Raw genomic sequence first — 141221 nt, forward strand, 5'->3', positions numbered from 1 at the left:
CTTGGACGCCACCCAGGACACAGCCACGTTAATGTCATTTCCCTTCTGAAGAGGATGAGTTCAGATGGTGGCTTTGCTGTTGTTTAGAATTCACTTCAGCTGCTTTGACTGCTGCCCTTCCCATCTGCTGGCTGATGGCACTGCACCAGCAGAGGCAGGTCCATGTCTGCCCCCAGATTCTTGAGAGCTTCGATGAGAACGGTAAAATAACTCCATCTTCTCCTGGTTTTGTTTGGGATAGAGTTAATTTCATTCCCAGTTGCTGGCACGGTGCTGTGTTTTGGATTTAGGGTGAGGATAGCAACAGTAACAAAAAAACTCAAGATTTCAGCCTATCTTCTGAAGCAATGGAATAAAAACCTGAGCCCTTTGAAATCAAATACCCAAAAGGTGCACCTCAGAGCAATCAGCAATCTAGCCAGTGCTGTTGAGACTTTCATGTGCGATACTGGAGAATGAGATTTCATTCTCTCTGTAGTGTTTTACCTCTGCCTCCTCTGGGGCTTCAGCTGTCTATGTGCCAAGGACCCAAGGAAGAGCTGCATCACCACCTCAGACAGCTGAGAGAAAGATTGTGAGAAAGAGGGGTGAGAAAGTCTTAGACATGTACAGCATAGAAAACAAAGTCAGAGAGGTGGGACTGCTGAGATGGAGAATGAGCTTTCAGGGGGAAAAAAAAAACACCGCCATGGAAAGGTATGAAACCAACAAGAGAACAATTAGATGGGTCAGTGTCAGCTGAGTCACTGAATGGCTCAGGTTGGAGGCGACCTTAAAGATCATCCAGTGCCAACCACCTGCTTGGGCTGGTTGCCAACCAGCAGGTCATGCTGCCCAGGGCTCCATCCAACCCAACCTTGAATGCCTCCAGGGATGGGGCTCAACTAAGGGCCCACAAGCTGCACAGGTCACCTGATGGCTGTCTGACCAGACACGACTTTGGTTTCTCATTGAGCTGGCAAGCAGATTAAAGCTTAGCCTTGTTATTTCCCAGCTTTCCTTTGCATACATTAGCAACTAAATAATTGCTTCATACTTTGAAGCTGTATATCACCGGCTTGCAGAGTCATTTTGCACACAGCTAAAGGTATCCAAAGAAAAGCACCCAAAAAATAATGATTACATCTCTAATTTGAGGAAGAGAGAACAGAACTGACATTTTGAACAAATGATGTTCTAGCCACATGGTTTTCTCTGGAAAACAGATATTTAGGTTCCTATGAAATGTTGGCTTTGAAATGAACTGAGATATGCTCACAAAAACATGCTATTGGAAACTCTTCAGCTTCCTGATTTGTACCTTTGGAAAGTAGGCTCGATGTGAAAAGGAAAAATGCAATCTGCCGTGTGAAAGTCAAATAAATGGCTGCAGAGTGGAAGCTCAGCAAAGCTGTCTTTGTGTCCCACAGCCCAAGGAAAAGCCCAGATCTTCTCAAAGGTCCTCACTCAGCACCAAATTGCTGCAGATGTACCTGAGCTAAACTGATGTACAGCTACAACTGCTCTGACACATGAGTCTGCAGACTGAGCATCACCACCACGCTTCTGTGACTCTGTCAACCTTGCCAGCACCGACATATTTTTTTCCTAGTGTTAAACTGAGAAGCAGACTCATTTCAGAGGCCCTTTATCTGTAGATCCGCCTGTCTCACTGGTGCACACTCACAGCGTCTCCAGGTGCACAAATTCCCTCTCTGCATGAGCTCCCCTGCCTCCCACGCCCCAAAACGATAACATATCTCAAGGAATAGCTGCATTATTTTTCTGAGCGGAACATTCAACACAGGATATTAAATACAGCTGATTTTGACCTTATAAAGCACGAGTGAAATGAGCTGTAGCTGTTAGAAGGCAGGAAAGTGTCCAGGTGACCAAACTCAGAGAAGGAAAAAATGTATTTCTTCCCTTTTTTGAAAATGTCTGAAGATTGGTCTGCACCCCAAAACTGTCTCCTTTCCCACAACAGTCTAAGAAAGCCACCAACCACAACGTTTTTTCTGTATGGAAGTAATGCTTGTGAACAATATCAAACATCTATTGGCCACGGCACAGCAGAGCAATGGCTGCAGCAAGCAAACGTTCTGCTCCTACTGAGTGACTGACAGCACAGCAATGAGACAGCTTATGATGGCCACAGCTCTGAGACCATCTTGCATTCTGCTGCAGAGCTCTGCAAGATTTCCTTTAAGCTTCTCTTGCCCAAGGGCAGAATTTGTTCTTCAGCTGGAGACGTAAAAGACCAACCTCTTTCCTTGCACATTGCATCGCACCAAACACATTTCCACCCACAAAACAACACCCACATTGTTTGGAAGGAGAATAAACTGAGAGGCATCTTCTCGAGGTTTTTGAAGAACAGCCATTGTAGCTACGGCGGTCTTGTTCTGTCTCCAGGAAATTCTGGAGGCTCAGAAGATTCACTCGGTGTCCTCTGGAAGTCAAATGATGCTGCAGGGAGAGATCTATTTTATTTTACTTATTTATTTTTGTATCAGATTTGCACCACGGTGGGACAGCCTGAAAATTCCCTCTTATTCCAGGTGAGAGCTCCAGGTGAGAGGCTGTAGCTGTCTGACTTACACAACACGCAGTCCCTCCAGTGTTAAAAATGCATTCTTACAAGGGAGGGTGGATGGGATGCTGCTATTCCTGGGCACAGCCAGCAATCAGAGGTGCCAAAGGAAGGTCAAAATTGGAGAGCATGAAATTCCTTCTGAGCCTGAGCTCAGGGCAGCTACAGCAGACTTGTAGTCAAAGTCAGACAATTCCTGAGCATGAATGAGTTTCAGCCCATCATGCAGAGACAAGGTGGTGGAGATGGCAGAGCCTGGCTATCCGCGGTAGTAAGTGTTCAAAAAACATGAGATTAGCTGTTTCTTGAAAATAATCCAATATGTAAATTAGCTGCCAGAGGGAAATGGAGACAGCTGGTTGGCAGTGTCTAATTTAGTATCTTTTTAAGGCCAAATGATACTGCAAAGGAGCTTTGACTTTATCACTGCTGTTTCAAGACTTGGGCCCTACCTGAATTGCAACTGATGGCATCTACTGGGACTCGTGCAAGGCCTTTGGCATGGTCCTACACCACACCTAATTTGCAGAGATACAGATTTGAAGGGTGGGCTGTTTGGTGGGTAAGGAATTGGTTGGGTGGTTGTGGACAAAGCGCTGTGGTCAGTGGGGGTGGTGGGGGGTGGTGGGGGGTGGTGGCCCCCAGGGCTCCATCTCAGCACCAGTAACCTTCAGCATCTTTACCAGTGGCGTCAGTGTGGCACTTTGCTGATGGCACCGAGCCGAGCCATGCAGTTGATAGAGTAGAAGGAAGGGATGCCAGCCAGAGGGACCTGGATAGGATGGACAAGTGGATCCACGTGAATCTAATGAGGTTCAACAAGGCCAAGTGCAAGGTGCTGCATTGGGTCTGGGCAATCCCAGGTGTGTGTAGAGTTCGGGGGAAGAACTCTGCTATGGAGAAAAGCTGAGGGATCTGAGGGTGTTCAGTCTGCAGAAGAGAAGGCTCTGAGAGACCTCCTTGTAGCTTTCCAGTACTTAAGGGAGGGAAACAGGGGGGAGAGTGACTGTTTACATGGGCAGATATTGATAGGATAAGGGAGAGTGGTTTTAAACTAAAGGAAGGCAGATTTAGATTAGATGTCAGGGGAAGTTTTCTTTCAGAGGGCGGTGAGGCGCTGGCACTGCTGCCCAGAGCTGCGGGTGCCCCATCCCGGGAAGCTCTCAGGGCCACGGTTGGGGTCCATGGCAGCACAACCTGGCTCTTGGTTGGCAGCCTTGCTCGCATCAGGAGGCCCGGAACTGGATCCTCTGTGATTCCGTGACTCTACGACAAAGCTCATGCGGGGCAACCCCGTGTGGGGCCACTCCGGGCGAGGGAGACCAACCCCATCCTCACCCCTCCCTGCCGCTCACGGCAGAGCAGCCCCAGCTCTCGGCTCTTCGCAGCCTGGGACGGCCGCCCCAAGCCCTCCGCGCCGGCTGTGGCCCGGCCCCCGGGGCTGAGCGAACCGCTACGCCGCCGCGCCGCGCCCGAGGAGAGCCGGGCCCCGCGGCGGAGCGGAGCGGCGCTGGCGCGGCGGAGTCGGGGCCGCCGCTATTTAGGGCGAGCGCGGCCGGAGCCGCCGCAGCACGGAGAAGAACGGCGGGAGCGCAGGTGAGCGGGGAGCCGGGGGAGCGCCGACGGGGCGGGCAATGCCGCGGTTCTGTTCCGTTCCTTTCGGTTCGGCCCGGTCGGGCGGAGGGCGCTCGTGCTGCCCCGGTGAAGTTGGCTCCCGCACCTGCCGAGGGGAGCAGAGCCGCGGGGTCCGCAGCCGGTGCCGCCGCCGCCGCCTCCTCCTCGTGGCCGCTCGCTCCCCGCCGGCCGCGGCTCGGGGGTCCGGGGCGCATCGCGCTGCTGGAGGGGACGCGGGGGACGGATGGGAGCTGGCGGAGGAGGCGGGCGGGGGGGGGGGTGAGGAACGCCGGACGAGGACGGGAGCGCAGTTTATCCCGTAGGGGTATGGGACGCATCGCTCTGGCGGGCGGTTTGGAGTTTTAGTTATAGAATGACTGCAGTCGGAGGGGAGCGTGGGACCTCCCAGCACTAACCCTGCCATGGGCTGGGTGCCCCCACCAGGTCGGGCTGCCCAGGTTCCATCTGTGGGCTCAGGCACCTCCAGGGATGGGGCACCCACAGCTCTGGGAGGCAGATTTGGATGCAGTACTGCAGGTGGGACCTCATGCGGGCAGAGCAAAGGGGACAAACCTGCCTGCTCAGTGCCACCCCTCTGCTGAGACGGCCCAAGGTACTGTTGGTACAGCTGCAGACTGTTGCTCTGCAAGTGCACACTGCTGTTCGTGTCCAGCTTTTCTCCACCAGACCCCCCCAAAGCCTTTTCTGCATGGTTGCTTTCAAGCAGTTCTTCTCCCACACACACCTGGGATCGCCCTGGCCCAGGTGCAGCACCTTGCATGGCCTTGTTGAACCTCATCAGGTTTACGTGGGTCCAGCTCTCAATCCTATCCAGGTCCCTCTGGCTGGTGTCCCTTCCTTCTATTGTACCAACTGCACTGCTCAGCTCGGTGCCATCAGCAAAGTGCTGAGGGTGCACTCAGTCCCATCATCGATGTTATTGGTAAAGGTGCTGAGGAGCACCAATCCCTGTTGAAGAGTTATTGGGGATCTCCTCCCCCCGGCTGTAGGGGGATATTTGGTAAATGGATTAAACCACTTTGAAAGCATAAATTTGGTGTGACTTGATCTGAGAGATCCTTGGGTGGCCACATGTCAACGTTCTATCACACTGCAGTGCTCACAGCCTTGTCCCTTCCCATCCCAGTGTGTACCCCAGTGACCCAGCTGCCTGGCCTCTGCCTCAGGTGCAATGTAGCCAAAAATCACCACTATTCAGGTGCTCGCTCCCTGTACCTGCACAGATGTGAGTTGGGATGTTCCAGATGAAAACCCTTTTGTGGAGCCCATGTGGAATATGTGACCGTGCAAGTTGCAGCAAGTAATAGGTAGGGACCAGTTTCGTGGATGGGTTTTGGTACTACCACAAAGAGCAGGAGTGTCTGTGGAACTACAGAACAGCCAATGATGAGGTCTGCAGCCTCGTGCTCGCGAGGTGGCCCTGATTTTTCCAGTATGCAGTAGGCATGAGACTTTCAAGCCAAGGGCTTCAAGGAGGTTTGAGTTTCCTCTGAGAGACCACAGCTGTGAGGCTGACATAAATCCCAGGGGAGGAAGCTTCCGTCATAAACCTTCCCAGAGGCTGTAGGAGGGTACCTTTGCCAGCAGTTGTAACTTCTGCTCTGTTGTGCTGGTGTCAGTGGGTTGTGAAGCGGATCATTGCAGGCTGAGATGGAGGTTTCTCAGGACAGATCTGCTTTTGTTTTTTGTTGTTATTTTTGTGTGTGTGGGTTTGCCCTAAAGTAAGATGGCATGATAACGAAGGCTTTAGGTTGTGCATCGTGTGTGCTTAAATATTGAAATGAGCAAATATCAAACAGCCGGTCTGTTTTTCGTATTGACCCTAACGTTTGCTTTTTTCCCAGATCCTTATGGTTTCAGAACAGTGTCCTCCCAGAGACATCACTCTCATTTTTCCTGAGATTGTTGTGTTGCAGATGGTTGTGTCTTCTTTGCAGCCAATGGTCACTCCCTGTGTCACACCTTTGATAGGCTCCAGGGAGGCAGAAATAGAGCCCATGTAATGCAGGCATGTGTGAATAAATGTCTGAGAATCAGAAAATGGAAAAATCCAGCCTGCTGTGCTGTGAGTGATGCTGGTTTGCAGCTCTCTTAGGGTTCTGTAAAGTATATTTTTAAATGAAGCACTTCAAAACGCAGGAAGATGTCTGGGTCTGCCTGCTTGTCTTACACAGTGAGCATGATGGCAGAGAACAAAAGTCAATGGCAAGGATGTCATTCTGGTCTGTACACTGCAAGAAGGCACAGTTGTCCTGCAGCCATTTTCATTGCAGAAGTTGTCCTCCATACAGCTCTGTGCAGCCATCCTGATGTAAAAATTACCATAAAAAGTGATTGGTCTTTACTCTGCCTTTTGAGGGAAGATAGCGAAGATAGCATGGGCAGTGCATTTGGCAGTGCACATCAAGAGAGACGTCCTTCAGAGTGCACACAGATCAGAACCCACATTCTGTGATTCCCCAGGGCGGCAGTGCATGATGTCTGAGGTGCTCCTGTCTGTCCTGCCAGCTCCCATCCTGCATATCACCTCCAGCAGCATGGGGGAGAATTTACCACCTTTACCATCTCTGAGCTCATTGTAAATCAGGGAGCTCATTCTAAATCGGGGGAAAATAATTATTGTTGCTGTAAATACTCTAATAAGGAGTGTTTCTATGTCTGAAGAGCACTTAGCTGGTCATACATAGGAATGATGTTTCATATTGCCTTACAGATGTTGAGGAATAAAAGGAGCAAAGACTGAATATTTGGGGATGTTGTGTCTGTATGGTAGGGGCTGAATAATAAGGCAGCATAATGAGGATCACCGTGCAGTGAGAGGTGAGGGAAGAGAATTAGTGAACGTGAAAAAAGTTGCTGTTGTTGGGGCAGAAGCATTCTATCAAGATAGAGAACATTTTGGTAATCATCCTACAAAGCCATGGAAGTGTTCCTTCCTCCTGGTCGTGCTCTGAAGTGGTGGAGACTGGGAGCCCTGGTTTCCAGTGACAGCTGTTATAAACAGTTGTGGCGTTCCTCACCAGTCTGTGCTTGAAGACAATAACAGTTATCTTAATTTCTCTGGAGCACCGCAGTACCACAAAGCTGAGTCCTGAGCCAGCTCCAGATCTCAGTGGCAACGTTCTGCAGCACTAGCACCGTCTTGGATTGCTATTTTTCACTGTTATACTCAGGGGAAAAGGTGCTTTCCAATCCACTTTGCTTTCCCAGTGCTGGATTGCTTGGAAATTCATTTCAGAAAGGTGATTTAATTTGTCCTTAACATCTCTGTCATGGAAAGTTTTTTATGGTGTCTCCAAGCAATTCCGTTAAGAGCTTTGCTGTTCTGCCAGGTTTCCCCAAGAGCAGTTACCTGCCTCCCTTCAGTAGAGCAGCCATAGCCTTGGGGACTGGGCTTTTCCTTATGCTCTGTAGCAGGCTTTCATGCATGTAAAGACTGTTGAACATTTCTTTCAGCTGCGTCGTTTCTGGCCCAGACATCCCTGTTAATTCAGTTTATTCTCATAGGTCCACTTTTCTGATAACTCTCACTGCTTTCCTCTGTCCTCTTTCTATGTAGCCCATATCATCTTGGGAACGCAGTGCCCAGGGCTCAGTGTACACAGGGTTCCTGTTTGTCCAAAATGAACAAAATAAGATCTGTGTGAGGTTTTTTCCTAGTTACACATCTGCCAAAGTCTTTGCCACTTGGAAGGGCTGTCAGATTGCTGATGCTGCTGACGGTACCTCTTGGTCCTACAGTGTGGAGCTGGTTACTCTGCGTCACGCAGTCGGGCAGCTGCTTGTTTCTTAACTCACATTTAACCTTCTTATTCCTGCGTGCTAAAACCAGCTTGTATCACTGGAAGAAGCACGCCATCCACTTCATTAACCAAGCCATTAGTGAAAGCAGTGCCAACTGCTGTGTTTTCTTCTTCCCATCACAGCAGAGTATGTTCTGCGTGGTGTTGGTAAGGCTCTGAGTGCTCTCTGGCTGCGTGCTCCAGATGAGGGCATTCAGCCAAATGTTGATCCCATTTTCTTCCTGAATTGCCTCCAGGACAGAGGGTAAGGAGGTACAAGGTGAATAAATGCTTCTTCCAGGAAGTGTAAGGCCATACTTCTGCAAATGTGCCTATCGACTTTATTTACCAGGTGGGGAATGAGTGGTCAGTGTGCTGCCTTCTGAAGCCACCTCATTCCCTAAGTTGGCGATATGTGGGAAGATGAGGAGCAAGGGGCACAAGGATGCTCTGATTAATTGTTCATAGTTAGGCTTATCAATTCTACCATCATTCTGCTGTTATCAAACAGGCCGCCCAGGGAAGTGGTAGAATCACTGTCTCTGCAGGCGTTCAAGAACCTCAGGAATGTGGTATGTAGGGACGTGGCTTAGTGGGCAAGGTTGGTGGTATTTGGATGGTTGGACTGGATGATCTTAGAGGTCGTTTCCAACCTTAATGTTTTTACTATCATGCCTTGTGTTTTTAAGTCATGACTGCAGATAGTGGGACATCACCCAGTGCCTTTCAGATGCTTCTGCAGGCAAAGCTGTAGGATACTGGATTGGAAAAGAGGACAGGCAAGGAAAAATGGCTGAAGCAGAAAGGTGAAACTCAGTGCGTGTGGATGGCCTGAAAAATCCCAGTGGACCCCATGCTCAGAATTGGAGTCTCATGGGAATGGCTGCACATACTGAAATCAGATTAAATAAAGCATCATCAGATGCTCTGCAAAGCACAGCACACTGCTGAACTGAGCACAGACAGTTTGGGTGGAATCTGCAAGAGTTTTTTCTTTTTTATATCTCTGTCCAGCATTATAGACTACAGCTGATTTTCAGAGGGCCAGTGCTTGAGCACTGATTCCTTTGGATGCCATGGTCTTTTTCAGAGCGCTCTGTGTTAGCCTAATTCCCATTGCTTCCACTGAATGAACACCAAAGTCTTGCAGACTTACAAGTGAAGGGAATAGAGCACCATTAAATACGTGGGGAAAATTCTGTATTTCACAATAGTCTAAAGTCTAGACATCATCTAAAGGATGTTGTCACAGTGATACACCATCCTTTCCTAAATGGAATTCAGTGTGTTGGCTCAGGATACCTCTGGTGATGAATCCCATCAGGTGTGAAGAGAAGAATTGTGGGCTCTTCTGGGGCATGGGCTCACAGAACCTCATCTCTATGTGCTGATGTGCTGGGCTTCATAGGGAGGTTTGGTTGCCCAAATGTGCTTGGAAGTCCCTCACCTACATCTGAGTAATGGTCTGAAATTCCCTTACAGGAGAGAAATCGGATTCATGACTTAGTATGCACCAATATGATCTTTCCTCCCATGAGTTAACTGAAGACAAGTGATGGACTGATGTCTGTGATGTGCTCTGCTTGGTGGTGTGAATCTCATTTGTCACATTTAATCTCACACTGCACCGTATCTCATCAGCCCTCACAATTCCACTCCTGATATGACGTTGAGGAATAATGGGAATGAAAATTTGAGGAAAAAAATTATTAATTGGAGCTTTTGCATTGTGTGTTTGTGATCAGAGACTGCAAGGCTGATGGAGTTCAGGTAATGCTCTCAGAACTAAGTGTTCTGGCTCCTGCTTCCTCCTAAGAAGCTCTTGGTGATGTACTGTAGAGGATGTTTCTGTGCTACAGCATCTACCAGCATCACTGCTTGCTAATTTCTAGCCTTTCTTTGTGATTATTGCAGAACCAATTATGATGATTATTACGTGGTTTGGGATGGAAGGAGCCTTTATTCCAACCCTGGTAATGGGCAGAGACATCTCTCACTACATCAGGTTGCCCAAAGACCCCTCGTAAGACACGTTGAGTCACAAGGTGTAGTGGTGGTGGCTTGGATAGCTTGTGTGTGTATAGACAGGAGAGAGAAAATGTTGGTATTTCCTTGAAAGCTGAGTGAAATATTAAAACCTGTGTGCCTGTGCAACAGCATGCTGAATTAAGAAATGCTGAGGAAGTCATCTTAGAGCAAAAAAAAAAAGGTCAGGGAGGTGCAAACTAGCTATGGCTTCTGCTTGCAGGATATGGCAGTGTATGCAAATAATATAAAGTAATTTGGTGTTGATGCCAACAAAGTACTCCTGAGATCTCAGAAACATCCTGAATAATCAGAATAACCAGTTTAGCCAGTAGCACTGCGTGCTGCTCCCTCAACACATGAGAAATTCAGGTGCAAACTATGCTCCTGTTGATTGAGCTCCGTGTCTAAAGAAGTTTTAATCACTAATTCTGCTAACACATGTCCCTGATGGGGAGCAAATCAGGTTCCTGTGGTCCACTCAAGCTTATGATCCATGCTTGAGTGGAAAACAAATGAGTAATTGCAGTTGTGCTCATTCCTCTCTCCCAGGGACACGTTTGCAGGTTGCTTTTGTTTTGCTCTTAGTTTTGTTGTTGTACCCAATGGTGAAAGCAGCTCCTCATCACATGAACGTGCTTATTCCATTCTAGATTCCTTTCTTTGCAAGGTGCAAACTGCTCATTCACTGGTTCACTAGCTCATGTGCCTTGGATAGCAAATAACAGCACTCACATTGCTGCTCTTAAACTATCCCTTCCCATACTTGTTCATCTTCTTCCTTTACGCTGGCAGTGTGGCAGCCATTCCAGTACGCCGTGCTGCCTAATCCTACTTATTGTGCAAGGGACATATGCCTGTTATTTTCTTGTCAGGTTTATTCTCTCTCATCTACACAGCTTCTGCAAAATGTTATTCTTTCCTGTATGCATTTCAGACAGTTTAATCCAGAGCCAGGATTCTAGTTTGGTTACTGTTACTTTTGAGGCACACTCAGTCCTTCGCACCAAGGTGTGTAAGCCATACAGTCAGACCCCATTTTACTGATGCTATCAAGCTTAAACTTTCACACAGACCCTGAGTTTTCTGTGCAGTACATTGTGGGATTGCTTTCTCCCAGAAGCTGCATCCTGCTTTAACTATGGTCTATGGACTGGCAGTTTCTAAAGCTTGAGCAGGTGTTGGGATCTGGTCTCAAAGCAGCACTCTGCAAGCACTCGGATGCTATTTACTGGAGTCAGTTGTCCCAAATCTACAAAACTGGCTCAGAAATTGCTCCCTCTTTTGACTTCTCCTGTGAATGTCTCTTTTAAGTGTGCAATTACTGCTAGGAGTGCCATCTGCTGTTTGCTGGGTCGCGCTGTGTCTCCGTTGCTTGTCCAGGTTTCAGTGTGACAGAACCTACCTCGTTTATTTTGGCAAGATTCAACATTTACATGAAAAACTAAACCCAGATATGAAAAGGCAGAAGAGCAAATGGATTTTCTCTCATCTCCTGGAGCATAGCTCTGTTCTCAGCCATCCCTTTGCAATTCCTTGTGTTGTTACCCAGCTACGGGGGAAGGAATGAACTTTAATTCCTCTGAGTTTAGCCTGAAGTCAAAAGAAACATTTTTCAATGTCTTAAAAGATGTTTCGTCTTGTTCCTTTTATTTTTTCCCCCTGCTCCGTTCATTGAAAGAGCAAAGTCTGTATTTCCATTTCAGTCTATTTTTTCATGCACTTTTTGCCTCGCTCCAGCCAGATCTGCACGGTCACACCAAAGCATTCTCTTTGCCCCTGAGCATTCTCGGAAGCTGTTGTAGGCTGCACCATAAGGTTGTTCTCAGCATCCTGTTCTCTAGAAATGGCAGCCAGATTCTGAACAGACAGGAATGTGTGACTTTGGTTGCGCTGAAATCTTCCTATCTTCCCCATCCGCCGTGCTGGGCTGCAGCTGAGGTGTGCGGTGTCCACACGATGGCACTCTGTCACAGTCATCTTTTAGTGCCGTTAACCTCATGTTTGCCAGCATGCTGCTTGGAGCTGAGCGTGGAGCTTCACCAGAAGCACAGCCCTGCCTTGCTGCTTTCCCACTGCTACTCCATTCCCTACTTCAACCACAGAGCTGAAGCACAAAGCGCCTTCACAAGGCTGCCTGGCTTTAGGTAAGCACCTCGGGTTATGATAACAGTATTATTAATATTATTGATGACAGCCAAAATGTTTTTTCACTCTGAATGTGTACCTCTCTTCACCTTCAAGACCATGAACTGTGCTCACCCTTTGCCTGTTAAGTTAAATAACAGCACACTGCCTAAAACTGTCTCTCCGTTTAAGTATTTTTTTTTTTCCTCTGGGAAGGAACTAAAAAGAATTCCTCAAATCTTTCCAGGATACCAAAGGATTCTTATGCACCTCCTGGATCTTCCTAGAAACGACTGAATGTGTGGATGAAGGACCTGAGCGAAAGGTCCCTCCCTGTGCAGTGTGCAGTGCTTTTGGAGGTGGATGAACGAGGTCATGGCTCTGGTGAAGGAGAGAGGCAGTTGCAGAGGGCAGCCCTGATCTACCTGCTGCCATGGTATGTTGTGATACCACCTTCCCTTCAGGCACCTGGAACTGAAAAAATACCCACGTCCCATGGCCGAGGGCACCAGGTGACACGTGAGGGTGACCAAAGAACCCTCATCCAAGAGGGTTTCCATCTTGAGAGTGGTGAATGAAAACACACTGAGTCCTGCCTGGTAGAGACCAGAGCAGAGGAACCACCGTGGCTGCTGCACTCAGCACTGCAAACATAACTTCATGTGCTACCCAGACTGTGAAACTGCACGTAGTGGAGACAAGAATGCTATCTAGAGATGGTAACAACTCCTGTTTCTACCCACTGCTTCTCTTTTCCTGCTCCAGAGGCCATTTAAGCCCTATGTAAGCAACACGTCCCACTGGAAGATTGCTCTCAGCTGAATGTGCCACGTGGGCTCACAGTATTCCAGGATGTACAGCTCTTGTAAATGCATTTGTGTTCTTTTTTCCTTCATAAGCAGCTACATGTTTGACATTGAAGTTGACTGTGTTGTTTAATTTAGTGATTGCTCTAGATAATTTTTTTTATCCAATGTGTGCGGTTTAAGAAAACTAATTTTTTTCTTTCTGTTTTTCAACAGGAAATTCAATTGTCTCTATTCAGGATTTTCCCTTAGTTGAATAAAAGGTAATTTAAATATTAAGCCATTGGAAAGACATTCATTTTAGCTTGATGATAACTTATGTTTTTCACATACTAATATATTCATTTTAATGGTAATACCATCACCACTTTTTTTATATCAGCAGTATTGACTGTCAACTCACACAAACTAAGCACAAAGTCTCTAAAATTGGCATCACAGGGAATTATGTTCAAAAGAGCTTCTAAAAGTAGATTTAGAGTCCCTGATTCTGAAAGATACGTGCGTGCATGTTCTTAGCAGTGCAATGAATTTAACATTCAGTGATAGTATGTGAGGTTATAGTATTAAACAAATGCATAAATCTTTGCTATAGCAGGGCTGTGAGTTTTACCAGAGCTTTATGGCCATCCTGTTTGACCACGCTGGTACCCCAGGGCTCTGCCTGTCAGTTTTGTGGAGCTCATGACTGACCGAACTGGATCACGCTTCTGTTCAGGTACTACACAGTGAGTGTTTGTTTATTTAGAATATCACAAAAATATTTTCCAGTTCTGCACATTACACCCTGCTGCGGCACTTTACTGCTTCTTAGGGAAAAAATATTTTGACTGATTGTTTTGCAGAAGTCTGTAGTCCCTGGTGATCATTTATCACATAGGGAATATGTCTGCATGTCAGCACAGTGAATACCCAAGGAAAAGTTCTAAGTAGGGAACAAAAATGAATATTGCTAATCATTCTGTCTCATATTTCTGGTTTAGGTTTTCTCCCGTGTGGGATGTGCGATCAGCCTGCTGTTCAGGTAAAGAGATTTCTTAGGCTCTAAAAGCAACAGCTCTGAAATGAGCTATTGAGTCAGAGAATCAAAGGGATGGTAATAGGGAAATGAAAAAGAAATCAAGAACAGAAAGGAAAATTATCACAGAGAAACTAGGTTGACTCTTAGCATCCCTGTCTGATGAAGAAAATCCAGGGTAAGTTTTCAAATGGAACCTTTATTTCTGGCCAAAACGAATAACAAATCTTCACAGTCAGGTAGCTGTAAGCCAAAGAGCTCAGTGCAACTCAGGATCCAAGGTACAACGGGATCAAGAAGGGTGTTCAACCGCTATTTAAAATACTTAAAACTCCCTTTACACGCAACTGTAAGACAGCTGCTGTGACGTAGTTCCCAAAGAGACCTGATGTATTCATAAACCTGAAGTCTGTACTTGGCTGCTTTGCAGAAAATATCATAAACACTGCAATTACTGTACATACAGTAAATACTGTCTTCTGGGGAACAGTGAAAATGGCTTTTGCAGAGGTTAGTTTGCCTCACAAAGCCATTGAGTGAAGTTGTGGAGTGTATGGATTGGTCGATGTCCAATTGAGACAATTACTTGGGTTTCTCAGGAGATTTTGGGCGAGGTTCTTGGCCAGAGATCCTTAAAGAAGGTAAATAAGGAAAGCTCAGACTACCAGTGATCTGGAGAGTGTGAGGACCGAGGTGAGACGAAGCTTTTCAAGTATTTAAAAGAAGGACTGACTGTGCAGAGTTGCAAAGGATGTCAGGTAAAGCATGGGAGAAGGAGTTCAGTACAGGGAGATGCAAGAAGTGAGCATTCAGGAAAAAAAATGCTGATGTTACCACTCATGCCTTTGCAATTATATTAATTGGGACTGTTTAGTGGAAATGACAGATCGGTGGTTTGTGATGATGGAAAAAAACAACTCTTGGGAATTGCTAGGAAAGAAATTGAGAACAGGAAAGACTGTTAATGCTGTATGTTCATCTGTGCTGTACCCACATCTTCAGCACTGTGTGTGGTTCAGGTCCCTGTGTCTCAGAAAGGATGTATCAGAGTTGGAATAGTGTCAGAATAGGGCCACAGGGTTGAGCTGAATGTATTGGCTGCAGTTGGAGTCAGAGCACTGGATTTCTTGGGCTCTGTTTGCCACGTCCATTCTTGTGTTCAGAGAAAATTATCCAACACTTCACAATCATGCCTCATTCTTGTACATCCTGCCAAAAGGCGACAACATTTGTGAACAGCTGTTTTTAAAGATGAAACACGGGAGGAGTAAAATTTCCTTAAACAAATTCTCTGACAACACCATGAGAGCTGACAGCTGCAGCCACTGCCATCGAACCAGGCACTGATGCATTGGTTTCACAGTACGAGGTCACACATCCCACAAGTCTTATGGTGCTGTTGCTCTCTTTCTTTCTTATGTTTTAATAACAATAATAACAGTTAAAATAAGTTTTGTTAATTATATATATCAACTATATTATCTATTTTATGAGGGCTGCTCTGAAAATAATGCCTCCTGTTTTATGGTCCGTGATGTCAGAGTTGGATGTACAGCAGTAGAGGTTGAACCTTCCCACCAATATCCTGTTATACTTCGTTGCTGTGTGACAGCTGGCAGCAGAGGGGCACACTGACACTATGGTGTCTGACATGGAAGGGCACATGGAGCAAAGGTGTGTCACTGAATTCCTCCCTACAGAAAAAGTTGGACAGACTGACATTCGTTGATGTCTGTAGGCGTTTGTGGAGAACAAACAGAGGATGTGAGCACAGTGAGGGTGGGTGATGAGTTTCAGCAGTGCTGACAACAACAGAGGGTCACCTCTGTAATGAAAAATAGTGTTCTGTAGATGAGAATTTGGTTTCACAGAATTGTAGGGGTTGGAAGGGACCTCCAGAGATCATCGAGTCCAACCCCCTGCCAAAGCAGTTCCCTTTACCAGGTTGCACAGGTCGGCATCCAGGCAGGTCTTGAACATCTCCAGAGAAGGAGACTCCACCACCTCCCTGGGCAGCCTGTTCCAGTGCTCCGTCACCTCACTGTACAGAAGTTCTTGTGCACATAGGTGCAGAACTTCCTATGCTGCAGTTTCCAGCCGTTTCCCCTTGTCCTGTCTCCACTCACCACTGAAAAGAGTCCGGCCTCGCCATTCTGCCCCCCACACCTTAGATACTTATGGACCTGGATGAGGTCCCCTCTCAGTCTTCTTTTCTCAAGGCTGAACAGACCCAGTTCACTCAGCCTTTCCTCATAGCAGAGATGCTCCAGGCCCCTCACCATCTTGGTGGCCCTCCGCTGGACTCTTTCCAAGAGATCCCTGTCTGTTTTGTACTGGGGAGCCCAGAACTGGATGCAGTACTCCAGATGAGGTCTTACCAGGGCAGAGTAGAGGGGGAGGATCACCTCCTTTGATTTATCAAACAGACTTACTGAGCTCAATGTTGCTGTTGTATTTTTCACTGAAATAAATAGGAGGCATTACTTTTAGAGCAGCATACCTATATGCAGCCCAGGCAAGCAGGTTGCACACCATGCATTTAACCTTTGCCCAGTCACAAAAATGGACATTAAGAAGAACAGCTGGTTGAAGAGAGTCATAGCTTACTATGAAATATGCAACTCTTCTTGGTCCCTTATTGAAAAAATACACCTACAAAGAAACAGCATCACTGAAAGTAACTTTGAATCACAGAAGATGAGCATTTACCAAAAAAAAATCACAGAAAACCAGAAGCACTGTGCAGTGTTAGGAGCTCAAGAGAAACTGTTTGACACATTGGTGTTTCACATAGGATGGACGCTCTTGCTCTACAGATTCCTCACCACGTGAGTCTCAGTTCTTTGTCAAAGGCTGTGAAGCTGTGCAAGTTATTGCTGTTGGAAGCGTTTCAGCTCCGTGGCTGGGAGGAAGCTGGTCTGGGGGTTTTGTTTGTGGAGTTCAGCGTCTCTGCTGCTAGTCCTGGGGATGTGCTTTAGAACTGTTCATGACCTACATTTGGAATCTCTGTCAAGAAAGCATGGGCTGCCATAAGTAAGTGATGTTCTGGTACTCGTGGGTGGGTCTGACCAAAAGATCTCAAGGAAATCTGCCCTAGGATGTTCTCTGTTCGTAAAGATTTCAGTTACATGAAGGAAATCTAAAGAAATTTACAGAAAGTCTGTTGTTTGTATACTGTCACAGTTCAACTTCCACAAATCCTGTCACCACTGTGAGCTAAAACATTCACTTTCTTTTTGCAGATCCTCTTAACCAGCCCCACTCTTCCTCTTTCGAGGGAAGCACCACCAGTCATTGCAGTCATTCACTGTGTGCAAGACCAGGAGCATCTCAGTACATGGAACATGCTGCGAGCTTCAGCACCGACGCATTGAGAACTGGTTCCCAAAACAGCATTTGAAGACTGGATGTTTGATGAAGAGAAAGCCAGAATGATCTGGAGGAATAAACGAGAACTGAGCTCTGCACCGTTTGGAAGCAGGTTCTGATCTACAAATCGTGCAGAAATCAGGTTTACATCAGGAATCCAGGCAGTATTGTATTGTCTCTTGGGTACTCTACCAGGAGAGATCTTCATAAATACCAGAAGTGGGACATTCAGATGTTAGAGTGGAAGTGAAAATACTTTTGAGGATAGCTTTGTCCCAGCTATGTTGGGGCATAGGTCACATGCCCAGATGTTTCTATTGCAGCCTCTCACTTTCCAGTAATGATTTATGCAGCTGCTGTTTTCAACAAGTTGGTTTTTCTTCAGTGTTGGGCTCCAGTATGAGAAGTTGTAATTCAGCAAAAAGGTGAGCATCTTTCTTCATCATCCTGGAAAGATTACATTGAAAACTGAAATCAGTTCAGAGGATGACTCAGTATAACCTTTCGACAGAGCTCTCTCTCCAGAGCTCAGCAAATAAGTCATTAAATTCTACTGAACCACCGCTGGCTTTGGATGAAAGGACATTATTAGGGCTGAAGATATCCCTGTCGGTCCTTCTGTCTGTCATAACTTTGGCAACGATCCTTGCAAACATTTTTGTTGTTATTACAATTTTTTTTACTAGAAAGCTCCACACACCTGCAAATTACCTCATTGGCTCCTTGGCAGTAACAGATCTTTTAGTGTCCGTCCTCGTGATGCCCATCAGTATCGCTTACACTGTCACCCACACGTGGGCCTTTGGCCAGGTGCTGTGTGATATCTGGTTATCATCAGACATCACGTGCTGCACAGCCTCAATCCTACACCTCTGTGTTATTGCGCTGGACAGATACTGGGCTATCACAGATGCTTTGGAATATGCCAAACGCCGGACTGCTGGCCGAGCAATGCTCATGATCGCCGTGGTTTGGATGATCTCCATTAGTATTTCTGTGCCACCGTTTTTTTGGAGGCAAGTGAAAGCTCACGAAGAAATCGCAAAGTGTAATGTGAACACAGATCAGATTTCCTACACCATTTATTCCACTTGTGGAGCTTTCTACATTCCGACTGTGCTCCTCCTGATATTGTATGGTAGAATTTATGTAGCAGCTCGATCCAGGATCCTGAAGCCACCCTCAGTGTATGGGAAACGATTCACTACTGCACACCTGATAACTGGCTCTGCTGGGTCTTCCCTCTGCTCCATTAACGCAAGCCTTCACGAAGGGCATTCCCATTCTGGTGGCTCCCCAATATTTATCAATCACGTTCAAATAAAACTTGCAGATAGTATTCTGGAGAGGAAAAGAATTTCTGCTGCGAGAGAAAGGAAAGCCACCAAAACTTTAGGAATTATTCTAGGAGCTTTCATTTTCTGCTGGCTGCCGTTCTTTGTCATGTCCCTCGTCCTGCCCATCTGCCAGGACGCATGTTGGTTTCATCCCATCCTGTTGGACTTTTTTACGTGGTTAGGTTACTTAAACTCATTAATCAATCCCGTCATTTATACAGCTTTTAATGAAGAATTCAAACAGGCTTTCCAAAAACTAATACATTTCAAAAAGTGCTCGTCTTGATCCTCTACTGTTGCGTTACTGAGCTTTGCACAATCTTGCAGCCTCCCCTGAGATTTTTTTGTGCTTTGATTCCTGGGTGCAGAGTGGTGATCTCCATCCCTGTGCTGTGCATGGAACAGGGAATGTCTCTGTTTGGTTTGGCAAGTTGGGTTCTCTCTGTCTGGGACTCTATATACCATAAGATAACTTGTCTGTGGTCTCTGCAGTGATCATTTTTATGCGTAATATCAACAGATGAAGTAAAGTTTGCAACAGGTGAAAGACAGAACAGAAAGCTGAGTTTGTGCAGGGCTGCTCTGAAAGTAATGCCTCCTGGTTTGTAGTGTTGGCCCACAATGCCAGAGGTGGGTGTTGGTGGGATGGCAGTAGAAGTTGAACCTTCCTGCCGATATCCCATTACATATTGCTGCTGCATGACTTGTGGCAGCAGTCTGACAAACGGTGTCTGAAACAGAAGTGTGTATATAGCAAAGGTGTGTCATTGAATTCCTCCATGCAGGAAGAAATGGCACCCACTGACATTCATCGACACTTTGGAATGTTTCTGGAGACCCAGATGTGAGCACAGTGAGGCGGTGAGTGGTGCATTTCAACAGAGGTGACAGTGATGAAACAGTTGAGTTGCATTCTGGATACAGCCACACAGATTTTTAGAGCGTGGCATGCAGCTCTTGTTCATTGCTGGTGAAAATGCACAGCTAATGGTGGTGGATATACTGAAAAATAGTGTTCTGTAGCTGAGAATTTGCTCTATCAAGCAGTGCTGCTGTACTCTTTGCATCTGTTCCAGTTTCTGCAGACAGAAATAGGAGGCAGTACTGTCAGAGCAACATTTAGAATAAGATGGCACATGCTGCCAAGTCTGTCATGTCTTTGTAACCTGATGGGAGGAAAGCTTATGCATATTTGGAGGACTTCAGTACTTCTGCTGTGTATTACCAGCATTTCATGAAGGCTTAGAAGGTTTCTGGAGAATGGGACCTAGCCACCTGCATTTCCTGTGGCACTTACCTGTCCATCTGCAACTGATAAAACTAGCAGCTGTGGCAGAGAACAGGAGGCAGCCTGAGTGCAGGCAGCAGGGCATGAAGATGTAGCAAGCATGTGAGTTCTCTGGGCACTTCACAAATGTGAATTTGAAGCTGCAATTTTGGTAAACTGCAGAAAGAAGACATACTGTTGGCAATCATTTTTACACATTTGATCATGTGTGCAATAGCCAGTGCAGAAATACTACAAAATAAATAGCATGAACATTACTGAAAAGCACCTCGCTCTTACATTTGTGTTGTTTCGGGTTATTTTTGTGTTGGTTTTTGGGGGTTTTTTTTTTGCATGCCCAAAATGAAACAAAATATGTTCAGTGTCAATGTGGAATTTTTGGGACCTCAGAATGGAGCCAGGACCAATTGTTGGTTCTGGTAATGTTTATTCCATAGCTATAGAAAGTGAAGGTAAATTCAGCAAAGACAGCTGAACGTTGCTGTGTCTAATTCCTGGGCACTCAGGCTCCCTTAGGAAGCAACTGCGTGCTTAAGATTGAGCCAGGAAAAAGCTTTTTTTTTTTTTCAGCCTTTGTGAGAATTGAGTCTTCAAGTGATGCATGGATACTGTGAGCCTTTGGGGATGAAAGATGTGAGTGAGTGAAAACTGAAGACTTCAGATAGGGAAAAGACAACTGGCCAGAAGTAGTAAATAATCTGTTCTCCATAATCATAGAGGTAAGACAAGAGATCAGGGAATTTGGAAAGAATGAAGTGAAATATCAAGAAAAACTTCCTTCAATATTAAGGTCGTTGGGGTGGATGTGAAGTATAAGGAAGAAATTGCTCACAGTGATGAGGAGGGGATGTCATAGTCTATGCCTGCTATGTGGGCAAAAATTACTCTGCTTTACCTTCATAGTTGGTTCTCGGTAGTCAGTGAGTTGAGATTCCTTCATTATTGCTAACAGTCCTGGAGATGAGAGCTTAAATGGATTAAAGACCAGTGAGCAAATGGAAAACGGGATATTTGGAAACTCGTGTGCTAAGGAATCCTGCAAGAAGCTTCCTGTTCATTTAATCTCTGTGTATTGAGAGGTATTTTCTCTGCTTCCATACCAATGTTCTGAGCCATTCTGAGCTTCAACCTTCTGTCTAGGTGTCCTTTCCAAAGAGTCCTTTGTTTCTTTCCAACATTCAGAAGGATGCCTGGAAACCCCCCATCTGCCATCCTTCTTATAATTGCTGGATAATGATGAGCTGCTCAACTTTCCCCAGCCCTGTGATAGTTCCTGGCTGGAACATTTTGTCTTCATACATATACAAACCAAGTGGGGAAGGAGGAAAGGAGAAGCAAACCTGGACAATTCAGTCCAGTACTCAGAGCACAGCTGGAGAGCAAAAGACTCCAGGTCAAATCTGTTATCTGATAAGTATCAGATGATTTTATGCCCAATATAAAAACTGTTGAATTATTTCAACAGCTGAAATAGTGAACTTTGTCCTTCACTATCTGGGGAGTGACATTGTTTAAAAGAAAGCTTCCTAGAAGAGCATTTTGGTTGTTGATGTAGTGGGTTGGCATTTCCTGCACAGAGCTGAGTTGGCAGCAGTACCTAAAGCCAAGGCAAATTCCCAGGTGTCTCCATAGCATTTTTCCTGCTGGTTCATCTGCCCAATGTGAGGACTTCCATGAATCATAAAACCACAGATAATGGTCCTGAGGGGTCCTCTGAGCTGGTCTGCTCCCATGGCCTCATCTGGATCAATTATGCTTTTGTACTTCTCCTGACAAGTCTACTCTTAATCTAAGACTTCTGATGTTGAATAGAATGGCAAAATATCATAGCGCAGAAAGATGATCCACTACTGTTCTTCAAGCTTTCATAAGACACTGTTAAATTGGACAGCAAGTGAGCTGAACCCTTTCTTTGATTCGATTACAGAATCATAGAATCAATTATGTTGGACAAAAACCTCAAAGATCATTGAGTCTAGTCATTAACCTGGCACTGCCAAGTCTACCACTAAGCCGTGTCCCTAAGCACCACATCTGCACATCTTTAAAATACCTCCAGGGACAGTGGCTCAACTACTCCCCTGGGCAGTCTCTACCAATTCTTTTTCATGAAGAAATTCCTCCTGATAGCTAACATAAACCTCCCCTGGCACAACTTAAGGCCATCGCTTCTCATCACTGTCACCCAGGAGCACACAGCCCAGCTCACCACAGCCTCCTTTCAGGGATTTGCAGGGAGCGATGAGGTCTCCCCTAAGTCCTTTTCTGTTGGGCAATTTCCAGCCACTCTTCCACCATCCTGCAGCACGGTGTGGGCTTGGTGTGACCCAAGTGCAGGACCTGACATTTAGCCTTGGTGATCCTCACACACATTCAGCCCATTGCTCCAGCCTATCATAGGCTAATTATAAGCTAATACCAAAAGCTGCAGTAGGCTATTTTTTGCCTATTCTATAGACTCATTCAAAAAGGCACACAGTGCAATGTCACACCATTCTTAATGCCGGTAAATATTCGATAGAGCGCTTCAGGAATTCATATTTGAAAACAAACAGTAACATGGAAGTGGCAGAGGACAACGCTGACATCGTAAACATTAGATAAAGAACAGCCCACAGCTGAGAGGAGGAGGCTGTCATGTCAGAGATCAATGTCCATATTTACTGTGTCATTCAGGGTCTGTGGATCGCAGTCGAGCACACGAACTCATCTCACAGAAGACACAAGAGCTGAGTGGTTTCTAGGATTCTCTCAGATGCAACTCTCGTAATGCTGAGCACATGGGCAAAGTAAAACACATTTTAACTTGTAATAGAAGAATGTACTGCGGTTGTCCCAGCAGATAGTTATTTCTGTGACTAAGTAGGATTTATTCAAAACAGAAGAATTTGTTAAATGAAAGTCAAAGCATGTTCCCTGCTTTGATATTAGATATCAGGGCAGGATATTCCGTCAGCTGGAGACATTTGTCCTTTATCAATTACCAGGAACTCTCCCCAGTCACCACCTCCTTTCAGACATGATAGAAAGCATTCCTCCAATGGCATTAGCTTTTAGACGCCAGTGCAGTAAATATCAGGATCTTATCGTGACTAAAGCCCAAATCCCTGCAATCAGGTAATAACATAAGAATCCCAGCAGCCATTATAAGAAATTCTTTGCATAGAAAAACAAGATTGCACCCAGAGTGAGGCGCTCAGTGGCTCCACGTGCGGGTGGAGATCAGGGGGGAGTGGTGTCCCTCAGGGCTCCATCTCAGCACTGGTGCTCTTCAGCATCTTTACCAATGACATCAGTGGTGGATTGAGTGCACCCTCAGCACTCTGCTGATGGCACTGAGCTGAGTGGTGCAGTTGATAGAAGGGAAGCCAGCCAGAGGGACATGGGCAGGCCGAGCAATGGGCCGAGGTGAACATCATGAGGCTCAACAAAGCCAAGCAATGTTGATGTGATGGATGCCGCTGGCTCATAAACCCATGGGCTGATTCAACTGACTAAACTGGCAGAACAGTATTCACTCTGCTTTCATTTTCCGCTGGTTTAATGAACAGATTGAATGCCAGAAGTGGTGCACCAGAAGCAGCACATTCACAAATAGCTGCAGGAGGACAGGAGCAGAACTGCACGTACCATCAGCAAGCTGTTAGACTGACTCAGGCACCTCATTTAAACTGACTGCAGATACAGAGCAAGAGCAGAAAAGTCACTTCATGGACTTTGTGGACTGGAAGACGACTCAGAAACATTTTTAATAGCCACAGAAAAATCTGTTTTCTGTAAGCTTCTGTAATCCCTTTCCATGCTTACGCTTCTGGTGTCTGTGGCATCCCGTGGCCAGGCACTTCTCATGTGATCAAGCTGTGCAAAACCAGCACGAGCTACTTCTGTTTGTTCCAGCCTGCTGCACCCATACGGTCCCTTACTGTCAGACATGCTGACAGTTCCTGTTGCTTCCCCATTATTATTCATAATTTTATGAGTGTTTATTATTCCCCCCCCCCCGCCCCCCGCATTTCGTCTCTAATCACATCTGCCCACATGATTTATATTCTGCACCCTTGGCACCATAAGAAGACAAGACTCTCCCTGCAGTCTTTCTGGGTAAGAAAGAGACCTGCAAGCAACCCCAGGCATACCCCCTCCTCCCCTGTGCCTCTGCCCCTCTTCCTGTCCCAGCCTGTGTAGTTTGCTCCACTTCTGTCCCCTTTACTCTTCAGAGTTGTACTCCCTTCACATTGTTCCTGTCTCTCCTGCTAATTTTTTGGCAGGTTGCCCTTGTTGCCAACCCCTCCGTCCAGCTCAGAGCCGCGTCTGCCTCCATCACTTTGTTACATCCTCACTTCCACTTGTCCCTTTCTGTCCCTTTGCTTGATGCTTCCATTGACTGTACTAAGTCCCCATGAACGAGAAACAACACAAAACAGCTCCTAAGGGCAGCTAGCTTTTCTTTATTTCTCTTCATTTCCCTTAGGTCATGCATCATATTTAATTTCTTAAGGCCTATCTTTCTGCTTCTCTAACATCACGTAACACAACTTTGTTCTCCAAAATACCTTCTCCAGTAGCTGCAGCTCTGTTGCTATAGCCCTGGTACCATCAGCTGCAGCCACAACACTTCCACATCACAGCAGATGTCCGATGTTGGTCATTCCCTGGTTTTCCCATCTCTTCCTCACACTAGAGTCACCACTTGGATGCTGGTTCAGAGAAACACTCCAAAATAAAGTTCTCCTTTATTTCCCCTCAAGTCAGATTGTTCCAGTATTCCCCTTACATCTGGAATCAGCCTCATGAGGTTCAATAAAACCACGTGCAAGGTCTGCACCTGGGTCACAGCAACACTATCACCATCAGTATGAGCTGGGGATGTAAGGACGGAGCACAGCCCTGCCCAAAAGGAGGCACTGATGGATGGCAGCTGGACACGACAGCTCACAGCCAACCGTACCCTGGCTGCATCCAAAGCGGGGGATCTGCCCCTCTGCTGTGTGCTGAGAGCTCACCTGCAGCACTGCGCCCAGATGGGGAGTCCTCAGGACAGGAGAGACGTGGAGCTGCTGGAGAGCATCCAGAGAAGGGCCACAAAAATGCTCCCAGGGATGGAACACCTCCCTGCGAGGCCAGGCTGAGAGCTGGGCTGTGCAGCCGGAGAAGGGGAAGCTGCGGGGAGACCTACGGTTCTGTGAGTGTCTGAAAGGGCTGTAAGAAAGGGGACAGACTCTTTAGCAGGGCAATAGGACGGGGGAATGGTTTCAAATGGAAAGAGAGCATTGGATATAAGGAAGAAGTTCTTTACAATAAGGGTGATGCACTGGAATGGGCTGCTCATAGGGGCAGACACCCAAGGTGAGGCTGGAGGGGCTCTGAGCGCTGATGGAGCTGTGCGTGTCTGCACTCAATGCTGGGAGTTGAACCTTTGAGGGGCTCTTCCATCTCCAGCCATTCTATGATACCACAGGCAGCCACAGCTGAATCACCGACCGCTCCGCTCAGCGCCACGTCCCAAGCTAGAGGCGGCACGGTGTGGGGCAGCCCTTCAGGATGAACTTTCCTCCACGCTCCGGTGCCATCCGACCTACGTTCCTTCCTCGGCGCGTTGCAAACTGCGGGAGCTGCGCCCGCTTCGGGACGGGCAGCGGCGGCGGGACGGCCGCGGAGCTCCGCACCTCCGGACGGGCCGAGGGCCGCCGCTCCATCCTCCCGCAGAGCTGCGGCCCCGAGCCGCTCCCCGCCTTCCTCCCATCCCGGTGCCCCCCGTCGCCCGCCGCTCCGTCCCGTTTCGCTCACCCTGCACGCAGTTCCCTCCGGCCGCCCCGCTCCCTCTTTCCCCCAAAATGGCCGAAACTCCTTCCTCGCTTCTCCTAACGACGGCGGAGCCCGCGGAAGCCGCGCCGCACGGAGCGGATCGTCCGGAGGAGGCGGCCGCGAAACTCCGCGACGGCTCGGGACCGCCGGGCCCCCGACCCCCGCCCCGCCCGGCGGCGCCGCTCCCGCCCCCCGCCCCGCCGGGCCCCGCTCCCCTCGCGGTGACGTAGCGGCGCCGGGGCCGCCTCTCATTGTCAGCGCCCGGACCAGCCGCTCCAGCACGGCCCCGCGGGCTGCGGCCGCCCAACTCCGCGCCGCGGCTGCTCCGGCCCGGCCCGTCCCGGCGGCCGCCAGCGGAAGCCTGGCCCGCCGCAGGTAGGAGGAGGTGGAGGGGGGAGGCACGGAGGGCGGACGGGCGCCGCACGGGTGCCGCGGTCCCGGCCCGGCGGAGCCCCGCGCTGTGGGGTGGGGAGGAATTCGAGGCATCCGCTTTGTCCGCGCTGCCAGCACGGCGCCTCGCGGGGCCGGGAACCGCGGCGTGGCGGCGGGGGGACCCCGAGGGGCGAGGCCGGGCGGACGGGCCGAGCCGCTCCGCCGTGCCGGGACCCGGCGGGACGGCTAGAAAGCGCCTTCGGGCCGCGCTCCGTCGGCTCCGAGGGATCCTCCGCTTCCCCCAACGTGCTTCGCGACGGCGGAGACGGAGCGGCCGCCGCGTTCCTCCCGAGGCCGCCCCGCCGCCCTCCGCTCTGCCCTCCGCTGCCGGCCCGGCGCTGCCCCTCCCGGCCGGGACGCGGCGGTGTCGGCGCTGCTCTGAGCGCTCCCCGGTGCCCGCAGCGCTCCGGAGCCGTTCGGAGGTTCCCGCACGCTGCGAGGCACGCGGGGTTCCTGCGGAGCGACCCGTCAGCTTCCATTTATTTATTTATTTGCCTCTCTTTATTTCCGGCAGCTCCGTATACTTCCTTTCCCGTCAATTGTTGGTGTTTCTGCATATTTTTTTTTACCCCCGCTTTCCCAACCCGCCCGCCTTTATTGTGTCGTTTTACAACGTTCTCCTTGATTTTTTTTCTTTTTTTTCCTTTTTTTTTTTTTGCTCCGTGGGAGCTTTCCCGCTGCCCTCTGCCTTTGTTAAGCAGCTCTGCCCCTTTTTCGACTTGCTTTAGCACTGTAAGATCTGCTCTCTTGTCGTCAGACGCATTAAAGCCCCGCACGTGGCCGTGCCGCAGTGCTGCTCTGTCGGGCGGTGTCCGCACTCTCATTTCGTTTCCTAACGCTCCGTGTGAAGCGTTGAAACTGCTCTGCCCCGCATTCAGGTGACCGTCCGGACTCCTCAGCATGTCCTGACGAGGCGCAGTTGGCTCAGATGTTCATGGGTGTGTGAGCACTGTGAACGTTCTAGCTGAAATCACTGGAAATGATACTCATAATGGCAGCGCGGTGTGGTTTCTTCTTTTTTTGCTTCTGGAGCACCCAGGAGGGTCTGGGCAGCATCCCACCCCTGCACTGTTGGGAAAAGGGGAAATAAGGTAAAAAGGAGAAATGTTTTCACAGCCCTGGAGTTGTCTCAGGCATTCGGGACTTGGAAGGAGTGCAGTTCCTCACTCTGCCTGCAGTCTGTTGGCAGACACACGTTTCTACCCATGGGGTATGGAGCAGGGATGGTATTCCTCTGCACTTCTGTGTGTGTGTGAGCCCAAAGCCAGCATTCCCTGTGTTGGGTGGTTGGTGAAACCCGTGGGTCGGTTTGCAGAAGCACAGATCCCCTTTTGTGTCAGAGCTTCTGTGTGAGGATGGCTCCGGTGCTAGGACCAGCTGGGTGTACAGCAGAACCCAACGCTGAGCTGGGAGAGCTGAAGGGCTAAATGAGGACAAGGGGATGTGGAAGGAGGTCCTCTGTAACCATGCTCGCCTCGGAGTGGCTGTCCAGCCTCAGCTTTCCCATCACCCTGTAAGCATTCAGACTTCCTCACTTCATTTCAGGGCAGCTGGGCTGGTTTGTGCTTTCCAGAGAGCCAGTGCAGGTCACAGCACTGCAGGCTGTCTGTCATCTCTGTGCTCTAAGGAGAGGTGACTGGATTTATTCCTTTAACACGAGTTGGTGCATGTTAGCAAAAACGGCTCTTGTTCTAAAATGGGTGCCCTCAAATCTGGCTCCAACCAGGGATGGGAATATTAAAATAATAGTAATAAATCCAACAGTCTTGCAGCCAAGTCTGAGCTGGTTTGTCCTTCCATGTGGGTAATGGTGTGATGTTACCCCAGTGCTGTGCACTCTAGTTGTACCCGTCTCTGTCCCACTGGGGGTGGTGGGCAGTGAGGAAACCAATGTGATGTGGTGTAGCTGAGCCACATCACAGCATGGGACAGTTTGGGTGTCAGTGTTAAGCTAAAATGAGGCAAATCATCTTGTCTGGGAGGCCATTTGTTTTGGGAGATCGACATGATGATGATGAGTAGTAGCAGCGCCATGTTTTGTGCTGACAAGTGCAGCACAAGTTGTAGAGCCACAGGGGATTCTCACTTGGAAGGGACCCATGGGGGTCTCTGAGCCCCCACAGCACCACCCAAACCCTGTGGCTGGGGGTGGTGTCCCAGCACTCCCTGAGTTCCATGCCCACCACCCTCATGGGCACAGCCTTTCCATCACCCCCCCCTCAGCCCTCCTGACAGCTCTGTGCCTCTCCCCCAGAATCCAGAAGACATCACCACAGACAGCCCGATGTGAGGAGCTGAGCACCGCTGCTCCTGGGGGGTTGGTGGGATTTCTGTTGTCTCAGCAGCCTGACCATCAGAGCGTGTTCTGAGATGGCTGAGCGCAATGTACGGCATTGCATTTTAGCCACCAGAATGCGACCATTTGGGCCTGGCTCTCCCTGTGCCTCTGCCTCTGCGGGTTTTGGTGGTGATGCTGCCCTGCAGGACCCTAATCTGAGCAGATAAGGGGTTGTAAGTGCAGTTCAGCCCTCTGTTCTTTAACCCTCAGCAGGGTGGAGTGCAATACACAGGTGCAACAAACAGCCCTGCCTGGGCACTGTGCACAGCAACACACACACTGTGCATGAGCAGTTGCTATTTCCTCCTTGGTAGAACAACTGGTGCTATATAGGTGCTTGCTCACAGGGGTTTTGCAGCAAGTTTAACATTCTCGTTCCCGAATATTTGGGATTCTTATAGAAACACAATCCAGAAGGGCCTGTGCACCGTTGGAATCAAGGGTTGAAAAGATGGAGGGCGTTTAGAAAATGTGAATGGGTTTTAATGTGGTCCGTAGTAGTTTGGTAGGAGAGTCCTCTGTCTGCAGCATTGAGAACTGGATGAGCTGTGTTGGCGTTGGGATCCACACCACGAGCGCTGGGAAGGAAATGCAACATTCTCTTGTTTAGGAGCAGGAATGCCAAACTGCACAGCTATAAAATATAAGAAGATGTCAGCTGCTGTGTTAGTTTTCGTGTGACAGAGGGGAGTTAGGAGCTGTTTCTGCTGTGCTGTCAGCTTGGAGGAGACTGTGGTGTCATTCTGTTCTCTCCAGTTGTGGTTTTGGGAAATGCCGGCTTGGTGCTGTGGGCGCTGTGGCTGGAGAAGGTGGCTCTGCCTTTCCTTTCTCCCCTGGCATCCCTCTGCAGCTCTGCCCCAGTGACACAGGGTGCAGCCCTGCATTGGGAGTGCAGAAATGAACCTGTCCCCCCCATCTCTGTAACTCTGGTCCCATCCTGCCTGCAGGGATGCTCTGGGCAGGGAAGGGCAGCATGGAGCAAGTTAAGAATGGTGCAAACTGGCTGAAACTTCAGTGTGAGGATCTGATCCAGAGTGTGTGAGATCAGTTGTGCAAAGAGAGTGCTCCCTGATGGCATAAAGTATTGCCAACTGTGTACCTGTGTTTGCATCTGTACCACCACCCCGTGTTCCCTTTGGCTGTGCTGTGCTGGTGGAGCTGCTGCTTGCACACTGTGCTGCCCACTCTTGGCTGAAGTAGGCCTCATGTTTAGAGCATGTGAGTACAGAACTGTGTTCGCTTTGGTCCCAACCATCCTGCCCCAGTGTGCCTGAGCTTCCTTTGGTTCTGCGAACCTCAAATATCTTCTCAATGCCAAATAAATCAGGGCCTGATCCGCCGTATTGAGCTTGGGTCAGCAAAACCCACTGGTACTCCAGGTGAGGGGGCAGCTGCTCGCGTGTGTGATGCTGTGTGAGCTGCAGGCTGCCCTTCTGCTTTACTCCCTCCCATCACAAAGGGGACAGTGCAGGCTCTGACCATCTTGCTGTACGTTTTGCTGATGTCAGCGCCGTTCTGGATGCGAGCAGCTAATTGATTTTTAAGTGGTAGATGAAGTCATAGTTTGATCTCCCAAACAGCCCAGGCTATAGTATCCAAACCTTACCCAGTTTCAGATCAAATCACTAACTTAGATGCTTTTGAGGTTTGCAGTTTTAATTTGTGACCTTTTTTGGTTCTGTGAGGGGCAGATGGTGAATGTGGTGGTGAATGAAAACCCACATTTCTTGATTGGATTTATTCAGAAGTAGGGCAGCTCTCATTCAGCCACCTGCAGACACCTTAAGGGCTGAGACCAGATGCATCCTCTAGTGCACTAAAAGCAGAGCAGAGGGAGGAGGATGTGAGCACTGAGGCATTCTTAGCCCTGGTGAGAGCGAGCTTTGCTGGTTAATATTACAGACCCTGAAGCCTGGGGCTCGTGTGTCAGCCTGCATGATAGGAGAGGAAGGAGTCCGCTGCTGGAGGAGGCGATGCAAGAGGGCTGACCAGTGTCACAGCAGCACTTCCAGCTCTGGGCACGCGGGTCAGCAGGTGAGCAGGTCAACTCATCTCATGGCTGCTGGAAGGGTGCAGGGTGAGCGAGGTGGGCAACACTGCCTTTGCCATGCAGGTGCCACGGCAAGAGAAGCTGGAGGAGTGGCTGCAGAGTGGTCATACTGTCACTGTGTGATACAGTCAGGCCTGAGTTGGTAGTTTCCAAATATGTGTTTTAATCCACAGTTGTTTCAGCTGACCTCTCAGTAGTAGCTCTGTCCTAAGCTGAAAATGAGCCTTTCTATCTGACCAGTTAAAATGAGCACAGGCTCGAGGAGCTCTTCAGCGGAAACCCATCTGTGGATAGTGATCGGACAAGGGGGGATGGTTTCAAACTGAGATGGAGGGGGTTGGGATATTAGGAGATTTTTCACTCAGAGCGTGGTGAGGCACTGGAACAGGTTGCCCAAGGAGGCTGTGGATGCCCCGTCCCTGCAGGCATTCAAGGCCAGGCTGGATGTGGCTCTGGGCAGCCTGGGCTGCTGGTTGGCGACCTGCACACAGCAGGGGGTTGGAGCTGGATGAGCGCTGTGGTCCTTTTCAGCCCAGGCCATTCTGTGATTCTGTGATTGTCTTTACCTTGAATGTTTTACTTACCACATTCCTTCTGACAGCACGCAGTATGCCTGCAGAAAGGTGAAGCAGCTGAAGGTGGTGCAGGGAGGGTTCCTGATGTGATGCTTGCTGGCGTCAGCTCTGCATGCAGCACGGCACAGCTGGGAACGGCGGCTCTTGCTGCAGTGCTGCAACCTCCCGTGCTGCAGCAGCAGCTGTCAGGCTTTGTTTTCACTTCCGTTCTCAACATTTCTTTTCCTTAGGATGCTTTTCTATGTGTTGTCTGGGCTTTAAGCTACAGCGCTGGCTTGTGGCTGCCCTGTTGGGTGACTTTGAGAATCTCGGCTGTGTTTCCTGAGCTGGAAGGAGGCTGCAGGAACCCCAGGCTTGTGCCATCATCTGATCTCACTGCAGTGCTTTCAGCAGTGCCTTTGAGATAGATGCCTGTGCCTCACGTGGGAGTGCAGAGGGTTACCTTAAAGGAAAAAATCTGACGAAACCGCTTCGAGAACTTGTTGCTACACGTGATATCGTGGTGGAATTTACCGGAATAGAAAGGAGAATCCTGACCTGGGATCTGGAACAGAGTCGAAAAAGCATTAATTCCTCAGGTAGTGTGAATCATTTGGAAATATGTCTGTTGTTACTGAGGAACAGTGATTCCTGTGTGCTGATAAGTGGCTGTTAGTGCTGCATTGGGCTGAGAATTCGAACTGGGAGCAGTTGAGAAATCTTAATGAAGCTTCTCACTTCATTGTTTGTGTAACATCCTGTATATGCACTGTTTGGCTTTGTTTTATTGTTGTTGCATGTGTTTAGTGGCTTGACATGAGAGCATCCCATATAATATGTGTTTGTGTTGAAGTTTCTCTGAGATTGGTTATAGAATGTGGTGAAGAATCTGCACAGGATCTTAAATTCACTTGAAGTTGCTTTTGTGTAGCTTTGTTTTTTACACTGTGCAAAGCATAGCAATGGTTTGAAATAGAGCTTCTTGCTCTCTGTAACGAATTGCCACAGATCCACTGTGGAGGGGGGAATGAGTGCAGAATAACTGACAGTGATGTGAGAAAGCTCTGAAGCTGTGAGTTGGTGAAGGTGACCCAAAGCAATGCTGCAGCCTGCTGAGGGGGGGGAAGGGGGGTTGGGGGCTGGGTCCCCCTGTGCTGCAGAACTCAGGCAGCAAAGGTGAACTCCTGGCAGCCAGGAGTGAAAGGTGCGTGTGAGGTTGGCACAGGCGCAGTCAGACAGCAATTGCTGGGGGCAGGAAAACAGTCACCTCCTGTTGTCTGCTGTGGCTGTTCTGCAGTCCTGGGAAGACTTGCTGTTGGGGGGAGAGGGGTGGCACTGGGAAGTGGGGAAGGTCCTGCATTCTCCCCATCCCTCCAGCAGCAGCGGTGGCTGTGAGCCCCCTCCTGCAGCTCTCTGCAGCAGGAACTGCCTCCCCAGCGCCCCCCCAAGAGGATCAGCACTGCTCACCTCTCAGTTTTGACAGAAGCCCTCTTTGGAACAGGAGCTGCACTAGGTGATGTGGTGCTTGGGATGAAGTTCACCGCCTTACTGGCGACCTGGATGAGGCAGAAAATGCAGATTTTCCAATTCTTTCCTCTTATGTAGAAAGGAGCAGCTCGGGGCAGGAAGCCATGTGGTCCCATCTCAGTGCAGCCAAGGCAGTCCTTCCTTCCTGTGGAATATCCGTCCTTCAGCCCAGGCAGTGCAAAGGGAAAGAGGACACAGAAAGAGCAAAGCAGGAGGTGAGAGTGGTTAGCAGCTGTGCCCAGCAGTGATGGAAGGAGACCCTGTGCTCCCATCTGGTATTAGGTTTGGTTCGTCATTCTCTGCTTCTTGTGAGAAAAGCATGTGTCCTCTCTTGGCTCTGGTCTTTTAGGATTGGATTCAGAGAAATTAATGCTTGGCATTAAGCCTGCTTGTTCCCTCATTAGCATCTTGTGTAATGCTTGCGGGAGCGTGAGTGCTTCGAGAGCAAAAGAATTTGTCCATCTTTTGTCCTAAGCCTTTTGTTGTCTGTGGTCCATCAGATGCCAGTGGGCTTCAAAACCATCAAGGCAGGCTGCCTAGGAGCTGCCTCTTTCTTGTCAGTAGGATGTATCCAGACTGGTTTTTTTGCAAGAAACTGCAAATTTGAAACAAAGTTTTCCTATGGTAATGGTGAATTGATGGGCATCTTGAGCCCTTTTATGGCCTTATGGACGTGAGGTTTACAGGAGCTGGGTGAGCTTTGAAGTTGTATTCAATCCTTTGGGAGAAATATCACTCAGCACCTTCCTGCTGGAAATCCCAGCCCATGTTCTGTCATCTGAATGGCTTTCTGGCTGCTTGCTGCAGCTGGATGTCAGGGAGGATCTTTCCCCTGGGAAATTCTGACACCCCAGCGGCAATCCCTAGCAGCAGGGGATGAACTTTCTGCAAGCTAACAGAGTAACTCAGGTACTTTCCTGCACAGAGGGATCAGAGGCCGCTTGTCTCTCTAGCACTCTCCTATGTTAAGAAGAATCCCAATAGCAGCTGCTGGATGCCCTGTCCAGTCCTCAGACCTCTAATCTACATACAGCCTTTTTCCCTCATCGTTCTCAGCCTGCTGCAAAGGAGTGCTGGAACAGGCTGCCCAGAGAGGAGTGGATGCTCTGTCCCTGGAGCTGTTCAAGACGAGGTTGGATGGATGGAGCCCTGGGTGACCTGGTCTGGTACCAGATCGCAGGTTGGTGGCCCTGCCTGTGGCAGAGGGGCTGGAACTTGATGATCCTTGGGTCCCTTCCAACCCAGGCCATTCTATGATTCTGTCCATGATTTCACTCAGGGGATGTGTTCTGAGTTGGCCTTTCTCAGTGGCACAGCTGCCAGGTGTTCCCACACCATCCTGGCAACCTTTTTGTTGTCTGTGCACTGGGAGAACGCCTGTATGACTTGTGGCTGCTTAATGGCAACCTGGGCTGTGCTCCCAAATTTCCCATCTCATGTCTGCCTGCGGGAGCTCACCTCACAGCAGTCCCATTCCAGAGAGGAGCAGGGACCCCAAGATCTGCTTTCCCCTAAAACTGTGGGGCTGGTGTTGGGTACCATTGCTCCCCCCAGCAGAACAACTGCTTTGGAAAAACACCAGCATGCTTCCAAAAATGCTGATCCATTCAGTGTGTATCTCTCTGAAGCATTCTTTTAGGCTGCTTGCAGCATGGGGCAGGCAGCATCTTATTACTCTTAATAGTCTCTGAATATTAATATTGAGGTTAAATTGTTTAGGTCACAACAGCTACAAGTACACTCTCACAGAGGCATAAAAAGTTCCTTCAAAGATCCCACTGTCGTCTTTCTGTAAAAGTTATTTAGTTGGTTTCCTTGTTACCTGAGGGTATTTTCAGCAGTACTGAATATTGAATACAAGATTGAATACAAAAGACTCCTGTTAGTCTCCCAATCTACCCAGCTATCTTCATTGCATAAATCACATTGAAGAGAGTGACATGAGTTCCTGTATCCCTCCTTTCGTTTGACTTCACACTTTGCCAATGAACAAAAAAGGTGGATCCTAAACCTGTGGGTTGGGGGGTGAGCTCAGGGCCATCATAAGGAAGTCCTGGGTTGTCATTATGTGTGGCACAGCCAGAGGACAGCGTGCCCCGAGCTTGTATTGGGTGATGGTGAAGGATTCAGAGATTATTCCTGGCATGTCCCAGCCAGCCTCCATTTAATAGCTGTGAAACCCTTTTTGGTGTTTTTTTGTTTGTCTTTTTTGTTTTATTTTTGCACCAGGTGGACCTGGCACAAATGATTTGGGGAGGAATCACTACTCTTTTTTTTGTAGCATGTTTGAGTCAGAGCCTGCAGGTGGGGATCTGCTTGGTGTTCCTGCCCCATCTTGCATGCTGCGTTGCGTGGTCCTGATTGCATTGCCTGCAGCTTTGTGTGGACACATTGACCTTGCTGTTTCACATGGTCCTGGTGGTATTGCCTGCAGCTTTGCATGGTCCTGGTAGCGTTTCCCATTACTTTGTGTGGTTCTGGTGGCATTGCCCGCTGCTTTACGTGGTTATAGAGAACTTGCTTGCTGTTTCACATGGTCCTGGTGGCATTACCTGCTGCTTTGCGTGGTCCTGGTGGAACAGAGGCTCTCTGGGCTGTGCTGCAGAGCCCCCAGCAGGCAGGGGAAGTTCAGGAACAGCAACCCAAATCATCTGTTTAGGTGGAGCACAGGTTTTATGAATTGCAAAAGGAGCAGCAGATAGAAGACGGTGCTGCAGAGCTCTTCTTGCTGTGCTGGCAGCTCCCTGACGCAGCTGAAGGATGCTGCTGGTGCAGGGGAGCAGTGGTGTAACCTAACCCAGCCTTCATGCCAGAGGAGTTTCAAATGGCTGACCGCTTCCTCCTCCTCTCTCCATACCATTAACCCCTGGTGTTCCTCCGCTGGCTGAGCTGAGGAGTGCAGCTCTGTGCTCTAGCTCTGTGCTGTCCCAATGCTGCTGAGCTGTGCAGTGCTGCCAGATGCATGCACATGTGTGAGCTGATGCAGGCTCCCATACAGGTGGCCCTGCTGCTGGGAGGTTACAGTTCAAACCAAGTCTAAATCCTCTCTTTGGGAGTAACAGCTGCTGTGCTCATCACCTAATTCATGGTCCTTGGCTTCTTCAGGATGGCCTTCCATCTGAATTATTGCTGATTGCAGCCTTCATCCAGCCCCACACATTCTCGCTGCCGTAGCTGGGGCAGGAGCAGTTCTGTCTGGACATCCCAGTGCAGCACCCTAAATGGGTAAAAGCAATGCGTTCTGGGTCTGTGAGTGTTGGATGTACACCAGGTGTCAGCAGGCAGCCAGGGACTGTCTTCCCTGGGGACTGTGCACCAAAGAGGAAAGCCCCCAGCATCAGCATCTTCCTGGAGACCTGGGATAAAACTTTGAATATGTTTTGAATTCTGACAGTAAGGTGTAATTCCCTGCTGGAGGACTTACTGAGTGAGTGGGTCACTGCTGTTAGTGCTGCTTTGTGCTTTACCCTTGGCACAGCCTGACCTGTCTCATGGGTGCCCAATCTGCTGGCCTGCCTGGGCTGAGGAATTGTCTTGGGCTGCTCTGAAAGTAATACCTCCTATTTATTTCCATGGAAACTACAACTGATCCACTGAGTGTTTGATGGAGCAAATTCTCAGCTACAAAGCACTGTTTAGATTAGTATAGTCACCACCTTTAGCTGTGCATTTTTACCAGTGATGAACAAAAGCTGCATGCTGTGCTTGTCACAGTTTATACAGTCAGAGGTGACCCACTGTCACCACTGCTGAAATGCATCACTGTGCTCACATCCACTGTTGGGATGCTTAAAAGTGCCCTATTTTCCATGTGTAGGAATTCAGTGAACCACCTTTGCTCCATATGCACTTTCACATCAGACACCTTTCTGTCAGAGTGCTCCAATGCTGCCATCTGTCACACGGCAGCAAAACATAACAGGGTATTGGTGGGGAGGTTCAACCTCTACTACCGTACCACCAACATCCAACTCTGATAATGTCGTGGACTGACATCATAAAACAGGAGGTATTACTTTCCAGAGCAGCTCTCATAATACATATGGATATATAGTTAATATATGTAAGTAACAAAACTTATTTTAACTTTTATTATTTTTATTAAAGCATTAGGAAGAAAGAAAGCAACAGCACCATAAGATTGGTGGGATGTGTGACCTTGTAGCTGTGAAACTGATGCATCAGTGCCTGGTTCAATGGCAGTGGCTGCAGCTCTCAGGGTGTTCTCAGAGATTATTTTTTTTTTAATGAAATTTCACTCTTCCTTTGCTTCATCCTTGAAAGCAGTTGTTCACAAATGGATGTTCTGCCCAAAGGTGATGGCATGAGTAAGGTGTGATGGTGGTGTGAGGGGTGTCTTCCTCTGGTAAGAGAGGTTGATGGAAGTCTGGTGAAGAGACGTGGTCAGGTTTTTTGTTGCAGCTCTGCATGTTCCATTAGAAAATTCGCAGGTGATGTATTTATGACAACTGGAAATGGAGTCACAGCTATAAACTGATAATTGTTTGGCAGCCTTGGAACCTGTCCTCAAATTCCTTTATCGAAGTGGAAAGCACGGCTGCGTGTCTTTTGCTGCTCGCAAGGCTGTGTTTAGCCATCAGAATGCACAAAAGTGTGGCCATCAGTGAGTCAGCACTGCCCCGTGCCTCCCCATGTTGTCCCGTTCTGCCAGCACTGTGAGCAATGGGGGCACAGCCGCCATGATGGCGGCATTGCGAGCTGTGCTGGGCCGCGAGTGGCCTGCGGGTTGGACATGGTTGGCCTGGGCCTTCCCATACAGCTCCAAACAGCAGCTCAGGAGTCGGCCCAGGCCAGGGCTGTTCTCCCGATGGCGTTGATGGCGTTCTCATCCCTCAGCACTTGGCCTTGGGGCAGTATCCTGAAGCGCTCTTTGGTGTGCAGGAGAACCGCGGCCGTTAATCTGCAGCCTGAGGCAGCGGCTTGGCATGGGATGAACAATTCTCTGTCTGTGCTGGCTGCTTCTTTTTTTTTTCTTATTCTTTTTTTCTTATTCCTTCACCATTTTATACTGATTTAAATCAGTGAAGGGTGTCTGGACTCTTATGCTGACAGCACAGCCTTAAAAGAGTGAACACTGGGCGTGTGAGTGCTGTCCGAGGAGATGGGCTGTTCCAGCACAGAGCTCAGCCAGAGTCCAACCTCGCACCTGACAAAGAGACGGCAGGCAGGGACCTCCAGGTTGGATTTCCCAGCATAGCAGAGCTGGGAGGGGTGCCAAGGGACGACCCCTTCTTCCTCCCCCTCCCATTCAGTGTCACTGCTGCTCACTGCTGCAGTTGTTGCTGCACGGAGCAGCACTGAGCTGTGCGCAGAGCCCCGCAGTTCTGCCTGCAGTGCAGCACTGAGCTGCCCGCTCTTCCTGGCTGATTGCTGGATAATAAGGCACTGCTGCAGTCATGCAGCTCAGCCCTATAGCACAGACCTGAGGGTTACCATCCTATCTCAGAGGAGGAGAAAAAAAAAAAGACCTCCCCTGACATGTGTACAGCGTGTCTTAATGTATCTAGAGTGTTACTTGGCTTTTTTGCACAGAAGGTGACCTTGTAGGTAGGTGACAGCATCTTACTCTGTGTTAGCTTTCTGTTGTGAGTCCACCAGTTTCATTCCACTTTTCTGTTGTTCCCTTGCCTGCGGAGCAGGACTTGGCCCAGGAAGATGCTCAGGGCTTGGAACTACAGCTTCTGTGTGTCAGGGTTGTGTTCTGGGCTTGCCATTTCTCTCAGCTTTGCAGAATCTCTACCTTCTCAGTCTCCTTCCCACTCTGTATCATGCTTCATTAATGAGGCTGCTGAACTGAGCACCACAAAGGAATTGCAGTAGGAAAATGTATGAATGGAAAGATCGCTCTGTACTTATGCTGTGTCTTATGTTCTTACCTGACAACCATTGCTCACCATGTCTAGAGATGTATTTTGGTCCACCCTGACTGCTGATCTCCGATAGCAGTTCTTAACAATCCCTTTGCCACTACCGATAAGACTTCTGGCTCTCACACTGAACCAGGGTGCAATTTCAGGGAGGCTGGCCCTTCTTGTTTGCTCATCATCTTTTTATTCTTGCTTGTTTCCTTAACTTTGCTTCTGAAAATCCACGTGGGGGACAGTGTCAAAGGCCTTAATGAAGCCCCGATGCCCTGCACCCCTGCACCTACTGCTTCTTCAGCTCTCTGGTGTAACTCTTAGCAGTTTAAGTAACCAGCATAGCTGTGAATCTGTATGGCCCATTTCTTTCTCTGCCTTCACAAATATGTGTTCTTCCTATTTGGAAGGCCAAACCCCACCTCGTTTCAGAGATGAGAAGCTCCCTTGGTCCGGATCATTCTCCCTTTGGAGTTTTGAGGTGAGTTAGCAGGATTCTGTGTTGCTCTTGCAGATAAGCAGAGTCTTGTTCATCGAGGTTGGCATAAAACTAATTAATATATAAATAAATGCAAAAGAGGCTATTAAATAAGCTGTTGACAGCTCTGCCTTGAGTTGGGACATGACTGTTCCCTCCGTGAAGTTGTGTTGCCTCCTTGTAGGGCTTCCATGCTTCAGGCAAGTGTTGAGTCAGAGCCCTTCTGACACAGCAGATGCTGAATGACAAGGAAACACGCGTGGAGCTACCCGTGTCCACCTTCAGACTGTGTTTTCAAGTTGTGTGGCTGCACACAGTCCTCTCGGGATTTCAAACAGCCAGCCTTCTGGAAGGAAAGGAGGATTTCAGCTGGGTTACCTGTGTAACAGCTTCAGGACCAGAGGTCTGCTATGCTTTCCCTCACCTTACAGCTCTCCCTGCCTCCAGAAGTGCACTGTAGCCAGTGTGTGGGTGAGATAAGCCTCTTCTTCACACTGTGCTGTTGTGCAATGTGGGATAGAAGGCTTTTCCCTCTGGGAGAGGTCAGGAAGCAAAGCACAGCTGCTGCTTTGCCCAGTGCACTGAAGAGAGCCGAGATCTGCCAAGAAAGGTCCACTTCTCATGGCTCCCATCTAAGCCTTAAGCCTTGTTTCCCCCAGTGCTCTATGCAGATCTGGTGGGACAGATGTTCTCCTTTTGTCATTACAAGCTGGGTTCAGCTTCCCTACCTCAAGCCATTACATTGCTGCTGGATCAGACCACGGTTGTATCTGTGTTTCTGCAGTGGCCAACAACAAGGCGTTGGGGAAGGTGGTGGATACAGAGCAAACCTGCAGGACGTAGGTCCTGTGTGCTCTTCCAGCCCTGTGTGGCACAGGCAATTACAGAGCTGAGTGTTCCTTCTGTGGATCCATTAACCCTCAAGAGATGTCTCTTGCACTGCTTTATCAGTCTGCCTCAAACCAATGTAAACTTGGAGCGCCCAGTGCTCCGTGGCAGAGTCCAAAATTATCTGCATCACAAGGAGCAGCATCTCTTCTTGTTTGTTGTGATTAAAGAGGCAGTGAATATTCGATCCTTATCCCTCTTCTTCAAACCACTCATAGTTTTATAGCTCTGTTGTATTCGTCCTGAATCATTGCATTTTCCAGGCTAAGTAATTCTCATCTATCAGCAAAATCCCTCTGTAGAAGCCATGCTTTTAATCATCTCTGTATCTTTCCTAGCTGCCAGCAGAGGCTCAGGTGGGACCAGAAAATTCCGTCCTGAGACTTGGAGTGTCCTTCCATAGTTCTTCACAGTCAATCCTTGTCTCTTACTTTGCTGTTTTCCTAACAACCAGCGTTCACTGCTGAAGGAGCTGCAGTGTTGGGTCTGCAGTACTCACTGAAATGGTCGAAGCAGAGCAAAAAATAAAAAGAGTAATGGGATTTGTGACCTTGTAGCTGTGGAACTGATGCATCAGTGCCTGGTTCAGTGGCAGTGGCTGCAGCTCTCAGGGTGTTCTCAAAGTTCTGATGAATTTTCACTCTACTTGTGCTTCATCCTTGAAAGCAGTTGTTCACAAATGGACATACAGCCAAAAGGCAGTGGCATGAGTAAGGTGTGATGGTGATGTGAGAGGTACCTTCCTCTGGTAAGAGAGGTCTGACAAAAGTATGGTAAAGAGACATGGTCAAATTTTTGAGTTGAACTGCAACTCTGTACATTCCATTTGAAAATTTGCAGGTCATTTATTGATGCTGACAGAGAGCAGAGTTGCAGGTATAGAACTGTGACCCTGCAGGCACATCGAGCTGGGGCTTCAGACACAACCTGTGGGTGACATGGAGCTTCCTGCTCCATGGGAGCACGGCCCTGCATGCTTCCTTTTTCCAGAGCTCGGCTCTTCCCCAGTGTTTGTTCTCTCCTGGGAGTTGGCAGCTTGCTGGATGGCATTTGTGTGCCAGGGGCAGCTCCCACACCCGCTGGCTGCCAGCCTGTGCTTTGGTTTCTGCATAAAGCAGATGGTGCAGCAGACGCTATAGTGCAGCGCAGGCAGCAGCGATGGCACCTCCCCAAGCTTTTCTTTTGATGGGTGTAAAACTACAAAACTTCTCTTTCACTACTGACAAACTTGACTGATTTCAGTGAGGAAATCACAGTAATCCCCATTTTCAACAGAATTTGTGTGGAAACATCTCGAGCCTCTTGGCTAGGCAAGCTCCCAGAGCTGAAAGGAGTGGGTTTTGCAGAGGTGCTGGTTTGGATGTCCTCCCAGCACTCCTTCAGGAGAGCACAGTATGCCACGGATCAGATGATGTGTGAAGAAACAAACAACACCCTGTAATTTGCATGCCGGTGGAGATCCTTCATTGCATATGTGGCTCTCAGCTATAATGCTAAGAATGTGGAGGTTAAAGTTGCTTGTGTCTAATGAGCACAGTGATGCAGTGTACTTGATGTTGATCTTGTTTGGTGTATGGTGGCAGGATGCCTTTCCCAGCTCTGTAAATGCTGCTGGGTGGTAAAATTGCTTGGGTTGATGCTTTGGGGCACTGCAGCCTATATGTGGTATGGCACTTGTCAGTGTTATTCCTGCCTGTGGGGCAAGGCTGACCTTATCTGACCTGGGTAGATGTTTAGAACAGGACAAAAAAGAGCCTGAGAAGATAGTAAGAGATCTACTGGATTAGAGCAAGGGTTTGCTTAGCCCATGTCATGTCTCCAGCAGAGGCAAGAAATGGGTTCTAGGAATGAGGTGGAAGATAGGTCTTAGGTTTCACCAATTGCTGGCTACCAGGGAAATGGAGCTTGGAGAAGTGGACTGAAGGGGAGGGGGAGAAGAAGCAGCAGAGAGGGAGCTGTGGGTTGGATGAAGGAGCCGCATCCCCAGCATCCCACCTGCACCAGCATCCGAAGCAGGTGTTGGAAGGAACATGAGAACAGTGCTGGTATTCAGTACGATTTCTAACTTCCTGAGACTTCCTGAGTCGTAGGACTTTATGGTTTTTACATTTAATGGTCTTTGAAAGTTTCTTCCATTCACTTTTTTTTTTTTTTAATCATTTTCAGGACTTGTGTGAACTTTTGGTAACATCCTGCAGGCAGTGATTCCTATGGCTTTGCTGCTTGCTCTGAATCTCTGTCTGGTCATTTTGATATCCCATCACTTTGTGTTCTACAAACTGCAGCAAACGGCACCTGCTCTATTCCTCTGCTGATTTTATAGCTCTCTATGCAGGGCAGTGTCCCTACCCCCACATTTTTGGGGAGGGCAGGACAGACCCTCTGTGTTGGATACGTGTCCCAAAGGCAGCACTGAGCTGGGGCCGCTTTCCCCATGCAGAATGCTGCCAGCTCTGTGAAGTGCTGGAGAGATGCCCACATGGTGTTTGTGAAATGAAATGTGACAGCAAGATTTGTTTCTGAGGACAAGTAGCAGCATGGGGCATTGAGTCCAAGAGGAAAAGCATCTTCCTCCAGTGCAGTATGGGACATTTCTCTCAGAAGTGTGAGGAAGGCAGCTTGGCCTGTGGTGTGACACAATCCACCTGCCTACCAATGTCAGTGCCTGCCCATAAGGAAAAAAAATGTTGCTAAATTGAAGTATGGGGGCAACGTGGAGCTTCTAGAAAGAGAGAACTTAGCTGCTGCATAGCTAAGTGCTAGGCACCTTTTGATACCTGGCAGTGAGCAGCATGCTGAGAGGCTTTGCAAGTACTGTTCTGTTTCTGTGCAGGAGGTCCAGATTCCTTGGCACAGGCCTCCCATTGCACAGGCTTCGCACAGCTCGGTTTGGTGCTCTCGCAGGAACAACCTGATGGATGGTGCTTTACCCAATGGCTGAAGGCTCAGATCTGCTTGCAGCGAGCTTTGACTCACGGATGTTGTGGGAATTTGGAAGGGGAGCCAAAGCAGAGCTGCAGCTGTGCAGAAAAGGGCATGGGGAAGCAGCAGGGACTGTGTTCCAGCCGCAGCGCTGCTCTGAGCACCTACAGACATTGAGCAGCTGGGGGGGCTGCAATGCTCTGCTCCTTGCAGGCTGCCAGCTCTGCTCCTGGGGCAGAGGAAGTCATTTTGCACTGCGAGGAGTGCAGCAGGGGATGGGAGTGTCAGTGCAGGAGCCGTGTGACAGTGACGCAGCAGATCCTCTCTGCAGCTGCAGTGCTGCAGTCCCCAATACTTTGCTGTAGATGCTGTTCGGGATTTTTGTTTTAGTCTCCTTGAACACTGTGGTTATTTTTGGCTGCTGTCTCATCATTTCACATGTCTAGCATTGCATTAGTCAATATTAAACCGTTTCCAGACTATTTCTCTTGTTGTGACTTTGAGAATTCCCTCTTCCAGCAGATGCAGATCCTTCCAACGGGCACCCAGGGGGTGCCCCAAAATGCAGACATCCCTACAAGTCACTTGACATTTTGCCTTTGTGTTTAGTGGGGCCAGGGTGCCCCTATCCACTATGTGAGCCAACGCATCATCTGCTGCTTTCCAGCACGGCGTTGGATGCCTGTGGCTGGCGTGCAGAAGTAGTGACACATCGCAGTCTTGGTGGGCTCTGACTAGTTCTTGTTTAGTCTATCTTTTATTTTATACTGCTTTTTTTCTGGAGTGTTTTTTCTCCTGTTCCCACGTCTGCATATTGTTTTGTGGGGTCGGGAATGGGGCGCTGGAAGGAGCTCATAAAAGGCAAAATCAAATTAAGACAGACTTTCCTTCCGTCTTTAGCTGGCTCTGACCACAGAATCCTTATCTACTGCAGCTGGTGACACCCGTGTTCCTTTGCTGTGTAAGTGGCAGTGATGTTTCGCTTCACAAATGAGAAATGACACACTGGACTCCTCCCAGCCTGTCCCACCCTGGGGCAGGGAAAAGAAATCCCACCACTGCTCTCATCACATTGAGTGATGGTACAGACACCAATCAGTGGTGTTACCATGTCTGAACGTGACACGTTCACGCTGCCTTGCATACATTTGCAGCACCAGAAACCCTTCAATTAAAACTACAGATGCTTACGCACACGGGGCAGATTCCAGCAAACACACCTAGCCTGTGCTTTGGGTGGAAATGTGCCAGAGTGGAGTCTGATCCATTTCCTCCCCAACCTGTTTGGCCATGAGGCTGCAGAGAGGAATCCCCTTGCTGCCCTGGTTTTGCTGATCTGTCTGTAGTGAAGTCCTTGTGCCTGCAGTGACTGCAGTCTGCCCGGTCTGGTGCCCCATGTTGCCTGAGGCTCCCGTTCCCCAGGTGTGCACAAACACTCCCAGCATTGTGCTCAGTGCAAAAATCCACTTCCCACGGGTGTTCTGAGTAATAGCTGAGCAGAAAATAGAGCAGGGAGGATCTGAGCTCACCCCAAGTGTCTGAGGAGGAGGAGGAGGGAGGAGGACCAGGTGTGTGCTCCATCAGAACGTGGACAACAACCCTGTGCTGTTTCTCCCCAGGAACTGGACCACGTGTGAGCTGGGGAATGCAGAGCTCAGGTGCAAGGACTCCAGCTGCAGTAGGGTGAATTGTGTTTCTTGTCTCCAATTATTGCTGTGTTTGAAGCTCTTGACTTTCTGTTGCCTGTGATGAGTGCTGCTCTTTAGTGACTACTGAAAACTTCTCCAGCTTCAAGAGCAGGAGAAATGAATGAAAAAATGGCTGCAGGCTGAGGCACGAATAACTCTCACTCATCTTCAGGATTGGCCAAGCCTGAAATGTAGGGTATAGGATGTGCCCTTGCCTCACAGTGATGGATACTGTAAGAGATGAAGTGCCAGATGTATTCATGCAGGATGATGGAGTCCTCCAACATGCAATATGCCTGTCTTGGTTCAGCAGAGAGGGTGGTGGCAGTGGGTGCCAACAGCTGTTTGCACATGGGCACATTGAGGTTGCTCTAAAGCTTGTGGGACTCAATGCCAACAGCCCTATCAGAGCAAGGGATTTAAGGCAAGATGCTTCTGAGAGGCTGGAGAGGAGCAGTGTCAGGCTCCTAAGGGCTTCCAGCAGAAATTATGAGTCTGGTAGTTGTTCTGTTGCAGTTACTGAAATGAAGCACAGTTATCTCCCAGTTCATAAAATGCATCAGACATGGGTTGTAAATACATGGCTCAGGGTTGCATTCAAAATAACACAAGTTCTGTACATCGTTTCCTACTGGTCAGTCTTGGAGCTGCAGCAGTGCATGGGCTGCTTCTGTAGATAGCAATTCTGCTGTGGCCATTTGTGCATTAACAGCACGCAGCCCCCTGCAGTGTTTGACCTCACTTTATCAGTGATTCGTACTGCTCTGTTTCACTGAACTGTCCTTACTATGTTTGCCACCATCTCCAATTTTTGCTGTGTCCTTTTCAGGCTGGCAGTGCAGCTGGAGATCTCTCGCCTTTGCTCAAAGCAGGACCAACTTCATACAGCCACTACAAGTCGTGTTTTATCTCCATTAAGTCCCATCAGCCTTAGAAACTTTGAATAAACTTAGAAATGTGCATTTATTTGTACTTGTCCTTTATTTAGGTTTAGTTTGCAGGCACTGGTGTGAGCCCTGGCTTTGTAAGCAGTTAAAGACCTGGTAGAAGAGCTCCGGCAGATAGAAATTTCTTTGTAGAAGATGTTGCTTTTAGTCTTTTCCTTATTAAGGTAAACACATTGAGCCTCTGGAGTCATTTGTAATAAATCACACCAGTTGTGGAGGGCTTGGGTTGTCCCAGGGCTTGGTGTGGAGCTCAACATACCTCCCAGCAATGAAGATGTCACAACCCTTCAGGGACCCAGTGCCAGTGTTTGGCTACACCAGTGGTGAAAATAAAACTGGTCCTCTGAACAGCAGCCCTCCAGCTTATCGCCCACCTCCCAGGCTGCTGTCAACCACGGGGCTGCTGAGAGCACAGCACATCCTGTCTCATCATCTAGGATATTAATAAAGACATAAAACACCGTCGCCCCCTGAGGAAAACCACTAGTAATTCATTATTGCACGTTTAAATACAGCTCAGGTTCCACATTGCTCAAAAATGTACTTGGCCGGGTTGTTCAGGACATTGAAGCTAGGCAATGTAAACAGGAGAAGGCAGTTTTTAAACAAAGTGTAAAAATTCGTTCAGAGAAGGAGATGCTTTCTGCAAAACAAACGCTCGTGCACAGACTTGCAGTGGAACAAGGTGAGTTAAATCTGAATTATTCTTAATGTGTGATCACAAAACTGAAAACCGGTGCAGATTGGAAGGGCCTTCTGAGTCTGTCTGGTCCAACCTCACCTCTTCAGCAGGGACACCCAGAGCTGCTTGTCTAGCACTGACAGCTTTTGAATATCTCCAAGGAGGAGACCCCACAACCTCCCTGGGTAGCTAAATTCCATTGCTAAATCTCATGCACATTAAGGATGTGCTTCCTGATGTTCAGACAGAACCTCTGGTCTTCCAGTCTGTGCCCGCTGCCTCTTGTCCTGGCACTGGGCACCGCAGCCTGGCCCTACAGATAAGGACCACGTCCTTTGGGTGGCTCTGTGTCCTTTTCATACTGCTCACTTCTGGGATATCACCATAACAAATCAGCTAGAGACCAGATTCATGAGGATGTTTAAGCAGAGAATAAGATTTTCAAGGTGTGATTCTGCCAGTTAAGTTCAGTTGCAGCTGATTTGAGCTGTCTTGTAAATCTTGTTTGCTTTTTGGTTGCTTATTTGCATGTATCAGTGTCCTGTAACATTTTGGATGTTACAATTCAATACATCTTTTGACTTGCTGGTTTTCAAATAGCTTTGGGAAAGCAGTTCTTGCTCTACTGCATGCTTTGAACACTACTGCTGTGCGGTTTGATGATGAGTTTTGCAGTTGGAGATCAATGGACTTCCAGTAATACGAGGGCTGTAGCAGCCCTTTGTTCCTGGAGATTCTTCCACACTAAAGCCTATTAAAAAAGAAACGTAAAGTAGGGTAGAAATCATGTAAAAATGCCCTATTGATAGAGGCTGTGAGGCTGAGATGGCATACAAGCTTTGCTGCTTGGCACTCATTAATAATACGCAGTACAAACTAGTGGAAGGTCTCTCATAAAGGTGTACAGGAGGTAGGGAGTTGGAATAGGCTTTCTCCTGAAGTTTGCAGATTTCTGACTGTAAAATATGCTGAAAGAGTCTCACCCAAGAGAGCCATCCCAGGTTTAGAAACGTGCAGCTCCACGCTGACAGCTGGTGTGAATGAGGATTCCTCTTACATCCAGAAAGGAATCTTTACTTGGGATTTCTCTCCCCTCACCTTTGCCATCTGAGCTGGAGCTGCTTTATTCCCTTCACATGGTGAGAGATAGAGGGTATAAGTAAGACATCTGAAGTCTTCTAGAAAGTGTTCTTAGAATGAAATGAGTGAACGTCCTCTCCATTTGCTGTTGTCTGCAGGACGAGACCAGTTCTCATCTATGAACTTTGCAGTAGTGTGAGCTAAAGCCAAGAAATCTCACCTTTTCTCTTAGAAGGTTCATTTTCTCAGTGCTTGCTCACCTGTGAGGAGCAGCAGTTCGCTGCATTCCTACATCAGAAGGCTGTGATCCACTGCCAGAGGACTTTGGAAAGTTCTCACAGTGTGTGTTTGGTTGTTGGGTTTGGGTTGTGTTTTTTTTGCTGTTGTTGTTTGGTTGGTTTTCTTTTGAGGGAACTTCTGAAAGCCCCCAGTTGAGTCGTAACTACAGGAAAAGTTGGGTTGGACGGAAAAGGAGCTCATGGGCTGAGCAGTTCTGGGCTGGTAGGGTACGTGTAGCAACAGTTTGTCTGGAAGATGAAGGAAGTCCTCTGTTCGTGGAGCTTGGTGAGGATGGGGATGTTCCCATGCAGCTTCTTCAGAGCTCAGGGTTGAAGTCGTGTTTGTGGGATCTGTTGTGCCACATAGACCCCATCACCAACCTTGTGATTCTATGACCAGTGTAGCTAGAGATTGGAAGGGTCCTGCTGACCCCAGGGAAGCTTGTTACAGTACACTGTACCTCTTACACGTCCTTGCATGTGGGAAGGAACAGCAGAAGAGGAAAATAGATGCAGGGACCCAGAAAAGCAGAAAAATAGAAGCGCTGAAGAGAAGTGAGGATTCACGTAAGAAAGGAGCGCAGAAGAGGAGAAGATTAGAGAGGATATTGTTAAGAAAGATGTGAACTAGAGGAGAATAGTAAAACAAAGGGAGAGAGAGGGTATAGATAAGACAGAAGAGCAAAAGAGGTGACAACAAGAAGACAAGAAAGAATACTTGAAATACAAAAGAGCAGAAGAGGAGAATGGGAGAGCGTATAGAGAAGACAGAAAAGTAGAAGCAGAGAAGTGGAGAAGAGAGGATGCAGGTAAGGGAGAAAAGCAGAAGAGGAGAAGGGGAGAACAGCGGATACCGTCAGATGGAAGGGGAGAAGAGAGGATACAGGTAAAACAGAAAAGCAGAATTAGAGAATAGCAAATCTTAGAAGTTGTCCTGTCCTCTTGCTTTGAGATCTTTCAACTGTTCTCTATTTGATGAGGGGTTATGACATCTGAGAAACATCAAATAAGGTACAAGACAGAGGATACCCCAGAAAAGGTTTGAGAAGAAGTGTTTCAACACCCAGGAGGCAGACAGTTGTTGCCATGATCAACTGAGATTATTTCCAGGAGTCTCCCAAGCACTGAGAATCCCAATGTCTGTTTGATGTTAGCAACTGCTGGCTGGGTCTCCCTTTGAGAGACCTAAGGAACCAGGTGGAGTGCATTACAAAATGCTTCTGCTGAGGTGGTGTTGTGGGGAGGCTGGAGGTGCGTGTGGCATTGAGTGCACCTGCAGGCCTCTCCTTGCTAATCTGTGGAGTGCAGATGTTCCTTTGTGACAGCCAGTTAACCAGAGGGCAGAGTGGCTGCCACGGTTTAAAATTTGGAAAGAGGAATTCTAAATACAAATCAAAGGATAACTCCTGTCAGAGCAGCTTGTTTGCTCAGCATATCAGTTCACTGGCAATGAGCTCAGCCCCAGTTATTGTCTCCTACACACTGCAGAAGAAGATTAGGATTGTTGGGAGGCTTCAGATCCTATGGAAGCTGAGACCTCCAGTGACCCACAGCTGCTGCGGTAAGCGTTGCAGGGAAGAGTGGCTGCAGAGACACTCTTTGCAGCTGTGGTCTTTATAAGAGGACCCTTAATTCCTGATATTTGAGAAGGTGTGTGGGGAAGGCATCACCTCAAAAGGTCCCTTTCGTCTAGGATGGATGTCTTTGGTGATTCTTCTGCTGCGGGCTGTGTTATTGCCTCCCCATTAATTGCTGAGTTCAGTTTCCAACTTCATTCAGAGGCTAGAATGCTTTCTCCAAAATCTGGTTCTCCTCTGGGACTCTGAACAGTTGCTGGCATCCGCAGAGATCAGTGACTCTTGGGATCCTGTCTTAGCATCCCCCTCCTTTAGACCCACAGGCTGTGACAGTGTAGCCAGAGGGTCTCACTCCTGACAAATAATCCCCACCAAACTCTCCACCCAGGGTTAGCAGGTATACAGGCAGATAAGTAGCCAAGGTCCAAGCTCTGCAGGAACCAGCTCTGGGAGAGCACTGTGGTGGAGCAGTGAGTCGGTTCAACAGCGGTTCACCAACAGTAACGTGTCCCTTCCAAGCAATCTGTGCCCAGAACTCTTGTCCTTCCTCTTGGAGACTCCCATCAGCTCCAGGTAGGCACCACTGAGAGTCCCTTACCCAAGCCCACGTCCTGACAGCCGGGCTGGAAGGCGGCTGCTGGGCCTGAGCTGCTTCCTGACCAGCGCCTGACATGGCGTTAACCATTAACTCCCTGCTCCGAGGCACGCTGGGAGCACTGTTGTTTTTTAGGGCACTGCGAAATTGCTTTGTCCTTTCCTGCGACATTCCGGTGACGTTTCTCGCTGGGATCCTGCCTGGAGCTGAGCAGCCTTTCCTGGTTGCAGCCAAAGCAGTCAGCCTCTCAGCAGAGCCGCGGTTCCACGTGGCCTTTGTGGTCTGAGTTGTCCCTCAGCAGGAGGACGGCGGGGTGTGTGCTGCGCACAGAAGGTGCTTGGGGTGCATGGCGGGTGCGTGCTGTGTGCTTTGGGTCCCTGTTTGCACTGCAGGCCCCTCCGCTCGTCAGGAAATGAATCAGCTTCAATCAAAGGCTTTGTACTGGGGCACCGCAGTCTCCTTTCCCGGTGCTGCCTCCTCCCCACATCCTGCTCTTCACCTCTTGGCACTGTGAAATAGGAAACTCCGGAGTGTTTCCTCTGCGGGGAGTTCCAGCAGAAATGCTGGAGCCGCATCCTGCTTCAGGCGGACCGCTGAGCCAGGGCACCGGTCTGAGAGCTGCACTCACCTCCCTTCAGCACAGAGGGCCAACAGTACCTTGGGCTGCATCAGCAGAGGGATGGCAGTGGCAGGGGGGGAATTGTCTGCTCTGCTCTGCCCTCGTGAGGCCCCATCTGGAGTATTGTGTTCAGTACAGGAGAGACGGGGAGGCGCCCAGTGCCATAGATGGGGCTGTGGACAGCCTGATCTGGCGGGGGGCAACCAGCCCACAGCAGGGGTTGGAGCTGGGGGGGCTTTGAGGTCCCTTCTTACCCAACCGTTCTGTGGTTTGATGATATTTTGTACTTAGTACATGCAATGCGTGGCTGGGATCTGTCTTGAGCCCAGGATGGCTCAGTGCAAATGCCCGCAGTCAGAGGGGACTTCTCATCCTCCATCAGCCGTCCTGGCCCACTCACATTGTCCCCAGCTCTCACTAACCCTGCCCTGCTGGCTCTGAGCTGGGAAGAGTTGCATTTACTGCGTCACAGCTTGCCCATGTGTTGAAATTGCTGCTCTTTATCCCTGGCAACAGGGAGTAGAAAGCGTGAGTGCTTGCAGCTGCTGTCTCCTGGGTGCAGGAGTGGGTGGCAGCTGAGGGCACTGACAGCTTCTGAAAGAGGAGGGAGAAACTTGAAACTTCACTGACACGGGATGTGACTGCAGCTCAGGTGAAGTTGGATGCTGAGTGACGTGGGCTGCAGGAGGGGTACTGGAAGTGATGGGCAGTGCTGGCTGGCAGCTGCTGTCCCTAATTGGCACTCAGAAACGTGTTTAAATAAGAAAAATATAAATATTTGCAGTTCATTTATACAGTGAGAATACGTGTATTCTGAACTCTTGTATTCACTTTAAGCATTTTATTTCTTTCAGGTTGAGCTGCCTCTCTTCAAAGGAAGTATAACACACCGGGAACACGCTTTAAACACTCGGAATCAGTTGAGCTCCCATCTCAGTGGAGCAGAAAACAAACATGGCAGAATTTACAGGTTATAAGGAGACCTCCAGTCGGCACCTGCGGTTCAAGTTGCAGAGTCTCAGCCGCCGCCTTGATGAACTGGAAGAAGCGACGAAAAATCTCCAGAAAGCAGAGGATGAGCTGCTGGAGCTCCAGGACAAAGTGATCCAGGCAGAAGGCAGCAATTCCAGCATGCTGGCTGACATCGAGGCCCTGCGGAAAAGAGTGCTAAAGATTGAAGGCAAGGATGAGGAAATTAAGAAGGCTGAAGAGCTTTGCAGGTTAATGAAAGAAAAACTCGAAGAAGAGGAGAGCCTCACCCGAGAGCTGAAGTCAGAAATTGAGCATCTGCAGAAGAGAATGGCAGAGCTGGAGAAACTGGAGGAGGCCTTTGGCAGGAGCAAGAACGACTGCACGCAGCTGTGCCTCAGCCTCAACGAAGAAAGGAATTTGACCAAAAAGATATCTACAGAGTTAGAGATACTTCGAGTGAAAGTGAAGGAACTTGAAGCGTCTGAAGAGAAGATGGATAAAACCGAGCAGAGCTTAACAGGTGAGTTAGAAAAGCTGAAGTCTTTAGCACTGAGCTTTATCAGTGAGAGAAAACATTTTAATGAAAGAGAAAAGCAGAATGAAAAAATAATCCAGGAGCTCACGCTGAAACTGGAGCAAAACAACAAATTAAACAGGGCCGATCAAACTAGAAATGCATCCAACTTGCTGGAAAGGTCATCAAACAATCTCCTGGACAGAAATGATTTGAGAATTGAAGATGATTTGACTTCTGCATTGCCCTCTAAAGAAACCAGGCGGAAGGGAAGCGTAGATTACCTAAAGCACGTAGAAAATGAAACCAGGAATAAATCAGAAAACCAAAAGAATAAAAATCAGGAAGACAACAAAGTGAAAGATCTCACCCAAGAAATTGAGAGGCTTAAAACTCAGATCAAACATTTTGAATCCTTAGAAGAAGAACTGAAAAAAATGAGAGCCAAAAACAGTGACCTGCAAGACAGTTATTTGAGTGAACAGAATAAAAACAAACTTCTCACCAGTCAGTTGGAAGAAATAAAAATGCAAATAAAGAAACAGAAAGATCTGGAAAATGGAGAGGTTGAAAATGAAGATGCAAGCTTCTCTAGCAGGGGGAAACATGACAGAGCTAAATACAGAGCTGTTGCAGCAGATTTCACAGCTGCCAAGCACAAACCAAGGGAGGTTTCGCCCCAGCAGCGCCGGGAGAGAGTGAGAAACAGAGATTTCTCCTTCAGCAATGACAGCTCCAGCCATGGCGGTAAGCAGACAGCCAGCCCCAGCCTCGTGAGCAGGAAGGCAGGAAAGGCATCGGGTGCAGCTGCCCTTGCAGATGTTGCTGCAACAGACGTGAAAAGACTGGAAGAGAAGTGTTTGGTTTCCACTTTTTCGTCTGGTCAGAAGGAAGCTTCCTTCACGCAGAACGAGGGGAAGAGATCCAAAGAGCAGCCCTCTGTCCTCAGTCGTTACCCCCCCGCTGCTCATGAGCAGAAATCTTGGAAAACACCTCCCAAACCCGTTAGCGAGCTGAGATCCAAGGCTGAAAAACCACCTCAGGCAACCCGCGGCAGCTGCCAGAGCGGCGCAGACACGAGGGATGAAAAATCGAGCAGAGGGGAATCGGTGGCTTTGTTGGCTGAGAAGCTGAGACCAAATCAGGGAGAGGGGAGCGATGCTGTGGGGGACGCGCAGCAATGCAGGGGGCACTGCGCCGCTTCCAACGGCGTGGCCACCGCGTACAGGTGCCACGTCTCAGCAGCGGAGTCGGACTGCGTCGGCTCTAAGGCAGAAGCGGCGAACGCCTCGACTGCGTCGCACCGCCAGCCCTTGGAGGGAAGGGCTAAAAGAGCCGCCATCCCCCAGGAGAAGGAACTCGCGGATGTGCCGCTGGAAAGCGTGAGAGCATCGCCGCTAACGAAGCGTTCGCATCGCTCAAGGAGCCAGGAGGACATCCTGCAGATTCTTAAGGAGGACGCAGAGCAGTCTGCAGCAGCAGGCCATGTAAGTGCTGGCTTGAAAGCAGACTCCAAAACCGTCCAGAGTAGTCATGAGAAACTTAATTCAGATGAAGAAATGGGGCGAAGTAAAAAAGCGAACACTCAGTCGGATTTTGAGACGAGAAAGAAAGCCAATCCCAAGCAGTTCTCTAATTCCAGGGGAGTTTTTAGAGCATCTCTCTTTGAAAATGACAAAAGCTCTGTACACGAGGAGGACTCCTCTAAGTGTGTGAAACCGTCAGACGCCGACGCTGGAGGACTCAAATCCAGAAGGTCGTTCAGCCCGAGAGAAGCTCTGAGATCCAAAGCCATCATTAAACCTGCCATTGTGGAGAAGGACATGAAGGCCATCATGGGAGGGGCTGTCACTGAGACTGAGTCAGAAAAGCAGAAGTCTGTTTTTAAAGCGGTCACAAATAAAATGACGAGCAGTATCACAATCTTCCCTTCTGAGCCAACGGTTCCAAGGCCCAGCACGGACACAGCAGGAAAGGAAAGGCATATTACCACCAGCAACATCAGGGTTGCTCCAAATGAACCCTCCCCGATAACCAACAGCCTCCCCCAACCTTTTGAGGTCGCGGTTAATAGAAGTGCCCTGAAAATATCTGAGACCGACAGGACTGGAGATGCGGTGCTGAGAAGTAGAACAGAAACGGTGGTCTCCAGGAGCAGCATCGTGATAAAGACTTCTGAGCCCCCCGAGAAGAGCGCTGAGCTCCCGTTGGACGCAGCCAGCTCCAGGAGCCACGGCTCTTCAGACTCCATTTCATCCGAAACCAAACACGTCACTCTGAGAAGTTCATGGAGAACAAGGCAAGGCTTACATTCCCTGGAGGACTCTCAAATGAAAGTGGAGAAGAACACAGCTTCCAGCCCTACGAACGCGTGCAGGTCTTCAGTGGACCTCTCCGAGATGGAAGGGAACAGCACTCAAACAAACTCCTCGGAGCAGAGCTCAGTGAGGAGCAGCGCCAGCACCAACTCCTGGAACACCCCTGAGATGGGCTCCCGAAGGACCAAAAGTAACTTAAGTGCATCCGAACTGCTGACACGCAGGAACTACACCAGTGATCCCACCACGGCTTCCCCCTGGCACCGCACCACGCTACCTGTAAGTGTCCCCATGACGCACTCCTTGCCGTATGATAATTAGATAATTAGATAATTACCCATTTGGTCTCGCCGAGATCAGAGGAGATAGGTCCAGCTGGTGTAGGATCCGCTGTGCTTTTCATTGCTTTGCATGGCACAGTCAGCTTGGAGTGGCGCTCTGGATGAGATGAGGTGTGAGTAGGGGTGTCCCTCGGGTAGCTTCATTTGGGAAGGGCTGCACATGTGAAACCAGAGTCAGAACTGCTGGGCTCTGGACTGGAGGTGCTGTCTGGACATCTGAGCAGATCAGGGCTGGCTGGTTGCACAGGGTTGCTCCTTCCTTGGTCTGTATCATTACACCATCTGAAAAGTGAGGGCCATGGGAGTGGATTTGTTCTTTTCCTGTTCCCTTGGGTGCTGCTGAAGGGAGCGCTCACTCAGAGCAGGGCTGACCCTCACCGATGGTCTGTCTTGTAGAGTTGCAGACTGTGGCATATTTTAAACATGCTCACACTGCCCTTCCAGTCCATTAAATCCCACTGCACTTCCCACTTCTGCTCTTTCCTTAAAGCTGATCTAAGCAGCTGCTGCCATTCCCGGTTACAAAGAGGAGCCAGTGGGGACAAATTCACAACCAGGTGACTGCAGCCCTGAGGAAGATGAGGTGGTGGCAGTGTGTGAAATGGTTCTACTTCTTCGGCAGCAATAAGCACAGAAGCATTTGTACCATTTGCTTTGCAGAGAGTTTGTTGCCTGGCGTTGCAGTGTGCAGCTTGGCCTTCCAGATACATTTGGCCGCTAAGAATTCATCAGGGAACAAAGACATGGTGGTTGGCATTCATCAGCCTCAACAAACAGCCCAAATCTGCTGTTTCGAAGGGAGCTCTGGGGAATGGCATCACCCCTGTGCTCGAGGCAGGTGTGTGCAGCCCCATCTCTATCCCACCTGTAGGAGTGAGGTTCCAAGTGATATCTTCTCCCTGGCCATAGTTCCTCATGTGCCACAGGCATGCTGGACTTGTCTTCCATAAATCCAGGCAGGTCTCCTTTTGCATAATGACAGCTCATGTACTTGGGAACACAGAGAGCCAGCCCTAGGCCTCCTGCTACAAGGTTGACTTTCTGGCAAACCACAAACTTGCCTTGCAGCTCAAGAGGTCCTGCCTTGCAGCAGTCCTGCTGCTCGGCCTCACTAAATTTCATCCTTTTTTTTATTGCTAACGAGCAGCTCTGAGCAAGGCTGCAGGACAGATGCAGATCTTTGGGGGTCTGCTTGGGGTAAGTGCTGTAGGATCAGTGCTGGGGCAGAGGTGCAGGTGGAGGAGCAGCTCCCTCTGATGCTTACAGCCCTTAGGAGAGAGCTGGGGAGCTGCATCACCTCCTGCTGTTATTCTCTTGGGCTCCATGTTTCAGGTAATGAAGTCAGTTTTTCACCAGCCCGATCTTTACTGAAAATCTGCAGTGGCTGCGTTAGTGCAGACACAAACAGCAGGCACAGATTGGACAAGCAGCAGTGCAGAGTGAATGGTCTTGGTTTCTTCTTGTGGCTGCTGTTGGAGGGACGTACTGCAGAACTGAGGTGAAAAATCCAGCAAGGCTCTTCTTCATGTGTGCCTTCCTACAAGGGTAGGGTTAGGGTGAGGGTTAGGGGTGGGGTTAGGGTTAGGGTTAGGTAAGTAAGTAAGGAAAGTCTCCCTGAAAGTACCCAGGGTTGTGCTCTGTGCTTTGCTCGAGAAGCACACAGCTTTATCCCCAATTAATCCATCTGACATTCTGACTTCAGCAGTCAGATGTGCCCTGGTACCGATTGTTCTGTTGTTGCAGGTTGGTAACTTGAGGCAATCAGCACGCTTTGAGCCAACCCTGGGTTGCGGGGAGCTGGAAATCAGCATGCTGTGTGCCAACCCCAGGCTGCAGGGTGCTGCTGTCCCCACCTGCACGTAGCACTGCCCAGGTCTCAGCAGGGCAAGCTGATCTGTCAGTGATGTGAGTGCCTCTCGTGCTGTGCTTCACCCCAGCCCATTGCTGGCAGCTGGGAGAGGCATCTGTCTGCCTGCTCGTCCCCCTGAGCTCCTCACCTGTGAAAGCCTTTTTGGACAGCATGGACAGCTGAGCAGCCCCATGGCACTGACACTGTCGGCTGCTCCAGGGGATGCAGCACCTCTGTGCTGACCCAGTCCCCTCCAAAGGCAGCTGCTGTGTCAGACAGGCGGTGCCCACCTGCTGGGAAGCTGCCCAGGTTCGTCAAGATGACTGACATCATTACAATAGAGGATGCCTCCCTTCCTTGCTGTTCCATGCACACGGGAGCAGGGCTGAGCTTTGTCCTCCGTCCCTCACAGTGCAGAGCCCCCACGCCTTTTATCCCACATCAGTGCAGCTGCATTTCCCTGAGCAAAAGGTGAGTTCAGCGTCACCAGGAGCTCTGTAGCGTTCTGATGGTGACGTGCCTTACAACATGCTGGAACTTGTGTGCGGCAGAGCTATCAGACGAGGTTTTCCAGCCCAGTGATGGCAGTAAGAGGCGCTGACATCTGCTGTTCCCAGGGAGCTCATGGGGTCTCTGCACTCTGGAGCTCAAAGTGAAAGGCACAGCTGCTCCAAATAGCCCCCAGGCAGAAACTGTGGGCACCTGGGTCCCGTGGGGTCCCATGGGGGTCTTGGCAGGCAGTCAAGAAAAGATCAGCAAGTGTAAAACGTAATATGGGTATTTATAAATGCCTCTGCCAGGAAAAGAGCACAAGGCGCTCCCTCACACATCCTCATTGCCAAGAAAATAGATTCAGGTTACCACCTCACTCATGAGCTCAGACTCACAGTTGATGTTTTTAAGAGATTGCTTCGGTCACCGAATGAGGAGTTGCTGCTGCCCCACATGCCTTCCTGAGTCTCCTGGGCCTGCAGTGCTATGGGCACAGGGATTGAACACAGCCCTGCGTGGCTGAGCAGAGGGTTCAGCACCCAGAACTTAAGGCTGTAAATTATGGGATGGATTTAACAAGCCTTTGTGAGGTAGTGGTTAGGTGAGGACATCCTCGAACTCAGCTGGTGGCTTTGGTGCCCACCTGCCAAAGGGAACTGAAACACAACCTCATGCTGCAAGTCAGGGTTGGGGAACCCAGGGCCACAAACATCGAGTTCCAATTCTCCTGTTTTCCTTCCCGCAGGATGAAAGCAAAAATTTTGTTTCCAGTTCCAGAAGAAAACAGTATGGCTCTTCTGAGTACCTCTCGCAGGCTGACACGGCAGGGAGAAGGGCAGTCCCCACCCTGGAGCTGCAGGACCCCACATCCAGCCCCAGTGCCCCACCAGGGCTCCAGGCAGAAGACCAGGTACGTGGACCTGAGGAGAAATGAGGCCTCGAAGGCACAAAGCCAAACTGTGACCCAAGCTCCTGTAACACAACTCGGTTGTCCACATCAGAGGTGCTTCCCAGATACGGAGTAAATTAATTGCTAATTTCTTATAATGGGAAAAAAGTAGTACTTTATTTTTCCATTCTGGATTCACTCAGCTAGCTTCATTGCTAAGGACGTCCTCCTGAGAATAAAAAGCTCTGCCCCTAGTTATCCCCAGCAGTGTGGTTTGCAATGGAGGGGTCATTGTGTCAGATAACCAGGGACTCCCTTTCAGTGCACAGCCTGATAGACAGCAAATAAAAGGTTGGGTGCAGTCGGGTCAGCTGTAACACACTGTTACTTGTCAGCTGGTGCTCCTGCACTGCTGTGCCCTGCACACAGCCATGGCAGATCGGCTCCATCTCATCAGTGCTGGCAGGGGTTGTTCACTGCACTTCCCACATCCGTATCCCCAGCGTAGCAACAGCTGCTGTGTGCCCACATACAAAAAGGTGATGGTGAAAGCATGTGAGGGGCAGGGATGGGTCGGTTTGCCTTGGGCTCATTCCATTGTAAACCCTGAGAGAGCTGATGCCTTCCAGACTGCTCCTGCCACTGTCCTCCCCCCACGGCCCCACCACAGGCCCATGGTCCCAATGGGGGTGGGACGTGAGGGTGATCACAGTGCCTGTCCCCACAGCCCCCAGGTCCTGGCAGGCTGTGATGCTGTGGCTTCTCTTGCAGGGTGCTTCCCGTGTTGGCCGGCCAACGTCCCGGAGATGAGCTGCGCTCCCTTCCACCAAACCAACACTGCATCACAGAGCGAGAGACAGGACTGTACTGAGCTCACGGGTGTCACATCTGTTTGTAACCTCTCCAGAAGCTTCAGCCAGCCAGAAAACAGTTTTCTGACACCATTTGTGAGATACAAGAGCTTTACCAGTGAATTTTTTCCCTCGTTGCTGAAGAGGCAGCTGCAGAGACTTTGCTCAGGGGACTCCCACTTCTCACCTCTGTACCTGCAATCCTCACCTTCTCCATAGGACACAGCTCTGTCTCCATATGAAAAACACTGACTTGTGTACCAGCCATGATTTCAAACAGAACAAAGGTACTCCTTGGACCAGAGAGAACTTCTCACCGATCACCCACGTACAGATGAGATGCAGGAGGTGTCCTGTGACTGCAGCTGGGATGGCCGTCCTACGCAGTGCTCAGCTCCTCCAGGAGCCCACGATCTCCACTGCACACCACACCTTCCTCAGGTCACAACTCACCCCACGCCTGCATTCCTGTCTGTAGGTGGGAGAAAAGCAATCTCTGGTTGTTTGACCCGCTAACAGGGCGGGAGGGCAGAACAGCTTCCTCCCCTTGTGCTGTGCATGATCTGCTGATAGCAGCTGAGCTCTGATGCTCAGTGATCACTGCAGCAGCCCCACAGCAGTGCACACAGCAGCAAATGTGCTCCTGGTTTGGCCTAGGAGGGGCTTTTCACCCACAGCTTTATGGCTGTCGTGCTGGCTCTGAGCCCCTGAGATCCAAGGGATGCTGAAAGGAGGGCTTTTCTTCTGGTTGGAGAAGCAGGATATCCTTATTCCTTCCAAAAAGAGGGAAAACAGCAGGACTGGACCCCAGACTGAGCTCCAGGATGGCCGTGGAGCAGCCCCAAACTGCTCCCCCCCTCCTCAAGAGCCCCCACCCGGGACCCACGTCAGGGGCTGCAGAGTTCTGTTCCCTTCTCAGTGCCACTGATGTCAGATGGCAGCAGTGCTGGGGTCACCCCTCAGCTCCACACACCCATAAGGCGAGGGGGCTGCATGTCAAACCACTGCAGCTCTGTGCCCCCCTCCCTCCCACCATGGGCTGTTCCTGGGGCTGGGCTGCACTACCACCAACCCCTCCCATGAAGGTGCTTCAATGGCATTATTTTATTTTTTTTTAATTAGTTTTTTTTTTTTTTTTAATAAAGATTGGCTGGAGGAGGAAAAAGGTTATTGGGGGGGGGGGAAGTTCCCAGTTTCCTCTTGGCAGTTTTAGATGTTATCTCAAATCTGTGTTTTTTAGCATTGCAGTTTATTCTGTTCGAGATGTGTCCATGCGTCAGGTTGCCTCAGGAGGCAAAAAGACAACGCTTTTAAATGAGTCCTGCAGCAGCTCCAGTCACCCTAAATTATATTAAATTATATCACATGCTTTCTCCCACTGCTCTGTGGGGTGGGAGAGAAAGACTGCGTGCAGCTGCTGCCGTAACAAAGCAGCCCCAAACCCACCAAGAGAACTGAGAGAAATGGGAACTCTGCGGTTCAATGCAGATTGTGCTGCATTTCTCCTCCCCCCACTGCAACGCTGGTCCTGCAGTGCTGAAAATTGGTGGCGTTCCACCGTCTGAGAGCAGGGAGGAGCAGGAGGGCAACACGGCACGGAGGGAAAGGAGGAGCCTGAAGGGGAGGAGGGCTGGGAGCAGCTGCTGTGCGGCTGTTCCCCATTGCCAGCCCCGCGTTTTGCAGCGCAGATCTCCAGCTCTGAATAAACGTGGTGCCACCCAACCTCATTCTGCCACAGTTCAGTCCGAGAAGGAAAACCTCAAGTTCGAGAGAGGGGTTCTGCCCCGTCATGGCGAGTGCAATAGGAGCTGATTGTATTGCTAGAGCGATGACTTCAGGAAACACGATGTCTTCTGACTCAAATTGCACACTTTTTTCTTTTGTGTTTTGGTTTTTTTGTTTTGTTTTTTTTTTTTGGAACGGCTGTAAAATAGTGTATGTGTAAATATTGCCATCACGGAAGAAATATTTGTAATTTTAGCATATAAATATAACGGGCTTTTAGAGGACCTGAGGCCACGAGGCTCATTCCAAAGGTGTAAATGTATTTGCTGCGTCTGCGCTCCTTGGTCAGAGTAAAGGAGGCACTGCAGTGTCCCCACTGCACTCTGATGGAGCCCCATCCCCACACACAGCCACCAGCTCTGCGAGAGGACAGAGGGGGTGCAGGGCTGCTCCCAGTGCTGGGGATGGAGCAACAACCACACAGACATTGCAGTACAGCCCTCAGCTCTGCCCCTCGCACAGCACGGGGGCTCCCAGCCGTTCTTTGCTGCTGCAGCTGATGGAAAGGATCCGGGTAGGGGAGGGGACGGTGCTGGGGCTGCATGGAATGTATTTTTAAAGAGGAAAAAAATATATATATAATTATCTATTTTTTTGTATTTGCGGACATAGATTTGGGCTGGGGCAGCTTAGTTAGAGGGCAATAATGCAATAAATGTTTTCATAACCACAGAGCCAGGGGAGCAGCTCTGCCCCTGCTCACCTCTCCCCGTCCCAGTGCTCGCAGTCTGCATGCCACATGTAACCACACTTCTCTGCATGTCTCTCCTGACTCGAACGCTGTCAGCTCTACAGTATATAACCAATAAAACTCTTCTCTTTTTACTTGTCTGGTGTGGTACATCCAGCCCCACGCAGTGCCATCTCTTGCAGCACCACCTGCAGCCAAACCAAATCCTTCCCCGTGTCTGTTACCATCGCAGCACCCATCACCCACACTGCCCACCTTGGCCAGAGAGAGGTGGCTGATTTGCCAGGCATGGGCACAGCACCCACTGTGAGATGTGAGCACACAGTATGGAATAACAGGTACCTGCTGCACTGCTCTGCTCAGCCATGAAGCTTCACTGCTGCATCATTTTCAGTCAGCCACATCTCCTTGTTTTGGTGGCTTTGCCTTCCTTCTGCCTGCAAACAAATGACGGAATGCAACTTGCACTGCATTGCAATCCTAACCCCAGTGCAATGCAGTACGACTCCAACCCTCTCATTATCCCAGCTGCAAACCATTGGCCTTAGCCAACCTGGTGAGAAGGCTGCTCATGTAGTGCTGCTCCCAGCCTCCTCCCACACTGCTGTGTTCCTGGTTCTCCTCCCAGGGTCCCTGAGCAGCCACTCTCCTGGATCTGAGCACTGCCTTCAGGTTGGAGTTCTGGCACTGCAACCAAAGCAGCGCTGTCCTGACGTGCACAGGAAGCTGGCAGCTCCCTTTTTCTGTCCTTGCCCACAGATCTGCTGACACATCACTACCACCACCCTCATGCCAGTCCATCCCAGGACTGCATTCCTTCCCAAGCCAAGCTGCTCCCTTAAATGCTCCCATCCCACGGGATGAGTTCTGGGCTCACTTCTCCTGGCACAGTGCAGGCTGTCTGTTACATTCCCTCTTAGAGTCCTCCTGTCCGTTTCTCAGCAGACATCTCTCCATGCTGTTACCAAAGTACTTTTACTCCAGGCCATGCAGCCCTCCTTGCCCTTTGGCACATGCGCAGTGTGCAATACAGGAGTCCCAGCTTTCATGCTCTCTGTTCTCAACTCCAAGCAGTTCCAGTCATTCTGCAGAGCTGCCATCAACTGATGGGAACAAAGCAAGTATACGGTGCACCCCGTGGCTTCTCACTCTCCTTTGGTAACATCAATTTCTGGGAAGAGTAACTATTGGAATCAACACCACCCCTAAAAAGAATTTGCAGCGTACAAATAAGCCGAATTGGAGTTAAGCCACCCTCCTTTATGGGGCACTTTGTGATTTGAAGCTGCCAGATAAAGCGAGCAGCCTGGTGACCGCGGTGCCCTCTGCTGAGCCTTCAGACGTATGGCAGGAGACCTGGAAAGGTTCACAGTGAAAAAAGAAACCACAACACCCCCAGAAAGGTTATTTCTTTTCCCTACGTTTATAATCCAAATGCTGAGGCAACAAAATGGAGAGGCCATGCTCTGTGATCACTTCTCAGTGCAGGCAGGACCATGGCAAGCATCCTCAGTTCCATACAGATGAGCACAGAGACCCTGAGCTAACAGCTGCTTATTGCAAAATAGATGCTGGCACCTGTCCCAAGCTCAGATATCCAGAGGATCAACACCTTCTTGCCCATTTCCCCATCCAAAAAGCACAACCAAGTGAGCACGTGCATTCACTCAGCACCCAGAGCTCTGCTGTGGGTTTCTGGGGTCCTTCACCCTACAGAACGCCCCGAGCTGGAAGGATCCATGGGGTTCACTGAGTCCAAGCCCTGATCCCACACCTCAGAGTCAAGCAGTGCACCTTCTTCAGCACAGAAGGTTCAACTAGAAAGACCTCCCCTCCTCCCCCCCAAAAAAAAGAAAAAAAACAACCCAAAAAACACAGCACCAATCAGTTTTATTCTCAGAAATACAGTTCACGTACCCATGGAGCGAGAAGTGGGGAGTCCCTGAGAACAGATGGGGAGCAATGCAGACAGAGGGTGCAGCCAATCTCCATCGCATTCATTTGGGACAGAGCCTGGCTGCCTTCAATCCCAACCTGGGAAGTGAGGGCAGCAGCTGGAAGGAGACCACGCCACGGGGAAGGATGCTGAGAGGGAGAAGATCTGGTGATTCATTCAACTGCAAAACTTTCTGCTCTTCAGCAGGTCGTAGGTGGTGGGAAAATGGCAAAGGGAGCACTTAAACAGGACCAGCCATCACAGGTGGTACCAAAGGTCCACCAAATCAGGTAAAAAGAGCAGAGCAGAAAGCTCCTGAATTGGAATGGAAGCCACCACCAGAGGGAGGTGGCAGTCAGTCCCTGGAGAAGCTGCAGGTGAAGAGCTGCTGAGTGCTGGGAGTCACAGCACTCAGGAACACACGTGCTGCAAGGAGCAGAGAGCTCCTGCTTCTGGATGAGGGATGGAAGTTGCACTGCACAGCCTGGCAGGGCTGAACCTCAACACGAGGTCAGCCCACACTGGGCCACCTGATCCAGGTCTGCAAAACTTCAGCTGGCCATAGGATAACAGCGTTCTTCCCTATGCTTCCTTCACCCCAGCAACCCCCCAGGACACAACCAAAAAACAAAGGGAGCAGGTTGGGACCTCCACCTTCACCCAACCACTGCTCTACTTTGGCTGCAATCAGTGCTACTGACCACGGGCAGCTGGGCCGTGCAGGGAGCACATCTGTGCCTGTGCTGATCCCCAAATGCTCCTAAAAGCCTGAAGTACATGGAGCTGATCACTTCTAAAGCAAAGGCAATGTGTGAAAGGAAGTCTGTTCACATGTGAATGTCTCAAATTACTGTGCATTTAAGGGGATTTGGTCCACTGAATAATCTAAGTCTCCACCAGAATGATCATAAATAGGAGAACACCGACTCTGAGAATAACATCAGTTATGTGATGTGGCTTGATATCTGGAAAATACAGCCTGGTTTTGCTGAGGACTATTTTAGTTCCCAGTGAACCAGAAGAGCCTGTCTGAGTTTTTGGCACTGCTGAAGTGGGAAGACAGTCCTCAGCACTACCACAATCCTACAGCCACAGCACTGCCAGCAATCCTATGGATACAGAGACCCACAGAAGCTCAAAGCCACGTTACAGAGCACACCACCTGATCCTCAGGTCCACTTCCCACCTTCCATCACAACAGCTGAGAAAACAGATCCGCTACTGATGGATTTTAGAGGCTTGTCACACTGTCATCACAGAATTTCTCTCAGTAGTATTCATCACCACGAGGGCAGTGAGATGCTGGAACAGGCTGCCCAGTGAGGCTGCGAATGCCCCCTCCTTGGGAGGGCTGAAGGCCAGGCTGGATGGGGCTGTGAGCAACCTGGGCTAGAGGGAGGTGTCCCTGCCTACAGCAGGGGGTTGGAACCAGATGATCTTAAAGGTCCCTTCCAACCCAAACCATTCTAGGATTCTATCCCAGGTAGGCTTTTACCTAAACAGAAGGGGGAAGCCTTAAGTCTCAAATAAGCCTGTGCCCTCTGAAGCTTCCCTTGGACACTGCTCCTTTGTGCCCTGCTGGACTTCCAGCTCCTAACCAAGCAGCACCAAGTCCTCTCATCTCCTGGAAGGGAAAGCAAGGATGACCAGCTCTGATTTATCCCACTGTCCCTCCATTCTCAGTGCCTGCCAGAAGCTCTGCCTATGAAGATAGCAGATACAATCAGAAGGAAAAGTGATCTCCAGCTTGAAGATTGAGGCACAAGAAAACAGTAGAAGCAACATCATCAAGACTGAAAGCCTGCAGACAAAACCAACACAGCTATAAATAAATGGGGGCTGCGGTCGCGTTTGTCTGTGCATCACCTTCAGGAATAAGGTGAGCAGTGACACTGCTGAGGGAAGAGCAGGAAATGGTGGGTGCCAATCCACCAGAGGAACAGAAGGTGGGACAGATCACACATGTACACACAGAGCATCAGAGAGAACAAAGACTGAAAAAAGGGGAAGCAGAAAAGTGTGAAAGGTCACAGAGATGTCAGTAAGCTCTACGAAGACAGATGAGAAAAGTTCAGAGAAGAAAAACACAGTGCTAACTAGAGATAGGGGAGAGAAGGCCCTAAGTGATTAAATAAGAGCACTCTGCACAATGAGAATGTTCTTGTGCACTGGGTGAGAAAGAAGGAAAACAAAGAAAAGCAGCCAAGTCAAAGTCACTTTAAAGATAACCTGGCAGCTGCAACAGTGTCTCCCCAACCCAGCAGAAAGGAAAGTGTTTCCCTTTGGGCTTTGAAAGAATGGGGTAAAAACCCAGCAGGCACAGCCCAGCTGCAGCACATACCGAGCCTGAGATGAAGTCCTTCACAAGCTTACTGCCTGGGCAGTTCTGCTTCTATATAAACAAATACAAGTGATTTTTCCTAGCTTTTAACTTCGGAATGTCCAGTTTGGGTCATTTCTTCTGTTGAAAATATTTACCACTGCAGCATGCTTGGCACACTTTGGAGGGGTGCGATGCGCTGCTACTGGGAGGGAAACGGTCGCACCAAATCCTCAAATGCTGGGGAGGAATAAAATTGGTCAAAAATATTATTCTTCAGAACAAAATTAAGCAGAAGTGTTTCCACAAATTCTACACTAAGCTACAGTTCGTAGAAGCCAACTTCTAAAGGGCCTTTTCTGCAGTTACTGGATTGTAAATACATGAATAGGTAGAATAAAACCCTCTAAAACTCCAACTATGAGCTTGACTTCCAGAAAGCACCCACAGAGTCAAAAGAAACCTCCTTGCCCAATTTGGTAGTAAAGAATTCTGTACATGCTGACACTTGAAACAGCTTTTTGAGGCTTTTGTCAAGGGTTGCCAAGCCAACTGGCTTCTATAAGGCCATTCTAACACAGCAACTTATGGCCAAGTCCCTTCAGCAGATGCTCTGAACAAACTACACAAACGTCTTCATCCCAAGCTGTTCACCCAGCAGCAGCTCTGTGGCTTTGTTAGTCCTCTTCTGATCCCTCCTCATTCCCTTAGATGCTGGTAGCTTGTTGTGTGGGCACCCCAGGTGTAGGCTGGCGGGGCAAAGTATACATGGCCCCAAGAAATTGGTCTGCAATGCGCCCTGCTTCTCTCAGTCCACTCAGCAAAGCACCATGCACAGTGGCAGGGTAGTTGCGAATCGTGTGCTCTCCTGCAAAAAACAGGCGAGGAATGGGCTGCAAAGAGGAACAGAGAACACAGTGATGACTGCTGCACAGATTCAGTTCCACGTTTGTCAAAAGCAAAGCGACAAAGTGCTGTTACTTATCGTTGTATCAAAGCAAACACATTGGCAGAACTCGACTTCAAAAGCACTACTTGGAGGAGCTGATAGAGATTTGCCTCCTAGATGTATGCTGAAATAGGATTTCAGTGCTGTATCTACAATTCTATGGCCACATTTACATACATGTCAAGAACAAATGACCACGTCTGACACTAGAACATGAACTCTGGGACAATGTGCAAAAGAGAGCTTCAGCAATTCACGTACATTGGAGCATTTTGATCTCACAAAAAGTAGGACAACAATTTTGTCCTATATACTCCATAGAAAATCATGTTATCAATAGCTATGTTTATTAGATACCTGTACCACCATAAGAACCACCTCAGTAAAGCAAAGCCCTACAGTCCCTTCTGCTTTTGCTTTCAAGACTTCATCTTCCCAAAGAACCAGAGATGTCTTGGGTCTTCACTGTGCTGGCTCCCAGTCTGGGAGACAATTTCTGCTTTCTCTCCTCTGGACTTCACCTTTACAGAAACAAATCCATCATATTTTGACACATTTCTACGTAGAACTGAGAAATACCTCACCTGTGGAGCACCTGGAATGGCTGGCCCTGGAGTAATTGGTTGAGCCATCAAGTCATAGTCATTTCCAGAAGATCCAGCTGCTACATAGGAGTACGAGCCCCGGGCCCACGGATCAGCACGCCAACGGGAGACCACAGTCTCTTTGGGCTGAGAAAAGAGAAGCTTCAGTTGCTGACACAGTTCATGTTCTGTAGTTAGTACAAAATAGAAAAGATGCAAAGTGAAGGACAAAAGCGAGGGAGACAGAGGGAGACAGAGGGAGACAGAGGGAGACAGAGGGAGACAGAGGGAGACAGAGGGAGACAGAGGGAGACAGAGGGAGACAGAGGGAGACAGAGGGAGACAGAGGGAGACAGAGGGAGACAGAGGGAGACAGAGGGAGACAGAGGGAGACAGAGGGAGACAGAGGGAGACAGAGGGAGACAGAGGGAGACAGAGGGAGACAGAGGGAGACAGAGGGAGACAGAGGGAGACAGAGGGAGACAGAGGGAGACAGAGGGAGACAGAGGGAGACAGAGGGAGACAGAGGGAGACAGAGGGAGACAGAGGGAGACAGAGGGAGACAGAGGGAGACAGAGGGAGACAGAGGGAGACAGAGGGAGACAGAGGGAGACAGAGGGAGACAGAGGGAGACAGAGGGAGACAGAGGGAGACAGAGGGAGACAGAGGGAGACAGAGGGAGACAGAGGGAGACAGAGGGAGACAGAGGGAGACAGAGGGAGACAGAGGGAGACAGAGGGAGACAGAGGGAGACAGAGGGAGACAGAGGGAGACAGAGGGAGACAGAGGGAGACAGAGGGAGACAGAGGGAGACAGAGGGAGACAGAGGGAGACAGAGGGAGACAGAGGGAGACAGAGGGAGACAGAGGGAGACAGAGGGAGACAGAGGGAGACAGAGGGAGACAGAGGGAGACAGAGGGAGACAGAGGGAGACAGAGGGAGACAGAGGGAGACAGAGGGAGACAGAGGGAGACAGAGGGAGACAGAGGGAGACAGAGGGAGACAGAGGGAGACAGAGGGAGACAGAGGGACACAGAGGGAGACAGAGGGAGACAGAGGGAGACAGAGGGACACAGAGGGACACAGAGGGACACAGAGGGACACAGAGGGACACAGAGGGACACAGAGGGACACAGAGGGACACAGAGGGACACAGAGGGACACAGAGGGACACAGAGGGACACAGAGGGACACAGATAGGGGCTGTTCATCCTGGAGGCTGAAGGCTCTGGGCCTCAATGCTGAAAGGGGACCCACAGTAAAGGTGCAGGTTACATTTATTTTAGGGAAATGAAAACCCAGCCAGAAAGAGAGAAGACAACACTAACAAGAAAAAGCACAGCAAGGAGGAGGATGGATTACATTCCAGAGAAGTGCTGTTGTATTGGTTTAACTTCTCTACTTCTCCACTTTGACAGATGTACTTGCACAGCAAGTTCTGCATTCTATACAGCTCATCAGACAGCACAGAGGAGAGTGTGGTGTATCCAGACTGCTGAATGGCATCCAGCAAATCAACACCACTAAGTGCTTACCACACATAAGCTGCCAAACTATAAACAAGTTAAATAAACGTGCACTTGAGAGAACTCAGCACAACTGAGAGCTGCTTCTTCCTTTGGATGATTGACCACCATGCAGCAAACAGCAGAAGGCTGAGGATGTAAAGCCACTTTCAATAACAGTTCTACAGTTACCCTACAATAAGGGAAACACATGGAACCTACTCCTTACCAGAAATACTGCTCATGCCTCCCAGCACTTGGTCTGTCAACTGGTGCATCAAAGTTACCATCCACTTTTTATGCTATTGCAGGATACAGGCATCTCAGTGGAGGCTATCTGCACTAACCTGTGGCACAGCACTGCTGCCAAATATGCCTTTGAGGATGGCGAGGCATCGTCCAACAATGACATCATCACTGATATTTTCCATGATTCCTGCTGCTTCTCCTGCTACCAAGGCCAACAAAATGGGTGCTAACCAGAGAGCAAGAGGGTGGGAGAGAGAAGAATAAGTGAGTTATTGAAATCCTCACATTTCAACCAGACGAGTCTGACTTATCTGCAGCTAAACCACAAAGCTAAAAAAAGCCCAACAAATTCAACAGGTAACAATATTTCTCAATCATTCCCTACCATGTTGAATTATCAGGATGAAAACAGATGAATACACACTATGGTAACACTTGGCATTATCAAGAAAACTGATGAATTGAAAACCAGCATGTAGAAGAGGGGAAAGGATTTATTTTGGAGAAGACATTGACATTTACACTAGGGTTTAACAGTTATCTGTGCTACACGCTCCAGGTAACTCAAAATCTTCCAAACAATCAAACAGAAAAAAGAGAATCTGTGATAAAATTTCACTAAGATTCAGCACAACAGCTCACCTGTACACATTCTTTTCACTTCCAATGCACAGAGATTGAAACAATCTCAACCTGAGCCAAAAGGAGGAGTAGAAAACCATCCAGAAAAAGAGCAATTTGAGAAGAATTCAGATAGCAACACGTGTTATGATGCTTCTAAGTTTCTTGTTTCTGGATTGATAATTTTCTCCCCAGTTTGTTCTCTAAGCTAAAGAAGTCTCTCACCAAAAGCTTTCACTACAGGAATACAACACACAACAGAAATAAATGACTGCAGCATCACAAAGTCAGTCAGTTCTACTTTATTCCATCCTGATATCATTTTATCTCTCACCTATGTATCCACAAAAAAATGCAATTAACTTTTCCCCTTTCAGCCATCTGACCCAATGGGAAGCAAAGTAATTTCAGTAATTTCACAGATGTAGCCTCAAACTCAGCACTGATGAGCCCATACTTATCCATGTTCTGTCCTAATTTATTGCAACTCTCTGCTTCTATTTGCCTTCCTACAAATACTCCTTCTCATATTCACGTGTGAAAAATAACAGCACCTGTAGGAGTGCTCTTTTCTGGATCTGAATCTATACAAACAAGAAACTGGCAGAAGTAGACATGCAGCACAAATACCTTTGTACAGGTTCCAAAACAAGAAAAGCTCCCCTCTGCTTGCAGTAGTGCTACCAACGTGACCAAACAAATTGACACTCGGATCCCAGAAGACACGATCAAAACACAACACAACCTGGAAGCAAAGAATCAATAAAATCAGGGGGGGGAAAAATCAAAATCAAAATAAAGGCATTTCCATTAATTGACTTTCATCACTGAAAAAGTGCAGGAAGGAAAATCTGGAGATATACACATGCAAGCATGTACCTTTACTGGTTTCATAGGTTAATACCCATCCTATCACATTATTTGTTTGCTGCTTACCAAGCTGTGCTAAACATACTGTGTCAATCTACTGCTGAAATGTAACCAGTTAAAAAAAATCACCCAGGATACAAAAAAGAAGCCTTTACAGTTCTTCAGATAATTGTCACCACCAAAGCCTAGCAAAGGAGGAACAGAAGAAACATTCTCCTTCCGTCCACCACAACCATTTCAGATTCCACCCATCACAACCCCCACCCCACTGCAGTTCCTTCAACTAGGGCTGACCTTGTTAAGGTTGCCAAATCCCATACGTTGCACAGCTGAAGTTTTCCACTCGGGGAGAGGTGGCACAAACTGTACTGCTGGAGGCTGCTGCTTCAGGACTCCCAAGGGAAGGGTACACAGCACTGCATCACATTTATAAATGAAAGTCTGGCTGGTAGATCGAGTGTTTACAGCAATCACTTCACAGCCTGGAAAAGGAAGTGAAAAACTGTCATTCAACAGGTGAGGCAAGAGGCCTTATAAAGGCCCCAGCGTTGGGTTAACAAAAATTTAGAAGACTATCTTAAAAGCACAGCCACAGCAGGAACTGTTTAGGTTACAGAGAAAACCTTACCAAGCTTAAGCTAACTTCTAGGCAAGCAAAAATAACTGAGCACACAGTGCAAATACCAAAACGTGCAACTGATAGAGCATCCAAGAAGGACCACAGTGGGATAAGCCTAAAGGTTCACAATATTTAAATACATGCATATCTACACAGCCAGTAGGGATGTGCTTCTCACTGAGTCACTTTCTCACTGAGTTTCCCCAAGATTAATGCACTCAAGAACAGCATTCCTTCTACGTGGATCTTACATCCAGAGTTCTAACAGCACAGCCTGTGCTATCTTCAGCAAAGTCCTCCTGCTCCAAAATTTCAGTTACAACAGCGTGAAGAGACTGGAGGATGAATGTGAACCTCTTCATTGGTAACTGCAGCTGAAAATGGTGGAGTCAAGCCAGCCACAGAAAGAAGCAAAACCCAATAAAGATTTATGAATCTGTTAAAGCTTCCTACATAACCTATCACAATAAGAAACGTGGCTTTTTCTCACTTAAAACTTAAGATAGGTGCATTCCATGAGATCCATCCCCTTCCAGAAGAGCTGAGCTGTAATTTATTTCATTGTTCTCCCTCAGAGCAGTTGTTATCATGAGGTGGCTTCACATACCTGAAGCTGTATAGCGAACCTGCCGAACTGCTGTGTTCAACTTAATATCCAACCCCTCTGCCAAGGCCACAGGCACGCAGGAATAGCCATTCCTCACCGTCAGGTGGCTGCCTGTGAATTCAAAGTCATCGTCCTAAAAGTGAAGACACAGGAAAGTCTGTGTTTGTAACAGTCACATCACTCCATGGAGAATAATCTGCAACTCCGTAGAGCTGCAAATGTTTCCAACAAACAGAATGAGCCTAATAGATTGTAAAGCCTATGATACTAACCAAGTAGTAACTATAAAAAGTTTTAGGAGACAGGATTATTAGAGGTTGTTTCAACATTCAGAGAAAGCTTCCTGGAATTTCATCAGGGAATGACAACATCTAAGAGATCAGCATTTGCATTAAAGCAGATAGCACTCAAGAGTTTTGGGAATGAAATGGATTTTGAAGTACATTGCAAAACAAATACATTAATGAATTAGCTACCTGGTCCCAGTGCTTCAGTGAAAGTGTAGAGAGAGGTGTAGCATTAGCAAATTCCAGGTTTGCAAAATGCCAGTCAAGTATTTGCCTATCCCTTGAAGACAGATAAACATCACTGGAAGAGAATATGAGACAGAAGACATTTAGCCTGTTGGAGCAGGGCGTTGTGAACACGTTGCTTTGGAAAATGTATTCGATCAGTTCTTCCTCAGTGGGAGAAAAAGAACCAACACCACAAAGCAAATGCCAAAACCAAACTCAGCCAAGTCACGTTTGCAAAGAAGAGTATAATGCTGTAAGGAAATACTATTTCCCTTCAGAAATACAGTGATATATGAATAATGCTCTGCTCTCCTCGATACTCATCTTTAACACTCCTATCCTTACCTTGGAGGATTGGCCTCAAGTTCCTGCAGCTTCTCTTCCAGCTTCCCTTGCGTTTCTGCCAATTCATCATACTCCTAAACACAATAAAAGTTCATGTTAAGCTCAGCTCATGTTCAAAAGGACTGAGAGGTATTGCATGGCATCCTGCTGATCTGGCTCCAAGAGAAATAACAGCAAGACTCGTGGGTTTCTGTGAAACCTAAATCCAGTTCTTCATTTTTCCAACATTTAATTCAGCATACTGTACTCTCTTGCTGTTTCTTACACAAAGCCTAGGCCACACTGCAGGAAAAGAGCTGCTAAATGCTCTCTGATACGATCTAACATAGGTAGCTAAATCCAAACCTTCAACATGTTAATACTCTCCACCTTAACTGAGATATTAAATACAGCCTTGTCATCAACTTATCAACCCAGAGTTACAATCTCTCACATTCTGAAAGAGTGTCAGAACTGAGTGAGAGTTGTGGAAACATTTAGATGATATTATTTTACTTGGCTGGGGAAGTTTTCAGAGATCACTGAATTGAGTGTTGCATGTATGCCATCCATTACCTTGCAAAGTGCAGTCAGATCTCTGTGTTTACTCTTCACAAGGAACTCTGCTGTAATATCCCGAGGTGGCTTCACTTCTGATGCTTCCTTATACTGCTGGTGGAGCTCTTTAATCTTCTCTTTCAAATTTACCATCTTTTTAAGAGGAAGTGGGAAAAAGAAAGAAACAGGGCTAGACAGATTTCATGAGTGACTGTCTAAAATGGATAATTTGAGGTGAATATACCACTGCACCAAAGATGCCCAGATGTTACTTACATGCCATTCTACACCCACAGAATCACAATAAATGTCACCAACTCCAGAAGAACGTGGCTTAAGCACAACATCAGTGACTTCTGACTAAAAGCCTTGCTAATGAAAAATAAGAATCAGCTGTCCTCAGACATTTCTTCATTTGAGAAACCCTGGAGATCTAAAGGCCGCCCTACCACAACTAAGTGGGACTCCAGAGACAGCCTGGAACACCATTCCTACATTAATATCACAGATTTGATTATCCTTTCCCCCAAACTCAGCATTCAAAGGGTTTTCACAGTTACACGGCCACTGCTGTTCCCTCTCTAACAGCTCCAACAAAAGCTATGAGATAACACTGGTTGATCATGTGCTCTCTTTCTTTTCCTAGATTCATGTTTTACCTCTTCTACCTATTCTCCCGCACTTCTATTTGTACATGGGGACAAAGTTCTCTTACAGAAAAGAGAAAGAAAGCCTACTCAACTTGCATGGTAGCTTTCAAATCCCTTTAAAAGAATCTTCTACTGCACTACTGCTCATGTCTTTTGATATTAAAAAAAAATCAGGTACTTTCCCTTATTATTTCTGAAGAAGTTTTTGAAGCTTAGAAAAGCAGCATGAATTAAAATAGCTCTTCAGGCCTCATTTGTCATAGCAGTGATACCTGGCAATCCTTAGAACAGCTGGCTTTTTTAAGAACAGTATTAATAGCAACTGTTTTGTGGTGCTGTTTGGGTTTTCTTTGGAGAAACATAGTGGTAACTTCCTGTTCTAAACATCATCATTGGACAAAATCTGACCTTGTTAAGAAGATCTTTCAATTCCTCCTGTGTTTTCACAATTTTTTTCCAGTGTTCAATCTGCTCATCCTTCACGTGTTTCTCCTGCAGTCTGGAAGAGGCAACAAGTAAGAGTCAGCTCAGTATAAAATCCCAGCAGTATTGAAAAAGCTCATTATTACAATCTAGGTGCAATGCATAAAAGCACACAGGATGCTTTAAGAAAACACCTATGAATTTTCTTGTTGCTGCATACAAGTATCTGCAAATGAAGGACACCTGACCAGCTGAAATGCAAGCCTGACATTATCTAGCATTATTAAAAGGTCTATTACAAAAGCACTACCTTTCCAGTAGAATAAGTGGGCAGTAAGCACATCCCCTGCACAGTAAGTTAATTATCCACTATCTGTTACTGAAGCAGTGACCCTCAGGAAGCACTCAAGAAAAGATGTTTGCTACTTTAGAAGTCTTTGGCATATTTTGCTTCAATAAATAGGAAATACAAGAAGCACAAACAAGAAGCTAGAGCCATCCATTGAGTGTGCACTGCTAACCCTAGGAGCCTCATAACCTATTTTTTTAGTCCTCCATAAATACAAAATTCTATGGTGAAGAGTGAAGTCACTTACTGTATGACAACCTCCAGAGCCTGACCTAGGGAGACAGGCTTATTATTGAGAACATTAAAATCCAGCTGATGACTGAGATAAGAGGTGGCTTCCAACAGACGATTGAATTCTTGCTCCACCATTTCATCTTTCTCTTTCGGAACCTACAAACCAAAAGAACAAACTTTGTTCTTAATATTCTATTCACAAATAAAAGAAAATCTAGGTCACCATAGCTCTGAGCTTCAGAGATACAGAGTGGAGCGGCAGAGAGAAAGTTTTAGAAGACTGTCTTTCCCAGTGCAGCCTGAACTCAAGGCACCTCATAACTAACGTTCAAAATGCTACAGTTCCTCCAATCAATGCTAGTCAGAACTTGGCATGCTTCCACAGAGCACATCTCAGTGAAAAGCAATTAAAGGACTTGCTATTATTGAGCTAAACAGACCTTCCAGAGGCACAGGGAGTAAGATTCCACTGAACACTTTGATTCCATAACACTTGTTCTGAATGAGGAGCAGTAAGGTAACTCTCCTGAAGTCTGAAATACTAAGAAGCTGCTGATAATGATTCAATTCCATGATTCCATTCAACATCTTCATTAGTGACAGGTAGAGCATGCCCTCAGTAATTTCACAGATAATACAAAGCTGAGAAGAGTGGCTGATACACTATTATGGTCCTGCTGCCATCCAGAGGGACTCTGACAGGCTGACAGGGAACCTCAGGACATTCAGCAAGGAGAAGCTGAAGTCCCACATTTGGGGAGGACCAGGTGTTTGGGCATGCTATGGGCCAACCAGCTGGGAAGCAGCTTTGCAGGAAAGGACCCAAGCATCCTGGCAGACAGCAAGGCGAACATGAGTTAGCAGTGCAATGCAACACATTTAACAGTCTGTAACTGGGATGCATTGGCAAAGTACTGCCAGTAGGTCAAAGGAAGTGATCCTTCCCTCTGCTGAGCACTGGTAAGGCATCACTGGGAGATACCATGTCCAGCTCTGGATGTCCCTGAACAAGGGAGCTGCTGGAGAGAGAGCAATGAAAGGCCAAGATGAGTGAGGGACTGGAGCATCTCTCCTGCGAAGAATGGCTGAGGAAGCCAGATTGTTCAGTCTGGAGAAGAGGCTCAGGGCAGGATTCTGTTGATAACAATAAATTCCTGAAGAGAGGGTGCAAAGAGGACAGAGCCCAGTTCTTGACAACGGCAGCCAGGACAAGAGGCAATGGGCACAAAGTGCATCGTGAGACATTCTGTCTGAGCATCAGGAAACATTTCTGTGCCATGCAGGTGAGTGAGTAACGGAACACGCTGCCCAGAGAAGGTGTGGAGGCTCCTCCTCGGAGGCATTCACAAGCTGTCTGGACACTCCTGGGCAAGCAGCTCTGGGCATCCCTGCTGGAACAGGGGCGACTGGGCCAGATGGCCTGGACAGGTCCCATCCAAGCTTAACCATGCTGTGACTGCGCAAAGGGAAAGACTCAGCACAGCAGGCAATTCTTTCAAAGAGGGAGTGAGGTGTCAACTGCCTGAGGAAAAAAATCAGCTACCTTGGGAGGAACAAACAGGAGCTTAGCTTCCATACAAGATCTGAAATCTCAAATAAAAACCTGTATGGAAGAAACAGGTTTTAGAAGCCTACAGATAAGCCTGAAGTAGACAGGCATGTTCACTACTCCCTCTCTCTCTTCCTAGATGCTGCTTTGTGCTACATCTGCTAATAAATACACTGGAGATACTATTTATTTTTAAAAGATTTACGGAACCAGCATCAGACTTACAGCTTGTCCATTTGCTTCATACAGTGGGCATTTCTGTTTGATCTTAGCCAGCTCCATGTTCACTTGTTTGCTGACCACAGCCATGGGATTTCCTCCTGGAAAACATTTTTTGGAGTTAGAGTACTCCTGAGATGTCTATCTCAATTAATTAAGGATTTCACACTAAAAGTATTTTAGAGACAAAAAAAAAACAGCTTCCACAGCTACTTCAGGAGCTTCTGAAGATTATGAAAATCCACTGACACAAAATGGTAACTACTGAAGAGGCCAAACCAGAACGTCTCGTTCTCAATAATCAAACACACACAATTACTTTGGCCAGGAAAGGGAACGGTGTAAAGCCTCCTATTTTTTTAATATGGTGAATATGAACTTTCTCTCCCCCCCAGTTCCTTCTTATTTTGTAAAACTCACCAAGTCCTGTTACCACCATTGCTCCCAAATCAGCCACGTAGTTCCCTTTACGAAAAGTAGCGACTCTTCCTCCCACTCGGTCCTTTTAAAACACAACAGATTACAGCTCAGGTAACGTTCAGGTATCACATCTTACTTAAAAGTCATCACAAACTTGACTTGACATAGGCTCAGCATTCTCACAGGCAAAGGTTCAGGGAACAGAATGTAGATTCCTTTTCATAAAGAAGCTCTGCAAATTAATTTTGGCAAATAATTTGCCTAAATTAAAGGATAAAACATTAAAATTGCATTAATTAAAAAGAAGCCCATGTAGATTTGGACAAATTTAGGACTTACTGTGACTGTAAGAAAAATCCTTCATTGCCCACAGGCAGATTACATTATATTTTACACTATATATTGCCTCCTACTACTTCCTACCACAATAAATCCAGTACTGGAAACGATTTGTCTGTGCATAAGAGAAATAATTTTAGTGTTAGAAAAGGCCATTGGGCAGTTTTTCAACTATTCTCCTCGGCAGACACAGCTATAAACCCAGAAGACAACCACAAATCAGCAGCCCACGTTGGAAAGGGGAAAAAAAAAGGTTTTGATTCTTGATATGTTAACTTAAGAGTGACGATTCTCTTCCTGCCATATTAAATACAGGAGTGGAAAAACAAACAAACAAACCAAAAGAAAACCATAATTAAAAGACCCCTTTTCCTACTCCCAGTGCATCTAGCAGGATGCTACTCAAGAGAAAGATCAATGAATGTGGTGCAAACATCCCATGCTACTCATTCACACAACACTGTATGTTTCAGCCAACCAGCAGCCCAGGCTGCCCGGAGCCACATCCAGCCTGGCCTTGAATGCCTCCAGGGATGGGGCATCCACAGCCTCCTTGGGCAACCTGTGCCAGTGCCTCACCACCCTCTGTGAAATCAAGCTCTATACAACTTTACAATATAAGAAGACTTAAGCACATGGTAATAAACAAGGAAAGATTAATGCAGAATACAAAAGCAAGAAAAATTTTTTGCCTGACTACAATCTGCAATTCCAGACAATGATTCTGACCTATGGACGAGCTCTTGAGATGCAGACTTGCATTCTACTTTCCAGTATATCAGTTCTTAATCACTAAATACCTGTTTTTAATCACCAAATGAAGGATTCCAGGCATTACTGGTGGTGCACCTCACTGGGCACTCCTCCCTGACAAAGCATTCTCATCCATTCCCAATGAGAGCAGATATTGTTCCCAGTGAGACAAGATCAGAACTCCAGTGCACCCCGGCTGGCTGCCAAGTTGCACCCACCTGTGGGCACACTGCAGAGATGCTTCCAGTCACTGTGTCAAGTGCACCAATGCCCTCCTGCTTATGATTCAGTATCAAAGTAAAACAGCACAGAAATTCATACCCTGGCTTCCAGAACTGTGACATCCATGCCAAAACTCTGCAACTGGCGAGCTGCTGCCAACCCAGACACACCAGACCCAATGATGATCACCTTCCCAGTCTTCTTGGCTAAACAATGGAAAGAACAAAATAAGTTATAAGATGTGGAAGTGAACCACAACGTGAGCAGCTGTGTCTAAGATACCAGGAATGAAAAACAGCTTCCTTCTCATCGCCAGTTCAGACAACACAAACTTCTTACAATTAACCACAGAGAAAACTGAAGTATGTACGTAAGTAATATGATAACAGCAAAACAAAACACATTCTTAATGAGAATTAAAATTTGGCCAACAGTTTATCTGTGAAGAAAGGTAAGGAATTCTCGTAGAGGGAAACTGCTTGAAGAATCTGATTCTTATTCATTACAGTGAGATAATATATCACAGCTTTATTTCCTCCAGACCCAAAAGAATAAAACCTGGAAAGCTTTGGAGCTGGATCAGTATTCACCAGCATCTTTCACTCATCCCTTACAATACAGGAACACTTACCCACGGTTAAGACTCGAGAAGTTTCTGATCATTGAAGTCAGTTATCACAGGATCAATAAAAACTCATACACTACTGCTAGGTTAGAGGTGAGGAACAGTTGACATAAAATCTCTTCTAATGAAGGTGCATTTCATTTCCTCTGTGATCACCTCCCATCAGTCATTAATTGGGAACCTGTCAACTGCCACTATGCTTTCTGTAAGTTTCATTCTGCCACAGCTTTACAGTGATTTTGCCCACTTAAGAGTGCTTAACTGAATGCATCAATGGCTTTGCAGCCTTTACTACTGTCAAAGTACCAGAATCCTAAAAATAACAGAGGTGCTCCAAGCTTTGCCCTAGTAAATTGTACAGTAATAAACAGAAACAAAAAGAAACCCTGCAACTAGAAACAGCTTTCAAGTTCCTTACTTGGAAGAGGCTTCACTCTCTTGTAGATGCCAAAGTTGATCAGCCCATGCCGCTCCAGATAGCTGTGCACCCTGTGAACGAGCACCGTATCACCTGCAAAATTGTCACCATTTGAAGTTATTTGTATGTTCAGCAGCACAGAGCTAACAGCACTCACTGCTGCTCTACTGAGAAATACACCCTCCTGAAGGATATTTCTGAAGCCAATATCTTTCTGGAAAGCACAAATTGTTTTCCATGCCGTACAGCAGTTACAAATGTTGCCTGAGAAGTAGTACAGAACATAAAGTGCTCCTATTTATCTCTTCTCTTTATGTAGCATAGGACACCGCCTCGACTGAAATTTAGCAGTAACTCCTTGCTCTTGTATTGCCTTCTTTTGTTACGGCCACTGAGTGATGCAACTTCTTAAAGCTCATGAATGAGAAACTCTCAGACCTTCAAACCCCCATGAAGTCGTAGCAAACCTTAACAGCTGCAGGTGAATTCACTTGCAAGAAACTTCTTTACCAACTCATCTACTTACCAACTGATGTGAATTCCGCTATAGATAGATTTCTTTACTAAGGGAACAAACTCTTACCAACTCCTAACATGAGCATGCTGCAATACGCTGCTTTGTAGCTGAATGTTCATCATGCATTCACTCCACACTAACAGAAGGACTTATCTGAAGTCCTCTCTTGATTTGGAAGAGCTTTTTCCCAAAACAGAAAAACAGCAACAATACATACAGTACGGTCTTGGCAGGAAAAGACTCGACTTACTATTGTAAGGTGCTTCTAATTGCTGGATAGTTGCCTCAAATGTCAACTGAATCTTTGGGTTATCCAACCAGAGCTGCAGCTGTTAAACAGTAAGACACATTAGTAAGCAATACAAAGGAGGTGTTTTCCATGTGTTTGTAACCAAATACTGATAGGAGAGTAAATGCTGTAACAGTCACTCTCCGCAGTGCTACATCCATTACAAGAAGCTTCACCTTCCAGCATTCTTTAATGAACAATGCAATCCATTTTACTCTCCTATACCATTTAAAGTACCATTAAATGTCAATGCATCAAATTAGTGACCTCCTAATCACACATAAAAGAAAAACACACATGGAAAGATGGCTTACAGACACAGCTTGCATGGCAATACAATGTGCCATATTTCAACTAGGCATGCAATATGAGCCCGCATCTGACTTTGCTGCATCAAATTTTGCATGGTCTTTGTAAAGGCTATAGAAGTAATTGCTATCTAATGAAGTCTATTGATCACCTAACCCATCTTTACTAAGACAATACCATGGAATACACTGCCCATGTACACACAGGGAGTAGAGCTGAAGGGGTGGAAGGGACCTGAACTGAGCCCAATTGTCTGAGCACTGCAGGGCTGATCAAAAGTAAAAGCCTACAATTAAAAGGCATTATCCACAGTTAGGAGAGTTACACTCCAAAAACAAAGCTGAGTTTATATATAAACATCTTGCTGTGCAACACGTAGCTCACACAGCATATCCACACCATTTTACATTCCAAAACTAGTGATTTCCTTGTGTATTTCCTTGGGTTTTTCTCTACCATTACAAACTGAAATGTCTCAGCTCCTCACTGATAACATACAATGGATATCACACAAGCATGGCAAAGAGGAAAGAATTTCCATATAATTCGGGAGGCCGACTGTGGCAAATTCACCTTTAGTAGATTCTGCTTATTTCCAAGTAATTTTTGACATTCTTTTTGATCGTGGAACAAACCACTTCATTCACAGTGCTTCATGCCACTTCTATACCACTCAATTCTAAGATTTCATTCTCAGCTGGAAGAATTCAAAGCCAACAATCTGTTTTTACATCCAATCTCTGTGTACATATACATACAATTAATTACTTATTCACATTAGTTTACTGTTACTTCAAGTGAATTTCAACTGTGTTACTCCTCAGCTGGGGAAGATCCACTCAGGCCCTCTTTAGAAAGGAAATCCTGCCTAGAAAGTCCTATATGCAGCAACAGAACATTAAGTAAAAAGCAATACAAGGTGAGAGTTTTTGCCTTATTTATGCAATAATATATCATGTTTTCAAGTGTTCTACAGAGATAGTTTTAATCTGCATGCTAACACTAGAACATGTGTACCAATTTTCTACTTGTTCCCTTAAAAAAGCTGCATTGGCAGAATCATCACAGTTTTGAGGTTGTTAATGACTTTTGAATACTGCAGATACCACACAAATTATTACACAGCTTCAGAGCACAGCTTTAACCAAGAATTGGGTAACTTGTTCCTTAGAGCACGCCAGGATGCGAGAAATGAAACACCACCATCACAAAAGCAAAGATCTACTACTAATGATATGACAGTAACCACCAAAACTGGTTGCAAGATACTGGTACAAAAGTGGCCTACATCTCTGTGATCAATACTGTTACAATTCACTTACGGTGCGGTTCCTGATGTACAGAAACACCTTCTGAGTCTGCTGTGGCCCACTGATTATATCAGGGAAGCAGGCAGCTTCTTGAGATGTCATACGGTCATGTGGAAGTCTACTCTGGAAAGCTGCACCCTCCACACCTACAATAAAAAAACAAGTTGTCTACAAGCACTGCAATGGAACTGCTACAGGAGTGTTTTTGGCCCTGCACTTCCTAGTGAATGCACACAGAGCAGCCACGAGGTGACACAGTGGCTAATTTCAGGACAGGCTTTTGCTTACTCTTTATTTCTGGAAGGCATGCAGCTTTCCAAGTCAACAGTTCTTTGGATTACAGGCATCATCTGGGGCTACAAAACAGCTGCACTACTGCAAAGAGCCATCTGAGCAACAAGGAGGGCAGCAGAATGCAAATCCAGCAGAACATCTGTAGAGCACAACTGCTTCAGTGCTGCCCTTCATCTGAGCAGCTCCCACTTTGTCAGAGTAGGAGAAACACTTTGGAGCCATTCCAAACCAAAAGGCCCATGCCTTATGAGCACAATGCCCCCTCTCACCTGCTTTCCAAGGGTGACATTTGCACTGAGCTTCTCCTCCTCAAGGTAGAGGACTCTGCCTTAGCTTCTCCTTTTCCATTTTTACATACCCATAATATGCACTGCAATGAAATGCAATGCTACTTACACTACTCCAACAGCCCTCCCTAGCTCATGTACAGCAGGTTTGGGTCTCTTCCTTAGAAAGGCTCCGTGTGTAAAAGAGCAATGTTAAACAGGGGATATTGAGAACACTTTGTTCATAAAGGCACCCAAATACTTACAGGGAACTCCTCATGCAGCTACGTGCCCCACATGCCTCAACCTCATTAGGACATTATATAAAGCAGCAAACCAAGGCACAGCTGTAGGAAGTGCTACAGCACCAAGGGAGCGCAGAGAGGGAACCCTGCAGGCATGGCAAGGAGAACAAAACACTGAGATGTCACATTTGAGCACTATGAACCTCAGATGTCCTAGGAGCTGACTTGAGAATAAGATAGAAGTGAGGTCTCAAAAGATACAAAGCAATGCACCCCAAGGAAGGGAAGAACACGGGTAATGCAGCAAGGTTAAGACTATGTGCTGAAAGTGGAATTGTTGAAAACTGTAACTGTATCAAAAAACATATAAGCTTGCAGCATGTGTCCCACTAACAAAGATGCTTCTTTTTGAGCCTGAAGTCCACATGCATGTGGTGCTGTCCTGGGGAAAAGCAGGAATTCTCTTTGTTCTGGTGCAGCCATGCACAGCTTCCGAGCATTTCTTACAAGAAAAAAAATTAAGGAAGAGAATAGTTGTGAAAAAAAAATAAATAAATCCATTCATAAGCAAAGATTAGAAGATCTAACTGCGTGATGGGCAACAGGAAAGAAAACTCTCTGACTGCTTACAAGAAATTGCAAGACGAAATTAAAACCAGAGTCTATAGAGCTCTGCAAGGAAGTAAAGTGGAATTAATACTAGGAAACACTGAGACACCAATAATGCTTCTGGACAGCAATGGTCTGCAATGGGGAAGAAACACAGCAGAGCTAGCTTCATCTCCTCCAGTAACACGCAGCTCTGGGCCCTTCAGCTGCCTGTCTCTCCAATCCTGTACCAAACACACTACAAATGGACATCTACAAATGCATGTATGTGCTGAACCCCGTGCTCCTACCACGACACAACAGGCAAAGCGAAGTCACAGCTCTGACAGCGCCGTGCAGGACGGCACAGCTCCACGCTGAGCGCTGGCAGAGGCTCAGCAGCACAACGGGCACAGATTGGCCACAAACTGAGAACCACCAGCTCCCCCTATGAGCTCCTGCCAAAGTGAGTGGGCATTCCCAGGGTACTTTTTAGGAAACTCTGCCTGCCATGCAGTGACAGCCAGCAGAGAACTCCAACATACAGGTTTTTCAAGCAGTATGGCAGCTTTTTTGGGGAGCTTTGTGTTTGTAACCGGAATACCAGAGAAACTCCTGCTCAAGACAGCCTCAAGAAGAGCCCCACAGCGGTTCCTCTGCTGCTTGTATTTATTAAGGCCACACCTCTTACAACCCAAACTTCAAAACCACTCCAGATGAGCATTGTTATCCTTTACACTACCAAAAAATAATAATAAAAAAAAAAAGCCACAAGATTTGACATCACAATTTAGAAACAGCTAAGGTACTGCTGGTGAAGTGATACGTTTGGTTGGTTTTTTTGGTTTTGGTTTTTGTTTTGAGTCAACCATCCGATCTTCAACAAATGAAACATCCTTGAGTTTCCTTTGGCAGTGACACAGCTCAAAGATAAATCACCCTGCTGTATTATTTCACGTGGTAAAGGAAATAGAAACTCAGAACTGCTCATTGCTCTCCCTGGGGCACTTCTCACAGAATGCAGACATGTCTCCTCCTCGACTGCTATCTCCTCTTCACACACATTCCCAGGCACACACCACTTCCTGGCATTCTTATCAGCGACCCAACGTGCCCAGGTTTCAATTATCTTTATCCCCACAGAAGGGATGCTGCTCATTTAAAGACTTACTGACACATCTGCAGATGAACGACACTCCAAAGGGAAGTCACTTGGTTAAGGGGTCAGCCCACTGCTACAGCACACCCTCGAGCATGTATGTAATGCAAATCATGCAGAACTTCCCCACACTCAATGCCTACCTCAGTAAGCAATGCATCCTCCAGTCCACAGTCTATAACATTCAGAAACTCTGCAGGAGTGGTATAAAGCAAAACACAGCTACGCTTCTTTGTACAGAAACAGCAAGGATGCACGCTCAGACAAACATCCTGAATTTGTATTTGCTTCAAAGAGCAACGTGAAGGTCCAGAATAAGGTTCTGGAGCCTTTGACTCCATGGCTCACAACCCTAATCCTCACACCTCACGTGAGGGTGAAAGCTGCAGAGTCAGAGGAAGATTTTCGGTAGCACTCAAAGGACTCAAAGTGAAGACACCAATTCTGTGAATTAAACAGCAAATGCATGCTGCTGGCATCAGTGCTTGGACCAGATGTTGAGTGCAACCAGCCACCATGTCCACTGAAAAGCAGACTCCTGATGTCCACAACAGATGGATCTCCTGGGCTAACCACTGGGACACATCTCAAACTCAACCCCTTAAAAAAAAAAATAAGAGACAAAAAAGACACGCTATGTTTCTTCAGCAAATGAGATAAAGGTCCACTCGTGCTGAAGCCCAGGGCTTCCCATGCCATTTTAACTGGGAAAAACTGTCTACATAAGAATGATCTTCCTGCATTTTTGGACTCCTCTGAACATGGAGAGGAAAGGAGGGATGAGAGATCGGCCTGAGACATTTCAACATAGGTTAGTGTCCTTTTCTGGAGGTGGTACAGACCTCAAGTGCTGTTTGGAAATACCCTTCACTTTCTTTTTTTAGACAAGCAGGTGGGTACACAACTCCTGCACCTCGCTACGTTTGGGACACCCACACCCATGCGCACTTGCAAGCATCGCTCCCTAGCTTGGCGGCTCTTGCTCCTAAGTGGCAAGCATCAAACGCCACCCTCACCTGATGCTTGGCCGTCTCCATACCCTCCAGAATTGTCGTCTTGAAGTCCTCCTGCTTGCCCTGTGGAAGGAAAGAGGAGAACTCAGGGACCTTACTCCATAAGTTAAACCATACTGGACATAAAGGCCCGGCAGTTGGCGCTGTAGGTATTAAATGTCACCAACTAACTAAACCCATTTTCTGAGAATCCCATCTCCTGGAACTTAGGTCCAGGGGCACCAAACTCTGTGGTCTTCTAAGATGTTATCTGTGTTACTGGATCCTTTACATCAGACTTGCTTGGGAAATAAAGAAGCACACAGTATGTAGCATTCCTAGTAGCTAAATACTTATGACCAACTTCATTAATGGCTAGGATTCGAATAATAAGATTACACTTCTTACTGCCAAGATCTGGTAGATGGATAGCATCAGAACCTTAAGAATTTGATAATCTTGCCCTTGAGACTCCTGAGCCTCCTCATACACAAGGGGATAGTTCAAACCATTCCTGAACCTCTTAGTTTGAACCTACAGTTCAAACCTCTAATTTGAACCTCTTCTTTTAGAGAGAGCCTCCTTTTTGTGCCGTAAGCCTTTCCTTGAAGGCTGATGCAAGGAACTTTATGTGAAAGCTTCAAAACAATTATCTTGGCTTCAGAGCCCCGATACACCAACAGTGCTGTAACAAACTAACCAACCTCTGAAGCCAAGCACATGCCAGTACTGCTGAACCACAGATTGCCAACATCACCAATATCCACCACTGACAGACAGCAACCTGTCAATGGAGCCAAAGCTGGAAATATGAGGAAAGTAGAAGCACTCATCTGAAAGACTGGAAGAAGTTTCAAAATTACATTAGGACAAAATTACACAGAACAGGACTACACTCCAACAGAGTATTTCTAAAATAGAGATGAGTACAGCTGCAGTGTCTACAGGAACCAAGCCAGTATCAGCTACCTTCCTACAAGCTGCTCACCTTCATAGGAGAAGCCAGCTCCAAGTCCAACTCATAAGCAATCTTCGAATATTGGTCTAAAATCATCACCTCTGGAGAACAGGAAAACACAGCAGGACTGCTGAGCACTGCTGGGCTACAAACACCTGTATGAATGCTGCTTCAAGGCAAGTGTTCAGCAGTCAGCAAGCCAGGTGTTCTCTGCAGCCCAAACACACCTCCACTGACTCATATGGAATGGGCACGTCCTACAGTTTAAGGATTTCATTGGAGTTAATGAACCAAATGTTCTCATATTTTGATAATCCAGATGAATACCTACTTTGCCATAACACTGAATGTCCACAAATAAAACTAAAATAGTTACAATAACTAAAAGTCTCGTCACAACTCAGGAATTCCTCACTCAATTTCAATACTGGTCTCCCAATCTTAATTAGCTTTAGAAGGACTGCCTGTCGTACTGCTCAACACGGCTCTGACACAAGAAGCACATTTTCACGCAGTCACAGCAGTGGAGAAAAAGTCCTTTTATATCATCAGTCCACTAACAGGAAAGTTCAGAGACAAACGTTTGTGTTCTGACTGAAGTCCCAGTTTGGGATTTTCTGGACAAACCCATCTGCAGTAGCAGGAGAGAATTCCTGACTTCACTTGCATCGTAAGTACTTTATTTTGCAGGGAGCATATTCCAACATTACAGGACCTGCTGCCACGCTAGGAAGAGAATGTAACAAGTCAAACATCAACATTTGGAATGTATCAAAAGCCATAAATTTGCACTTGAAAGTTACACCTGTAAAGGAATTAGAAAGATGCTGGCATCAGCCTGCAGCACCCACTGTCCCTGAGTTAGCATGGACACTGAACAGAGGGAATGAAACTGCTCTTGGTTGCAGTACAAAAAAAGACAGTATTTTCTTGGTGTTACTAACAGCTAAATCATTTTTAATATTAGGTCACTAAGCTTATTACTTGCTTTGATGCAATTCTAAGCACTGTGCAGAGTCTACATAGAGCAATAGTGAAACAAGGCACGCTAGGGCTCAGATTCTCCCTCCTTCCCAGTGAGAAAGTCAGATCCCAGCTGTAAGGAACAAAGCAGAGAGCAAACTGCTGATCCACCCAGCAAACTACTGCACTTGAACACCAATTGTGCAGGAGCAGAGTGCTGAGCTGGGTAAGGCAACAGCAGAACAGAGTGGGAGCTGAACAGGAATAAGGTCTGCAAAGAAACCTACTTCAAAAACCTCATCCGATGCTTTAAAATATTGAATAGCAGCAAAGGATGGCCAAAAATGAGCACTGAGCTGGATGAGGAAAACAGGTAATTTGGATGAAAAGGCAGAGAGAGCACTGCTAAGTCTGACTATTCATTTCACAGAAATGAGGACTGCACTGAATTGCACCACTTTTTATGAAGTAGCAGCCAGGCATGAGAACACTGCCAAGTGAGAATGCAGCAGAGCTTACAAGGCAGGAGCACATAAAGGAGATTCAGGAAGGTATAAAGATGAACATTTGATTTGGTGAAGGCCAACAAAAATGACCCCTACAGGGCAAAAACAAAAGCAGCAAGGTCCTGAATGCCAAAAGGGAGAGTGGCAAACAGGAACTCAAACATCATCCAGCACTGAAAATTAATTGGGGAATTCTGTACTGTCAAACTATTTCTTCAAATAAAGAGAAGCAGACATTTTAAGAGAATAATCTTCTGTTAATGATGAAATACTGCTGTAGCATGCAGCAACTTTCAGACTTGTACACCACAACACCTCAAGTTCCCCACAGCTGAACACGTCAATGGAACCCAGCCCAAATTAAAGTAACATTTCACTATGACCTGAAGTGCCACGTTTCATATCCTTTTAACATCACCTTCCTATCATTTCAGAGCAATGAAATGCCTGCTGTTACTTTTACACTTCTGTAAGACTGTAGGCTTTTCTATGCAAAAAGCAACCATCTCAAACACTCCACACATGAAGGAAGCCAAGGTCTGCACTGCCAGCAAACAGACAGTAACATGAAAACTAACTTCCATACCTTCCCTAATTTTCATCATGTAATCCTGTGCTACCACGGATGTCCTACATTGCATTTCTGACCAAAATACTGTATTTTTGCTTTGAAGAAGAGGCAGAGAGAACAGCTCAGCCACCAGCACTGCACCTACATGAGAACACACAGTGGACTCCACTCCTCTTCCTATCAGTGGTGTTTGAATAACAAGGTTCAGAAAACTTCGACAGCCAACATAGACAAGTTGATGCTCTGGTGCCTGTGCTTCAGCAAATGAAGACAAGGACAGAAAGAGCCACTGATGTGCACACCTTCAGACCCTTTAAAAACACAGCAAGCCCAATTAGGAAGTGACAGCTGGAACGCTCTGCCTCCTTCCACCTGCTGACCCTACACCACACTATCACACACCCCAGCAGGATTTCTGGGAAGAATGTCATGACCTGAGCAGACACAGCCTGCTGGAAAACTGCTTTTAGCTGAGAGACTGAACACAGAATGAGTGCTGGTGCACAGAACCACCAGCCTGCTGCTGCCTCTGCTTCTCCATTTCCTACTTCACATTGATTCTGTCTTAAACCAAACTCAACATTTCAACTATTCTAGGCAGAAAATGGCACATGAGGAGTACACAGAAATTGTTTTAATATAGTATCTCAAGAATTAGAACCAAAGTCTCAGCTATATTAAATAGTACATCTCATATCTGCTCAGTTGCACCGACTGTAAGTCCATTTTTTTTGATAGACCAGCTACAATGAGCATGGGGAGCTTTTTTCATCATCGCAAATATTGCAGTCATGCACATGAGTTGCAGCATTCCTGCATCTGGAGAGAGACTGCAGGGCAATTTCTAACAGCTAAAACGCAATGCTGGCCTTTAATGCATTTCCTGACACGGTGAGTATCCTGAAACTGACATTTCTGCATGCGCAGATCTGGCTGCCAAAAAGAAGAGCAGCAGAGAAGGTGGCTAACAGTTATTCATGTCAGTGACTGAAACCCCTACGTTTCAGTTATTGTCTAAAATCACCAAGCACGACGAGCTGTGAGCTCTCCAAAATGTGATTTTGTGGGTACTGCAGTGATACACCAACATCAGACGAAGCAGTGGCAGCTGTAAATTCAGTGTAAAGAATGGGAAGGGTACTGCTAAACCCGTGATCCTCAGTAGCTGCTCCATGAGGAATGACCTTCCCAACCCAAGGCAATTCTCCACCTGGCAGAGGAGGGCACTGAAGTTCCAACAAACAGCATCCAGACAGAAATTCAGATCGGATTCATTGCTGAAAGCCATGAGAATCTCTGTGAATTAAGCGGGCTCTCCTGCACAGCAACCCCCCAGTACACCTCACCTCTTCTCTCTCAAATAAGAATGGTGGTACACAAACAGGTATGGCAGCTAAAGGGAGAGCTGCTTCTCCAGTCCATATGCTTCCAAAGATGTGTCAGTAAGGACTACAAGGTTCTGGGATGAGAGGTTTAGCTTAGTTTAGAATTCAATGGATGCACATCTCCACCAGGCTACTCCTGCACATTCTCACCCTCCTTTCCAGCAATCAAACAAGCGCAGAACAATCATTCAAAACCAGACAGGAGTTCTGTGATGCTGCACCTGGCCACCACTTATCTCTGGGAATAAAAGACTTGAACAGTGCTACAGGAGAACGCCTCTCCTCACTCACCAGATGGCTCCTCGGGCTCACTTTCATTCTCTTCTTCTGCAGGAGCAGGTGGAGGTGGAGGTGGCAGCTTCTTCTCTTTCTCAGCTTTAGCGTTTCTCTCTTCTTCAGAGTAATATTCATCTTCTGAGAGATTTGCAAGGCTCTCATCCATCTCTCTATACTCTACCTGCAGAAAGAACAACACACCGTCAACACACGAAGCCATCAAAGTCCCAGTACTAAAACAAACACTGCAAGCAACAGAACCACTTCCAGGCTCACAGAATAGGCCTGAGCCACCTCAGCCAGCGTTACATCTCAGGCATCACACAGGTCTTCAACAGCTCCACAAGTTCCATGTTTTCTCCTGCACAACATAACCTGTCTTCGACACCCAAAAGTAGGAGCTTCCTCCCAATATTTAGCCCAATTTCTGTGTTTCTGTTAAGCCAGCATCATCACTTGACCTCTGCAGCTTACTTCCCTGTCTTCAGCTCCCTGTCAAACTCAGGGATACAAACTGCAAGAGCCCAACCCATAACTGGGATTCATCTGCCCAGTTCTGCACTCCCTGCTGGATTCAAGCACCTCTCCATTCAGACTTCACAGTGCACAAACTTAGAAGGGTTAGAAGTGACCGTGGCACCATTCACACCTGCAAGTTCCCTAGAAACACTATGATCCCTAGAGATAACTGACAGTGCTACAAGTAGTGGCAAGGATAAAATATAATGCAAAACAAAATAACCCACGATAACTGAGAAGAAATATTCCAGTCCCACCTTGCCCCATTCCCAACATTAGGAACGAGGCAGATACAACCCCCACATCTCTTCAGCTGCTCTCCAGCACAAAGAAATATTACCAGCTTCAGAAAAAAGCATGGCCCAACTGAAAGGAACACAGGAACTTCAGGAGAAATAAAAGCATTTTTTCCAAAGTAGGAAAGTTCTGCATACTGCTATTAAATTTCAAAATAGGCAGTCAATAGAAAATGAAGAAGAACACAGCTGGTATCCCCCCAGCACCCTGCAGCTCAGCCCCTGGCACGTGACAACAAAAATAACTGCATTTCTGACCACAGAAAATGAGACGCTTTTCACTTTTACCATCAAAGCTGGGTCATTAAGGAGAGGCATTAATGGCCACAACCCAAAGCAGCACAGGGAGCCCCGCACACAGGCAAGCATACGTTCAGCAGAACACCAACATGCACACTTATTCACTCACTTTCAACTCTTTAAACCCAATTGAGTCCAGCACCATTGGTTTTTACACAGTTGTGTGAATGCAGCACTGTTAGATCTGTTGTGAGCTCCCATCCTAAGGTAACTTGCAGCAATCCCACAGCATCACAGGCGTTTGAAACCAAAAGAAAGCAGTTCTGCCCCAAAGCCCTCTGGCCTCTCCTCCTCCTTCAGCTCCCACAGCATTCAGAGTGCAGTCAAACCCAACAAAAAACATGCTTCTCCCAGACCAGGTGTATTTATTAATCAACCTGGATAACCTCCACTGATTTCACAGCACAAACACAGTGACTCAAGGCAGGTCCACCTGGTAATAGTGGGAAGGAGTTCTGGGAACCCCACATTATATCTTTAGGGAATGGATACTGCTCACACAGAGAAGCATCACCAAAACATACCCCAAACGGTGCAGCAATTCCTACCTGTTAACAAAGCAAGTAAAACCCTCTGAGCTGCATCAGAGTGACCCTATTTGACAGTTCTTATATACAAAGGGTTGGTGCTGCTTTCAGGGCACAGCCACACAGTACACCACACAGCTCAGGGTCCCCAGAGATCCTGTCAGCTTCCATCTCAAATCCCCTCAGCATTACACACCCCTATGAGCTCCACAATCTTCCACAATGAGGTTTCCAAGTGTAAGTGATTTATAAAGAGTGCAGGTTGCAGTTATTGGCAGCTGCTGGAGACTCTTACACCTCACAGCCTAATATCACTGTCATTAAGGTTGGAAAAGCCCTGTAAGATCATCCAGCCCAACCCCACCCCCACCATGCCCACTGACTGCATCCCTCAGGGCCACAATGATTCTGGAGCACCTGCAGGGACGGTGACCCCACCACCTCCATGAGCAGCTGTGCCAGCACATCACCGCTGTTTCAAAGAAGCAATTGTTCCTAATGCCCAACCTGACCACCCCATGGTGCAACTTGATGCCATCACCTCTCATCCTATCACTGTTACCAAAAGCAGCTGATCTCCACTTGCCACAACCTCCTTTCAGGCACTTATAGAGAGCAATGTGGTCCCCCTGGAGCTCCTCTTCTCCAGAACCATCCCATTCCCTCAGCCGCTCCCCAGCGCTATGCTTCAAACAGACCCCTCACAGCTCATTTTCCTTCTCTGCACACACACTACTCCCTCCACATCTTTCTTGTACTGAAAGGCTCAAGGCTGAGCACAGCACTGCGATGCGGCCCCACCAGCACTAGCACAGAGGGACGGCCACCTCCAGCTGGCTGCACTGCTGCTGACGCAGCCAGGATGCCGTGTGGTTCCCGGGCATCCTGCTGGCTCACGTTTAGTCGAGTGCCCCCAACACCCCTATAGCACCGATCAACCCCCCACGTTCACACAGCAAATCAGGACACACGTAGCACCGCACACGAAACGAACCCCGAGGCCGCCTCCCCCAGATGCCCTGGCAGCCCGACGGCCGCAGCACAGCCCCCGCCTCGCTCATTGGCTCGGGGGAGGAGGCCACCACTGAGCGAGGCTCCGCCCCCCGGCCCGCCCTTACCTTGGCCCGCTTGCGGCGGCTTGTCCGGCGGCCCTCGGGGGTCTCTGCGATGCCGGTGGTTTCGCCGCCGGACGTGGGGGCGGCGGGTGGCTCGGACGCACCTCCCGGGGGCGAGGCCCGAGGCGGCTCCTTCTTACGAGGAGTGCGCTCCCCGGCCCCGCCGCTCTCAGCGGAGGAACCCAGCGCTCCTACAGCAGCCGACGGAGGTACCGGAGCCTCGGGCCCGCCCTCGCCGCCCGCCGCCTCCGCGGCCTTCTTTCCCCCGGCCAGCATCGCCGCTGCCGCTCCGCACAAAGGGACCGCGAGCGCGCACGGCGCCGCCTCCTGACGTCACTTCCGGGGCGCGCGTGCCGGACGCAGCTCGCACGCCGGACGCAGCTCGCGCATGCGCTTCGGTCCCCTCGCGAGAGCGCCTCGGGGCGAGGCGGGAACGGCGCGCGTTGGAGGACATGTTGGGGCGCGAGGGGCGGGATCTGAGAGAGGCGAGGGCAGAGCGAGCGTGGCGCAACTGGGAGCAGCGCTGGACAACGGGAAGGCAACCGATGTCACCTGGCAGGAGTTGTGCAAGGCGGTGCACAACATCCTCATCTCTGAGCTGGAGAGAGACAGATGGCCCCCAGGGCTCCATCTCAGCACCGGTAACCTTCAGCATCTTTACCAGTGGTGTCAATGATGGATGGAGTGCACCCTCAGCTGCTGATGGCACCAAGCCAGGCGGTGCAGTAGAAAGAAGAAATGCCATCCTGAAGGACATGTATCCGTGGACAAGTGGATCCATGTGAACTTGATGAAGTTCAGCAAGGCCAAGTGGAAGGTGCTGCACCTGGGTCTGCACAATCCCAGGTGTGTGTATGGAGTGAGAGAACTGATGGAGAGCAGCCCTGCAGAGGAGGACTGAGGGAGCTGAGGGTATTCAGCTTGGAAAAGGCCCTGGGAGACCTCTTTACAGCCCTGCAGTAATTGAAGGAGGCTTATAAAGAGGAGGAGAGTGACATTTTACATGGTCTGATGGTAATAGGACAAGGAGGAATGATTCTCAACTAAAAGAGAATTAGGTTAGATGTGAGGAGCAAATTCTTTACATGAGGGGCTGCAAGGTGCTGGCACTGCTGCCCAGAACTGTGGGTGCCCCATCTCTGGAGTTGCCCAAGGCCAAGAATGGGGTACAGGGCAGCCCAACCTGGTGAGGGGCACCCAGCCCATGAGAAGGAGCTGGAACTGGATGATCGTTAAGGTCCCTTCACCCACACCATCCTATGATTCAAGTTAACCCTTTTATTTCCAAAAACATTATAGGCTGCTCCTCTAAAACTGTGTCCTAAATCCCTATCTGTAGTTTTGCTTCACGTTCTTTAGTTTATAAATACAAATCATGCATCATCTATTCCTACTGCTCCTAAGGCATCATCATGCCCACCATCTCAGAATTCTCCCAATTCTCCCTGTGACCAAAAAAGCAAATGTAAGCTAATAGCAAAGTGTTGGAGAATGTTCAGGCACTCAAAAGGATCAGATCTTGCTTTGATTTGTTGTCTCTGCACAAAACTGAGAAGAGCATTTCAACTTAGAACATACAGGAAATCAGATTTTTATATAAAGTAATCGCATTCAGTCCACTCTGATGGCACATACAAACCCACATTTAATTTCTATCTTTATTCAAAAGTAAATTCAATTCCACATCTCACCTGTGATGACAGATGCAGAAGCCATTTCTCCAAATACCCCTTTACCCTTCCCCAGCCTATACAAACAAACCGTATCTTGGATTACTTGTATTACAGTGATCACGAGCAATATTTTCTGAGTTCCCACACTGTTTCAGTCAAGTCCATATGAATGAAAAAACCCTCTGCAGACCTCAGAATTAAAGTTCGACATGAACGCGCAGCCTGAGCATCAGACCTCTTCCATATACACAATTAAATTAGGCAAAGATTGACAGAAATGAAGGAACCGAGGTGTGGAAATGCTGTTAACCATTACGCTTACAAGCAAGAGGAGGAAGACCAAAGAACTTACAACTTTCTTTAATGCATGGGTCCTGTCTTCACTTCTCCATCACATTCTTCTGCACCTCCAGAATGGAGGACAGCCCAATCCCCCCTATACCAATACTGAATACAGACTAATCCTCATTTTCAAGGAGGCCATGATTTATTTCTTTGACTCTGACTCAACCGTATTGCCACATTTCAGAGAAACAGCATTTTCCCTTATGACAGACATGGATTTAACTCCAGCAGAAAGGCTCATACCTGCATTAAACTCTTTTTAAACACAGTGACCGGCTAGTATGGTTATGATGTGAGAAATCATAGCATTCAAAACCTCTTCATTGTGAGTGAAGATGGAGACAAAGTTCACAGAACACCAAGAAGGGGAAAAGAATCAAAACCAATGTAAAATTTAAGAAACAGGTGCCTCAAAATATTATATTTTTCTCCCCTTACAAATCTATATGGAGATAAAAGCCAGAGCATAGGAGGCACGGCCTTCACCCAGGACTTTATTCTAAATTGAGTTCCACCACTTTGCTTTTGTTTAAAAATAAAAAGTCAGAATTTAATACTGTTTCAGGATTCTTGGATTTGTCGTGCTGTTAACGTCACACCCGTTTTTAAGAGCTGCTCCTAACTTTGCCTCTGGATGGAAGCGCTGTCTGCCCCACAGGCTGCTGTCACTCTTGCTTTGCTTCTTTCAAGGCTTGCAGTCTTTCTAAAAGGGGTGGATGGGAATAATGCCACATTGAAAAGATCCAGTCAGAAACAGGGAATCCTAAGTTATCTTTGTTTAGTTTGATCAAAGCAGAATATAGGTCTTTAGCCTTTCCAAGTTCCTTGGCAAATGCATCTGCTTGAAACTCAAATCGTCGGCTCAATACAGTCAAGCAAAAGGAGAGAATCTGTGGAGAGAAACACGTTATAATTACCTAAAAATTCAACCATCTGCACTTTCTTTACACTGTCAGTGAACAGACACTGCTGTACCTTCCTTCCCCCATCCTACACATCACTGTGGCTGTAGATTGAGCTCACTAAGATTTGTCCAGGCCATACCCACAACTGGGAGTCTTACATGGAGCAGTAACGATCTTTATGAAACAGGAATAGCAGAGCTACTACAAACTTCCAACTTTTCTCCACAGTAATAATACAGTCAACGTAAAATTGTTATTTAAACAGGACAATACTTCAGCACCTGCATCTGAAAAACAAGTTCAAAGCCATACCTCATTGTAAGGTGAAAAAATGAACTGGAAAATAATCATCAAGCCTATCAGGGTCGGCTGAGTCTCGTAGAAGCCAAATGCAGCAAAGAGTTCTTTTCGACCAATCAGAACAGCAAACAAGAAGAAGCAGAGGAAGGAATTCATCTAGAGAAATGTAACAGCATTCTTGATTAAGATGAGCTTTTCATCCAACTCTAATATATGCCCTAAAATATAATTGGTTTGCATATAAGCTCCACAGGAAAGATAAATAGAAATCCAAACAGATTACTTCAGAACTCATATGTGCAGAGGAGCAAGCAGTTGGCTTTCACCAGCTTTCTGAGGGTGCATGCAATTAAAAAACTCATTGTTTTGGTCCAGGGCAACGTGCTCCACGTGTCCCTGCTAGAGCAGGGCGTTGGGTCCGATGGCCTCTGGAGTCCCTTCCAACCTCATCCACTTTGTGACTTCGTGTTATTTTCTGTCAGTGACCTAAAAAGATGCCTCAGGTAGCGAAGGAAGACAAAAAGGCAACACAACAAGAGGAGGAAACACTGAAGACAATCTATTTCCTTGGATTTAACTGTGGGTTCCAACATGTTTAAAGATAAACCATGTGTGTGCACATCACTCAAAGCAGTATCTGCTGTTTGTTCCATCATACACCTGCTCCTAGCAACAACGTTTGTTTCCATCTAATCCAATATGTGCCCACTGCTTGGTAGGTTGTCCAGAAGCAGCTCCCTGCTTTACCATGGTGTGCAGGGAACTGCTTAGTGCCTTTTCCATTCCTGCAAACAGCTTTTTTTAGAGTAATGTGGAATGTGGCAAATAACACTCACAGTTCAAACACACAGGACAGGAGAGAGATAGTGGCAATAAAAATCAACATAAGAAATAAAACATTGCAGAAAAATTGGTGAAAATTTCAAGAAGTGAAGGTAAAGCTTCCTTCAAAGTTTATTACAGCAAAATTATATCTAAATAGTGGCAAAAACATCACAGTCATTACTTTATCATCAGTAGGGATCGACACCAACATCAAAAGTTGGAATATAATTGCATTAATCAAAGTAGAAAGAATGTCACTGGAGGGTTTAGTGTCATGAATAAGAAAAACATAGCATGGAATCAGAGAGATTGTCTTAAGCAGTGATGTGACCTGAAAAAATAAAATCATTAATAGCTCTAGAGGAAAAAAAAAAACAAGAGAATAAAATTCCTGCACTCATCAACAGGAGAAAAGAAAAGAAAAAAGTTGGGAATTTGAAAAGATGGGTGCGTGATAATTGGAAAAAGTTAGATTACACCATGATAGACTTGATAATAATTAACGTAGAGTACATAGCTGTGAACTGGAAACCAAAACATCTGAAATTAGGAAGTAAGATACTTGGGGAAGGAATTCCCTTACACTGAGCTACAACGAGAGGCACATGCATGAATAAATGGACCATCGGGCTCCTTTCATTCCAACGTGAAGTTGCCCAACCTCCAGAGATTGCTTTGCTACTAAATCCCGGTTTGGGCACACAACAAGAATTGCAAATAATGTTATTTACCAATAAGCAACGCACAAGGCAGGACAAAACAAGTAAATAAAATAGAAATACCCTCTGAGTCAGATTTCGTAACTGGCAATCATGTTCCTCTGTTCTTCTGCAAGGAGCAAGAGCAATTCTCTGGTTCATGCTACCCACCAACCAGGTGGGGCAAGGAAGGGACAGGAGGGCACCGCAAGCTCAGTAAAGATACAAAAATGAAAACAAAAGGGGAAAAAAAAAAGAACAACAACTGGAAACAAGAACTTGAAACAATCACCACCACCAGTTTGTCATGACTTACCTGGCTGATAATAATGTTTTTGACAGTGTGACCCAGCTTCCAGTGACCCAATTCATGACCAAGGACAGCCAGAACTTCTTCATTCTTACATCCTTGCTTTTTATTCTGAGGGAAGAAAGTCAAACTGAGCACAGCTGAACATATTTTTCACTTATTGTTCTCTTAAGTCACTTAAGTTTCCCAAGACCAGCACTGCTATGCTCTTCCATTCTACCAACACATACAAGTTCTTAGTGAGGCTTTTTCAAGATGATATTCAGAAAATACGAAGTTGTGAGTTCAACAGTCTTTCTACCATGAAGCAGCAATGTCTCATTTCTATCTGTGCAAACATTTCTCAGCAGACCTGGAACAATGCTGGAAAATCTCCCAAACTCTCTCCAAAGCACCAAAGCTCTTGCCTGCAGTAAGAGGCACTCCTATGATGCACTGATAAGCAAAAGCACTCCCTTCAAAGGGAAGCTTACCTCCAGCAGTCCCAAGAGTAGAGACAAAAGCTAAAAACCCAAACAGGTCCCTCATTCCATCAGTTGCATTTGTTACGTGCAGGAAAATGTTTGCTAACGGCCCTGTGGACTTCTGAAGTCTCTGGTTATTGGCACCCACACACTGCCAACCCCAGAAATTCCACTTCGTAACCATTCAGGGATACTTTGATGATGGAATTTGGGATTTCAGCATCCCACTCAGGACCCTTAGAACACAAGGGATAATCTCACCAGGAAGTAAACACAAATAACAGAATGAAAGACATTGGGAGGGTAGGGAAGCATAACTCACTTTTGTTTTAGACTTTGTTTCTTCATTCTCACCCTCTTCTCCTTCTACTGGTTCTTTGTTCAATGCAGAATAATCTTCCAGGAGCGTGTCAAACAGCACTATCCTCTTATTCTTGAAGAATCCATAGAAGTAAGCATTGCTGTGAGAAGAACGCTTAGAACCTGGCAGGGAAGAACGAACATTAGAGACCACAGTTCAGATAATCCTGCTCATCAAAGCTTATACATAAAATCTTAGACAGAATGGATGCTTTCAAAGGAATTGCCAAAGTCCTGATACAACACAGACACACTCAAGCAAATCATTCCATGGGCTGAAGTGCATTTTAAGTAGAATTTATCTCTTTTACTGACTGCAATAGAGAAATAACATTTTTCATTGTTAAAACAAACAAACAAACAAACAAACAAAAAAACCAGCCAAGTGAAGATCTGCTATCCAAAAAAGAGAAAACAATGTCTATTGTAATTTCAGGTTCAGAGTGGAAAAAGAATTCTGCAAAGAACTTGTGCTGCTCCCCCAGCAAAGTCCTGTCATGGATTCATTCGGAATTGTCTGGAAGTGACAGAAAGGACTACTCACAATTCTGAAGCTGTAGGAGCAGATAAAGAAAGAAGATGAAGAGATGCAGTCCCTTACAATTGTTTGAAATAGGCAAGTTTTTAGTTATTTTCATCTAAATCACCTGAATGGTGGACCTACAGGCTCTTTCTATCACTGATAGAATTTAGGCCAGTAAAATCATCTCTTTCCATAGAACAGACTGCTTCAGTTGATCCCAGTAAGTTGTCAAGGTCAAAGGAACTGTTCAATTTGTCTATTTTTTTTGCCTACAGACAGGAGCCATTGCAAATCCAGACTGAATAAGGGCTCCATGGGAGAAGAGGTGGAATTTGGCTCATTTTATTCCAGCAACAGATAAGGTACTTCAGGCTGAAGGCACGCTCCCACTGTGTGTTCATCAGCTGCATCAACTCCTCAGGGCATAGGATATCCATTGTCTCATTGCCCAAGGTACAAACATGGCAACTTCAGCACTCAACCATGACAGATGGGCAGAGGAAGAGGCTGCTCAGAGCACGAGGCCTCAGCATCCAGTCCCTCTGCATCAAGGAAATCCCATGAGCAGCTACAAGGCAGCAATGTCTTTTGGCAACACATGTCAACCTCTATGAAAGCATTTGCAGGGAAGGAACCTTTGTAACCAAGCTGTTACTGAACGAACCCTGAAATTAACAGACTTTGTCGCACATCACCAATTATTGGTTATGAACTTGAGAGAGCCAAGACACAGTGCAGTGAAATGCTGGAAAGAAGACATCCGTAGAGCAGAGTCCAGATCAGCAGGGGCTCAATGCTTTAGGATGCCAGGAAAGAAGACAGAAAACCCACAGATTTCAAACTCTCACCTTCAACAACATACACCTTCGTCAATGGGAAGTCAATGCTCTTTGCCATGACTTCAATTTGCTGCTTGAGCTCTCCCTCAGGAAGTGGAATGAATTTATCAAACAAAGGAGCAATGTAGTCTGCATAGATGGTAACGAGCACCTGAAAAAAGCCAAAATTGTGTTTAGTATTAATTACAGGCTAAGGAACTGATGGTCTTTATCACAAAACCTTGCTGTGACGTACCATATCTCTTCCCATTGGTACCAGATGCAGACTGAGCAAGAAGGCCAGGGCTGGAGCAACACTCTGGCAGAAAGAAAAGCTGAACTTCTTTCCCTTGCTCTCTGGACCTACAAAGCTTTCTTTCTTTCTTTCTTTTTTTTCCCCTTTTTTTCTTTTAAGAAAAGGACAGGACTGGGAGAAAGTTTAAGTTCTAGTTAGAGGAAAGGGACAAAGAGTGTGGGCATGGGCTTAACCCTCAGGAAGAGGGGAGAGAGAAGGGGGAGGTGGGAGAAGAGGGAAACACAAAGAAAAAATCCTGAAAGATCTTCTAGCAGTATTTGTGAGCTAGACTCACCGCTTCAGCAGGGCACTGCTGCTACTATACTGTGTCACCATGGAGCTCCACATCAAACATGAAATCATTTTAATGGATACAAAAGGATCCTTCAGTTACCAATTCAGTCTATAAAAGCAGATATACCAGCAGGGCAAGAAATGGAAACCTGTTAATTGTCTCAGTGCAAAGTAAAACAACTGCAAATTGGTGTTTCGTTATGTGGAAAAGAAGCCCTGTGGGAATATTACTGACCAAGGACATTTTGTCCTGTCTTGTTAAACCAGTGGTCATTGGCTTGGCTCCCTTTCTATAGGTACAAAAAAAGAAAAAACAGAATCATAGAACCACCAAGATTGGAAAAGACCTCTAAGAGCATCCAGTCCAACCATCCTATCGTTGTGGAGCATTTTAATTCCAGTACCTGTTCTAAAGTTTTTTGAATGTTTATTTTCCGCTGAACCAATGCAAAATAAATCAAATCTAAAACATCAAATTAGCATGGGCAATTAATATGAGCTATTACTCCTGAACAGGTGCAGTGAGAACATGACAAAATATTTATTAAACACTGCAGGCACCAAAACTCCCAGGAGATGCAGATTCTTTCCTATGTTCCTTTCAGTTATGTATTATGTACAGGTCAGCACACCAAGCCATGTATGTGGAAGAACCCAAACATGCCCTCGTACTCACCAAGGACACAACTAATGTGAAGAGCCAGGCGTAGATGAAGAAGTAGTCTCCCCCTATTTTAATAATATAAAGCAGAAGGGATGTCACTGGCAACAGAATGCACTGTGTCACGATAAACTTCTTGATGGCATCCTTAAAAAAAAATCCCAGTGTCTGCAAAGGAAGGACAGCAGTGACATTTACAGTGTAAACACCAATGGGCCTCAGCAGTCAGTGAACTGATCCTTACACTGGACAAGCAGAAGCAAAATAAGACAAGTCATGAGACAACCAAGAGGCAATAACAATGTGTGGTAAGGAGAGCAGTCAGTTATAAAGGGTGGAAGAACTTCTTCAGCTCTGCTCGTAGCAGCTGTGGCTCCACATATCTACCTGGACTTGAGGCCCATGTGGCTGCACAGTTTGTTAGCAGGACCTGACCCAAACCTGAATTTTCTGGCATATACGTCCTTCACCACAGAAGAAAAGGAGAACGTTAAGTTTATCTGTCTCTTAATTCATTTACCAATCAGTATTCCAGATATGGTGGAGTTTTAGAGAAATGGGAAGTGGAAAGAAACAAAGTTACGTAGGATATTTTGTCTTTGAGCAGTTGCCTCAATTCATCTCAACTCAGTCAGCAAGCTGATTGTCTGACCTGGAAAAGGGACAGAAGTCCTCCTGAAGACTTGTAGGTAGCAGCTGGGCCTTTTACCCCTATCAGAATTAGAATAACTTTATCAGGATGGATGTTTCATAGATGCTTAAAGGATGCTTCAAAGACCTCTACTTGAATCAAACTTCACTAGTGATTCTGCAGTGCAGTTACACTCCCAGCTAGCTCTGTCAGAAAATGTTCTTTCAGTACTTACAGCTATCTGCAAGGCACAGAAGTGAAGGGTTTATTATGTACAGATCCTTTCCAACAAGGCATTAAAAGCCCCATACTGTGTTAAAGATATGGAACTCGTCTGGAAAGAAAAAAAAAAACAAAAACCTGGTGAAACAACTTGGGGCAATAGCTTGGATAGATTTCAACTCTCTCTTTAATGCCAGCACTGTGATATAGGAGGAACAGAGCTATCCATTTTTATGGTGCTTTCTGACTTTGCTCCATCTCTTCTGACCTTTCCAAGGCAGGTGTAAACTCAAGAGAAACCCTCATTTCCACCACATCATTCTCATGGAAGAGTCAGCCTGAAGATCAGTTGCAAAGTGCCAGGTGTGAATCTGGCTCATTCACTCAAGGAGCCAGACCAGTAGGTCTGAAATGAATGGCAGAGAATCAGTGTTTGTAAGACAGCTGCTATAACAGACTGGATTTGAGCCAGACTTGGCATTCAGTTCTGGCATGAGGACCATTATGGAGAAAAAAAGACGTAAGGAAAGGCAGCTCAATCCTCCTCACCCTCACTAAAGCATTCAGAGAAACGACAGAGCTTCTGTGAGCTGTCTCAAGGCAGTTTTAAAGAGCTGCTAAGGTCAGGTTTTGGCCCTCTGCTTCCCTACAGACAAAGGGTCTGATCAGTGCTGTGAGCCTACCATGCACTCTGCAAGGTTACTGGTATTTAAGTGATAGATATTTACATGCAGATATTTAAGTGAAGCTGTCCATCCATCAGCTGGTCCCCAGTTTGCTCTACCTTTACTACATCACAGCTCCTAGTTTTGACAGTCGTAGGACTTTTGTGTTCCTGAAACAACAAGCTTGCAGAACTGGAACCAGGATGGTTCCCAATAAGGTAAGAGACAATCCAAGCACAGATCTGATGCAAGTGCAAAGGGCTGACATGAGAGATAATCAAAGAGGCTTTCTGATGGATATTTAAGGATTTTCAATATCAAAGGCATGTCTAAGGCAAGGCCAGGGCGTAAACATACTGCAAGAACTGAGACTTGGTCAGCCTTTACAACCCCTGAGGACTGCAGAATAGAAGGGACAGAGAGAGAACAAATCGAGTACATTGCACAGATATTCTGGTTTGGCATTTGCCAGAAGAAAAACTCCTCGTGCTCTGGAAACACAGGGACATTCACCCTTCCCTCAACAGGAGCTCCCTATTAAGTCTGCAGAAGAGAAGGGAACCTCTAGTTCTCTAATTCCGATTCACTCAGATACAAACGACCACCTACATCAACACTCTGAGAATGAGTACTTCCTTATTAGTATGAAAAAGAGAAGAAAAACATTTTTAAAAGATGCACGTTTCCCAGCTTTGCTAAAGCAACGTTTTCAGGACAGGTTTTCATGTCCAGCAAGAGCTCAACGGAGCACAAAAGAGTTCTGAGCTGGTCACAAGCTTAAGTCTCATCCAGAACAATCTTGCTTCCCACACACTGGAGTAGCAGCTGCCATTGGCGCAGTTTCAGAAGATACACATGCAGCTGTCAAGGAAAAACTGTAGTGACAGTTTTCAAAGTTGAGCTTCCCCAGAAAGAAAACAGTACAACACTGCAGAATAGAGGTGACAACGCTGGGAGCAGCACTGCACTGGGTTTATGAGGCAAAGTTCTGGGAGGACTTGTGCTTGGTGCAAGCAGAGCACAGCACGGCCCCGTGTCAGCTCAGGGCAGCCCCAGCTGCTCCAACAGGGCTCAGCTGCTGCCAGAGCTGAGCTGCCACGTAATGCCAGGGTGCTCTGGGAGAGCAACAGCAGATGGGAGACAGGAGGGAGAAACTGAATGAATCAGGTAGATGCTACAGGCAGCACAGAGAAGGAGGGCAGGAGCTGCTCCAGGCACAGAGCAGCAGTTCCCTGCAGTCCAGGAGAGGCTGGAGGAGCAGGCTGGCCCCCTGCAGCCTGGAGGCACGACACAGGGCAGATCTTCACCTCAGAAAATACCTCATCCCACTCAACCTACCAAAGCTTTGGAAGATGTTAGGTCAGTACACAGGTTGCTCACTATACAATACCTGCTGATTGAAGCCGTGTTTCTCTTCTATGACAAAAGTGTTGTATAAACTCCACGGGAGACCAGTCAGGGCACTGAACAGCGTGGCGAGCAGCAGGAACACCAACGACTGAACGATCTGAAAGCAAAACAAAAGAGCTGATCTTCACTGACCTATACTGATTAACATTCCTGCTGTCAAAAAGGATTCCATGTCAGTAGTGTAACTGAATCTGGTTAGAAGCTAAAGCTAGATGCATTCACAGAAACAGCATTTCTGAGTGTTAGATTACTGACTGCTGGAGCAGCCTCCCTTACACCAAAGCAAACTGTTTTCATAAAGGATCTGGTGGTTGATGCTTTGATGCCTGAAAACTTTGAGATTGTGTTCAGCAGTAGACCCAGCTAATTGTGAGAACAGCCCTTTCTAACCTTAGCTTCTAGCACATACAGAGATGGATGCTCCCCCACACTCACACTGCTGCTGCGGTGTGTAGGCACTGCTCAGAACTTCTTCAGAATACAAACCAGGATGTCATCACGTATCTCAGACATCTCATGGAGCAGCTGGAGATAAGAGAGGCCACTACTCAGGTCTGCTTAGAAAGGAAACTTTTTACCACTGACTTCTGAGTAGAACAGAGGTCGACTGTCCAAAAAGCAATAGCTTTAAATCTCAGAAGTTATTTATGTGCCTTCTGCAGAACTTTTGGAGTAGAGGAGTAATGAATCCATAATGACTATAAACTATTTATTCTGGGGAAATCTCACCATGTAATTTAAAGAAAAACACCTTAGACAAAACTGGCAGGACCACCTCCCTGTGATCATATGGCTTTCAAGTGGTTTTTATGATGGTAGAGAGAGGTTTTCAAGAGATGTGTTTCTATTTGCTCACTCAGGCAGCAGACAGAGGAGATACATCAGAACTGACACAACCTAAGAGTGAAGCAGAGGACACTAAGCTTTCCTTACCCTAAACTGAGGGCACCTGATGATAACCCAGCTATGGGAGCAGAAGGAATGATGGACATTTCCTTTGCACGGGTATATTTATTTTTCCTGCTCCAAGACAAAAATAAAAAAGAAGGCACATTATTTATTTGTGGGGGTCATCTCAATAGAGTACCTTGGGCTTAAGTGATTGAAGCAGGAAAAAGTATGACACCTCAAAGGTGCCATCAGATGCGGGGGTTTTCTTGACACGTCAAATCTTCTCTAGAATGGGAAAGAGTCTGGAACAGAACTCCTCCTTTCTCATTTGGAGGAGAGACTCCAACTCCTCAAGAAAATGGGTGAGAAAGGACATTTCATGCAAAACTGGATGCCTTGGCCATCACACGTCGTCTCTGAGACTCAGCCACTGAAAGTAACCCCACAGGTTCAACCTCCCCCCTCAGTGCTGCTTGTAGGACCCACCGTGGAAGAGCTGGCAGCAATGGCCACTGCTGTGGTGTGACAGCAGGGATGTCTGACACACTCTCCTGTATTTGATATCCCACGCTGTGACAGGCAAAAGCTTTCATCTATCAGAAAGTGGTCCTGAGAGGGGGAACAAAGAACCCCTAAGCCTACACCCCCCTGTGCTGCCATCCTGACACCACAGAACAGCTTTGTTCAAAGTGAGCAGAAGCTTTTTCTGGACTGCTTGAAGGTCCAAACAAAGCCCTGATCAAAACATCTACAATACTTAAAATATAAAAGCCCTTAAGCCCCATCTGCCACCTCAGCTAGCTGAAGGGGCGCTGAGATGTGGGTCACTCCATGTTTAATGCTTTCTGTAGCATTTCAAGACTGCTTACCTCATATTCTGGTCCAAACCCAGCACGGCCTGAAATCTGACCAGACAGATTCCAGAGAAAAGGAATTCCTCCGCAGACGAGAATCATCTGGAAAACAAAAACACAAACCACAGAGCCCACATGAAGCAGGCTGTCACCCTGTGCTGCTATGATTTCAGCATGAGAAGTGACTTCAGAGGATGAATCAGAAGAGTTTTGTAATTAGGTTTTCCCCCTTCTCTTCCCCTGACCTCAGCTCTATCTTTTCCATATACAAAAGCACTCGTTGCCCATTGTAACACTCTTAAGAAGGACCTTTTGGCATTCCTCCTTTTCTCACAGGTTTGTCTTTCCATCTCCTGCTTAATTTGAACCTACAAGTCAAAACAGCTGTAGCCTTTCAAACACAGAGGTTGTATTTGTAATAATTGAAAATCACTCCAATACTCCTTAATTACTTGGAAAGCATAATGGCTCAGCTGTGCCCCAGCGCATAACTATACGGGTTGTAGCTGTGCAGGATTATTCAGCACTGCACAGAGAAATCACTTGCTACCTGAATCATCTTTTCACAAGGCAATACAGCCACAAACAAGAAACACGGAGCCTGAACCATTCAAATTTCAGTCTGATGTGAGGTGCCACAGTGCCAACAGCACAGGATCACCCCAAAGTATTTCACAATTCCTTCACCATGAAAATCACCACCTGATGCTGGAGCAGCTCTGGTACTTACAGTGCCCTCCAGCTCTGAGTACAGCCCTGACCAGAAGCTGAAAGTGCTCTTGTCCAACTGATACAGACGAGATTTTTCAAACGTTTCTGAATCCATGATCTGTCCCAATTCCCACGGCACGTGTGTCGTTGTTCTGTACACCCGTCTCTGAAAAAGAGAAAGAAACTTCAAAATGACTTCCAGTGTTCTGAAGGGGAGAAATAAGACTGAGAGAGGCATCGCATGGCAAATGCTCACCAGCCACCCCAGAAAGGAAAAAAAAAACAAACAAACTGAAAAACTCCACAGGAAACAAATATTCCAAAGTTCTTGTTTTCTGTGATGTTCCAAATCTACAATCAAAGCACAACTGCCAGACCCAGAAACCAAGCTGCTTGCTTACCCATTTCTAACACAAAAAGTTGCTATATAAAGATCACAGAAAGCAATTCTTTCCACGGGGTAAGACTGACGGTGCTGTGATTATGACCAAGCAGAGTTTCAAACCCACCATCACATCCTCTGTGAAATCATCCCTGTGAGTTGGCTGCACACACTGGGTGCGATTTCATTTTCAATCAAGAACTTTTCACTTGTAAATTTCAGAAGTCTGCTCGCCGTTCTTCCATCCATCCTTGCCTCATTTCAATAGTTTTGCTCCTCCTCCAAGGAAAAGCTCCTCAGCTCTGTCACTCATCTCCTTCCTTCAAGCAGAGGATCAGGCTGCAGATCACCCAGCGGCTCACAGCAGCTGCCATTGCTGCTCTCCCCCCTCCGAGATGCAGTTTGCTGTCTTCACAGCAGCCCTCACAGTGCTGCGCTCTGCGTGCGCTGCTGCGATGTGCCAACATGGCATCAAGGTGCACTGTGCCCCTCTCTCTGCCCAAGGGCATGGAGAATGGGGATGCACAGCAAGACAGGAGAGGACACTGCTGGGGCAAGGGGATATCCATAGAATCATCTGAGTTGGATGAGACCTTTAAAGGCCACGTGGTCCAACTCCCCTGCAGTGAGCAGGGACACCCACAGCTCCATCAGCGCTCAGAGCCCCTCCAGCCTCACCTCGGGTGTCTGCAGGGATGGGCACCACCACCTCTCTGGGTAACCCACTCCAGTGCCTCACTGCCCTTAATGTATTCCAATTTATACCCAATGCAGATCTCCTCTCTTTGAAACCATTCCCCCGTCCTATTGCCCTGCTAAAGTCTGTCCCCTTTCTTACAGCCCTTTCAGACACTCACAGACCCGTAGGTCTCCCCGCAGCCTTCCCTTCTCCGGCTGCACAGCCCAGCTCTCAGCCTGGCCTCGCAGGGAGGTGTTCCATCCCTGGGAGCATTTTTGTGGCCCTTCTCTGGATGCTCTCCAGCAGCTCCACGTCTCTCCTGTCCTGAGGACTCCCCATCTGGGCGCAGTGCTGCAGGTGAGCTCTCAGCACACAGCAGAGGGGCAGATCCCCCGCTTTGGATGCAGCCAGGGTACGGTTGGCTGTGAGCTGTCGTGTCCAGCTGCCATCCATCAGTGCCTCCTTTTGGGCAGGGCTGTGCTCCGTCCTTACATCCCCAGCTCATGCTGATGGTGATAGTGTTGCTGTGACCCAGGTGCAGACCTTGCACGTGGATTTATTGAACCTCACGAGCTGGGCGCACCGCTCGTCCTACCCGGTTCCCTCCCGCCGCCATCCCGCACCGCAGGGCACCGCGCTCAGCAATAAGAACTGACGCGGAGGAGGAAGGCAGGACGCTGAGCCGCGGCGCGGAGGCCTTCAGCGCGGCACAGCGCCTTCACCGCACGGCTCGTTTGCAACCGAGAGGAGCGAGCGGGGCAGGACGGCGCACACCGGCACCGAGCGGCACCGAGCGGCACCGAGCGGCACCGAGCGGCACCGAGCGGCACCGAGCGGCACCGAGCGGCACCGAGCGGCACCGAGCGGCACCGAGCGGCACCGAGCGGCACCGAGCGGCACCGAGCGGCACCGAGCGGCACCGAGCGGCACCGAGCGGCACCGAGCGGCACCGAGCGGCACCGAGCGGCACCGAGCGGCACCGAGCGGCACCGAGCGGCACCGAGCGGCACCGAGCGGCACCGCGCCCCGCCCGACCCTCGCCGCGCGCCGGGAAAAAGCCGCGTGAAGGGAAACCAGCTCCGCTCGTTGGGCCGGGCTCTCCCCGCTCCCGCCAGCCCCGGCCTCCGCTCAGACTCAGCCCCGCCGACCTGCCGGTGCGCCAGGAAGGCCTCCCACAGGTACACGGCCCAGGAGAAGAGCAGGACGGAGGAGAAGATGCGCTTCTCGGCGGGCAGCTCTGCCCACAGGTCGCCGGGCAGCGCCATGGCCCCGCGCCGCGCTCGCACTTCCTCCTTCCGCCGCCAGCGCTGCAGCGCCCCCTGCCGGAGCGGAGGAGCAACGCGGGGTGAACCCGGCTCTGCGGCGGAGGCAGCGAACGGAATGAAAGGAAACCCGAGCGCTGAGCGGGGGAAGGGACGGAGCCGGGCTGCCCGCTGGCAGCGCACAGCAAGGCCCAACTAAACGGAAGGAAATCTTGTTTTCACTGCGCAGGACGGGGGATGCGGGGGCACGCGGTGGACACAGCCCTGAATGCTGGCTGAGCAGAAGCTGAGGCTGGTGGGGTGAACAAGGTGTTTTCAGGAGGACTTTTCTGACCAAAATGAATGCAGCACCGTGGGGAGGCTGTCCTCAGAGATTCAGCGAGTGAAGTCCAGACAGCACTGCCCCAAAGCCCTCAGTCCCTTTTCCATCTGCTCCAAAGCCATCGTAGCATTCGATGGACATTTGCTTTCCATGCACCCAGGAAAAGAATCCCGCTGGTGGAACTGCACTTCTTGGGCCTGGCATCAACACACAGCTATTCATCGGGATGATCAGCAGTTAATCATCAGCGCTCTGTTCCAACTTGTGTGAAACGTCTGATGCCGTCCCACGTCACATCCCCGTCTGCAGATCAGAGACGTGGGTTTGGTGCATGGAGCACGGCTGGCTCAGGGCTGGCTGCCCTCGGAGCATTCCCAGCGCCCGGTGGTGGAGTGGGAGCACTGCAACCTGATGTTACCTCACACAGCTCTGAGCTGCCACCCCACCTCCTGCTCAACCCTCCTGGGTTTTCAGTTGGCTCCATTCTAACGTGGTGAATCTTCCTGCCCATCTTTGCCATTCTTTCCTGCTGGTTTCTACTGCTTCTGCTCAGAAATCCCCCTTCCGATTCACGTTTTCCATTCTGCCCAGGATGAACTCCATGCTGGAGGCGGATTACCTTTCCAAACACCACGTTGCTGCTTTGTGCATTTCCCTCCTGCCCCCCAGCTTGCTGCAAAGCCAAGAATTCCAGCATGATTGAAGGAGCAAGGAGTTTCTTAGCAACCTAAAATGCAAAGGAATAGAAACTCGACTCCCACACAGCTTCTTACTGTGACTTTAGCAGAGCTTGAAGGGAATTCACACCCTACTGGATGGATGCAGTTTTCAGTATTGAAGCTAGTTGTGTCCATTCACCCCTACGAGCCCACAGAAGTCTCCTTCCCCACTGCTTCTAAAAAAACACCTCTTTCCAGGACATAACCATCTGTAATGACGTTACTCTTCTCCCAGTTTCCAGTAGAGTTCCAGTTGCTTTGCTTTCATCCCCAGTGCTATTGAGGGATGTCTCTTAGCTGTCCTCAACCAGCTCCGGTTTTTCCATTCCTTATTTTCTCCTCCTTGCAATGGAGCATTTATTGCCTTCAGCGTAAGCTCTGTTAAATCCTTTCTGAAATCAGGCCACCCAACACGTGTCCAGTGCATCTCTTGGGCTTCTTGTGCTGGGACCAACCTCAGCACACAGCTGTTCTTCTGCAGGGACTGCCAGAAGGCGGGATCTTCTAGAATTCAAAATCTACATTGCCTCCTGTAGAGAGAGGTGGCGTGGACGACACCACAGGAAGAGAACAGGAGCGCAAAGATCAGAATACAGAATCAGAGCAGTGCACTCAGAGGATTGTTCGAATAGAATCAAACAGAATAGAATCAAATTGAGCAGAATGGGAGGATTTCAGAGTGGGGAGCAGGCACTACTATGGCACTGGCTGTGCACACTGAGCAGGAACCCTGTTAGGGATGACAACCTTTCTCTCCCACTCCACCTCTGTGCTCGCACGTTTACATGGTTTTGTAGTGAAACGTTTTAAAATTGAAGAGTTATTTGGCTTTTAAGCCATTTCTTGTCAGCTCGTTGTGAAGTCAAGCAGGTCCTCCCCCTCCCTCCCCATTCCTACAACAGAACAAACAGAATATGTTTGAGGAAATAGAAGGCAAGTAAAATTTGGCAGTCCTACCAGGAAACAAATATCTCTTGAGTGGATCCAAAGTACAACAGAGCTTCTCTGTGTATCTACTCTCAGCCCCACATTCAGGTGCAGGCAGTGATAGGTGGCAGCCCGCAGGGGACGGTGCTCAACACCTTCAGTGACACAGATGGGATCCAGATGCACCATCAGCAGTTCACACAGAGTTCTTTGGCAACAAGGACTTACAGTGGAGTTTATATAATCCACATAAGAAATGCAAACTCGGTTGAAGTCATGTTTTTAAAATGATTTGGGAGTTTGACATAAGGACGTAGGAAACCAGGCTCTGGAGGGAGAGGTGATGCTGCAGCAATGTGCACTTTGTAGCTTTGCTCATTAATCACACTGCAAGGGCAGCAATACCCCCCAGAAAGCCAGAATTTTGTGCACTGCTCCTTCTGTCTGCCTGTGGTAACTGTTGCTGTTCCCACATCCATCTCAGGAGAGGGAAATCAATGCACCCTGAGTTCCACTGGAGACGGATATTTGCAAGAAGCCTTTCTACAGCAATTTATCCCATCGTCTCAGGCCAACTCTTGTGATGCATTTCTCTCTCACACAGAAGAGCTCCATCCATGCCAAGCTGAAACCCCTCTTACTGCTGGACAATTCTGTGCACCTAGAATTGTCCTTATTTAAAAAAAGCCCACAACTAATTCACAAACTGCACGAGGACGTTCCCTGCCCATCTATGGACACAGCTTCCTATGGACCAGAAAGCAGAAATGGGAAAGAAACAACCTGCACAGAGTTTCATTACAATCAAACTTGAGCACAGATAGGCCATTCTGTCGGATGCCCCCCGCTGCCATCTGTCACACAGCAACAAAACGTCACGGGATGATGGTGGGAAGATTCCACCTCTGCTGCCACACCACCTTCATCTGTCTGGATATTGGTTACCAACAAGCACTTTGGAGGATGCTTCATTTACTTCAGACACCCAACCCCAGTGCAAGATTTAACATTTTGACCTCATCTTTCCTCTCCTAAAAACTAACAGGATTCACACATCCTTTCACAGTTTCAAAATGAGATGGGAAAGATACAGCAAAGGGCCCTGCTGCTTGGAGCACAATCTGTGCGCTGCAGGGAGTTGGCCTGGATGGTCTTCATCCAACTCCAAGGATTCCGATTCCACTGCGTTCTTTGAAGGTGCCCAAATCCCTGCTCCAAGTTCTGAGTCGCTGAGGGACGGCACTGCTGTTTGCTCACCGCCATTCCTGTGGAGACTGGGGCAAAAGCACTGATGGAGGAACCAAACGCCGTCTCTCCAAGGTGAGAAATGAGACGCAGCAGGTCGAAAAACAAGGAGGCCACGCTAAGGATTTACTGTACAGTAAATAAATGGGTGAAAAATCGTAATTTATTGAAACTCATAACTCAAAAAATATAAGATGCTGTAGTGTACAATATGTTACACAAAGCACCCTCGGGTGCACATTCAAGTCAACTCCATCGCCCCAAACCCTGGTACCCCAGCACTGTTCCATACACAGTCATGCACACGTACGCTGCAGGAGGAAGCCTCCAGTACTCTGATGTGTTAAATAGCACCAAAATCAGCAGTCCATTGGAGGAAAAAAAAATAGAGGGGGGAGGAGGGAGCTAAATTAACTTGGCCAATGCTTTTGACAGATATTATACATTCATGTAATTAAACAGTCTAAACTAACCTAAACAGTGTGAACTGTGACAGCTACTGCTCTGACGTGAATTCTCCCCAATAGCAGCAGTGCAGGCAAGCTGCTCCAAGCAGAACTGCTCACATACTTCCTACGCAGAGCTCGTCTGCCTTTTTTGTCGGAAATAAATCTATAAGGGCTGTGGAAAATTTGGATCTTTCAAGAACAACTACAGGCCTTAAGTAATGGAGCTGCTTTAAGGCAAGGTCTCCGCAGCCCGTCAGCGCCTTGTCCAAGATTGCCCTCAGGTTGTCTAAAGAAGGGGCAGATGAGGGCTCTGCCAACAAGGGCTGCATTTCTGCGAGCTGCCCAGGATCGCTTTGGGGCACGACGACGCTTTTGTCACTCGCACAGCTGTTCAGCGTGGAGTCCTTCTGACCCTCTCCCTCTTTCTGCAGTGCTCTGTCTATGGGCAGCTGCTCGGGGGACTCCCATTCCACCACCTCATCAAACTCCTCGTCGTCGTCGTCATCTTTTCCCTCGCTTTCCTGAATGAACTTTAAAAATGAAGACTCAAACCCCATTGGCTTATATGTCTTTAAATCAAATGGTCTGGAGACTGGAGGCTTCTGAAATTTGTCTTTCGTAGCAAAAAGCACGTTTCTTTTTGCACTTGGATTGACTGCGCTTTGCTCGCAGCCTTCTGGCTCTTTCTCTCTTGGCAGTTCTAATTGTAAACCGGAGAAATAAGAGCTATTTTCTCTTTCACTGTTCTCAGAAAACTCCTCGGTGTTCCCCACGCCCGACTCCCTGACGTTCTGCTCTTCCAAACAGCTGCTTTTGGAGCTGTGGCTACAGTTTAAAGTGCCCGAATACACGAAGGCACCCGTACTGAAGCTCTCGCTACTCGATGGACATTGCTTCTGCTCCTCGCTGCTCACATCCTGATGCTCAGTGTTCGAAACGAGAGGCTCCTCCGCTTCCTGCGGGCATTCAGGATCAGCTGATTTCTCCTCTTTCACTTCTACGTCTTTCTTATCCAAGTCTAAGGCTGGGTCAGAGCAGGCCTGCTTTTCAGTCATTGTGCCACATTTAACGCAAAGAACGAGTTTCTGAATCCTCTGCTCTATGTACATGTTGGTCATCTGATGTGTGCGCTTATAGTGCCTCAATATGCTGCTTTCCAACTTGACAACAGACAGACATCCCACAACCATGCACGGGTACTGGGTCTGGTTAGAATTCTCCTGACACATCTGCAAGGCTTCCTCTTTTGTTTTGAAACTAAGCAAATGCTTGTCTTTACTTCTGCTAATTCTTTTCGGTTTGTCTTTGACCCTCTTTCCATTCTGCTTGCTTAGGCCAAAACCGCCTCTCACACAACTTTGCCCACTTTTATTTTTGTCGTGATTATCTTGCTCCTCTTTCTGACTCCCGAAGAGATCGTCGTAATACTCGCTGTGCCGGAAATACACGTGCTGCGAATAGTGACTGTAGTTGGTGAAAATCCGATTGCAGCCGTTGAGGTCGCAATGGATTTCAAAATCTTTGTTTATTTTCTCTCCGCTGGCGTGTTCTTCGATGAGGTGCTGTTTCAGCTTGCTGAAGGTACAAAACACAGCAGGACACTGGGCTTGATTGCAAGCAAACCTTGCAGATTCAGTCCCAGCAAGCAGCTTTTGGTCATCCAAGTGTTCGTTGTGGAAATCACTACAATGCTTAGCGAGGTCCTTAGAACAGAAAAAACGCTTACCACACTCTTTATGTTTGCATGCAAATATTTTTTTACATTTGACAAGTTCCCTTTTTGTTTTTGCTTTGTCTTTTTCTAGGCAAAGCTGTTCCTTATTATACTGGTGAACAGTCCTATAATGGCGAATCAAACCCTTCTGGTTGGTAAATGCGGAGTTGCAACTTTTGTGTATGCAATGAAATGGTTTGTGATACTTGTGCAGTATATAACATAAGTTTCCTTTAGCAACTGTTCTTTTACTTCCTCTCCCTTCCCTTGCTTCCAGTTCCTCCCTATGGCTGTCCAGAGTTGCTATTTTAGACGATTTTCTTGTTAGGTTTCCATCCGTCTCCTCACTGGACTCCAAATCTGTCTCAGAACTGCATTCCTCCTTTTTGGGATGACAGCGCTGCTCGGAGCCGTCAATGAACTCAACCTTGGTTGGACAGACAGGTGTTGGAACAGCGCTGTTTTTGTGCACGCTGTCTGGACACAAGCTGGCATGATCAAATTTTTCATTAGAACACACCTTGTGAGCCACCTGCTCGCAGCCAATCTGATGCTTGTTTCTGTAGTGAATCCTAAGGTGTGTTTTTCTCGTAAATGATCTTTGGCAAATATGACACTTGAAAGGCGAGTAGCGATGCTGGAACATGTTTAGCTGAAGAACCATTTCCTTGGAATAGTTATGCTTTTTAACATAATGCATTAAGAGAGCTTCTCTCGTCACAAATTCGCACGTGCATCCCTGACATTCGCAGAAGAACGGTTTAGCTGCCAGTTGAGTAAGGTACTGGCTGGGCAAGTTTTCTTGCTGCTCTTGGAACTGAAACTTTGAGGTAGTTGCATCGACTCCTGACTCGGGGCACTTGGTGTCTCTGGATGAACAGGACTGGAAAGAGCCCAAAACACGCTTACTTCTTGAAGAACTCTGGATGTTAGAGTTTTTTAAACTGAGATGCTTTAAGCCTAACATGAGTTCCAACATGTTATCCTCAATACCTGATTCTTTAGAACTGTCATAATAAGATGCTTCTGGAGAAGAAGGATACGTTTCTTCCTTGAAGCTGTTGTTTCCTTTAGCATTTATATTGCAGCACGAGTTTTCTGGAGAGTCGGTATTCCTGTCTGCCTTATGACCCAACTCTGCACTGATGTCTGCAGGGGACTGACTTTCTGGAGCATCGCTCAACAAATCAAGAAAGTCTTTAGTTTTCACTTCCATACCTTTTTTCCCTTTGAAGTTGTACGGATGAGCCCTGCGCAGGTGTTTGTGCACACTTCTGGAGTTCTTGTGTGCAGAACAGCAGCCTTCGAAGCCACAAGAAAATTTCTTTTCATCAAAGCAAACTGCTGCATTGGAACACTGCTGTTTCACATCTGCTGAATGGAAAACTCCTTCCTGGGACATGAGGAAGCTCGGAACAGTCTGACCGTGAGCCAGTGTTTCAATCAGTAAAGGAGGGACCTGGCCTTCATTCACCGCAGCAGTCCCGCTGTGGTTCCCACAATGAAGACTGCAATTACTTTCGCTGTCTAGATCTTCACTATCAGAGAGAGCCTCTTCTTTAATCTGGGGGATTTCCTGCGATGCCGTGGGATCCAAGGATTCATTCTGACGGGAATTTTCAGATTGTTCAAGCAATTGAGACTCTTCAAGTTTCACCGTTTGCTTCACCTCCCCATTGGACACCGCAATATTGTGCACTGCAAGGTGATTCTGAAATTCAGTTTTTGAATAATAAAACTTCTTGCAACCAAAGAAGTTGCAGGTATACGAAGCATCTCTGAAGTGCTGCGCCTCATGGTGGTAAAGTTGCCCTAAGTCACTGAAAACAATGTTACAGCCGTTCAACTCGCATTTATAACGAAGATCGTCGTGCGTTTGTTTGTGATTAAGCAGCTCGTTAACTGACCCAAATCTGGCATAGCAGTCCATGGACACACACATGTAGGGCTGAGGCCCGCAGTGCACGCGCTCGTGTTCCCGCAGGTGAAAGGACGTCATGAAGTGTCGGCGACAGAAGGCGCACTTCTCCCTCCTGTTTTTCATATCCAAGTAGTGCTTTGCATTCTCATCGTTGTTCTGATGCTCGGCTTTCAGATGCACGCTTAAATATTTGAACTGCTTAAATACTCTGGAGCAATCCGTGCCAGGACACGGGTAGATGTCCCTGTCCTGTAGCTGGCAATTCTCCAGCTGGCTGAACGTGACATATTCGTGTGCATCACTTCCAAAGGCTTCGGGGAGCTCTGGCGGATGTGATTTCTCCTGAAGCGTCGGAGTGGGGCTGCTGGAAGCTGTTGTCTTTTGTGGTGATCTCTCTTTCTTCAGTATTATCTTCTTTTTAGGTCTGTGTGTTCTACTAGGGGGCATCTTAACGTGTTCCATTACGTGTGGTACGAAAAATTCCTTTCTCTTGAACTTTTTCGTACAGACCGGACACGTGTAAATGCCATCTTCCATATGCATCTTAGAATGATGCAGTATTCTAGCCTCTATGCACTCCCTTTTGCAAAGCACACAAAAAAATTTGTACTGAAGCCATCTCTGGTATCGTTCTGAAGAACCAATTGGTTTTTTCACCCTTGCTTTTTCTTTGTGGTAGTTTATTGGGTCTTTCCCATCGTAATATTTGTGGTCCTTTGCCTCATCACAGTCACTGAAGAAAGTTTCTAACATGTCGGTTTCGTTGATTGACATATTACAGCTCACATCATCCTCTGAATCAGAACCTGCTTTCCCTAACAGTTTAAGGCAGTGTCGCTTTAAAGTCTTCCAGTCCCAGAATTCAGGATCAAATGGCCAATATGCTTTTAAAGCTAACAGCAGCTCACAACGGAGCGAGTTTGGAACCAGTGCATTTTCTTCATCAAATTTTTGATCTGGTTGCATATAGAGCTCCTCCAACATATTAAACCCACTCAAAGTTGGCTCCAGCAAGAATTCAGTGAGCTGACAAGCTCTTCGAACTTCAAGGTCTTCTGGTAAAAGGCATGCTATTGTTTTACACACCGATGTCTTCATTTCGTCACTTCCATTCGATCTGATCTGAAGGGCTCTCACACACAAAAGAACAGACACAGCAAGCCCTGCTTCTTCTGCCTGTTAAAAAAATAAAAATAAAAATAAATCAGATAGCCACAAATGTTCCTTTCTTTTGTCAGGTACACGCATTCCAGAGCTGTTCTCTAAAAGAACTGTGTGACAACAGCATCCAGTAGACTTGGAATATACTTCAGGCTTCTGAGTGTTACATGTCCAAGTCCATCACCATCAGCCTACAACATTTTAAATTACTTTATGTAAGGAACATTGACTCTTTAAGTGAGGGGATCCATCTCGCATTTACTGCACTGTGGAAGAGTCCACTAACTAGTTCAGCTGTCAGAGCACAGAACCATAGAATATCTCAAAAGTTGGAAGGGACCAAAGGATCATCGAGTCCAACCCTGGCTCTGCACAAGACAACTCAAAAACCAGATTACACATTATACATAGAATCATAGAATCACCAAGGTTGGAAAAGACCTAAAAGATCATCCAGTCCAAATCCACATCTCAGAGTGGTGTCCCAACACTCCTTGAGCTTCAACAGCTTGAGGCTGTGCCCACTGCCCTGGGAGCCTGTTCCAGTGCCCACACACCCTGTGGTGAGGAATCCTACCTGGCCCTCCCCTGTCACAGCTCCTTGCTGTTCCCTCACGTCACATCACAGTCACCAGAGAGAAGAAATCAGTGCTGCCCCCCATTCTCATCATGAGGAAGCTGTGGGCCACAGTGATGTTTCCCTTCAGTCTCATCTGGGCTGAGGAGACTGAGAGACTTCATCTACTCCTCATGTCTTCTCCAGATCTTTCCCCATCTTCATAGTCCTCCTTTGGGCACTCTCTAACAGTTTTATGCCTTTTTTGCACTGTGTTGTCCCAAGATCCTCACAGTACTCAAGGTGAAGCCACACAGTGCAAAGCAGGACAATCCCTTCCCTCACTCGATGGCAGTGCTGTGCCTGATGCACCCCACAGGACAGCCAGCCCTCCTGGCAGCCTGGGCATGCTGCTGGCTCATGGTCACCCTGCTGCTGACCAAGCCCCCCCAGACCCCTTTCAGCAGAGCTGCCCTCCAGCATCTCATGTGCACGTGTAGCCAAGGCTGCCCTTCCCAGACGCAGAGCTTCTCTCCTTTGTCAAGAACTCTCTGCAAGGCCTCGCTACCCTTGAAACAGTCAACAGCTCCTGGCAATTTAGTATTAAATGTAAATTTGCTCAAAACTCCTCCTAATCTTACATCCAAGTCATTTATGAAAAGCTTGAAGAGAAGTGGCCCATAAAGGGAGCCCTGGGGAACCCCACTACTGACTGGCCACCAGCCTGACAGCACCCCATTTCCCATAACCTTTTGGGCCCAACCCATCAGCCAACGCTCATCCCTTATGTTTCTGTCTAGCTGTAAGCTGGACGTTTTGTCCAGAAGGATCCTCCGAGAAAAAGCTTCACTGAAATCCACAAAGGTAGCAACAACTGGCTTCCCTTGGTAAACTAGACAGGTGATCTTGTCATAAAAGGTAATTAAGTTAATTAAACAGAACCTTCCCCTCATGAACCAGAGCTGGCTGTGACCAATGACTATGTTGTTCTTCAGATATTTTTCAATAACTTCTTCAGGCACTGAAGGGAGACTGGCAGGCCTGTAACTACCAGGATTATCCTTCTAGCTCTTCTTGAAAACTGCAAAAATGTTTGCCAGCTCCCAGTCAACTGGGACCCATCCAGATTCCCAAGAGAGCTGAAAAATAATGGGGAGGCCTTGTGATGACATCAGCAACTCCAAGTACCATGGGAAAAATCCCATTGGGCCTGATGGACTTGTGTAAAACCAGGTGGAACAGCAAACTGTACGCAAGTTCAGGGTTACATGAAACAACTCCATGGACCAACTCGGTCATAATCTCCATCCCTCATCACTGGTAGACCTTAATTATTAACAAGTCAGATGTCTGATGTCTTCATAGCAGATCAGCAGAATTATTAAGAGAACGATAAATTCATCTAAACAATTCCAGTTGCACCCAAAGCCTCTGGAACGAAGCACATACTTACTTCAGACTGTATGACTCTTATCAAGAAAAATAAATGCTGTAGTGTCTTGGCAATGATGCCAAATTGACGACATCTCTCCAAGAAGGAATCTAAAGAAGGATCTATTCTTCTCTGCAATTTGCTCCAGAAAAGTGTCAGCTCCCTGCAAAAATTAAAAGCAGAACATAAGCCCATTGCTGATATACACAACCTGCATGGAGTCTACACACCTCAGAGCTGATGTCACAATAATTTAAGTGTTGCCAGAAAACACTGCACACCTCCATCAGCTCTCTATCTCCTAGAAATGCAGACAAGAACAGTTACTGGGCCTTACTTCCATGCGTGCATTGGATGGAAACAGTTTGCGTCCTGTTATTTAATGGGTAAAGACAAGAGGATTTATTTTGTTTAATACAGATATCTAGAGTTGAACAAATTGTTTAAACTCCCTTTATAGTCAAGAAAAAGAAAAACAACACAACCACAATCGCAGTCTTAACTTTTTAGACAGAAACTCAAACTGGGCACAATGAGTCACAATGCAGCTCTGTTGCAGGGCACGAAGCAGAGCTGCTGACATCTGCATTCCAATGACACAACTCTTCCCCGGTGCTTTAAGACTCTAAATCTCTGAGATTTACAAATATCTGAAGTTCAGGAGTGAAATGGATGGGGCTGGTCTCTTTTCTTTTGTGTGCTGCAACAAAACAGGGGGCAACGAGGAAAAAAACTGCAACACAAAGCTCCATACAAATATGAAGAACTTCTTTACTGGGAGGGCAGCAGGGTGGTGGGACGCTGCCCAGGGAGGTGGTGGAGTTTCTTCCTCTGGAGATGTCCCAGAACCGTGGGGATGTGGCTCTGAGGGATGTGGTTTAATTGGCAGGATTGGTGGTAGTGGTAGGTTTTTTTGTTTCTTTTGTCATAAGTTATCTAAACAAGTATTTTAGCCTGATATATTTCTTAAGTTAAAGATGCATCCACTTCCACTACGTATTTTTGTACTTTATTAGCTTAATTCTCTCACACAAAAGTCACTGAGGGAAGAAGAACTAAAAGCAGCAGTAATATGCATTACTTACCAAGAGCAATACACGTTTGCTGTTTGAAGCTGATGAGTAAGGTATGTTGTACAAAGAATAAAGGCAGTGTTTTCTTGCCCCTCAGATTCCAGATTACATATGATGTCCAGTACTTCTTTGCAATCCACCTTTGCAATCTAAAGAAAATAAATTAAGAGCACATTTATAAGACAAATACATGCTTACTCTGCCAAAGGAAGCTGCCTCAAGCACACAAACAAAACACTGTCTCCTTTTAATAGAGTTTACATCACACATTTCAGCTACAGAACGGGGTCAAGAGTTGGTAGGAGTGAGTTCTGTTTCCTACTCAGTTTTACTTTTCTGTAGGACCCTCTTCCATTTGGGCAGTCAGCAAAATGCACCTATACACCATAAAGGCAATGCTATCTGCAACTTCCAACTCTGCATTTTGCAGGCTTTTGTTTTTTTTTCCTTTTGGCAATTAAAACCCAGGTCCAAAAAGGTCAAGAGATCTGCTGCAAAAGCCAATCTCACACTGTCTGCCCATAAGCATGAATTCCAAACAATCATGTTCCAAAACATGACACTCAACCACAACACTTCTATCGATGGTATTTCATAGAGGAGAGACAGTTTGCAAGACAAGGAAGACCTGAGACTTCCTTCAGCCCTTTCTTCTCAAATCAAGCTTCCACAGTGAAAGTTAAAAGGGAAACACTCACCTGCCTCGATGAGGAGAGTTGCAGTTACTACTGTCATCTCCAATAAATCACTGGCTATTTTGGAACTCAGCTGCAACACTCACTCTCCAGCTTCAGCTCTCAGTGTTGCACAAATGTATTTGTAAAATGCTGATAAACAGCCAATAAAGAGGGACCATGATTTACTAACCTCCTTAATGGAGTCCTCATTAGGCAGCATAGAACACACACAGGTGATGTAGGCTTGGCGAAAAGATGCAACATTTGCAATATCTGGAGAATCTGCACACAGTTTTGACAAGAAAGTGGCTTGTGGGATGCAGTTGGACTTCATCAAATGTTTTATTCGCATCTGCAGAAAGGAAGGCCCTTCTCGTGTAATCAATTTATTAGCTAGGGAAAGAAAAAAGCCTTTGAGAATGCATCAATTCACAGCTGACTGAATTCACACCTCCCTGAAGCTGCCTCCCTGCACTCAGAGTTCATTACAACGCTGTGCAACGCGCCCAGCTCCCCTGCAGGACGCTATGGGTGATGGAAAGGAACAGCAACAAGTGGAGCATTTTCTCCCACACAAATTCCCAACAACTCAGGAGGGAAGGAATGCTGGGCTATAGGAAACAGGGTGGGGGTAGAAATAACACCAAAGGACAGCATTCCTTAAGGCAGCACGGAATTATGTTGTAGCAGTGCCCAAAGGGCACTGATCAGGTGATTTTGAACAGGATTCCACCCGTTTAGTTGAGATTCAGCACCTTCAATCTTTAATTGCAGCTTTATATTCCAAAGAAGCAGAATATTTCAACCAAGTATTTTTTTTTCCACCTCAAGGTGTTAAAAACTCCCATGTTTCCACAATTTGCAAAATGAATTTCAGAGTGAAAATGTTGCTTCTGAGGTAGTTTTCAAAGCCAGTCCCTGAGACACGCCAGCCTTTTGGTCCAGGTCAACCAAATACAACCGGTCACCGCAAGAGGCTGCAAGCCCCTTCAATATTAGGAATGCAACTCCTAATGATTTTTCTGTAATTAGTTAGCACAATCTGTTCAGTGAAGTTCAAAACCACAGAGGAGCTGCATTAGGAGTTAAAGCCAGTTTTACACTGGATCAAAAGACATCTGACTGAAAATCTTGTACTTAGTTTGATTCTCTTTTGAGGGATGCAGCATGTGCTCGGCCTTAGCTGAAGGAATATGCTTCAGGGCAGCTATGGGATTATTTCCAAGTGATCAGGATCTACAAAAAGACAGCCTGATAGTCTCCAGATCTACACTTGAGTCAAAAGACCCTTGACAATTAGGAGAAAGAAACCAGTGCGTTCTTACACTGCATATAAACAGACACAAAGGTCCAGGAACGAGCCCTGCATGATGAGACAGAGAAGCAGCGATGGAATTCCTGAAATGTTCCTACATGACACAAATTAGAATCTGCAGCCAAACGACTTACAGAGCAAAACCTCTTCTTTTAGTAGAAAAAAATATTTCCTTTTGAAAACGTTCCTATGAATGACACTGGTGTAACCACAGTGCAGATCTGGCAGTAGGGATCATCATTCAGTATGCCAGGGAGGAAGTGTCGACCATAAACAGAACTCAGCAACACATGAACACACAGCACACACGTCCTGCACAAAGCCATTGAAACCAACTCCTTTCTGACTTTAAATCCTTGTTTCCCCACCAAAGGTGCACTGAGTTACTTCTCAACAACCCCACCTCATCGCCAGCACCTCCTGCTTACCTTCCTCTGTTTCTACAGGTTGCTGGGACAGAATTTTCATAAGAACTGGATTTTTCCACACTCCTTCCCTTGTGATGTCCACCAGTACTTGGAGGTTGTTGTTCCCAAATTCCAGTAGAGCATCGTGTGAATCCTAAAAAAAAAATGGAAATCAATCATTAGGAGTCTTTGTCAATCATTAAAATCATGTAATTTTTAATTACATATCTTCATATCTCATTGCATTCTAACAATTTCACACCGTTCTTCAGAGCCATTACTGCTCTGAGGTGCTTGCACTGGGCTTTTAATAATACAGCATCCTTTCTTGTGTACATTTCCCCAATTCTGTAACAATGTTTTCCAATTTCAACATCCTGAAACTTAACTGATTTCTTAATTCAAAAATAATAATAATAATAATAATAATAATAATAATAATAATAATAATAAATTCCCCAGTTGTGATTCTGCAATTTTCATGTTTCTTCATGAATGTGTGCAGCATTTCCCTCGCTTTTTTCTAGCTTCTGAATAAGAAGAAATAAAGAAATTGCTATATAAAAGATGAAGGATAATTCTGCAGCAAAGCACTGAGTGCCATTTGAGAAACAGGAATTAAGACTAAATAGCTCTAAACATGAAGTACTGTGAGCCTCAAATGTTATATTTACCATTAAAGCTAGTGAGGAGCTGGTTGTTTCTCTGAGAGGCATTAAAGCACATTGGCATGAAGTTCAAATTCACACACACACCCTAAAGGTTCATGCAGAGGAAGGGAAGCTGGTGGCATTCAGCTATCTGCTCATGTGAGGGAAGCAATGAATGAAAAGCCATCCTCAGCTATGGAAGGATCCGAGCAATGGGAGCACCTGTGAAAGAACTGTCAGAGATCCCAGCACTTGTGTTTCTAGCAGGAAAATCATCTCTGAAAAACTCACAGTATCACTGAGCAGAACTTCCCCCAAACTGACAAAGTGAACCCAATTAACTGCAGCAATTGGTGGCTGCCTGGGCAATGAAGTGCTGCTCTCATCAGTCACACCACATCGCCAGTTGAACAGAATTTGACACGACTACATCCTCTGGTTCTAACGAGCTGTGCTTACAATTAGCAGTATTCTTAATCACACAGTATACAGCAACTTGGCTTGAGTAGGACCGGTAGAATCCAGCCCTCCCCTTGTCACAAGCAGAGACACACTCCTCTAGAACCCCATCCAACACCTCCAGGCATGGGGCACCCACACTAACCCTGAGCATCCTGTGCCAGGCCCCTACCATCACCACCACCAAGAATTTCTTCCAATGATCCAGTCTAAATCTCCCCTCTTTCTGTTTAAATCTGGTACCCTTTGTTCTGTCACTCTGGGCCCTTGTAAAACCTCTCTAGCTTTCTTAGGAGCCCTCTTTGGGTACTGGAAGGTTGCTTTGAGGTCTACCCAGAGCCTTCTCTTCTCCAAGCTGAAGAACTGCAGGTCTTGCCGCCTGTCTCCCTCTGTAGGGTACAGTGCTCCCCTCTGAGCATCACAGCCTCCTCCAGATCCATGGCAACAGCTCCACATCCTTCCCGTGCTGGTGGCTGAGAGCTGAACACAGTGAGGTATCAAAAGAGAGGAACAGAGGGGGACAACCTCCCCCCCAGCCTGCTCACCACACTGCTTTCTGTGCAGCCTGTCGGCCTTCTGGGCTGCAAGCACACACTGCTGGCTGCTCACCTTCAACTTCTTGTCCTCCAAACCTCCAAGTTTTTCTCCTCAGGACTTTCCCATTAGGCATTCAGAGTAAAAGATATCTTTGCATTTCATGGTTAGCTATCCTTCAATACATTAGATATCAATGTTCAGCAGTCTCTAGTTATCAGATGTTCATTTCAGACCAACTAGTGAGATCACTTCATTTCTAATACTGCAGCAAATCACACACTGTAAGTCTGCACAGGAAAACCTAAATTTAACTCTTGGGCGATGCACCCATCTACTGAGGACAGCAGCTTTATTCCCAGTAAAAGATTCATGAGCAGAAAATTACATTCCTGCAGTGAGATTTCACTTCAATTGATCCCCAGCTGTGAGAGTCTCAGAAGCTTCTTAAAGGATTCCTAACAAAACCACACTGCTCCACAAGCTACTTAAGAAGCACCAAATTAAAAACACAGCTAACAGGCAACCTTCACCTCTTCCCCCTCTAATTCTACACACCTGCTCTGAGTGGACCTCAGCATACTCATAATCATGGAATGCCTTGGGCTGGAAGGGACCTCAAGGATCAAGCTCCATCCCCCTGTCTTATCTACAATGGATAAACAATTACTACTTCACCACCAAAGCCTGCGTCCAGTTTTAAGTTGATACTGGCCCATCCATCACCTGGACAGCTTTGTTTCCTAGTGAGTGATGGACTCGGAGCACGAGGCTCTTCAAGGAGGCTGTGTGTCCAGCTGACTTTGGGATGCTTTGTCAGTTAACAGAGAAAGCGTGCAAATCTGTGAGAAAATCATCCCCAGCAAGAACTGCACAAAGACTCAATATTGAAAAAGAACAACAGAAAAATGCACGTACTGCAGAACTCCCTGCAACCTTCTTCCATGCTCACATCACACAGCAGCTGCATAATTTCAGAGGACGAGCAAGAACGCTGTGCTCTGCAACTTGGTCTAACAAACAGCATTACATCTGTGGGAGACCTTATTGTCACAAGAAGCACAAGGAAGACTAGGAACAAGCAATACATGTTTTGTGTATCCCCAATCTAGTTAGGAATGCATTCTGTGCTGCTTTATTAACTAAAGAGATTTGCATAAACAATTTGCCATGCAAGTAGAGCAGGGAGGTAAGCAGCTAGCCTCAAACAACAGCTTTCAGTACTGCTGCTCATTTCAGACAGAGAGCATGACTGCTGTGGGAAGGCTCCTGCACCATACAGGAAGAAAAAAACAACAACATAACCACAAAACAAAATCAACATTGCCCTCATTTGCCAAGACCAAGGAGAAGAACCCAGGGAACTACAGGTCAGTCATCACAGTCAATGTCTCCAGCAAGAGAGTGGGACAAATTCTCCTGAAAACGACACATAAAGACATTCAGACACATAAAGAACAACAGCGGGACTGGAAATAGAAAGGACTGACTTTAGCAAGTAACACTTGATCAGCCTGAATACTCTGCAGCAACAGACTGCAGATGACATGAGAGCAGGCAGCATTGCTCACACAGACATAGCAAGACTTTCAACAGTCTCCCATAGCATCTCCAGAGCTAACTTTTCACAATATGGAAAAGGGGAGAATAATGTGGGTGGCAAAATGAGCTCAACTGTCAGGTTCAGCAGCTTTGTGATCAACCATACAAAGACTAAAGAGCAGCTGTCTCCTACTAGCATTTTTCGAGGGTCAACGCTGGGCTGACATTTTCAACATCTTTATTCATGGGCTGAATAATGTGGAAGAAGACATTTCCTGCTGGTCTGTACCTCACACAAAACCTGGAGAACAGCAGGCTGCAGAGCAGAGCTGACATTCAGAAGGAGCTCCAACAAGCTGTAGGAAGGAGCTGACAAGGACTTCAGCAAGTTCCACACAGGGAAATACATCAGCAAGTTCCTCACAGGGAAACACCAAGCGTTGCACCTGGCACAGAACACCCCAAGGCACCTGCTGCAGCTCAAGAAGCATTCATACAGTGCTCTCAGAAACACGGTTTGGACTCTGGGGAGTCCTTTGTTGAGCCAGGACTCAGTGATCCTTGTGGGTCTCTTCTGCCTCAGGACATGCTGTGATTTTTATGTTAAGGATCTGTGGAGGCTGGTGACCAACTGGATTGGTTCCAGCTTGGTAGAATTGGCCTTTAGGGTCTGTAAGGGAAACATCAGTCTGTCACGAGCCTTTACAGCAAACAAGGTCACCTCTGCTGAACTGCCTGAACCAGAGCATGACCAAGAGGTTGGCCAAGTGTTCATTCCCCTCCGCCTGCTATTTCTGAGGCTCTGCTGTAGTACAACACACTTGTCACAGTGGAGCAAGTCCAGCAAAGGCCTTCGGAGGGGTCTGTGCAACCACAGGAAAAGAGTGAAGGGGGAACACTCAGAAGCCAGATGGAGCTAAACTCCTCATTAATTGTAAGAGTCAACACAACAGTCATAACAAAGGGAAATCCTGATAGAGCACGTGCTCACTGCAGCGTTTTGGTGTTTAAATTCTTAAAGATGCTTAACATGACTAAGAATGAGAAGGAGAACCCTCAGCAACCTGATCCAAAATAGTCCTACAAGGTAAAACTGGAGCTCTCTTCTAAATCCAGCTGTGCCACGACTCTTCCACAACAGACAGCTTCAAGGGGCTGCACATGCAGTGCATTCACTCCATGTACTGCAAGTACACTTAGTGTGAGCCACTGCTTCCACCTGAGACTGCTCTGACAGAAAAACAAAAAGCAAGCCAACAGAAGGAATGCAAAAGTTCTGCCCAAAGACAGAAATACAGTCCAGATTTCCAGCTCTGACCTCCCAGCATGCTCACTAATTGAAATTCATTATTAAAGACTAAGCAATCTCTAAAAATTACTCAAAAAGCAAACCAGCAAGACACCTGTCTGTAAGACCATCTCAAAAATCAGCTGTTGGTAGCAGTAGAAGAGCTGGTGCTAATTTACAGATTCAAAGTTGTGATGATCACAGCAGTGATTTCTGCCCTTGAGCCTGAGATGTCACTTACAATTCAGCATTACAGTCACACCCTGAGTATTCAAGTGACTTTAAGTGCCTCTAACCAGAGCTCCAGGAGCTCTTAAGCAGTGCTAAGAACCTAAAAAAGAGTGACGACACAAAAGTTTCAAGGTGCATTCAAGCAAAATGACCTAAACAACCATCATGCTCACACAGCTGCTCTTTCTCTCAGGTCTTCCCTTCCTGTACAGTTTGAAAACAAACTCATCAGAAAGAGTCTCAGAGGGAAGATTTGTTAGTATCTATTTTTGATTAACACAAGATCAGTTCCCCACTTTATACACGGCTAGATGGCGTGCCATAGAATCTGACAGGTGAGTGACACGGAAAGTCGGCACTGCTGCCCAAAAATGCTCAGGTTGGAGCTTTAGGAGAGCTGCACATGTGATGGCACAGGAACCACAAACATCACAGGGAGATTAACAGAACTGCTACAGATGTGCTAGCAAACCCTGCATCTCACCCACAAAAGTACAAGCACCTTCTGACAGCTCCCACTTCTCATCTTTCTCAGCAGTGCGACACCAGGCACTTTTCAAAACATTCCTATGGGAGAGTGATCAGATTTTACATTCCCTGCTGTTAGGGATGCCAGGGCAGAGAGCCTGGGGGTGAGCACTAAGGGGACAGACAGCAAAGGTGCTGCCATGGATGGCACTATTGACTAACAGTTTTACTGCAAGTCCTGAGAATGCATGCCAATTCCTGCTGCATCATTTGAACAAAAGCGTGTCATTCAAGATATGCCCAGCTCTTACTGTTGAGAAATTGTGTAACATACACAAGACAAAGAAGAATCTCTTAAATTACAAGTGCTTAATGCAGCAATACTGCAAGAGACAGCTCTAGGAAGTCACTAGCTCTCAGCATGCATTGCATGTAGCAGTGTGACTCATATCTCTTCTGGGAACTATTTATCAGAGAAAGAATCTGGATGACAGAGTTTTGAGCTCTGCACAGCTCTGTAAGACACACACACACAAAGGACAACTCCTGGGTACACAAACTTATCTTACCTGAGGACAGGTATGTGTTACACCCAAAAAGCATTTCCCAAGTAACAAGTGCCAAAGAAGACAAGCACATTTTTGAGCATTGTACTACAGCAGCTGAGGTTTGCTGCCTCCTAGTGATACCTATCCCAAGCCCCTTTCTGAGTAGCAGAGATTCACGTGATTCATGTTCCAGATGAGCCAAAGCCACCAGTCTTAGACACTGCAAACACACATCATCTGCTGCCTCCCCTGCAGCAAGACTTAACTACAGAACAGAACTATCAACTTGGGCAAGGCTGAAGTTGTACTCCTGAGAACACTGCTGTCCCTCAGCTGGTGACATCCAGCCACTCAAACAACCAAGTAAAAGTGTGTCCTGACAGCAGCTCTTCCCCAGCACATCTCTACTCACATTTGAGATCACATGCTAAACTGGATCAAAATATATAGCGTGCTGTATGAGCTTCTTCCTAAAATAAGATATGCTACTAAACCTGAGTAAAGGCTGAATGAGGATTTTTTAAAAAAGGAAAATATATATTTAAAAATACGTAAAATTGGAAAAAAAAAAAGAAATCCAGAGCACTTACCTGTATGGACTGATGGAATTCTAGCCACACCTCATGTGGCAATTCACTTTCAGGAATTGAAAGGAGTAGCTCAAAACAACTCCTGGAAAAGTAAGAGGCAAGTAAGCAAGCTACCTGAACAAATCCTGTCTTTATGATAGATAACATTTGTGACAGACATTACTTAACAGAGAAGTGACAGCAATGCTGAAATACATTTGACTGCATAAATGACTTAAAGGCCAACGGCAGCCCCAGATTTGGGCAGCCATCAATAGAGAGGAGGGCTCCTTTTCCCCGTGCACAACCTTCCTGGGATAGGATTGCTATCAGCAAAAAGGAACCCTGTCCAGTGCAGCTTAGGAACTTTGCACTACAGAATTTCTACTCTTCTGAAATGGAGGAGAACATCAGACCTAATTGCTGTTCCTTCATTTAAACCATCAGGCTAATGCTAATTTTTAAGGAGCAAAAAACAACAAGGAAATGACTGCAGACATTTAGAACACTCACTGTATCACAGGGGAAAGTCCTGATCAACACTGACCAGTTTCTTTGGAGACAAAGCGTTAAGGCTATTGCCTACACTGTTCACAAATGGGTTATCTAAGCTTACACTGAGCACACAGACAACAAAAACCCCAAGTGCTGCACAGAACAACGTCACCAAGTCAAACTGAAGGCATCAGCCACAACGCAGCATCTAGAGAAACCACAGGGCTGACGTACAGCAGGAAAGTTCCCTCACCATTAAGAAAGAAAGCCAGTCCAGGGCTCCCATACAAGAACCACACCAAACTGCTGCTCTAAGTTAGACCAACATTGTACAACAGTTCTAATTCATGCTAATTATTGCTAAATACCTCCACTCCCAAATGTTAACTAAAAGACGTGAGTGGACAACACACTGCTCCCAGAGACAGAAGAGCTAAGTATGGGGAAGGGGAAAAGACAGAGATGGCCATCAAGCAAATGTGAGTTTGGGTACACCCAGCTTTGTGTCAATGTGCTTTTCAAGATGCACACTCCATTTTCTTTTGTTAAAGACTCAACTGTCCTATCTACTTCCACTAATTTAATTTGGGGAAAAAAGCTTGCTGTAAAAATATTCCTTGATGTATGTACTAGTTATAGGAAGATAGCAGGCTTAAACTACAAGGCAAAATGAGGTTTCACAGAGCTTTTCCTGTAGTTAAGCACTTGGGTGCTACCTGGCCTATGGAGAGATTTTTAGACGTGATTCCCAAAGCATTATGTGAATATAGACTGAGATATCAGCCTGTGAAAATAAAAGGGCTGAGTTTATACCTAGAAAAATATCATCTGCTGTAGCAACTCAGGACTGAGTTGAGCCAAGAAATCTCTGAGCCCTGCAGTCTCCTCCTGGAGCCACTTCTGAAGTGTGAAGCACGCCACCACCTAACAGCTTACAGCACAACCACAAAAGCCAACCAGAGATTTGTTGGGTTTCTTTTTTTTGCCAAGAAAAACAAGTCATTGTCTTTAATTTTTTGTTACAAGTTACTCATGTACAGCTGCACAAAGACTCTCTGTCCTCCCTTAGAAGCAAGAGGGAGGAATGGCCGTTCAGAGCAACCCTGGATGGGAATACAAAACAAAGAAGATGCCATTCTCCCCAAAGGGAAAGTCAACTGCTACTGAGCAGAACAGCTTTGGCTTCAGCTCAGAACGCTGCTGGTTCTTCCTAACATGACTCTGTACAATTCAAAGGCACAATTTCATGGTGTAACTCTACTGAAAGCTGTTCAACCTTCCCACTCCTTTGTTCTGTTAAAGAACAAGGCCTTGGGGTTTCTCCTTCATTTCATGCTTTCTACCCATAACGTATTCCCTGATTTCATGTTTTTTATTCTGCAGAGCAACTCTGAGTCAAATAAACCCAACACTTCATATCTGCATACAATTATTTCACTACCACTTTTATAGGCAGCAATTTAATTGTGTTAAAAGACCAGCAGGAATAATCCACCTGCAGCCAGAAGTTACTCTGCATTTGCTCTGAGTTGAATTAACCCTTAAGGACAGCCAGCAGAGTGGTACAGCTGAGTTAGTGAATTAAATTACAGCAGCTTATTAGACAGAATAATGCTGTGTTAGACATGTAAAGACACTGAACTACCACACCTGCCTCCTCACAGAGGTGCTATGAAAAGCAAGGGCTCTCCTCCTGGAAGCAATACACATCAGACTCGCTGCTCTAACCACAGTTCTTTCTACTTAGACATTCAGGTCTCCTTTCTTCCACTGGTTGAAAAAGAACATAAAACACCTTGCTGAAGATGTGGAAATGCTGATGTCCCTTTCGAATGACTGCCTTAGCAGCTGGGGCTGGGTTGGGCAGATACTCCTCCCAGCCTCTATGATCCTGTGCTTTGCTGCTGTGGAAATGAGCATCCCGAATTCTATTTGATCCAAGAGCCACAAGGAAGACCATTCCTTTTCCCTCACACTCACTCACCCACCCTGCACACCACAACCACTCCAAGCTTTCCTTCTCTTTTCTAACGTTAAGCAGTGGACCAGAACATCCTCACACTGCACCAGCATCAATTTTCAGGGGATGAGGGGAGGGTGAAAGCAGTGTTTGTGTCTGGCAGCTCCCACCAGAACAGCACACTTCCATATCCCAAACCAAGTAATATTCTTCCTCCCTCACAGAACTTAACTTCAACCTCTAATTCCCTGCCTCAGCTCCTCTCTCCTTCCCATTTAAACTTATATAAAGATATGATGGGAGAGCTCAGAGCGAGGAAGAGAGCACACCTACAACCCATGACACAGAACCACCCGTGACCTCACGCGTCGCCTCTTTCATTCCTCAGATTCCTCTCAACTGCAACCATAACAAGAACACGATGATTCTACCACACCAGCCACAAAGTGAGCCAAGTGCACAAGCTGCACCCTGAAAGATGAAAGAAGCTGTACTCCAGGCATCACTGACCCCACATACAAAGACAGAAGGCAAACCTAAAGCTAAACGAGTAGGAACCAGCGGAATAGGGATTAAAAAAAAGGATGGGAATATGGTAAGAGAGTGAAAACTGCCAAGGTGTTTTGCAAAGAGATGTGCTGGGCACCAGCTGAGGCAGCTGCCTGGCCTGCAGCCCCACACCATCACAGCAGCAGCTACAAGCAATGTGACAAGAACTCATCCTAATAAAAAATGGATCTCTGTAAGATCAGCAGACTGCAGCCAAACAGATGGAAAAATAAGAAAAGCTGTCGCAGGAAATACGGAGAATAAAGCAGCTAATTTCAAATAGTCTGCTTTGGCAGTCGGTGAAAATACCAACACTCCATTCTCATTAGAGGGATTGATAATGAAATGCTTTCTTTGCTGACACTAAAATACACAACTAAATCTCGTGATTTGTACGAAGCAGTAAAAAAATTACATTAAAGCCATTTTATTTAACCTTTGTCAGCAGATCTGGTAGAGCTGCTGAAGCTGATGGAGTTCAAGGAGCATCTGGACAAGGCTCTCAGATACAGGGGTTGAGTTTTGGGTGGTCTGTATAGAGTTGGACTCAACGATCTTTGTGGGCCCTTCCAACTTCTGACCTTCTATGGTGCCCCAATGGTGGTTGGTAAAACAGTGGGACTTACAAAATTAATAGAAGAGGATGCAATTGCCACGGCAACTCACGTCTGGTTAAATATCAGCAGGTCGTACATCAAGAAAATTTATCTGCAAAAGCTTAAAAAAGGATAATGCCATGCAAATCATCATCTAAGCTGTGAATGTCATCAATCCAAGGGACTGAATCATCGCCAGCTCCTGGAGTTCCTTAGAAGTACAGATGCTGGTTATGGGCCGTTCCTCCTTTTGCTGAAGGAAGGTGGCTAAGTTGGGGTAAAATGTTACAAACATTTTACAGTTTGTGGAATGAAATCAAGGCATTTATGGAATCTGAGAGAAATTCTGTACCAGAACTTGAAGATTAAAAGTGGCAGCTGGATTTAACATTTTGGGTGGGTTTGACCACTCCTTAAATGAGTGAAACGTGTCTTTGAGGTCAAAAATCAACTCATCAGTGTTATGCTTCAAACCAAACTGAATTATGGCAAGCTCAAGTTATGGCAAATGATTTCATGCATTTTAACGCGTTGGCAAAACAGTCCTGTGAGCAGAGGAAAACATGCAGCCCTACTTTCCATTCTGATAAGGGAATTTGAAGATAGTTTTCAAAATTGCTGAGAAATACATCAATTTTTTGTATATTTTTGACTCCAGTTTCAGTCAACATAAAAATATGAGCTGCCAGTCTTCAAGAGGAATGTGTAGAGTTGCAAATCAACTCAAAAGCCTGGCCTTGTCTCTTACCATAGGAAGACTCCCCTCACTTCTCAGTCACACCTTATTCATGCCATCACCTTTTGGCAGCGCATCCATTTGTCAACAACTCTGCTTTCATGGATGAAGCACAGGAAGAGTAAAACTTCATCAGACATCTCTGACAACCCCCTGAGAGCTCCAGCCACTGCCATCAACCAGCACCTATGCTTGGTTTCACAGCTATAGGGTCACACATCCCACTAGTTTTGTTGTGTTGTTGCTGCTCTTATTTCCTAATATATTTTTCATTAAAACAAGTTACTTTTGGCAACGTTGGGATATATTATATATGAGGCCCACGACAATTCCTCTTCACTCAGTGCAGCCCAGGAAACCACAAGGCCATGAGCTGAATGATTTACAGTGTAAGCTTTCAGTTTCCATGTTAGCATCTTAAATTAAACAAACAAGGAGAGGACTGTAAGGTAATTCAGGTGGGAAGGAATCTGATCTTATGTTTTTTTCTCTCCTAGGCAGAAGTAGAAAAAAAAAAATAAACTACTGCTAGTTCATATTTTCTCTTAACTCCAAATATTAAAAAAAAAAAAAAAGCATCATAAGGAGATATCTGGTTCTGACTGATATTTCAAGTCCATCCATTACAAAACGTGTTCTCAAAAACAACACTTCAGATCATTACTGGCAGAGAAAAATCAGCCCACTGAGAAACCAAACTACTCATATTTTACATAGAGCTTCATAGCTAAAGTTCAGAAACTTTGCCCTTCTGCCTTGAACAAAACCTCACCAGCAGTGCTGTTACCCTTCTGGGGTTAAGGTTGCTTACTGATGGCTTTGAAGGCCCTTACACTGCGGTTTTCGCAGTCACAGACAGCACCCCTGCACTTGAAAGTGTCTGTGAGGAAGTAAGAGAAATTCCAATTTTGCATCCACCAGTAAAAACAGGAACAAAAAGGAGAATTGCTTGACAAGAATCGATCTGCTTTAAATCATCCGACTGCCTACAGACCCTGGTCAGAAAGCTCAGGTTAAGTCACACGTGGCTTACATACACACAAAACTTCGTCTGTAACCAACACAAACAGCTTCTTGTTTTCAGAAGGGGATCTCCTCACAACTTCCTTGCACTACAAGCAGAAGGACACACAAAGGCAGCAATTGCACCAAGACCAATGCAGGTTTCTTCAGCTATGCATGAAAGCCTAGCATTAAAGCTTGCATTCAAAGGGAACTCAGCTTTTTCTACTAAAGAAATAATTTTTAGAACCTTTATGAAGGAACAGAGTCTTCTTAATACCTTTACACCTACCCAGGTACGGAGGAACTAGATAATACATCTTAAACACAGCTGTCAAGTATTACACTGCATTTCATCAACTCGCCCGTTCATTTGTAAAGTATTGTTTCTGCCTTTCTTTAAATGTATTTTAAAACACAGGTGTACCAACTTAACACTTACAGCACCAGCCTGCCCAGCACCAAGAGAACATCCTCACATTCCGTGGTCAAGTAAGGCCGTGCGTTGGCAAAGCTTTGGATGGAGATCCGATATACTTCCAAAAAAGGTAAAATATGTTCTGATGCACCCCGACTGCCAGCGTAGTGAAGAAGTGTCTGAAAGAAAATGGGTTTTTGTTAGAAGGTCTCATAGTACACTTTTCTGTAAGGAACAAACATCATTGTGAAATATCCAGCAGAGATGGTGGGTGAATTCTGAAAGCGAATTCTTATTCTAAAGGAGGGCTTCTTCTGTGCAAGTGTCGCACAGGCAGATCCACACATGTAGCAGTGGATCACAGCAGCACCAAGGTTGGAAGAGACTCCAAGATCATCTAATCCAACCATCCACCTCGAATCACAGAATGGCTGGGCTGAAAAGGCCCACAATGCTCATTCAGCTCCAACCCCCTGCTGTGTGCAGGGTTGTCAACCAGCAGCCCAGGCTGCCCAGAGCCACATCCAGCCTGGCCTTGAATGCCTGCAGGGATGGGGATCCACAGCCTCCTGGGCAACCTGTTCCAGTGCTTCACCACCCTCTGGGTGAAAAACTTCCCCCTAATATCCAACCTAAACCTCCCCTGTCTCAGTTTAAGACCACCTCCCACCAACATTTTCCACTAAACCACATCCCTCAGTAAAACATCCCAACACTGAGACTAAGAACATCTACCAAGCTGTACTGTATTGAAGACACACATACGTCAATGCAACAAACATGAGGCCATCAGCAGAAATCTAAAGAACTACAGAATCCAGATCATACCATTCTGTACCCATGTTCCAAACACAGGCACAGTACTGAGGAAGCCACCTAAAATCCAGCCTGCTTTAAGAAAATAGTACAGCTTTGACAGTAGCATTTCCTCAGCTTCTTAGACCTCCAGTCAGCGGTGTGTTGTTTTCCTACCAACCACTGCGTAACACAGAGCAGGCAGGGAGCTGAGCTAAGGACAGTGCAGTCCTGCTTCCAGGCAGCACCTCCTCTCTGAAGGCAGGCACCCTGCAGCTGCTGTTCTCACCAACTACAACCTCCTCCAGTCCAAACCAAGTACCAACATTAAGGTCAGTTCCAAAGAAAAAAAGGCAACGATGCTGAGCTTTGGGCAATCCTCAGGGCCAAGGCTGTATGGGAAGAGTTTAGTTGTCACAGGGGTTTGGACAAGTCCTATCACCTCAGGCTGTGCCTCTGATAGCTCGAAATAACGTGTGATTGCATCAGACTGTGGCAGGACATTGCTGACCAGGCACGACGGTGAGCCTGCTAAAATACATGCAGTCATTACAGTGGTCAGAAACTTCTTAACTGTTTGACATAGCAAGAAATAAGCAGCTAGTTCCAAGCTGTTCTGTGCACTGCCCAATGCTGTGTCAGTGATCTAAGCCATACCTTAGCAGTCCCAGGGTCAAAGAATGCAGACATCCACTCCACCAGCACACCCACATGTGATGTTTAACAATGAAATCTATGGAAATACTAAAACTAAGACTGTTCTGCAGGCTATTCTCCCAGAACTCAGTAATACAACTGTGTGAATTCAACCATAAACTCACCCAAACCACAACGTTAACAGTTTTGAAGAGGCTGGAAGTTTACAGAAACCATCCTTTAAAACCACACAAAGCTCATTAACAAAAGCAATGATTTACTAATGGTTGTTTACTGATGTAAGTGCCTCTCTAAGAAACTAGTGGAGGATTTAATAAACAAAATAAGGCATTAGAAGAATTACGAAGGCTGTCAAGCCGTAATTCCTTGAGCTACTCACAAGACTGATGACTACCATGAAATCAACTATTCAGAAACCCTGCTAGGAGTCTATCATTATAGAAATAAAATATACTGATCACTGTACCTGACTAAAACTACATCCATTAATGGCAGCTTACCCAATTTAGTACTTGCTTATGACAGGCACGTACATCATTTTCAGGCTGGAGGGGTTCTGAGCACCACATGGAGCTGTGGGGGTCCCTGCTCACTGCCTTACAGTGGCAGGATGGCCTTTAAAGATCCTCTCCAACCCAAACAATTCAGTGACTATGATTCTATGGCAGTACAAGGCTGTAAACCGTTCTACAACATTAACGTTGTAATGCTGTGGGCTTGGGGCACAGCAGCCAAGAGCTGTGAAGAGAAGGACCTGGGGCTGATGGTGACACTTGGCTGGATGCAAGCCAGCAGGGTGCCCAGGTGGCCAACACGTTTGCTAGATAACACTACACCCTTCCCCTTAGTGCTATCTTACCACTGAGGTGATCTACAGTCAGCAATTCTTTGAGCAGCCAATGAGCTGGAACTTCTCCTGGAGCAGATAGACACTGAAACCATCACTACATCCTCTTTCCTTTGACTACAGCCACAGACGTAACCAGAGTGGGATGCAGACAACAGAGGCCACAAGCATCCACCTACAGCACAACCCACAGACTGACGCAGCTCCTCAGTTCTGCACTGATTCCCAAGCAGGTATTGCAGCACTGCAGGGCATAGGTGCACTTCTCACAAAGCTGTTCTTACACCAGCTTTGAGTTTAACATAAATACAAAGACATCTCCTCTTTAACAGACCTGATCACAGCTGCAAGTCCTCCAACAGTTTCACCCACCCAACTGGTGCTGAGGATCAGCAGATGAGGTTCTTTGAGGTGCTGCACGCTCTGCCTCATTGACACTGCTTCATATTTACAGCACAGCAACCTCATGTACGCACAACCTGACCCTACCAGTTGGTGTCTGTCTATACAGACTTACCCAAACAGACTTGTTCCTGATAATGTGAACGTGCAGTGCATCACAACAGTGCAGAGCCAACCCACTATTTAGTGCCGAGACACTTAGCTGTGTCATCCTGAACATTCATCTTCCTCTCCTGCCCAAGAGGTAGGTGACCAAGGCAGCATCATCAGACGCTGCTCCCAGAAGGAGCTGCAGGAAAGCAGCACAAGTTTCTGTGTTGCCAAAGCTGCTTCTCTGTGCACAGAGCAGTCTGGATACTATTTGGTTCACCATCTGTTGTGCCCTGACGGCATCAGTTGCTCCCACAGTACCAGATGTACCCACAGGATGGCAAATCCCAAAGTATTTTAATGGCCCCCACCACAACTACACCTCCAGATCCTACTTAAACACAACTGAAGTGAGTTTCTCTCTAGGCAAGACCTGCTGCAGTTCAATGAGCAGATGACAAGATATCAGTGGTGGCCTCCAAGATGTTAAGTACCTCAATTCAACTTTCTATTAAGTTTAACTTAGGAGCAGACATTCAGTCCTTGAGAAATTTTATCACTAGAGCTCTGTGCCACACCTACAAACATCCCCAGTTGGAAGGGGAAACAGCGATGTAAAATCATACCCTCCCATAGCATAGTTTGACAGCACAACATCACAAACTCACACCCCACTGAAGTGGCTGGATGTCAGCCCAACAACTGCACGCCCTCCCCTGGATCTCTAAGAGAACAATCATGGCAATCAGAACTGTCCAAAACTGATGACAGCACTGGATAAGTTTATTCTCGGCAACCAAATGAATACAAGTGTTGGTCATCTTGACAGTATCTGCCAAACATCTGCCAAATCCTTGTTCCAACACTTGGCTGCAACAAACAGCACTGCAGGTCATTTTTGTAAAGCCTGAAACAAGGCAGAAGTAACACATTTTACAGAGATTTCCATGTAAACATATGGTCATCTCAGTGCACACGTAACTTGGTAGATAACTGCAGTGTGTGTGAGCTGCGCTCTGAAGTTTGCCAAGCATGAATACCAGAACCTAACAAACCTTTCCAGCACTGAGCACCTTCACTAAGTTCACAGACAGCATCAAGTTGGGGGAAGCATCGATCTGCCTGAGGGTAGGAAGGTGCAATGGAGGGAGCTAGGCAGGCTGGTTGCTTGGCTGAGGCAGATGGGATGAGCTTCAGTGAGACAGAGTGTTGAGTGCTGCACTTTGGTCACAACAGCCCCATGTAATGCTGTGGGCTTGGGGCACAGCAGCCAAGAGCTGTGAAGAGAAGGACCTGGGGCTGATGGTGACACTTGGCTGGATGCGAGCCAGCAGGGTGCCCAGGTGGCCAAGAAACCCCACGGCACCCTGGCTGTGTCAGCAGCAATGCCTGCAGGAGGTAACCATCCCTCTGTGCTGGCACTGCTGGAGCTGCACATCAGTGCTGTGCTCAGCCTTGAGCCTCTCACTGTGAGATATACATGGAAGGTCTGGAGTGTGTGCAGAGAAGGGAACAGAGATGTGAGGGATCTGAAGCACAGTGCTGGGGAGCGGCTGAGGGAATGGGATGGGTCCACCTGGAGAAGAGGAGCTCAGGAAAGACCTCACTGTTCTCTACAAAGGCCTGAAAAGAGGTCGTGGGGAGGTGGGAGTCGGCCTCTGCTTTTGTGATAGGATGAGAGGTGATGCCCTCAAGTTGCACCAGGTCAGGTAGATCATCTCAGATCATCTCAGGTTAGGAAGATCATCTCAGAATCAGCAGTGATGCAGTGGCAGAGGCTGCATAGGGAGTGGTGGAGTCACCATCCCCACTCCATCCCTACTCCAGGTACTCCAGAACCATGGGGAGGTGGCATTGAGGGCCACGGTCCATCAGCAATACTGTGGTGGGTGGATGGTTGGACTGAATAATCTCAGAGGTCTTTTCCAACCTTATTGATTCTCTGATTTCCCCAAAAGAACAGCATGGCCAAGCACACAGCCTACAGGTGTAAATCAACCCTGTGAGGACTAACACCACATTTCAGACACCCGTGAGGCTGTTGGCCACAGTCAGCAGCTGGTGTTGCCCTTCCATTCAGAAAGAAAGGCCGGGTGAGAGCACCGGCTGGCAGGTTGGGTTTTAAGCACAGAACGCTTTCGGATTGAAGAGGAAAAGCACCCAAACCCAACAACAACAGATGATGTAACCGCACAGCTCTCACTAACAGATGCCGTTCAGGAAGCAATAACTCATTAACCGCACAGATTACTATATCACAAATATGTCACGCTCACCCATAACACTTAATCAAGCTCAAGAACTTAATGATTTAATTCAAAAATCGTTCATCACCGGCATTAAACCACCGCTCGCTCCGAGCGCTGACCCGGACGCAGCACAACGGGCAGCCGGCCGGCCGGACTCCCACACGGCGCCGTTTCCAACCGCGATGAACGCAGAACGTCCCGTCCATCCCCCCCCCCCCCAACCCCCCGATGCCCCGCGCGGCCCAAAGGCTCAACGCTCCGCCTCACCGCACCGGCGGCCCCGCACCGCTACGCCGCGACAGCTTCCCCCCCCCGCCGCATTCCGCCAACTCCCGCCGCACTGAAGTCTCGCAACGACCTCACCGCGCTGAGAGGCCCCTCGCCGCGGCCCGTACCTGACAGAAGCCGCGGCAGTAGGCCCGGGACGACGCCTCCGACACTTCCTGCTCGCACAGTTCCGTCTGCAGCTGCCACAGCCGGCCCCGCAGCGCCGCCACCAGCCGCGCCATCTCGGCCCGCGGAGCCGCCTCGGCCTCAGCGTCCGCCATCTGCGCTCGGCCCCGCCGCGCGTAGGCACGGGTCACGTGACGGCGCCGCCGACCTCAGCGGCCCGGGACGGCGGCACGTGATGCGCACGTGATGCGACGCACAGCGGCGCTGAGCACGTGAGCGGAAATAGCGCAAGGGTACGGGATGAGCTCTTCCGGGGGCAGCCGGAAGCGTGTCGCTGCGGGGTGAAGTCAGTGCGGATGTGAGGGGGTGGCAGATCGTAACGGCGCCGATGACGTCACAGCCCTAACATCGGAGTTGTCGCGTGTTGTGAGGTATTTCGCCGCGTTTGTGGGGGTGCATCCGTAATTCTGCGCCCGCGCGGAAATAAAAGGTGGAGGAAATGCCTGATGGAGTCCGTTCAGGTGATGGTGCGTGAAGGACCTGGGGGTCTGGGTGGAGAGTGCTCTGGGTGGAGAGTCCCGGCGGCTCTGGGGGCTGGGGTGGCCAGCAGGGACAGGGAGGGGGTTGTCTCTCTCTACTCTGCGACCGTGAGGCCCCATCTGCAGTACTGTGTCCTTCGTATTGGAGCCCCCAGTACAAAGAGAGCTGTTGGAGAGGGTTCAGAGGAGCCACAAAGATGATCAGGTGACTGGAGCACCTCCCCTACAAAGACAGGCTGAGGGAGCTGGGCTTGTTCAGCATGGAGAACAGAAGGCTGCGGGGTGACCTCATTGCAGCCTGCAGTACCTAAAGGGAGCCTAAAACAGGAGGGGAATCAACTCTTCGAAAGGGGAGATAACAGCAGGACAAGGGGAAATGGTTTGAAGTTGAGGGAGGGATTTAGGTTGGATGTCATGGGGAAGTTCTTTGCTATGAGTGGTGAGGTGCTGGAACAGCTGCTGAGAGAGGTTGTGGATGTCCCGTCCTTGGGGGTGTTCAAGGCCAGGTTGGATGGGGCCCTGGCAGCCTGGGCTGGTATTAAATGTGGAGGTTGGAGGCCTTGCATGTGGAGATTCATGATCCTTGAGGTCCCTTCCAACCCTGGCCATTCTGTGGAGGCAGGATGAGGGGCTTCCCTATGTTTGGGGCTGTACTCAGCTGAGCACTCCAGGCACAGGGGCTCTCCCCCCTAGGAAGCAGTGTGTGGCCGTCGGCTCCCAGCAGCCCTCTGGGAGGGTCCCAGGACGGAGCTGTGGGGCGTGGTTGTGAGGTAGTAATTAGGCAGCCGAGAGGGAGCACTATCAGGCAGTCATGGGGGCAGAGATATGGTGCAGAGCCATGGGACTGGGGTCACCTACAGGCCGG

General features: G+C 47.3%; 5 protein-coding genes across 19 annotated transcripts; 2 read left to right on the forward strand and 3 right to left on the reverse strand.

Annotated features, from left to right (window-relative positions):
- The first annotated feature begins 4037 nt into the window (after window positions 1–4037).
- On the forward strand, window positions 4038–20220 carry HTR1D (5-hydroxytryptamine receptor 1D). Of its 10 annotated transcripts, none has more exons than XM_052699223.1 (6): window positions 4038–4168; window positions 12389–12924; window positions 13164–13210; window positions 13543–13675; window positions 13931–13971; window positions 17208–20220. In XM_052699223.1, exon 6 carries the CDS (start codon window positions 17821–17823, stop codon window positions 18955–18957), a length of 1137 nt encoding a protein of 378 aa, XP_052555183.1. In that variant the 5' UTR covers window positions 4038–4168; window positions 12389–12924; window positions 13164–13210; window positions 13543–13675; window positions 13931–13971; window positions 17208–17820; the 3' UTR covers window positions 18958–20220. The 10 variants fall into 10 exon arrangements, with proteins under 10 accessions (XP_052555183.1, XP_052555182.1, XP_052555180.1 ...); XM_052699222.1 differs by having other exon boundaries at window positions 4048–4168; window positions 12026–12924; XM_052699220.1 differs by lacking the exon at window positions 4038–4168 and adding an exon at window positions 4960–12161.
- Window positions 20221–26024: 5804 nt separating this feature from the next.
- Window positions 26025–61134, forward strand: LUZP1 (leucine zipper protein 1). 4 transcript variants are annotated; one of them, XM_052699171.1, is made up of 4 exons: window positions 26025–26139; window positions 51153–54381; window positions 57530–57694; window positions 58445–61134. In XM_052699171.1, exons 2-4 carry the CDS (start codon window positions 51253–51255, stop codon window positions 58481–58483), a joined length of 3333 nt encoding a protein of 1110 aa, XP_052555131.1. In that variant the 5' UTR covers window positions 26025–26139; window positions 51153–51252; the 3' UTR covers window positions 58484–61134. The 4 variants fall into 4 exon arrangements, with proteins under 4 accessions (XP_052555131.1, XP_052555134.1, XP_052555132.1 ...); XM_052699174.1 differs by lacking the exon at window positions 26025–26139 and adding an exon at window positions 31255–31737; XM_052699172.1 differs by lacking the exon at window positions 26025–26139 and adding an exon at window positions 44518–50012.
- A 1739-nt stretch (window positions 61135–62873) lies between these two features.
- KDM1A (lysine demethylase 1A) lies at window positions 62874–92579 on the reverse strand. Of its 2 annotated transcripts, XM_052699178.1 has the most exons (20): window positions 92247–92579; window positions 89502–89667; window positions 84852–84911; window positions 81296–81429; window positions 79626–79704; window positions 78859–78951; window positions 77915–78021; window positions 76502–76583; window positions 76088–76182; window positions 74327–74469; window positions 73716–73806; window positions 72676–72810; window positions 72121–72194; window positions 71737–71848; window positions 71261–71393; window positions 70329–70516; window positions 69795–69909; window positions 68642–68769; window positions 66790–66936; window positions 62874–66149 (listed from the first exon to the last, which is right to left on the reverse strand). In XM_052699178.1, the coding sequence occupies exons 1-20, from the start codon at window positions 92517–92519 to the stop codon at window positions 65964–65966; spliced, it is 2541 nt and encodes an 846-aa protein (XP_052555138.1). In that variant the 5' UTR covers window positions 92520–92579; the 3' UTR covers window positions 62874–65963. The 2 variants fall into 2 exon arrangements, with proteins under 2 accessions (XP_052555138.1, XP_052555139.1); XM_052699179.1 differs by lacking the exon at window positions 84852–84911.
- A 1291-nt stretch (window positions 92580–93870) lies between these two features.
- Window positions 93871–108457, reverse strand: ZMPSTE24 (zinc metallopeptidase STE24). The gene is made up of 10 exons (XM_052699208.1): window positions 108308–108457; window positions 106118–106264; window positions 105403–105489; window positions 103623–103739; window positions 100730–100882; window positions 99495–99636; window positions 98086–98246; window positions 97306–97410; window positions 95479–95622; window positions 93871–95151 (listed from the first exon to the last, which is right to left on the reverse strand). The coding sequence occupies exons 1-10, from the start codon at window positions 108422–108424 to the stop codon at window positions 94927–94929; spliced, it is 1398 nt and encodes a 465-aa protein (XP_052555168.1). The 5' UTR covers window positions 108425–108457; the 3' UTR covers window positions 93871–94926.
- A 3320-nt stretch (window positions 108458–111777) lies between these two features.
- On the reverse strand, window positions 111778–140017 carry RLF (RLF zinc finger). 2 transcript variants are annotated; one of them, XM_052699169.1, is made up of 8 exons: window positions 139820–140017; window positions 134409–134563; window positions 128650–128731; window positions 122361–122493; window positions 120808–121010; window positions 119953–120089; window positions 118889–119030; window positions 111778–116894 (listed from the first exon to the last, which is right to left on the reverse strand). In XM_052699169.1, the coding sequence occupies exons 1-8, from the start codon at window positions 139970–139972 to the stop codon at window positions 112197–112199; spliced, it is 5703 nt and encodes a 1900-aa protein (XP_052555129.1). In that variant the 5' UTR covers window positions 139973–140017; the 3' UTR covers window positions 111778–112196. The 2 variants fall into 2 exon arrangements, with proteins under 2 accessions (XP_052555129.1, XP_052555130.1); XM_052699170.1 differs by lacking the exons at window positions 128650–128731; window positions 134409–134563; window positions 139820–140017 and having other exon boundaries at window positions 120808–120969; window positions 122361–122458.
- Between the last annotated feature and the right edge of the window lie 1204 nt (window positions 140018–141221).

This window comes from Tympanuchus pallidicinctus, unplaced genomic scaffold (genome assembly GCF_026119805.1).
Source record: "Tympanuchus pallidicinctus isolate F22 unplaced genomic scaffold, pur_lepc_1.0 scaffold35, whole genome shotgun sequence".
Lineage (NCBI taxonomy): Eukaryota > Metazoa > Chordata > Aves > Galliformes > Phasianidae > Tympanuchus > Tympanuchus pallidicinctus.

What these genes read in the sequence shown, in the direction of transcription:
- HTR1D (XM_052699223.1), top strand. Translation starts at nt 17,821, where the DNA reads ATGACTCAGTATAACCTTTCGACAGAGCTCTCTCTCCAGAGCTCAGCA.
- LUZP1 (XM_052699171.1), top strand. Translation starts at nt 51,253, where the DNA reads ATGGCAGAATTTACAGGTTATAAGGAGACCTCCAGTCGGCACCTGCGG. An exon ending in GGCACCGCACCACGCTACCT is followed by an intron (nt 54,382 to 57,529) that starts GTAAGTGTCCCC and finishes TCCTTCCCGCAG; the next exon opens with GATGAAAGCAAAAATTTTGT. An exon ending in GGCTCCAGGCAGAAGACCAG is followed by an intron (nt 57,695 to 58,444) that starts GTACGTGGACCT and finishes CTTCTCTTGCAG; the next exon opens with GGTGCTTCCCGTGTTGGCCG.
- KDM1A (XM_052699178.1), bottom strand. Translation starts at nt 92,519, where the DNA reads ATGCTGGCCGGGGGAAAGAAGGCCGCGGAGGCGGCGGGCGGCGAGGGC. An exon ending in AATGGTGGTAACAGGACTTG is followed by an intron (nt 76,183 to 76,501) that starts GTGAGTTTTACA and finishes AATGTTTTCCAG; the next exon opens with GAGGAAATCCCATGGCTGTG. An exon ending in GTTTTGGAACCTGTACAAAG is followed by an intron (nt 68,770 to 69,794) that starts GTATTTGTGCTG and finishes CTCTCTGGTTAG; the next exon opens with CACCCATTTTGTTGGCCTTG.
- ZMPSTE24 (XM_052699208.1), bottom strand. Translation starts at nt 108,424, where the DNA reads ATGGCGCTGCCCGGCGACCTGTGGGCAGAGCTGCCCGCCGAGAAGCGC. An exon ending in TCACATTAGTTGTGTCCTTG is followed by an intron (nt 99,637 to 100,729) that starts GTGAGTACGAGG and finishes GGCTTTTTTCAG; the next exon opens with GTGCTCGTTACCATCTATGC. An exon ending in AAACAAAGTCTAAAACAAAA is followed by an intron (nt 97,411 to 98,085) that starts GTGAGTTATGCT and finishes TTCTTCCCTCAG; the next exon opens with AATAAAAAGCAAGGATGTAA.
- RLF (XM_052699169.1), bottom strand. Translation starts at nt 139,972, where the DNA reads ATGGCGGACGCTGAGGCCGAGGCGGCTCCGCGGGCCGAGATGGCGCGG. An exon ending in ACCTGTAGAAACAGAGGAAG is followed by an intron (nt 121,011 to 122,360) that starts GTAAGCAGGAGG and finishes TTCTTTCCCTAG; the next exon opens with CTAATAAATTGATTACACGA. An exon ending in TAAGAGTCATACAGTCTGAA is followed by an intron (nt 116,895 to 118,888) that starts GTAAGTATGTGC and finishes TTTTTTTAACAG; the next exon opens with GCAGAAGAAGCAGGGCTTGC.